The sequence below is a fragment of the Salmo salar genome, chromosome 22 (genome assembly GCF_965601325.2).
Source record: "Salmo salar chromosome 22, fSalSal1, whole genome shotgun sequence".
NCBI classification, from domain to species: domain Eukaryota; kingdom Metazoa; phylum Chordata; class Actinopteri; order Salmoniformes; family Salmonidae; genus Salmo; species Salmo salar.
In genome coordinates this window covers 60446350-60590528 of record NC_138312.1, presented here as the reverse complement: position 1 = coordinate 60590528, position 144179 = coordinate 60446350, and the positions used below count along the sequence as shown (strand labels likewise).

The 144179-nt window shown below is 42.5% G+C and overlaps 1 protein-coding gene across 1 annotated transcript; it reads right to left on the bottom strand.

The window, feature by feature from the left end:
• Window positions 1–31823: 31823 nt before the first annotated feature.
• Window positions 31824–128097, bottom strand: slc6a1b (solute carrier family 6 member 1b). The gene is made up of 15 exons (XM_014168363.3): window positions 127917–128097; window positions 67086–67492; window positions 66621–66752; window positions 66255–66355; window positions 65815–65924; window positions 65489–65621; window positions 59491–59625; window positions 57977–58080; window positions 57215–57339; window positions 48655–48767; window positions 47468–47599; window positions 42084–42186; window positions 41658–41758; window positions 39053–39220; window positions 31824–34540 (listed from the first exon to the last, which is right to left on the bottom strand). Exons 2-15 carry the CDS (start codon window positions 67309–67311, stop codon window positions 34418–34420), a joined length of 1806 nt encoding a protein of 601 aa, XP_014023838.1. The 5' UTR covers window positions 67312–67492; window positions 127917–128097; the 3' UTR covers window positions 31824–34417.
• Window positions 128098–144179: the final 16082 nt, after the last annotated feature.

The window sequence follows — 144179 nt, the reverse complement described above, 5'->3', positions numbered from 1 at the left end:
CTTCTAGCCTTTATCGCTCATCTATCTCTACTCCATCTCTCCTCTATCTCTTCTATTTCTCTCCTCTAGCATCTATCACTCTTCTATCTCTCCTCTAGACTCTATCTCTCTTCTATCTCTCCTCTAGCATCTTCTAGAACCATTAGACTACTGTTCTGGTCCTCTCTTCTATAACAGACTACTGTTCTGGTCCTCTCTTCTATAACCATCAGACTACTGTTCTGGTCCTCTCTTCTATAACATTAGACTACTGTTCTGGTCCTCTCTTCTATAACAGACTGCTGTTCTGGTCCTCTCTTCTATAACAGACTACTGTTCTGGTCCTCTCTTCTATAACCATCAGACTACTGTTCTGGTCCTCTCTTCTATAACATTAGACTACTGTTCTGGTCCTCTCTTCTATAACATTAGACTACTGTTCTGGTCCTCTCTTCTATAACAGACTACTGTTCTGGTCCTCTCTTCTATACCATTAGACTACTGTTCTGGTCCTCTCTTCTATAACAGACTACTGTTCTGGTCCTCTCTTCTATAACAGACTACTGTTCTGGTCCTCTCTTCTATAACAGACTACTGTTCTGGTCCTCTCTTCTATAACAGACTACTGTTCTGGTCCTCTCTTCTATAACAGACTACTGTTCTGGTCCTCTCTTCTATAACAGACTACTGCTCTGGTCCTCTCTTCTATAACATTAGACTACTGTTCTGGTCCTCTCTTCTATACCAGACTACTGTTCTGGTCCTCTCTTCTATAACAGACTACTGTTCTGGTCCTCTCTTCTATAACATTAGACTACTGTTCTGGTCCTCTCTTCTATAACATTAGACTACTGTTCTGGTCCTCTCTTCTATAACATTAGACTACTGTTCTGGTCCTCTCTTCTATAACAGACTACTGTTCTGGTCCTCTCTTCTATAACAGACTACTGTTCTGGTCCTCTCTTCTATAACAGACTACTGTTCTGGTCCTCTCTTCTATAACATTAGACTACTGTTCTGGTCCTCTCTTCTATAACATCAGACTACTGTTCTGTTCCTCTCTTCTATAACAGACTACTGTTCTGGTCCTCTCTTCTATAACAGACTACTGTTCTGGTCCTCTCTTCTATAACAGACTACTGTTCTGTTCCTCTCTTCTATACCATTAGACTACTGTTCTCCGGTCTCTATATTTTCAACTTTCCATTTCACAGCTTTTCTCTTATTGAATTAAACTCCGATTTAAACTCCGATTTCCAGCTACTCAGAGGGGTGCTCAGGTGCCTGACTACTGGTGTGTGTGTGTGTGTGTGTGTGTGTGTGTGTGTGTGTGTGTGTGTGTGTGTGTGTGTGTGTGTGTGTGTGTGTGTGTGTGTGTGTGTGTGTGTGCGTGCGTGCGTGCGTGCGTGCGTGCGTGCGTGCGTGCGTGCGTGCGTGCGTGGGTGCGTGTGTGTGTGTGTCTTCGCCCATTCGCCATACCCGTTCACAATTCCTTAGCAGCTGTGATTCTATTTGATGGTGTAGTCTCCAGACATCCTGGCGACCTGGACAAACATTGAATACCACCTTTCATCTGGTGTAACTTCCCTGGATGTGAAGGGCTGTGCTGCCATAATCATCTGTCCCTCCCCTGTAGTCTCTCCATCACTCTCCATCTCTCCCCCATCTCTCCCCCGGGTCTCCCCCACCTCTCCCCTGTCTCTCTCCCTCTCTCCCCGTCTCTCCCCTGTCCCTCCCCTGTAGTCTCTCCATCTCTCCCATCTCTCCCCTGTCTCTCTCTCCATCTCTCCCCTGTCTCTCTCTCCATCTCTCCCCTCTCCCTCCCCTGTAGTCTCTCCATCTCTCCCGTCTCTCCCCTGTCTCTGCCCCATCTCTCCATCTCTGCCCCATCTCTGCCCCATCTCTCCCCCATCTCGCCCCTGTCTCTGCCCCATCTCTCCCCCATCTCGCCTCCATCTCTCCCCTGTCTCTGCCCCATCTCTCCCCCATCTCGCCCCTGTCTCTGCCCCATCTCTCCCCCATCTCGCCTCCATCTCTCCCCCATCTCTGCCCCATCTCTCCCCCATCTCGCCCCTGTCTCTGCCCCATCTCTCCCCCATCTCTCCCCTGTCTCTGCCCCATCTCTGCCCCATCTCTCCCCCGTCTCTCCCCCGTCTCTCCCCTGTCTCTTCCTCCCAAAAGCATATGGCGATTGCGTGGAGGCTGTTATGCGCTCGTGGAGTTAGGCCCTGAAGCTTAGGCTGATAGCCTAAAGTAATGACAGAAAAACCTAAATGTAGCCTATAGATATGAATTGCACAAGAATGATAGATTTATGGATTTTTGAAGGTATTGTTTTCTATTTTCTCCACCCTGTCTGGTAGTGGCTGGATGATGGCTGTCAGCTCTATCTGGTTGTGGCTGGATAATGGGTGGCTGTCAGACTGGTCATTAAAATAAATTGCAGGGCTTCTGTGGGGCTGGGGATAAGACAAGGGAGACAGGGGAAAGAGGGAGAGAGATATGGGAGAGATGGGGAGAGATGAGAGACAGGGGAGAGACGGGGGAGAGATGGGGGAGAGATGGGAAGAGAAGAGACGGGGTAGAGACGGTGAGAGATGGGGAGAGAGATGGGGAGAGACGGGAGAGAGGGAGAGAGATGGGGAGAGACAGGGGAGAGACAGGGGAGAGATGGGGGAGAGATGGGAAGAGATGAGACGGGGTAGAGACGGTGAGAGATGGGGAGAGAGATGGGGAGAGACGGGAGAGAGGGAGAGAGATGGGGAGAGACAGGGGAGAGACGGGGGAGAGACAGGGGAGAGAGGGAGAGAGATGGGGAGAGACAGGGGAGAGAGATGGGGAGAGACAGGGGAGAGACGGGGGAGAGACAGGGGGGTAATGGGAGAGAGATGAGGGAGAGAGAGGGGAGAGAGGGGAGAGAGATGGGGAGAGACAGGGGAGAGAGGGAGAGAGATGGGGAGAGACAGGGGAGAGACGGGGGAGAGACAGGGGGGTAATGGGGGAGAGATGAGGGAGAGAGAGGGGAGAGAGGGGAGAGAGATGGGGAGAGACAGGGGAGAGAGGGAGAGAGATGGGGAGAGACAGGGGAGAGACGGGGGAGAGACAGAGGGGAGAGACGGGAGAGAGATGGGGGAGACGGGGAGAGATGAGACGAGGTAGAGACGGTGAGAGACGGGGAGAGAGGGAGAGAGACAGGGGAGAGACGGGAGAGACGGGGGAGAGACGGGGGAGAGACGGGGGAGGGTGATGGCCTTCTGACAGCTCATGGCAGCACAGCCCTGGTTACACCAGATACAAGGTGATATTCAATGTTTGTCCAGGTCGCCAGGATGACTACAATATCGGCCACACGGTGAGATCTGTCACCATCAAGTAGAATCGTAGCTAATAAGGAGTTGTGGATGGCGAATGGGCGAAGGCAGGCACACAGACACACAGACACACAGACACACACACACACACACACACACACACACACACACACACACACACACACACACACACACACACACACACACACACACACACACACACCAGTAGTCTGGCACCTGAGCACCCCTTTGAGAAGCTGGAAATGGCCCCTTCACATCTAATATCCTGTCCTTACTGTGACACGAAGAGGAGGCATTTATTTCCTTGTTATGTTAACATTCAGTGGAAGTGACATGTTTCAATATGTGCAGTTATATGAAGATATGACAGGGACTTTAAAGAGGCAATCTGTCGTTGAAACAACAACGAGGCGATCTGTTTCGTTCAGAATTTTGCTTGATGGAGAAATATATACTATATTTTTTTTTTAAAAGACAAACTTATAGGCAGAGCTATGATGACTGACTATCCCATTATATCAAATGTATCTTTTTAAGCATATTTTGAGGCTATACGGTGTTTGTTTATGTTTACAACGTTTACAAACATTGGAGTAAAACAAGCGTATATTTGGGGTTCTGATTGGGTACGACGGTTAAACTACAGCTCATGACCCATTTATAAGTTATATTCTTTAAGAATCTGTGTATATATATATATCATTCATTTTTATAAGTCCAAAAACAAAGTAACAACTGCTGATGAGCCTTTTGTATTAAAATGTATGGCTGTAGCCTGGGCTTCACCCTTTAACCACAACAAGCCCTGCGAACCCTGGTGAATCACAGCCACGTCACATTGCACTACGCTCTGATGGCAGCGGTGTGATGCGGTACGACTCGTCTGCCAGGTGAACAATACTTACACACACACACACACACACACACACACACACACACTGTGTAAATGTGTACGAATCTCCTCTGCTCTCCTCTCCTCTGCTCTGCTCTGCTCTGCTCTCCTCTCCTCTCCTCTGCTCTCCTCTCCTCTGTCCTCCTCTCCTCTCCTCTCCTCTCCTCTCCTCTCCTCTCCTCTCCTCTCCTCTCCTCTCCTCTCCTCTGCTCTGCTATCCTCTGCTCTGCTCTCCTCTCCTCTCCTCTCCTCTCCTCTCCTCTGCTCTCCTCTGCTCTCCTCTCCTCTGTTCTCCTCTCCTCTGTCCTCCTCTCCTCTCCTCTGCTCTCCTCTGCTCTGCTATCCTCTGCTCTGCTCTCCTCTGCTCTGCTATCCTCTGCTCTGCTCTCCTCTCCTCTGCTCTCCTCTGCTCTGCTCTCCTCTCCTCTCCTCTCCTCTCCTCTCCTCTCCTCTCCTCTCCTCTCCTCTCCTCTCCTCTCCTCTCCTCTCCTCTCCTCTCCTCTCCTCTCCTCTCCTCTCCTCTCCTCTGCTCTGCTCTGCTCTCCTCTCCTCTCCTCTGCTCTCCTCTGCTCTGCTATCCTCTGCTCTGCTCTCCTCTCCTCTCCTCTCCTCTCCTCTCCTCTCCTCTCCTCTCCTCTCCTCTCCTCTCCTCTCCTCTGCTCTCCTCTGCTCTGCTATCCTCTGCTCTGCTCTCCTCTCCTCTCCTCTCCTCTCCTCTCCTCTGCTCTCCTCTCCTCTCCTCTCCTCTCCTCTCCTCTCCTCTCCTCTCCTCTCCTCTCCTCTCCTCTCCTCTCCTCTCCTCTCCTCTCCTCTGTTCTCCTCTGTTCTCCTCTCCTCTCCTCTGTTCTCCTCTCCTCTGTTCTCCTCTCCTCTCCTCTCCTCTCCTCTCCTCTCCTCTCCTCTCCTCTCCTCTCCTCTCCTCTCCTCTCCTCTCCTCTCCCATTGTGTTGCATGTTGAATCCCAGTGAAACGTAGCCTGCAGACCGTAGCCTTTTGTTCTTAACTGACTTGCCTAGTGCTGTATATAGATTTTTCTACTGTATTATTGACTGTATGTTTGTTTTACTCCATGTGTAACTCTGTGTTGTTGTTTGTGTCGAACTGCTTTGCTTTATCTTGGCCAGGTCGCAGTTGCAAATGAGAACTTGTTCTCAACTAGCCTACCTGGTTAAATAAAGGTAAAATAAATAAAAAATGTTAAAAAAAAAAGTTAAAGGTTCAATAAAAATCATTAAATCAGTGAAATGTAGCTTCCGCATAACTTGCTGGGTTTTTTTGTACGGCACTTTGTGACATTTGCTGATGTGAAAAAGGGGCTTTATAAATACATTTGATTTGATATGATTTAGCCTGCAGGAAGTTATCAGTGAAACGTAGCCTGCAGGAAGTTATCAGTGAAACGTAGCCTGCAGGAAGTTATCAGTGAAACGTAGCCTGCAGACCACTTCCCTTTGGTCAAATGCCTCGTCGTTTAATATGAGTTATATTGAGCTGTAGTAGATTACATTGCAAGGCAAGTGGCCTAAAGATTGACTAGCACAGTATGGAATACAACCAGTGGTGTAAAGTACTTAAGTAAAAATACTTTAAAGTACTACTTAAAGCGACCCGACCAAATTCACATAAAAAATGTGAGTTATAGATCTGTCATTCTCATTGAAAGCAAGTCTAGGAAGAGGCAGATCTGTTCTATGTGTGCTATTTCTATGCTCCCCATTCTGAAGTTTCATTTTTGCATCTCTTACTTTCTGGTTTTGTACACCAACTTCAGACAGCTGAAAATACTATATTTTTGGTTATGGACAATATGTTTCACAGTGGTTTAGATGGTACACTGATTCTCTACACAATGACTGCTTGTTTTGTCAAATACGGTAATGTCAGGTGCGTCGTAAAAAGTGGACCAAGGCGCAGCGGGTATCGGGCTCATCATCTTCTTTTATTTTAATAAACACTTAACAAAAATAACAAACAACAACGAAAAACAGTCCTGTAAGGCTACACAGCTATACATGGAACAACTACCCACAAAAACACTGACAAAAACCCCCTACTTAAATATGGCCTCCAATTAGACGCAATGAAGAACAGCTGCTTCCATTTGAAGGCCAAACAAAACCTGAACATAGAAATAGACTAAATAGACATTCAAACATAGAAATAGACAACATAGAACATTACCATAAAACCCAAGACACATAAATCAAACACACCCCTGCCACGTCCTGACCATACTATAATAACAAAATGATCACTTACTGGTCAGGACGTGACAGGTAAACTGAAATTAGGCAAAGTATTAGAATTATAGCAACCAGGAAATCGTGTGTATGTGTACTTTATATTTTTGACAACTTTTATTTTTACTTCACTACATTCCTGAATAAAATAATGTACATTTTCCCTGACATCCAAAAGTACTAGTTACATTTTGAATGCTTAGCAGGACAGGAAAATGGTCCAATTCACACACTTCTCAAGAGAACATCTCTGGTCATCCCTACTGCCTCTGATCTGGAGGACTAACTAAACAGAGAACATCCCTGGTCATCCCTACTGCCTCTGATCTGGTGGACTCACTAAACAGAGAACGTCCCTGGTCATCCCGTGCTGCCTCTGATCTGGAGGACTCACTAAACAGAGAACATCCCTGGTCATCCCTACTGCCTCTGATCTGGTGGACTCACTAAACAGAGAACATCCCTGGTCATCCCGTGCTGCCTCTGATCTGGAGGACTCACTAAACAGAGAACATCCCTGGTCATCCCTACTGCCTCTGATCTGGTGGACTCACTAAACAGAGAACATCCCTGGTCGTCCCTACTGCCTCTGATCTGGAGGACTCACTAAACAGAGAACATCCCTGGTCATCCATACTGCCTCTGATCTGGAGGACTCACTAAACAGAGAACATCCCTGGTCGTCTCTACTGCCTCTGATCTGGAGGACTCACTAAACAGAGAACATCCCTGGTCATCCCTACTGCCTCTGATCTGGAGGACTCACTAAACAGAGAACATCCCTGGTCATCCCTACTGCCTCTGATCTGGAGGACTCACTAAACAGAGAACATCCCTGGTCATCCCTACTGCCTCTGATCTGGAGGACTCACTAAACAGAGAACATCCCTGGTCATCCCTACTGCCTCTGATCTGGAGGACTCACTAAACAGAGAACATCCCTGGTCATCCCGTGCTGCCTCTGATCTGGTGGACTCACTAAACAGAGAACATCCCTGGTCGTCCCTACTGCCTCTGATCTGGAGGACTCACTAAAAAGAGAACATCCCTGGTCATCCCGTGCTGCCTCTGATCTGGTGGACTCACTAAACATACATGCTTAGTTTGTAAATGATGTCTGAATATTGGAGTGTGCCCCTGGCTATCCGTAAATACAAAAAAAACAAGAAAATTGTGCCGCCTGGTTTGCTTAATATAAGGAATATAAAATTATTTCAATTTGTACTTTTGCTTTTGATACTAAAGTAAATATTAGCAATTACATTTCATTTTACTCAAGTAGTATTTTACTGGGTGACTTTCACTTTTACTTGAGTCATTTTCTATTAAGGTATCTTTACTTTTACTCAAGTATGAAAACTGGGTACTTTTTGCACCACTGGATACAACCAGAAAGCCATACCTCATCAGTCCCCTTGTCATGCATTGTTCTAGCATTGTTCATTGTTCTAGCTTGTTAACCAGTGAGCCCAGGCATAGGAGGATCCTGGTAGGTTTGGTGCCGCTAAAGGCTCCAATCTTACATAGACAACCCATGTTCAAACCCGGGCCGTCAAACTGGCTACCCCATCTCTGATAATCGTTTTGAAGCGGAGAGAGGAAAGGCATCAAAGCCCATTAAACCCAACCCAATGGCAGGCAGGATTCTGCTGTTCAAACCACAGTCGTTCACACTGCATACAGTGGTAGATAGCTACCCAGCAACAAAACAGATCTGGGACCAGGCTAATCTTGGCTCTCTCTGCTAATCATTTTTGAAAGGAGGAGAAGAGGGAGATGTGTGACCAGGGAAGCCATGCAGGCAGGATCCTAGTAGGTTTGGTGCGGCCAGCCAAAGGCTCCCTATTGTCTCTGCCATGGGAGAAACCTGTCTGATCCAACTGGATGTCACGGTGTTTTAGCTGGCTGCCTGGCTGATCCGCCTGCCTGACACAGAGAGATGCCTTGTCTTCATTCATCAAAGGGAAAGAGTTCCCAGAGAAAACCAAACCTATGGTTCAAGGCCATAACCAACCACACAATAGAAGCGTTTCCTCTTTTTAATTTTTTTTTGAGTCTACTTCATTCTGTATTAATTCCTTCCTTGATGTATGAATTGCAATGCTAATACTCTAACATCTGTATAAAAAAATAATATTAAAAAATGTGTGCATTTTCCCACAAGAAATGTTTTCATCAAATTGATTAAAAAAAATCTGTGTGATGAAATTCCAATTTACCGAATAAAAAAAAAAATACAAGTCAAATGGGTTTCCCATCGAATTTTCAACTCTACTGATGGTTTTGTCACAAAAACTGGGAAACGTGCCCCCTCTGGTCTTGGCACGCTCTAGCCAACTGTCACGTCCTGACCAGAAAAGGGGTAATTTTGTTATTGTAGTTGGTCAGGACGTGGCAGGGGTGTGTTTGTTCTGTGTGTTTCGGGGGTTTGTGGGTAATGTTCCATGTATAGCTGTGTAGCCTTACAGGACTGTTTTTCATCGTTGTTTTTGTATAAGTGTTTTGTTTTGGTTTCCTTCTATTAAAAGAAGATGAGTATTCATATACCCGCTGCATTTTGGTCCACTTTCTACGACGCACCTGACAGAACTACCCACCAAACGAGGACCAAGCAGCGGAGAAAGGAGCAGCAAAGGAGCTATAGGGAGTCATGGACCTGGGAGGAGATACTAGCTGGAGAAGGACCATGGAGGAAGGCTGGAGAGGACCGGCAGTGTTATGTGGGAACACGGCTGGCAAGGAAGCCCGAGAGGCAGCCCCCCCAAAAAATGTTGGAGGGGGCACACGGGTAGTATGGCTAAGTCAGGTCGTAGACCTGAGCCAACTCCCTGTGCTTATTACAGGGAGCGATGGATCAAGAAAGCACCGAGCTATGCGGAAATGCGCACTATATTGCCCAGAAGCATTCAAAGGCCAGTGCAATTGGTTAAAGCTCCTCAGTATGGCCAGGCTATGTTGAGCACTCAGCCAGGAAGAGTTGTGCAGGCCGTATGCTCCAGACCTCCAGTGCATCTCCAGGGCCCAGTTTACCCTGTTCCTGCTCCTCGCACTAGCCCTGAGGTGCGTGTTACTAGGCAGGCGCCTCCAAAGCCAGCCCCACGCACCAGGCCTCCAGTGCGTCAGCCCAGTCCGGTACGTCCTGTTCCTGCTCCTCGCACTAGCCCTGAGGTGCGTGTCACCAGTCTGGCGCCTTCAAAGCCAGCACCACGCACCAGGCCTTTAGTGCGCCTGCCCAGCGACGCGACGCGCCTCAGCCCGAGGTCTCCAGCGACGCGCCTCAGCCCGAGGTCTCCAGCGACGCGCCTCAGCCCGAGGTCTCCAGCGACGCGCCTCAGCCCGAGGTCTCCAGCGACGCGCCTCAGCCCGAGGTCTCCAGCGACGCGCCTTAGCCCTGAGCCTTCAGCGGGGGTGGACAGGTTAGGTTGGGGACTAGGGCCAGAACCAGAGCCACCTCCGTAGGGGGGAGTATTGGGGAAGGGGGGTGTTTGCACAGGATCCGTCGGTGACGGAGGCCACCCTCCCTTCCCTCCCTGTAGTTTTGGGTTTTTGTTGTGGGGTTTTGTTTGTGTCTTATGGTTAAGGTGCATTCGGTGTCTGCACCTTTGGGGGGGGGGTACTGTCACGTCCTGACCAGAAAAGGGGTAATTTTGTTATTGTAGTTGGTCAGGACGTGGCAGGGGTGTGTTTGTTCTGTGTGTTTCGGGGGTTTTTGGGTAATGTTCCATGTATAGCTGTGTAGCCTTACAGGACTGTTTTTCATCGTTGTTTTTGTATAAGTGTTTTGTTTTGGTTTCCTTCTGTTAAAAGAAGATTAGTATTCATATACCCGCTGCATTTTGGTCCACTTTCTACGACGCACCTGACACCAACGTGTCGTATTATTGTTATTTGTCAAACAGCAGTCGAGCATCTATCATCAAGTCACCAGAATAAGACCCTCGATATTTATTGGAAAAGGAGCATCAAGCTCATCACCTTGCACTTTCACCACCCTGTGAAGTTCATCAGAACTTATTTCATCTGTAGCCTAATAAACTGCTTGCTTTCCTGAGGAGTCGTAGTGGGAGGACCACACAACATGCCATCTCATGACTTCAAGTTTACTTTGAACCAGTGGAGGCTCTTCATCGGAGGAAGGGGAGGATCATCCTCCTCAGTGAATTTCAAGAAGTTATCCCTTTTAGATAAAACTATAGTAAATATATCCACATGTCACAAAATAATTTATTAAAACACACTGTTTTGCAATGGTCTACAGTAGCCTCAACAGCACTCTGTAGGGTAGCACCATGGTGTAGCCGGAGGACAGCTAGCTTCCATCCTCCTCTGGGACTTCAATACAGAACCTAAGAGGCTCATGGTTCACACCCCCTTTACATAGACTTACACATTAATTATGACAACTTCCGGAGGACATCCTCCAACCTCGCAGAGCTTTTGTAGGATGTTCTGACATGTTGTCCACCCAATCAAAAAATAATAATAATTGTAGAGAGAGAGAGAGAGAGAGAGAGAGAGAGAGAGAGAGAGAGAGAGAGAGAGAGAGAGAGAGAGAGAGAGAGAGAGAGAGAGAGAGAGTTAAAACTAGCAAATGCAGCCAACTAGTTTAGCCTACTCAAACACTCGGCTCATTATTCATTTATTGCCAATGGGGCCCGCTAAACTGCTTTCTGACTGTTCACCGTACTTCATGATTGTAGCGGGTTTACTAATGCGTTAGTTCTAGTAGCTATATTGACTAGCTATGGCGTTAGCTAATATGGTGACAACAAGTGAAGGGAAAAGGTAAGAGGAGGAGAACGCGTAGATAGTTGCGAGAAGGAATTATGTATACAACGAGCAAAGAGATCATACCGTTTTCAGTGGTGTAAAATACTTTCAAGTACAACTTAAGTAGTTTTTTTTTGTATCTGTACTTTACTTTACTATTTGAGAAGATGAGAAGAAGGCACCGGAGGGGATGACTGCCGTTTTATGGGCTCTCAAACCAACAGCTAGTTATTTCACGTTGTTTGTAACTTCTTTTGTACATAATGTTGCTGATACCGTCTCTTATGACCGAAAAGAGCTTCTGGACATCAGAACAGCGATTACTCACCTCAAACTAGATAAAGAATTTTTCTTTAATGAGTCGGATGAGAGAGATTTATTCCAGATACACGACAAGGCCCTCATCCCCGTCATTTGCAGGAGGAAGAGACAGAGATATCGCGGAAGGAGATCGGGGTGCCTGGTAAGGAGCCGGCAATGAGTGGCTAATCTGCCTTTGCCATCGGTACTATTGGCCAACGTACAATAGCTGGATAATAAAGTGGACAAACTACAAGCAAATATATCCTACCAACAGGGCATTAAAAAACTGTAATATCTTATATTTCACAGAGATGTGGCTGAACGACAACATGAATAACATACAGCTGGCGGGTTGTACACAGTACCGGCAGGATAGAACAGCAGCCTCTGGTAAGATAAGTCGTGGCTGTAGTCGTGGCTGACAAGTCGTGGTCTATGTATATTTGAAAACAACAGCTGGTGCACGATATCTAAGGAAGTCTTGAGGTTTTGCTCGCCTGAGGTAGAGTATCTCATGATAAGCTGTAGATGCTATATACCAAGAGAGGTTTCATCTATATTAGTGCTGGCACTAAGACCGCACTCAATGAGCTGTATACAACCATAAGCAAACAGGAAACCGCTCATCCAGAGGCTGCGCTCCTAGTGGCCGGGGACTTTAATGCAGGGAAACTTAAATCTGTTTTACCTAATTTCTACCAGCATGTTAAATGTGCAACCAGAAGGAAAAAATCTCTAGATCACCTGTACTCCACACACAGAGCTCTCCCTTGCCCTCCATTTGGTAAATACAACCACAACTCTATCCTCCTGATTTCTGCTTACAAGCAAAAGCAAGAAGCATCAGTTACTCAGTCAATAAAAACGTGGTCAGAAGAAGCAGATGCTAAACTACAGGACTGTTTTGTAGTTTAGTTTAGTTTTTGCACAGACTGGAAAAAGTTCTGTGATTCTTCCGGTGGCACTGGCTTTATCAATAAGGTCATCGATGACGTCGTCCCCAAAGTGCCTGTACGTACATACCCCAACCAGAAGCTATGGATTACAGGAAACATTCGGACTGGGCGAAAGGGTAGAGCTGCCGCTTTCAAGGAGCAGGACTCTAATCCGGAAGCTTATAAGATATCCCGCTATGCTCTCCGACGAACCATCAAACAGGCAAAGCGGCAATACAGGACTAAGATTGACGCTCGTCGGATGTGGCAGGGCTTGCAAACTATTACATACTACAAATCGAAGCACAGCCACGAGCTGCCCAGTGACACGAGCCCACCAGTCGAGCTAAATTACTTCTATGCTCTCTTTGAGGCAAATAACACTGAAACATGCATGAGAGCATCAGCTGTTCCTGGACGACTGTGTGATCACGCTCTCCGTAGCCGATGTGGGTAAGACCTTAAAACAGGTCAACATTCACAAGACGGATTACCAGGACGTGTACTCCCAGCATGTGCTGACAAACTAGCAGATGTCTTCACTGACATTTTCAACCTCTCCCTGTCTGAGTCTGTAATACCAACATGTTTCAAGCAGACCACCATAGTCCCTGTACCCAAGAACACCAAGTTAACCTGCCTAAATGCCTACTGACCCGTAGCACTCTGTAGCCAAGAAGTGCTTTGGAAGGCTAGTCATGAATCACATCAACACCATTATCCCAGAACCCTCAGGGGTGCGTGCTGTCCCCACCTGTACTCTCTGTTCACTCATGACTGCACGGCCAGGCACGTCCCAAAAACCATCATTAAGTTTGCCGATGACACAATAATGGTATGCCTGATCACCGACCAAGACGAGACAGCTTATAGAGAGGAGGTCAGAGACCTGGCCGTGTGGTGCCAGGACAACAACATCTCCCACAATGTGATCAAGACAAAGGAGATGATTGTAGACTACAGGAAAAGGAGAGCACGTCCCCATTAACATCGACGGGGCTGTAGTGGAGCAGGTTGAGAGCATCAAGTTCCTTGGTGTCCACATCCACATTTGTAAGTCGCTCTGGATAAGAGCATCTGCTAAATGACGTAAATGTAAATGTAAATGTAAACTAACATGGTCCAAGCACACCAAGACAGTCGTGAAGAGGGCACGCCAAAGCCTATTCCCCCTCAGGAGACTGAAAAGATTTGGCATGGGTCCTCAGATCCTCAAAAGGTTCTACAGTTGCACCATTGAGAGCATCCTGACTGGTTGCATCACTGCCTGGTATGGCAACTGCTCAGCCTCCGACTGCAAGGAACTACAGAGGGTAGTGCATACGGCCCAGTACATCACTGGGGACAAGCTTCCTTCCATCCAGGACCTCTATACCAGGTGGTGTCAGAGGAAGGCCCAAAAGATGGTCAAAGACTCCAGCCACCCTAGTCATAGACTGTTCTCTCTGCTACTGCACAGCAAGCGGTACCGCGGCACCAAGTCTAGGTCCAAGAGGCTTCTAAACAGATTCTACCCCCAAGCCATAAGACTCCTGAACAGCTAATCAAATGGCTACCCAGACTATTTGCGTTGCCCCCCCCCCCCCAAGCTGCTGCTACACTCTGTTTATTTTCTATGCATAGTCACTTTAATAACTCTACCTACATGTACAGTCGTGGCCAAAAGTTTTGAGAATGACACAAATATAAATTTTCACAAAGTCTGCTGCCTCAGTTTATGAAGAGTGATCAGATGAATTGCAATTAATTGCAAAGTCCCTCTTTGCCATGCAAATGAACTGAATCCCCCCCAAAAAATATTTCCACTGCATTTCAGCCCTGCCACAAAAGGACCAGCTGACATCATGTCAGTGATTCTCTCGTTAACACAGGTGTGAGTGTTGATGAGGACAAGGCTGGAGATCACTCTGTCATGCTGATTGAGTTCAAATAACAGACTGGAAGCTTTAAAAGGAGGGTGGTGCTTGGAATTATTGTTCTTCCTCTGTCAACCATTGTTCCCTGCAAAGAAACACGTGCCATTATCATTGCTTTGCACAAAAAGGGCTTCACAGTCAAGGATATTGCTGCCAGTAAGATTGCACCTAAATCAACCATTTATCGGATCATCAAGAATTTCAAGGAGAGCGGTTCAATTGTTGTGAAGAAGGCTTCAGGGCACCCAAGAAAGTCCAGCAAGTGCCAGGACCGTCTCCTAAAGTTGATTCAGCTGCGGGATCGGGGCACCACCAGTACAAAGCTTGCTCAGGAATGGCAGCAGGCAGGTGTGAGTGCATCTGCATGCACAGTGAGGCAAAGACTTTTGAAGGATGGCCTGGTGTTATGTAGGGCAGCAAAGAAGCCACTTCTCTCCAGGAAAAACATCAGGGACAGACTGATATTCCGCAAAAGGTACATGGATTGGACTGCTGAGGACTGGGGTAAAGTCATTTTCTCTGATGAATCCCCTTTCCGATTGTTTGGGGCATCCATAAAAAAGCTTGTCCGGAGAAGACAAGGTGAGCGCTACCATCAGTCCTGTGTCATGCCAACAGTAAAGCATCCCGAGGTCCTAGAGGCTTCTAAACAGATTCTAGAACACTCCTGAACATCTAAACATCTGAACTCTAAAATGTTCATGTGTGGGGTTGCTTCTCAGCCAAGGGAGAGGGCTCACTCACAATTTTGCCTAAGAACACAGCAATGAATAAAGAATGGTACCAACACATCCTCCAAGATAAAACTTCTCCCAACCATCCAGGAACAGTTTGGTGATGAACAATGCCTTTTCCAGCATGATGGAGCACCTTGCCATAAGGCAAAAAATTATAACTAAGTGGCTCGGGGAACAAAACATCGATATTTTGGGTCCATGGCCAGGAAACTCCCCAGACTTAATCCCATTGAGAACTTGTGGTCAATCCTCAAGAGGCGGGTAGACAAACAAAAACCCACAAATTCTGACAAACTCCAAACATTTATTATGCAAGAATGGGCTGCCATCAGTCAGGATGTGGCCCAGAAGTTAATTGACAGCATGCCAGGGCGGATTGCAGAGGTCTTGAAAAAGAAGGGTCAACACTGCAAATATTGACTCCTTGCATCAACTTCATGTAATTGTCAATAAAAGCATTTGAACTTATGAAATGCTTGTAATTATACTTCAGTATTCCATAGTAACATCTGACAAAAATATCTAGACACTGAAGCGGCAAACTTTGTGGAAATTAATATTTGTGTCACTCAAAACATTTGGCCACGATTGTACATATTACCTCAATTACCTCGACTAACCGGTGCCCCCGCACATTGACTCTGTACTGGTACCCCCTGTATATAGAATTGAAGTCGGAAGTTTACATACACCTAAGCCAAATACATTTAAACTCAGTTTTTCACAATTCCTGACATTTAATCCAAGTAAAAATTCCCCCCGTCGTAGGTCAGTTAGGATCACCACTTTATTTTAAGAATGTGAAATGTCAGAATAATAGTAGAAAGAATGATTTATATCAGCTTTAATTTCTTCGTTTACATACACTCAATTAGTATTTGGTAGCATTGCCTTTAAATTGTTGAACTTGGGTCAAACGTTTCGGGTAGCCTTCCACAAGCTTCCCACAATAAGTTGGTTGAATTTTGTCCCATTCCTCCTGACAGAGCTGGTGTAACTGAATCAGGTTTGTAGGCCTCCTTGCTCGCACACGCTTTTTTCAGTTCTGCCCACAAATGTTCTATAGGATTGAGGTCAGGGCTTTGTGGTGGCCACTCCAATACCTTGATTTTGTTGCCCTTAAGCCATAACTTTGGAAGTATGCTTGGGGTCATTTCTCTTTTGGAAGACCAATTTGTGACCAAGCTTTAACTTCCAGACTGATGTCTTGAGATGTTGCTTCAATATATCCACATACTTTTCCTACCTCATGATGCCATCTATTTTGTGAAGTGCACCAGTCCCTTCTGCAGCAAAGCACCCCCACAACATGATGCTGCCACCCCGATGCTTCACGGTTGGGATGGTGTTCTTCGGCTTGCAAGCGTCCCCCTTTTTCCTCCAAACATGACGATGGTTATTATGACCAAACAGTTCTATTTTTGTTTCATCACACCAGAGGACATTTTTCCAAAAAGTACGATCTTTGTCCCCATGTGCAGTTGCAAACTGTAGTCTGTCTTTTTTATGGCGGTTTTGGAGCAGTGGCTTCTTCCTTGCTGAGTGGCCTTTCAGGTTATGTCGATATAAGACTCATTTTACTGTGGATATAGATACTTTTGTACCTGTTTCCTCCAGCGTCTTCACAAGGTCCTTTGCTGCTGTTCTGGGATTGATTTGCACTTTTCGCACCAAAGTACGTTCATCTCTAGGAGACAGAACGCGTCTCCTTCCTGAGCGGTTTGACGGCTGCGTGGTCCCATGGTGTTTATACTTGCATACTATTGTTTGTTCAGATGAACGAGGTACCTTCAGGCATTTGGAAATTGCTCCCAGGGATGAACCAGACTTGTGGAGGTCTGCAATTTTCTTCTGAGGTCTTGGCTGATTTCTTTTGATTTTCCCATGATGTCAAGCAAAGAGGCACTGAGTTTGAAGGTAGGCCTTGAAATACATCTACAGGTACACCTCCAATTGACTCAAATGATGTCAATTAGCCTATCAGAAGCTTCTAAAGCCATAACATCATTTCCTGAAATTTCCAAGCTGTTTAAAGGCACAGTCAACTTAGTGTATGTAAACTTCTGACCCACTGGAATTGTGATACAGTGAATTATAAGTGAAATAATCTGTCTGTAAACAATTGTTGGAAAAATGACTTGTGTCATGCACAAAGTAGATGTCCTAACCGACTTGCCAAAACTATAGTTTGTTAACAAGACATTTTTGGAGTGGTTGAAAAACGAGTTTTAATGATTCCAACCTAAGTATATGTAAACTTCCGACTTCAACAGTGGACTCACTATTGTTATTTTACTGCTGCTTTTTCTTCTTCTTACAACTTACAACTGCATTGTTGGTTTTAAGGGCTTGTAGATCTTGAGGTAGTCACCTCATACAACTACTTGGGAGTATGGCTAGACGGTACACTGTCCTTCTCTCAGCACATATCAAAGCTGCAGGCTAAAGTTAAATCTAGACTTGGTTTCCTCTATTGTAATCGCTCCTCTTTCACCCCAGCTGCCAAACTAACCCTGATTCAGATGACCATCCTACCCATGCTAGATTACGGAGACGTAATTTATAGATCGGCAGGGAAGGGTGCTCTCGAGCAGCTAGATGTTCTTTACCTTTCGGCCATCAGATTTTCCACCAATGCTCCTTATAGGACACATCACTGAACTCTATACTCTTCTGTAAACTGGTCATCTCTGTATACCCATCGCAAGACCTACTGTTTGATGCTTATTTATAAAACCCTCTTAGGGCTCACTCCCTCCTGTCTGAGATATCTATTGCAGCCCTCATCCTACACATAGAAAACCCGTTCTGCCAGTCACATTCTGTTAAAGGTCCCTAAAGCACACACATCCCTGGGTCACTCCTCTTTTCAGTTTGCTACAGTTAGCGAATGGAACGAGCTGCAACAAACACTCAAATTGGATAGTTTTATCTCAATCCCTTCATTCAAAGACACAATCATGGACACTCTTACTGACAGTTGTGGCTGCTTTGTGTGATGTATTGTTGTCGCTTCCTTCTTGCCCTTTGTGCTGTTGTCTGTGCCCAATAATGTTACCATGTTGTGTTGCTACCATGTTGTGTTGTCATATGTTGCTGCCTTGCTATGTTGTTGTCTTATGTCTCTCTTCATGTAGTGTTGTCTCTCTTGTTGTGATGTGTGTTTTGTCCTATATTTATATTTATATATTATATTTATTTAAAAATGTTTAATCTCAGCCCCCGTCCCCGCAGGAGACCTTTTGCCTTTTGTTGTTATTGTAAATACGATTTTTTAACTGACTTACCTAGTTAAATAAAGAACATTTCACTGTAAGGTGAAACACCTGTTGTATTTGGCACATGTTGTAACGGTTGTTGTCGGATTTAGACAAAAATGCAGCGGGGAAATGTGCACTCATCTTCTTTATTATAAACAAACACAACACTATACACAGCATAATCTCCCACAAAGTACTCAACAAACACATACCTATATATAGGACTCTCAATCAGAGGCAACTAGAAAACACATGCCTCCAATTGAGAGTCCAACCCCAATTAACAAAACATAGAAATACAAAAGACTAGACAGAACATAGAAATACACTAACACAGAACAGTGCCCAAAAACCCCCGGAATACATACATCAAATACCCTACTAAACAAACCACCACCCCGAACCACATAAAACAAATACCCTCTGCCACGTCCTGACCAAACTACAATAACAAATAATCCCTATTACTGGTCAGGACGTGACACATGTGACAAATAAAATTTGATTTGATATTTATATTTTTAACTTTAACTTTTACTTTACTACATTCCTAAAGAAAATAATGTAATTTTTTCCCTGACACCCAAAAGTATTTGTTACATTTGAATGCTTAGCAGGACTTGACAATGGTCCAATTCACACACTTATCAAGAGAACATCCCTGGTCATCCCTACTGCCTCTGATCTGGCTGACTCATTTAACACAGATGCTTCATTTGTAAATTATGTGTGTGCTATCCGTAAATAAATAAAAAACATGAAAATGGTGCCATCTGGTTTTCTTAATATAAGGAATTACAAATTATTTATAATTGTACTATTACTTTTGATACTTACGTATATTTGAGCAATTACATGTAATTTTACTCAAATAGTGACTTAACAGATGGGTTGTGTGTGAATATAGCACTGTGCCATGCCAAGGGATGGTCTGCGTGGAAGATGTTCCCATTTTTTATAATAGTCAGCAAAAAGTGTCTCTTGATTTTCCATAAAGGGGCTTCATTTTGTGCTCTTTTTACACAGTACCCTGTGTACTCTTTACATACACAGGGTACTGTATTTTAATTACCTCTGAACATCGGGAGGCAGCATCTCTCCTGCCATTGTTGGGCTAAAGGGCTTTGACACCTCTCACTTGACACATCAGTCCTAATTGAAGTTGATTCAAGCTTGCTTAATTTAGCATTCAGTCCTTATAAAGTAATGTCATGTATTTTTTTTCTTGGCTTTGGAAATAAAATATAGCTTCAGACTAAACATTACTCACTCAGTTCCAGGTTGGTGTTTTCAGGTTCCTGTTGTTTTCCAGAGCATTTTCTGTATAGCTTTGGAATAAAAATCTTTCGTAGTTGTAAGCCTTCCAGGTTATTCCGTAATTCCCTCCAAAATCAGGTTTTAGGTTTTGAGTTTTGTTTTGGAGGGAAGGTTATGTTGTAGAGGGTAGCATCCTGCATATGCTCCTGACAAAATATCCAAGTTTATCTAACTCTATCTTTTTTAAGAACATGCTGAAAATGAAGGAGCTCATCTGCTCATTACCTCACCTCTCTCTCTCTCTCTCTCTTCTCTGTCTATCCACAGTTTTATGATTTTACAACAGGTCATAAATACCTGGTAGAAACTGCCATGCAGTATTGAGAGAGTCTAAGAGAACAAAGACTTATTTTGTTCAAAACTCCTAATCCCCAACATGGGAGAACTAAACAATATTTCTACTTTTGAGAATGTGGAAATGGTCCGTGGACACTTAAGGGACAGTTATGACGAGTGTGTTTTCATTTGGTGATCTCATGAAGGACAGGGAACACACATAACTGTATGACTTAAAGTGTACATTTTCCAGCTGTCAAGTTTACATGTAAGTATTGTGAAAAGTATATGATTAAATATAAAACTATTTGTGAAAAGATGTAATGTGATTATTAACCTTCTAAATGAGAGTATGGGTTTTCATATAAAGATTAACCAGTCAGTGGCCACGCCCACGTGAGCATAGACATTACGTTGGCGTCATGGAACCACCCTTTTCTACTCCAGCATATAAAACCCACTCCTACGGTAAGCCAGACGTCTCGAATGGTTAAGAAGTCAGATAATGCCGGGACAGAGTTCCCACATTGGAATGGCAACAATTCTATAGGCCATCAGAGACCATACAGCTGTAGTTTGGCTACATGGCTGGAAATGGTTAAACTCTGAGACTATCGATCACTACAGAATAAGAGCAAATCTTAGATGTATAATTACTAGTCTGCAGCTAGAAATTAAGTAAGTCTAGAACAAGAATACCGACAACCGCCGAAGCATCTATTCTATGAGGATGTATCTGAATGGTACTCTGAGGTATCCATTCTAACCACCTACAACCACAAAAGACATTGTGACTTCTGGGAAAGAGACTGATGATGATCGAGTGTTTTCAACGGGGAGGCAACAACGACATCCAGGCGTAAGTATGTACATTGCAATTTCTTTCAGAATGAGCGGCCGTTCATTTGCAAAGGATTAGCATTTCAATGAATATAATTATAGACTGTGTCTAGTGAGCCCATTTTGTCTTTCCCGCTCTTTCTCACTCCCCACCCCTTTCCTTTGTCTTCCAAACAGTCATATTAGCTTAGCCTACTAGTGTCACGTGTGCTCCCTCTCAGGCCTCTAGGTCACCAGGCTGCTCGTTAGGGCGCACACCTGTCACCAGCATTACACGCATAATGATACTCACCTGGACTCCATCACCTCCTTGATTACCTGCCCTTTATATGTCACTCCCTTTGGTTTTATCCCCAGTCGTCATTGTTGCCGTTTCATGTCGGTGCACTGTTCGTGTTTTCTTGTTTTGTTCATTTATTCATTAACCTGTTGGGGATAGGGGGCAGTATTTACACAGCCGGATAAAAAATGTACCCGATTTAATCTGGTTACTACTCCTGCCCAGTAACTAGAATATGCATATAATTATTGGCTTTGGATAGAAAACACCCTAAAGTTTCTAAAACTGTTTGAATGGTGTCTGTGAGTATAACAGAACTCATATGGCAGGCCAAAACCTGAGAAGATTCCATGCAGGAAGTGGCCTGTCTGACAAATTGTGTTTCATCTTGGCTCTTTTTATTGAAGACTGAGGATCTTTGCAATAACGTGACACTTCCTACGGCTCCCATAGGCTCTCAGAGCCCGGGAATAAAGCTGAACGATATCGAGGCAGGCTCTGGCAGAAACACATTATCGCTTTTGGCAAGTGGCCGATTCAGAGTACTATGGGCTTAGGCGCGTGCCTGAGTCGACCGAATGCTTTATTTTCTTTCGTCTGTTTACCTAAACGCAGATTCCCGGTCGGAATATTATCGCTTTTTTATGAGAAAAATTGCATAAAAATTGATTTTAAACAGCGGTTGACATGCTTCGAAGTACGGTAATGGAATATTTAGATTTTTTTTGTCACGAATTGCGCCATGCTCGTCACCCTTATTTACCCTTTCGGATAGTGTCTTGAACGCACGAACAAAACGCCGCTGTTTGGATATAACTATGGATTATTTTGAACCAAACCAACATTTGTTATTGAAGTAGAAGTCCTGGGAGTGCATTCTGACGAAGACAGCAAAGGTAATAACATTTTTCTTATAGTAAATCTGACTTTGATGAGTGCTAAACTTGCTGGGTGTCTAAATAGCTAGCCCTGTGATGCCGGGCTATCTACTGAGAATATTGCAAAATGTGCTTTCACCGAAAAGCTATTTTAAAATCGGACATATCGAGTGCATAGAGGAGTTCTGTATCTATAATTCTTAAAATAATTGTTATGCTTTTTGTGAACGTTTATCGTGAGTAATTTAGTAAATTCACCGGCAGTGTTCGGTGGGAATGCTAGTCACATGCTAGTCACATGCTAATGTAAAAAGCTGGTTTTTGATATAAATATGAACTTGATTGAACAAAACATGCATGTATTGTATAACATAATGTCCTAGGTGTGTCATCTGATGAAGATCATCAAAGGTTAGTGCTACATTTAGCTGTGGTTTGGGTTTATGTGACATTATATGCTAGCTTGAAAAATGGGTGTCTGATTATTTCTGGCTGGGTACTCTGCTGACATAATCTATTGTTTTGCTTTCGTTGTAAAGCCTTTTTGAAATCGGACAGTGTGGTTAGATTAACGAGAGTCTTATCTTTAAAATGGTGTAAAATAGTCATATGTTGGAAAAATTGAAGTTTTTGCATTTTTGAGGAATTTGAATAACGCGCCACGGGATTACACTGGCTGTTGAGTAGGTGGGACGCAAGCGTCCCACCTAGCCCATAGAGCTTAAATGTATTCACTCACTGAACTTGCTTCCCGACTCTCAGCGAACATCGTTACAGAATGACGACTCAACAAAGCATCAGGGAGTGGTTTTTGTTGTTGTTATTTTTGCGTTGGAGGTGATGTCGGGTCCGGGTGTTGGAGCCGGAGCTACCTGGGAGGCCTCAGCCGGTTTGTAGGCTCCCATGCCTCAGCCGGTTTGTAGGCTCCCATGCCTCAGCCGGTTTGTAGGCTCCCATGCCTCAGCCGGTTTGTAGGCTCCCATGCCTCAGCCGGTTTGTAGGCTCCCATGCCTCAGCCGGTTTGTAGGCTACCATGCCTCAGCGGGTTCGATAGGCTCCCATGCCTCAGCGGGTTCGATAGAGCTGCCTAAGCTGGGTGAACAAGTTCCTGTGCCTCAACCGAGGCACCTGGGGAGGTCTCAGCCAGCTCATCAGGCTCTCACTCCTTAGGATTGTGCGTCCTGCGGCTGGAGCCGAACGCTCTGAGGAGGGGGTACTGTCACATATGCTCTCTCTCCGGTGCTCTAGGTCGTCATGCTCCCGCGCCTCAGCCGGATCGACAGGTTCACACGCCTTAGCAGAGGTGACCGGTCCTGATCCCCGGGATCGTCATCTTGGTCGGCGTCATGCGGCTGGAGCAGGCGCATCAGGGAGAGGTTACTGTCACATACATGTCGGTGCGCTGTTTGTGTTTCTAGTTTTGTTCATTTATTTAATAAATGTGTTCACTCCCTGATCTTGCTTCCTGACTCTCAGCGTAAATCGTTACAGCTAGGGACTTTTCTGTCATTGTTAGTAACCAATATCTACTGTTTGTTTGATGTATTTCTGTGATTATTTAGTTAGTAAATAAATAGTTAAGCCAATCTGTATATTGCTGATTCATTATGGAAACTAGGGTTCGCGCAGATAACCAAGAATTTTACGACGTTTGGAATGAGACTAATGAGGTAACAATTAATAATTCATTAATTGAAGACTAATTGATCAGATATTAAAATATCTGAGAAGTTATATTCGGAAAATTATAACTTTAATCTCAACGTTTTCCGTGGGGCCCTGACTTCTTAGTTAATTAATGTTTACATGATTAGCTTAATCGCATAATAATTAAAACTAGAGAACTAATTTGATATAAATAAGTCTTCAAATGTAATGATAGTCCACGACACGACATTACTTTATCATTGACCTCAACCCAGAGTCTCTCAGAGTGTTCACAGTCAGTCCACTGACACCCCTATCAGACCACAGCAAAATCACAGTCTACTTGAACAGAGCAATAGTCAATCATGAGCCATCAAAGCCAAAGGAACTAAGTAATATTAAGAAATGCTATAGATGGAAGGAATGTAGTGTGGAAACCAACCAAAAAACTATTAGGCAACAACAAATTCAATCCCTTTTAGACAACTTCCTGGACAAAACGTTCCGCTGTAATAGTGAAGGTGTAAACTTGGTAGTAGAACATCTAAACAGTATATTTGACCTCTAAACTTCCCTATCAAATCTAAAAATGTCAAACAGAAAACCCTAGAAAATGAACAACAATGACAAATGGTTTGACGAAAGGATACAAAAACCTAAGAAAGAAATGTCACTTTTGTTAATTATCTATTTCACTTGCTTTGTAAACATATGTTTCCCATACCAATAAAGCCCGTTAAATTGAATTGAGAGAAAGAGAGAGAGAAAGAGAGAGAGAGAGAGAGAGAGAGAGAGAAAGAGAAAGAGAGAGAGAAAGAGAGTGTGTGTGTGTCACAACGTCCACAGAAGGTGGCGCCTCTCCCCGGTCGGGTGGTGCTCTGCGGTCGTCGTCGCCGGCCTACTAGCTGCCACCAATCCATGTTTCGGTGTCTTTTGGTTATGTCTGTTTTAGTCTGCACCTGTTCCTTGTTAGTCATTAGTGGGGGGTATATAGTTTGTCCGTTTCGTTTGGGATTCGTGTGGGATTGTTGCTTGTCATGTTTTATGTGGTGGGCAGGATTTTTTCATGTATTGTGTTACGCCTTGTATCTTGTTAGGTATTAGGGTTGCCGGGCTGCGCCCCGTCAGTTTGGATTTTGGAGCTGTCCTCCTGTCTATCTTGACTGTGCACCCTGCCTTGTTGCGGAATATTTCTCTGTGGATTATTAAACGTCTGTTCAACAGACCTCAGTCTCCTGCGCCTGACTTTACCCCTTTCCTGCTATCTTGGATAACGTGACAGAGTGTGTGTGTGTGTGTGTGTGTGTGTGTGTGTGTGTGTGTGTGTGTGTGTGTGTGTGTGTGTGTGTGTGTGTGTGTGTGAGAGAAAGAGAGAGAGAGAGAGAGAACGAGAGAGTGTGTGTGTGTGTGTGTGTGTGTGTGTGTGTGTGTGTGTGTGTGTGTGTGTGTGTGTGTGTGTGTGTGTGTGTGTGTGTGTGTGAGAGAAAGAGAGAGAGAGAGAACGAGAGAGTGTGTGTGAGAGAGAGAGACACATTAACAAATTGGAAAGAATTTACACAACAACAAAAAACAGAGCAAACTAGAATGCTATTTGGCCCTAAACAGAGAGTACACAGCGGCAGAATACCTGACAACTGTGACTGAGCCAAAATTAAGGAAAACGTTGACTATGTAAAGACTCATTGAGCATAGCCTTGCTATTGAGAAAGGCCGCCGTAGGCAGACTGCCCACAAAATGTGCACACTGCCCACAAAATGAGGTGGAAACTGAGCTGCACTTCCTAACCTCCTGCCAAATGTATAATCATATTAGCATCTCCTTCCAGACTCACAATAAGCATCTCCAATCCAAAATTAAATCTAGAATTGGCTCTCTATTTCGCAACAAAGCCTCCTCCACTCATGCTGCCAAACATACCCTCGTAAAACTGACTATCTTACCAATCCTTGACTTCGGCGATGTCATTTACAAAATAGCCTCCAACGCTCAGCAAACTGGATGTAGTCTATCACAGTGCCATCCGTTTTGTCACCAAAGCCCCATACACTACCCACCACTGCGACCTGTATGCTCTCGTTGGCTGGCCCTCACTACATATTCGTCGCCAAACCCACTGGCTCCAGGTCATCTATAAGTCTTTGCTAGGTAAAGCCCCGCCTTATCTCAGCTCACTGGTCACCATAGCAACACCCACCCGTAGCACGCGCTCCAGTAGGTATATTTCACTGGTCATCCCCAAAGCCAACACTTCCTTTGGCCGCCTTTCCTTCCAGTTCTCTGCTGCCAATGACTGGAACGAATTGCAAAAATCTCTGAAGCTGGAGTCTTATATCTCCCTCTCTAACTTTAAGCATCAGCTGTCAGAGCAGCTCACCGATCACTGTACCTGTACACAGCCAATCTGTAAATAGCCCATCCAACTACCTCATCCCCATATTGTTATTTATCCTCTTGCTCTTTTGCACCCCAGTATCTCTACTTCCACATCATCATCTGCACATCCATCACTCCAGTGTTAATGCAAAATTGTAACTATTTTGCCTCTATGGCTTATATGCTGTTGTCGCACTGCTGTGCTTTATCTTGGCCAGGTCGCAATTGTAAATGAGAACTTGTTCTCAACTGGCCTACCTGGTTAAATAAAGGTGAAATAAATACATAAATAAAAAATTTGAGACACATATTTCCCTCAGATTACACAGACCTACAAAGAATTCGAAAACAAACCCAATAAACTCCCATATCTACTGGGTGAAATACCACAGTGTGTCATCACAGCAATAAAATTTGTGACCTGTTGCCACAAGAAAAGGTCAACCAGTGAAGAACAAACACTATGTAAATACAACCCATATTGATGTTTATTTATCTTTCCTTTTGTAACTATTTGCACATAATATGACATTTGAAATGTCTTAATTTTTTGGGAACTTTTCTGAGTGTCTTGTTTATTGTTAATTTTTTATCATTTTTTTCACTTTTGTTTATTATCTACTTCACTTGTTTTGGCTGTGTTTCCTATGCCAATTACGCCCTTACATTGAAATTGAATTGAATTGAATTGAATTGAGAGAGAGAGAGAGAGAGAGACCTTATAGCTATACAAAGTAAAGGTCAATAGGAGATGACTAGATTCGTTTTCCTAGGGCGGGTGGTTAGCCACTCATTCACTGTTAGGCTATTAGATTAGGATTATTATAATAGATTATATATAGATTATTAGTGGACACAGTAATATTCCAGGGGACAGATAATGGTAAGTATGTAGTATAGGTATAGGTAGGTTGGTTGGTAGTAGTTAGGTAGGTACTGTAGGTAAGTAGAGGAGTCTGCATTTAACCAGAGAGGAAGAGGAGAAGCGAGATGGTTTACTCCGCCCAAAATATGTCCACAAAATAAAACCACGACGCAAGGAATTTTTGTATGGAGGTCTATAAGAGAGTGCTGAATTTGGTCAAGAAAAATGTATTGCTAATTTGCTACGTGTGTCACGCCCTGGCCATAGAGAGGATTTATTCTCTATTTTGGTTAGGCCAGGGTGTGACTAGGGTGGGCATTCTATGTTCCTTTTTCTATGTTTTGGTATTTCTTTGTTTTGGCCGGCTATGGTTCTCAATCAGGGACAGCTGTCTATCGTTGTCTCTGATTGGGAACCATACTTAGGTAGCCTTTTCTCACAGGGTTTTTGTGGGTAGTTAATTTCTGTTTAGTGTTTGCTCCTTACGGAACTGTTTCAGTATTCTCTTTGTTATTTTTGTTTTAGTGTTCAGTTATTAAAATAATCATGAGCACTTACCACGCTGCGTTTTGGTCCGATGATTCATCTTCTTCAGACGACGAAGACTGTTACAACGTGTGGCTCATTTGATCTAATAGAAGTGTTTTATAATGGGCTAGGAGGCCTGGCCATGGCCGTCCCTGTTCTCTACCAGCTTATTTGATCTAATAGAAGTGTTTTATAATGGGCTAGGAGGCCTGGCCATGGCCGTCCCTGTTCTCTACCAGCTTATTTGATCTAATAGAAGTGTTTTATAATGGGCTAGGAGGCCTGGCCATGGCCATCCCTGTTCTCTACCAGCTCATGGACCTCTGGGTATTTCAGCAATTTAAGAAAAATAAATACTTCCTTATATTGTTGTTCATACGCATATCTGCCCTCTCATTGACTAGAATGGTCCCACCTGATCTTGCCTTCTTCCGCCTGCCTTCCATCTGTTAGGACATGTATTTTCATTGTTAGAGCGGTCACTCAAATATCTTGTCAATATCATTTTTTTGCTTTAACCCATTATCTTTAAATGTATTTATTTAACCAGGCAAGTCAGTTAAGAACATATTCTTATTTACAAAGACAGCTGTAGTAGGGTATGTGGGGTAATGTCTATATAATGTGTGGTCGTGTCCGTTCAAATAAATCCATTTGTTTTCTTTCAAACTAAAAATCGAATTCATGTTAAATCAGAAAGATTAATGTTCATCGTATTAGATGTACTGTACAAATGTATTTACAGTCTAAAAAGCCTCTCATGCACATCTAAAAAGAGATCAGGCCATATTCTGTGAGTTATATGGTCTCGGAGAGGAGAGGAGTGGGGAGGGGAGAGGAGAGGAGAAGAGAGGAGTGGAGAGGAGAGATAAGAGATGTGTTGACTGTGTTAGACTGTGTTGGGCTATGTTGGACTGTGTTGGACTGTGTTAGTCTACTAGCATGTCATCCAGTGTTATTGTTATGCAGAGGAGAGCAGAGAGAGACAGAGTGCTGTTCCAGGCAGCCAGGGCCGAGAGGAGAGCAGAACAGAGAGAGAGCAGGGAAACAGATTTAGCTAGCCCCCTTTAGTCTGGAGCAGACTACCTCCGCTAGACTGAATCTGTCACTGTCACTACGCTGATGAATCCTAAGAGTCTCTCTCTCTCTCTCTCTCTCTCTCTCTTTCTCTCTCTCTTTCTCTCTCTCTCTCTCTCTCTCTGCCTGCGTCATCCACCGCCACTGCTTTGCATGTCTTGGACCCCCTAATCAGAGACTAATTTCAATGCAATCTCTTTCCCTGCACATCACAGGGAATTTACAGACTGCTAATCCGTTAAAAAGTGCTGTGAAGTAATTGGCATTTGAGATTTGTGCGTTCTAGTGACTGATAGTCATGCAATACCCGAAAACAAGATTTCCCTCTGTAACGTGAAAGTTTCCGTGCACCAGATTATATTTTGGTGACATTTTATTCTCTCCAGATGTTTTATGAATAATTTGAACAAATTGTCGTCTGTTGGATATTGATAACACAGTATACAGAACCACAGAGTAAGGAAATCCAATCCAATACGAGGACACAGAGGCCATACTGGCAAGAGACTTCCACCCGAAGGCTGTGAATCACTGATTCATTCTACATTATAGTAACTAAGCCATGGCCACAGAGTTCATATGTGTATTTATGAATGTTTAACCACTTACACTACCGGTCAAAGGTTTTCGAACACCTACTCATTCAAGGTTTTTTTTTTTTTTATATTTCTTCCCAAACCAAATGGGATGGTGTATCGCAGCAGAATACTGTGCTAGCCATGCTGGTTAAGTGTACCTTGAATTCTAAATAAATCACAGACAGTGTCACGAGCAAAGCACCTCCGCACCATAACACTTCCTCCTCCATGCTTCACGGTGGGAAATACACGTGCGGAGATCATCCGTTCACCTCCTCTACGTCTCGCAAAGACACGGTGGTTGGAACCAAAAATCGCCAATTTGGACTCCAGACCAAAGACCATCGGTCTAATGTCCATTGCTCATGTTTCTTGGCTCAAGCAAGTCTCTTCTTCTTATTGGTGTCCTTTAGTAGTGGTTTCTTCGCAGCAATTTGACCATGAAGGCCTGATTCACACAGTCTCCTCTGAACATTGATGTGTCTGTTACTTGAACTTTGTGAAGCATTTATTTGTGAGGCTGGTAACTCTAATTAACCTATCCTCTGCAGCAGAAGTAACTCTGGATCTTCCTTTCCTGTGGCGGTCCTCATGAGAGCCAGTTTCATCATAGCACACGATGGTTTTTTCGACTGAAGTTGATGAAACTATCAAAGTTCTTGAAATGTTCCATATTGACTGACCTTCATGTCTTAAAGCAATGATGGACTGTTGTTTCTCTTTGCTTATTTGAGCTGTTCTTGACATAATATGGACTTGGTCTTTTACCAAATAGGGCTATCTTCTGTATACCACCCCTACCTTGTCACAACACAACTGATTGGCTCAAACGCATTAAGAAGGAAAGAAATTCCACAAATTAACTTTTAAGAAGGCACACCTGTTAATTGAAATGCATTCCAGGTGAAGCTGGTTGAGAGAATGCCAAGAGTGTGCAAAGTGGTCATCAAGGCAAAGGGAGACTACTTAGAAGAATCTCAAAAATAAAATATATTCTGATTTGTTCAGCACTTTTTTGGTTACTACATGATTCCATATGTGTTATTTCAAAGTTTTGATGTCATCACTATTATTATACTATTATTATGCATTCAGTTGTACAACTGACTAGGCATACCCCTTTCCCTGACCTGTTACAGTACATAATCTACATCCTGTGCTAACCTGTTACAGTACATCCTGTGCTAACCTGTTACAGTACATCCTGTGCTAACCTGTTACAGTACATAATCTACATCCTGCGCTAACCTGTTACAGTACATCCTGTGCTAACCTGTTACAGTACATCCTGTGCTAACCTGTTACAGTACATCCTGTGCTAACCTGTTACAGTACATCCTGTGCTAACCTGTTACAGTACATACAAAAATGGTGTTGCCTTTAACCATTAGCTTTGCTTATAACTTTTTTATTGAGGAAATGTGTAGTTGCTACAATTGTGACACGTGGTTGTCTCACCTAGCTATCTGGAGATGAATGTACTGACTATGACTGGTCCACCTAGCTATCTGGAGATGAATGTACTGACTGGTCCACCTAGCTATCTGTAGATGAATGTACTGACTATGACTGGTCCACCTAGCTATCTGGAGATGAATGTACTGACTATGACTGGTCCACCTAGCTATCTGGAGACGAATGTACTGACTATGACTGGTCCACCTAGCTATCTGAAGATGAATGTACTGACTATGACTGGTCCACCTAGCTATCTGGAGATGAATGTACTGACTATGACTGGTCCACCTAGCTATCTGGAGATGAATGTACTGACTATGACTGGTCCACCTAGCTATCTGGAGATGAATGTACTGACTATGACTGGTCCACCTAGCTATCTGGAGATGAATGTACTGACTATAACTGGTCCACCTAGCTATCTGGAGATGAATGTACTGACTATGACTGGTCCACCTAGCTGTCTGAAGATGAATGTACTGACTGTAAGTCGCTCTGGATATGCTAAATGCTAAATGACTAAAATGTAATGTTCTCAGGGAAACAATTGGAGAAAAGGCTTGTAAGGGAACAATGTAAAAACCTAGCATCTTAAAATGTCTAAATAAATTGTCCCCGTCCTCCCACCCAATTCCAGCCCTGGCTATGGTGCATTTGGATGGATGTTCTTTATTATTAATAATGAATTCATATCTTGTTATTAAGTCAAGGTTGCTCAAGTCTTGTAAGATCATTCAATAATAAGCAGGAGCTGTTTCAATGGTAATTTTGGACTATTAAGAAATTAGACGTGAAAGCAAGTCTACAAAAGTCGTGCCCTTGCTAAATTTAGTGCTCACTCAAAATGATTTAATGTTTACAAAAAAAATATTTCATTATTCAACGGATAGGTAATACGATGAGATTAACAATATATAAATCATATTCATTTATAATGTGTATTAAAAAGTCAGTATTCCATTCTTCACATCGTAGAAGAATCCCATTGTTCAGGCATTGTGATGAAACTAAAATCTGTCATTTAAAATACAAATGACGTGTTCCCAATAGGTGCACATTGTCTAATGGATCTCATTTTACAGTACACTGTGCTTTTAAGGTGAGCGATGCAGTTATTCTGTCAAGCGTTTACTATACTGTCCTCCGGTCTCAGTGTCATGCCATAAGCCCTTTACTGATTTATAAAATACTGTATCTACTTACTTTCTGTAAATCTATATCTAATAACATATTAAATCTGATTTAAATAAATTTGTTTGAAATATAAATATATATATATATATTTATATAAAAATATAAATATTTCCCCATAAAGAAAGTATACATGATAAAAAGCACACGTTATAATCTATAGTTCTTTATTTACTTCTGCAGATAACATATATGGCAATCATGCTTTTTCATATAACACCATCTAACGACATGTATTATATATTGTACATAGAATATTTTACATTAGGCCCATGAAACTGTTAGAAATATACAAAACAAGATTCTTTGACTAGACAGTGTATCTATTATTTTTTTTACATTTCAGAAAGATATATATAATATAAGATATAAGATATGTGCTTTAGTTTCTGAGATAATCCTTAATCCTATTATTGCAGAAAACAGCAAATAATATCCGATTTTTTTTCAACATTTAGACAAAAAAACCTCATATGGACATTCACAGTTACATGTATAACACAGTAGAGTTTTACAACATCATTTAAGACAGAAAACTGCAGTATAGTAACTTTATACAAAATTAATGGGAACCTTATTCATTGCACATTTTAGTTGTATAATCTTTGCGGAGACTAAAATGACTCATTTAAACCAGATCCTTGTCATTTGTAGCTGCCAAGGAAACAAACTAGTTTTATCCTTATAGAAATACAACTTTGATCATTTGTGGAATTACTATATAAATCGGTCTATATATGTATATGAATATATATATAGTACAGTCAAAAGTTTGGACACACCTACTCATTTCAGTTTTTTTTTCTTTATTTATACTATTTTCTACATTGTAGAATAATAGTGAAGACATCAAAACTATGAAATAACACATATGGAATCATGTAGTAACCAAAAAAGTGTTAAAGAAATATATAAGTAGTCACCCTTTTGCCTTGGTATTCTCTCAACCAGTTTCCCACATATGCTGAGCATTTGTTGGCTTCTTTTCCTTCACTCTGCGGTCCAACTCCTCCCAAATCATCTCAATTTGGTTACTACATGATTCCATATGTGTTACTTCATAGTTTTGATGTCTTCACTATTATTATACAAAGTAGAAAATAGTAAAAATAAAGAAAAACCTTTGAATGAGTAGGTGTGTCTAAAGTTTTGATTGGTACTGTATATATTTATTTATTGAAAAACAACTTGATAATTAATGTTTCCTTTTCAACAAGAAAAAAAAAAGGAAAAAAAAGTATAATTTCAGTAGTAATATTGGCCTATGGTTTCAGACCAGGTTAGATTGTGGTCCATTTAGGTTATGGTCCATCTATAACGCTTCTCTCTCAGAACCTGACATTGGAAACCTGCACAGTCAGACTAGGACTAGAATGATTGACTAACAACTGACGACTGGCTATCATCTCAGTAGTTTCGTCAGATAATTTGGTCACTTTTCACAACTGTTCCTGAGGTCTGGACTAATGTGGCAAACAAGTTTGACATTAAACAGTATCTCTGTGTTGTTAGAAGGAATTGACATGCAGTCACTGCTCAAATGCTGCTTCTGTGATAATAATGATTATAGTAACTGTGTTATCTGACGGGATGGGAAGGATATGTCTCTTGTCAATAGGTTGATAATCTTGTTGTTGTTGTTGTTTATTAACATGCGTATGATTTTGGTCCATCTCACTCTTACATAGAACACATCCTACAAATGATTCTTTAAAAAAAAAAGTTATTGTTCTTTAGAAAACAAAGATACAATTGTAACAGTCTCTGGTATGTAATGTTAATCTGCATTTTGTAATAGTCATACCGAATGGGATGATTTGAGATCCACACTGGCCTTTGTGCTTTTCAAAGGTTGTTCCGGAAAATAAGTAAGGGGTAAAATAGGGGTAAAAATGGCAGGGTCTTGGAAAGGAGTGGTAATATTATATACATAGAAATGGAGATTTGGCCTTTCAGTTTGCACTTTCCCATAATGGTCATTGCTTATAATTGGTCAATATTCAATTCCACTATGCATCTTTCGTTTTGCATTTATTTGACTACTTACTGTAACACATTCCATTCCTTTTTTCTGTATTTCTTTTAAATACAAACATATGAATTATAATCTATATATAACCTTTTTACAATAATTGTATTTTTAATAGATTAATTAAGTAAATATCTTAAATTAGCAAGGTAGTGTTGAATCATATTGGGCCTCCAAATTTAAATTATAATTCAAATTACAGTAATTTTCTAGGTAATAATTTCAGAAAGACTAAAATGTTTTGCATATGAAATAGAACCGTTGACAATAACCTAATGCGTGTCCTGTAACATAGCCTTCCTTCATTCTGATCTGGCTAGTTAATCTACTTTAACTTTCTTCTTTCTGTTTCACTTTTTTTTTTACAAACCAACAAAAATAAAATAAAATAAAAAAAATTAAAAGAAAACAAAATTGTAATCAGGTTGGTCACATGTTTCCCCTGGAGGTAGGTGATTAGATATCAGACATCAAAGTCATTTTTTTTGCATCTCAAATAGAACACTTTTCCCTATGTAGTGCACTACTTTTGACCAGGGCCCATATGGAATAGTACCTATATGAAACACTACCCATATTGGTCCTGGTCAAAAGTAGTGCACTACATAGGGAATTGTGTGCCATTTGAGACGAATCCCTTGGTTGCGTTTCACCTTGATTACGTTGTTTTCTGCAGAGAGTTTGCCTCGAGGCGTGGGTTTAGATGTAACAAGGTTTAGATGTAAGCCTCTTCGGTGGCTGGGGCCAGGTTCTCTGCTTCTGCTGCAGTCTGCTCAGGACCGTTCTCCTGGCGTTCTCCTTTCACCATCATCGGGGGCTGGATCATTATCCGCAGACGCTGCAATGTGCAAGAGAACGATACATTCAAAATACGCCCGCTGTGCTGACATCTTTAGGCTTTCACATTGTAGGCAGTAAGTTACAACGTTACCGTGTCATCTGCAGACGCTAAAAAAACCCCAGATATGTTTAAAAAAATATTCAGTATTCAGCTTGATGACATCTGTATCCCTTTCCTGCAGTCAAATTATCTAGTGGCCTCATGGGTGGAATGTTACTAATATTTTTCATAATTTAATAAGGAATAAACATTATTTTAAAAAAGACGCAAAACTTCCGGTGTTTCTATGTAAAACAGTTTTGTTAAATTTCAGTCTTCTGTGACGTATATAAAGTGTAATATTGGGATGCAAACTCAAAAATTGAATACATTTCAACTCTATATCTGACATAGTACAAGTATTTTTATTTTTTTTAGGCACATAAACCATGTTTAGATTTGTTTAAGACTACCCAGAAACACTCTGTGTGACCCTGATTTAGCCCACTGCAGTAAATTAAGCTTTCACATTCCCGCCATCAAATATCTTGCTATTATGCTCTACATTGTATCATGCACTAGATAGCTAGTTGTCTCAGTATCTGCGAGAACCAACTTCCATCTGTTGCTTGGAACATACTAATCAAGGAACTGATTGCTACAATTTAGGCAATCAAGACTCAACTGACTGACACAAAGGGGCTGACAGCTGCTCATCTCGTTGCAAGTGATGACTGCAGCGTCTCCATCCTTGACAACAACCGAACCAACAATCAGCCTTTCACTGCAAGCTGCAGCTGAACAGCGATCACGTGACTGACCGGCCTCATATCTCCTCTCTATGACCTTTTTCAACTGAACATCTATGTCTATGTCTGTCTATGTCTCTGTTTATGTCTATGTCTATGTCTCCATGTCTATGTCTGTCCATGTCTGTCTATGTCTCTGTTTATGTCTATTTCTCTCTGTTTATGTCTATTTCTCTATGTCTATTTCTCTGTCTATTTCCCTATTTCTCCCTGTCTATTTCCCTTTCCCTATTTCCCTGAAATATGTCGATTTCTATGTCAATGTCTATTCCTATTTCTATAGCTATGTCTATTTCTATGGCTATTTCTATGTCTATTTCTCTATGTCTATTTCTCTATGTCTATTTCTATGTCTGTTTCTGTCTATTTCTATGTCTGTTTCTATGTCTTTTTCTCTATGTCTATTTCTATATATACTTATATGTCTATTTCTGTCTATTTCTATGTCAATGTCTATTTCTATGTCTATTTCTGTCTATTTCTATGTCTATTTCTGTCTATTTCTATGTCAATGTCTATTTCGATGTCAATATCTATGTCTAATTCTGTCTATATCTACAGTGCATTCGGAAAGTATTCAGACCCCTTGACTTTTTCCACATTTTATAATGTTTCAGCCTTATTCTAAATGGATTAAATCATATTTTCCCCCATCTGCACACTATACCTCATAATGACAAAGTGAAAACAGGTTTTTAGACATTTTTGTAAATGTATTAAAAATAAAAAACAGAAAGACCGTATTTACATAAGTATTCAGACCCTTTACTATGAGACTTGAAATTGAGCTCAGGTACATCCTGTTTCCACTGATCATCCTTGAGATGTTTCTACAACTTGATTGGAGTCCACCTGTGGTAAATTCAATTGATTGGACAGGATATGGAAAGGCCCACACCTGCCTATATAAGGTCCCACAGTTGTCAGTGCGTGTCAGATCAAAAACCAAGCCATAAGGTCGACGGAATTGTCCGTGACGCTCACCATCAAACCTGACAGAGCTTGAGAGGATCTGCAGAGAAGAATGGGAGAAACTCCCCCAAATCAGGTGTGCAAAGCCTGTAGCATCATACCCAAGAAGACTCATGGCTGTAATCGCAGCCAAAGGTGCTTCAACAAATTACTGAGTAGAAGGTCTGATTACTTATGTAAATGTGATATTTCAAAAAAAAAAAAAAATGCATGTTTAATACATAATAAACATTTTCAAAAACCTGTTTTTGCAATGTCATTATGGGGTATCTTTGGCAAGACCTGAGAACGTCTGTCTAGCAATGATCAACAACCAAGAATTTTGAAAAGAATAATGGGCAAATGTTGTACAATCTAGGTGTGGAAAGCTCTTTGACTTACCGAGAAAGACTCACATCGGTAATCTCTGTCAAAGGTGCTTCTTTAAATGATTGACTCAGGGGTGTGAATACTTTTGTAAATTAGATATTTCTGTATTTAATTTTCAATAAATGTGCTAACATTTCTAAACATGTTTTCCATTTGTCATTGTGGGGTATTGTGGGTAGATGGGTGTCACGTCCTGACCATAGTAAGCTGTTATTTTCTATGGTAGAGTAGGTCAGGGCGTGACAGGGGGGTTTTCTAGTTTAGTTTTTCTATGTTGTTATGTTCTAGTTTTGTATTTCTATGTTGGGTTGTTCTAGTATTGTATTTCTATGTTGGCTGTGTTTGGGATGATCTCCAATTAGAGGCAGCTGGTCATCGTTGTCTCTAATTGGAGGTCATATTTAAGTTGGGGTTTGTCCCACCTGGGTTTGGGTGGAGATTATCTTTGAGTCAGTATATGTTTCACCTCCGCGTCACGTTTTTTTTTTTTTTTTCATTCAGTTTATTTATGTATTGCATAGTTTCACAGTGTAAATAAAATGTGGAATGACACACACGCTGCACTTTGGTCCGCTTCTCCTTTCGACAACCGTGACAGATGGGTGATGGAAAAAAATAAGATATTTAATACATTTTGAATTCAAGCTGTAACACAACAAAATGTGGAATAAGTCAAGGGGTATGAATACTTTCTGAATGCATTGTATATGTCTGTCCAAGTCTAATGTCATGGTCAAGACATAACGCTCAAGCCATAATGGGCAACATTTGCTGTCCTCAAACTTTGCTTTTACTATGTCTGTGAGAAGGCGACGATTATTTATGCAGATTAGATAAAAACAGTAATCGCCAGCAGCAATATTCCAAACTTGTTTTGGATTAAGTGCCTTCCCATCTACTTAAAATACTACAAAATCCTACAGCTTGGGAAGCAAGCCCCCAAACTGTGCTGCAGGCCATTGGTCCTTCGAGCCGGATCTCTTTCTGAGACACATGATATGGTTATTTTGGGAAGCTTTTCGGATTTGTGTGGGCTGTGCTGTTTTGTGGACACAAAATAGCCATCCCGTGACTCTGAATATACTCTGAATATGAGCTCTTGTAACGCCAGGATAGTGGGTTCGATTCCCGGGATCACACATACGAAATACAAAAAAATGTATGCATGACAAAGTAGCTTTGGATAAAAGTGTCTCCTTTTTAAAATCTTACCTAATGACATAACTAACAGTTACATCACTTCCTGTTAAAGCTACTGGCTTTGAGTAAAGCCAGAGTTTCTATGTATGTGGATGACTCAACACTATACACGTCAGCTACTACAGAGACTGAAATGACTGCAATACTTAACAAAGAGGTGCAGTTAGTTTCAGAATGGTTGGCAAGAAATACATTTGTTCTAAATATTTCTAAAACTAAAAGCATTGAATTTGGGACTATTCATTCACTAAACCCTAAACCTCAACTAAATCTTGTAATGATTAATGTGGAAATTGAGCAAACTGAGGTGACTAAACTGCTTGGAGTAACCCTGGATTGTAAACTGTCATGGTTGAAACATATTGATGCAGTAGTAGCTAAGAACAGACTATGGGAGGCGCACAGTAATACATAGAGCCATAACTCCATCAAGTAACTCATGCAAGCAGTACAATCGGATTTATAAAAAAAAAACAGATAAAAATACACCTTATGGAACAGCGGGGACTGTGAAGAAACACAAACACAGGCAAAGACACATGCACTCTACACACACGCCAACGTGGATTTTGTATTGTAGATCTGTGGTAGTAGAGCAATGGCCTGAGCTGCTGCCTTGGCAGAAACTAATGGGGTTCCATAATAAACTCCAGGAAGAGTAGCTGCTGCCTTGGCAGGAACTAATGGGGTTCCATAATAAACCCCAGGAAGAGTAGCTGCTGCCTTGGCAGGAACTAATGGGGTTCCATAATAAACCCCAGGAAGAGTAGCTGCTGCCTTGGCAGGAACTAATGCGGAGCCATAATAAACCCCAGGAAGAGTTGCTGCTGCCTTGGCAGGAACTAATGGGGATCCATAATAAACTCCAGGAAGAGTAGCTGCTGCCTTGGCAGGAACTAATGGGGATCCATAATAAACCCCAGGAAGAGTAGCTGCTGCCTTGGCAGAAACTAATGGGGTTCCATAATAAACTCCAGGAAGAGTAGCTGCTGCCTTGGCAGGAACTAATGGGGAGCCATAATAAACCCCAGGAAGAGTAGCTGCTGCCTTGGCAGGAACTAATGGGGATCCATAATAAACTCCAGGAAGAGTAGCTGCTGCCTTGGCAGGAACTAATGGGGATCCATAATAAACCCCAGGAAGAGTAGCTGCTGAGGAAGAAAGAAGAAGATGTCCATACCTCTTTGTAATCCCCCTTGAGGTTGAGGAACATATAGATCATGTATCCAGGTATCAGGAGCATGGAGGACAACGCCATGCACCAGCCCACTCCCTGGCCCCAGGCGGGGAACACATAGTTGTTCATGGTGAGAGGAACCATCTGGACAGCACTGAACAGGAACACTCCCTGGAAGAGAAGACAAAAGAACAACCTGGTCACAAAACAATGGAAGCCTTAGTGCTTTATTGTTTTTTGTCCTCTATATTGTTTATGTATGTAATGCTGTATCCTCATACTTTTAATTATCTGCTAAATTCAAATCAATCAATCGACCTGGTTACATCCCAGAAACAACACCACCAAAATCGAGCTGTTATTTTCTATACGTCGGCAGGACAGAATGGCAGCGTCGTGTAAACTCAAGTGGGGTGGTGTGTGTGTCTCTCTGTTAACAACAGCTGGTGTACAATCTCTAATATTAAGGAAGTCTTGAAGTTCTCCTCGCCTGAGAATACCTCACACATAAGCTGTAGACCATACTATTTATGAAAAAGATAAAATATCTATAATATTCATAGCTGTCTATTTACCACCACAAACCGATGATGTCACTAAGACCGCACTCAACGAGCTGTATTTGGGCCATAAGCAAACAGGAAAATACTCATCGAGAGGCGGAGCTCCTAGTTGACCGTGATTTTAACGCAGGAAAACTGAAATCCGTTTTAGCTCATTTCTACCAGGATGTCACCTGTGCAACTAGAGGCGAACAAAAAACTCTAGATCCCCTTTACTCCCCACACAGAGACGTTTACAAAGCTCTCCCTCCATTTTGGCAAATCGAACTATATCCTCCACGCACAGTACAGAAGTGTTCAGACGAAGCGGATGCTAGGCTATAGGACTGTTTCACTAACACAGACTGGAATGTGTTCCTGGATTTATCTGATAACATTGACGAGTTTTACCACATCAGTCACATGATTCATTAATAGGTGCATCGAAGACGTCATCCCCATATAGGTACATTTCCCAACCAGAAGCCATGGATTACAGGCAACATCCGCACTGAGCTAAAGGGTAGTGCTTCCTCTTTCAAGGAGTGGGACACTAATCCGGACGCTTATAAGAAGTCCTGCTACACCCTCCGAGGAACCATCAAACAGGAAAAGCTTCAATAAAGGACTAAGATCGAATCCTACTACACCAGCTCTGATGTTCGTCGGATGTGGCAGGGCTTTCAAACTATCACAGATTACAAAGGGAAACTCAGCCTCAAGTTGCGCCGTGACATGAGCCTACCAGACGAGCTAAATGCCTTGTATCTTCGCTTTGAGGCAAGCAACACAGAACCATGCATGAGAGCATCAGCTGTTCTGGACGACTGTGAGATGATGCTCTCCATAGCCAGTTTTAACATTCACAAGACCGCAGAGCCAGACTGGTTACCAGCACGCATACTCAGAGCATGCGCTGACCAACTGGCAAGTGTCTTCACTGACATTTAAACCTCTCCCTGACCCAGTCTGTAAGACCTATATGTTTCAAGCAGACTACAATAGTCCCCGTTCCCAAGAACGCTAAGGTAACCTGTCTAAATTACTATCACCCCGTAGCACTCGCATCAGTAGCCATGAAGTGCTTTGAAAGGCTGGTCATGTCTCACATCAACACCATCCTCCCGGAGACCCTAGACTGACTCCAATTTGCATACCGCCCCAACAGATCCACAGATGACTCAATCTCTATTGCACTCCACACTGCCCTTTCACACCTGGACAAAAGGAACACCTATGTGAGAATGCTATTCATTGACTACAGCTCAGCGTTCCAACACCATAGTGCTAACAAAGCCCATCACTAAGCTAAGGACCCTGGGACTGAACACCTCCCTCTGCAACTGGATCCTGGACTTCCTGACGGGCTGCCCCCAGGTGCTGATTGATTTGTAGTGCTATGCTTTGAGAGGGTAGACAGAAGAAAGACAGAGATAGGGGAGGAGATATAGAGAGAAGGAGAGAGTGGGGAGGAAGATAGAGAAGAAGATAGAGAAGGGGGAGGAAGGGAGAGAGGAAGATAGAGAAGGGGAGGAAGGGGGAGAGAAGGGGAGAGGGGGAGGAAAGGAGAGAGAAGGAGAGAGAGGGAGAGAGAGAAAGAAGGAGAAAGAGGGGGGAAGAGAGAGAGAAGGAGAGAGGGGGGAGGAAGAGAGAGGAGAGAGGGGGAGGAAAAGAGAGAGAAGGAGAGAGAGGGGGAGGAAGGGAGAGAGAATGAGAGAGGGGGTGAGAAGGAGAGAGAGGGGGGGAGAAAGAGAGAGAAGGAGAGAGGGGGGAGGAAGGGAGAGAGACGGAGAGAGGGGGGGAAGAGAGAGAAGGAGAGAGAGGGGGGAGAAAGAGAGAAAGAAGGAGAGAGAGGGGGGAGGAAGAGAGAGAGAATGAGAGAGAGGGAGAGGAAGGGAGAGAGAATGAGAGAGGGGGGAGAAAGAGAGAGAGGGAGAGAGAGGGGGGAGGAAGAGAGAGAAGGAGAGAGAGGGGGAGGAAGGGTGAGAGAAGGAGAGAGGGGGGAGAAAGAGAGGAAGAGAGAGAGGGGGGAGGAAGGGAGAGAGGAAGAGAGAGAGAGTACTTACAGCCACAATAAGAGGAGTAAACACGACCCAACAGAGCTTCCACCACAGGCAGGGCTTGTGGCCAATCATCTCCTCAATGTTGGCAAGGAACTTATCGGCACCTGCAACATATAAGACATTATAGGTCAAAGGTCCTATGATGGAAGACAAGAAGCTGCACTCACTGGAAGCAGTCTTTAGATATGGAATTTGGTAGCAGTATCAGAAGCCCAGCACCCAAACCTTTTACCCAAAGTCTATTACATTGAGCAGACCCCAATACTTATACACACAGAATATTGAGTTGCGCTGGACAATTCTTTATGTATCCTTTACACATCAGTCTGTAGACATTGTCATCAGTGTCAGGTTAGTGAAGTCACCGTAGCTTTAACAGGAAGTGATGCAACTGACTCGCACAAACAGGAAGCGATGTCACTGACTTACCGTAGAACCAGGATATGGAGACGCACTCGAAGAAGACCAGGAAGAGCAGGCACATTCCGCTGGCCGAATAGTAGTCAAACAGCTTGAACACATATAGCCCACCCTATTGGAAGAGACAGGAGAGGAGAGGAGAGGAGAGGAGAGGAGAGGAGAGGAGAGGAGAGGAGAGGAGAGGAGAGGAGAGGAGAGGAGAGGAGAGGAGAGGAGAGGAGAGGAGAGGAGAGGAGGAGGGAGAGGAGAGGAGAGGAGAGGAGAGGAGAGGAGAGGAGAGGAGAGGGGAGGAGAGGAGAGGAGTGTTAGAGACTCAATAATTTGTTTCCTCATTTATATACAACCCTTAGTTTTCATCATTTGGGCGTACATAGAGCGGTGGCATAGAACTGGTGGCACAGAACTGGTGGTGGCATAGAACTGGTGGCATAGAACTGGTGGTGGCATAGAACTGGTGGTGGCATTTAACTGGTGGTGGCATAGAACTGGTGGTGGCATGGAACTGGTGGCATTTAACTGGTGGTGGCATAGAACTGGTGGTGGCATAGAACTGGTGGCATAGAACTGGTGGTGGCATAGAACTGGTGGTGGCATAGAACTGGTGGTGGCATGGAACTGGTGGCATTTAACTGGTGGTGGCATAGAACTGGTGGTGGCATAGAACTGGTGGCATAGAACTGGTGGTGGCATAGAACTGGTGGTGGCATAGAACTGGTGGTGGCATAGAACTGGTGGTGGCATAGAACTGGTGGTGGCATAGAACTGGTGGTGGCATTTAACTGGTGGTGGCATAGAACTGGTGGTGGCATAGAACTGGTGGTGGCATAGAACTGGTGGTGGCATAGAACTGGTGGTGGCATTTAACTGGTGGTGGCATAGAACTGGTGGTGGCATAGAACTGGTGGTGGCATAGAACTGGTGGTGGCATTGAACTGGTGGTGGCATGGAACTGGTGGCATAGAACTGGTGGTGGCATAGAACTGGTGGTGGCATTTAACTGGTGGTGGCATAGAACTGGTGGTGGCATAGAACTGGTGGTGGCATAGAACTGGTGGTGGCATGGAACTGGTGGTGGCATGGAACTGGTGGTGGCATAGAACTGGTGGTGGCATGGAACTGGTGGCATAGAACTGGTGGCATTTAACTGGTGGTGGCATAGAACTGGTGGCATAGAACTGGTGGTGGCATAGAACTGGTGGTGGCATGGAACTGGCGGCATAGAACTGGTGGCATTTAACTGGTGGTGGCATAGAACTGGTGGCATAGAACTGGTGGTGGCATGGAACTGGTGGTGGCATTTAACTGGTGGTGGCATAGAACTGGTGGTGGCATAGAACTGGTGGTGGCATAGAACTGGTGGTGGCATTTAACTGGTGGTGGCATAGAACTGGTGGCATAGAACTGGTGGTGGCATGGAACTGGTGGTGGCATAGAACTGGTGGCATAGAACTGGTGGTGGCATGGAACTGGTGGTGGCATAGAACTGGTGGTGGCATTTAACTGGTGGTGGCATGGAACTGGTGGCATAGAACTGGTGGCATTTAACTGGTGGTGGCATAGAACTGGTGGCATAGAACTGGTGGTGGCATAGAACTGGTGGTGGCATGGAACTGGTGGCATAGAACTGGTGGCATTTAACTGGTGGTGGCATAGAACTGGTGGCATAGAACTGGTGGTGGCATAGAACTGGTGGTGGCATAGAACTGGTGGCATAGAACTGGTGGTGGCATAGAACTGGTGGCATAGAACTGGTGGTGGCATAGAACTGGTGGTGGCATAGAACTGGTGGTGGCATAGAACTGGTGGCATAGAACTGGTGGTGGCATAGAACTGGTGGCATAGAACTGGTGGTGGCATAGAACTGGTGGTGGCATAGAACTGGTGGTGGCATAGAACTGGTGGTGGCATAGAACTGGTGGTGGCATGGAACTGGTGGCATAGAACTGGTGGTGGCATAGAACTGGTGGTGGCATAGAACTGGTGGTGGCATTTAACTGGTGGTGGCATAGAACTGGTGGCATAGAACTGGTGGTGGCATAGAACTGGTGGTGGCATAGAACTGGTGGTGGCATTTAACTGGTGGTGGCATAGAACTGGTGGTGGCATAGAACTGGTGGTGGCATAGAACTGGTGGTGGCATAGAACTGGTGGCGTAGAACTGGTGGCATAGAACTGGTGGTGGCATAGAACTGGTGGTGGCATGGAACTGGTGGTGGCATTTAACTGGTGGTGGCATAGAACTGGTGGTGGCATGGAACTGGTGGTGGCATTTAACTGGTGGTGGCATAGAACTGGTGGCATAGAACTGGTGGTGGCATAGAACTGGTGGTGGCATAGAACTGGTGGTGGCATTTAACTGGTGGTGGCATTGAACTGGTGGAGGCATAGAACTGGTGGCATTGAACTGGTGGTGGCATGGAACTGGTGGCATTGAACTGGTGGTGGCATAGAACTGGTGGTGGCATTTAACTGGTGGTGGCATGGAAATGGTGGAGGCATAGAACTGGTGGCATTGAACTGGTGGTGGCATAGAACTGGTGGTGGCATTTAACTGGTGGTGGCATAGAACTGGTGGTGGCATAGAACTGGTGGTGGCATAGAACTATTGGTGGCATAGAACTGGTGGCATTGAACTGGTGGCATTGAACTGGTGGTGGCATAGAACTGGTGGCATAGAACTGGTGGCATAGAACTGGTGGTGGCATATAGCTGGTGGCATAGAACTGGTGGCATTGAACTGGTGGTGGCATAGAACTGGTGGTGGCATAGAACTGGTGGCATTGAACTGGTGGCATTGAACTGGTGGTGGCATAGAACTGGTGGCATAGAACTGGTGGCATAGAACTGGTGGTGGCATATAGCTGGTGGCATAGAACTGGTGGCATTGAACTGGTGGCATTGAACTGGTGGTGGCATATTGCTGATGGCAAAGAACTGGTGGAGGCATAGAACTGATGGCATAGAACTGGTCATAAGCACAACACCGAAGGATGGGAAGTTCAGGGCTCTGGAGACCAGCTCTAGGTCAGGGTGGACGGTGTTGGGACCCGCTGCACCAGACTGGTACTGCAGAGCTGAACAACTCATTATGCCTATTGTTTCAATCCATGAAGAATGTAGATATGAATCTCCAGTGACAGACGATGATAATGCTGTGAATAGCGGTGCAGTGGGTAGGGTAGTGTTCCATACAAGCAGGGTTACTAGAGGGGGTACTTGGGAGCGTTCAGTGATCGTGTCAGTGGCCACGGTACATCAGTGAGTAGACGACGGTTTAAGAGGACAGTTATGGACCTTAAGAGTTTGGGATGTGGAGCTTGAGAAGACATCATCGTTTCCCTTGCTTGATCCTGTGAAAGAGCCCAGGGGGGAGGGAAGGAGGAGCTCGTGGAACGAGTTAGAATGAAGAAGTGGTAGCCTGATCAGATACAAGATCAGCTACAAGAACAGTTACAGGAAGAACTTGTAAAGTAATATTATAGTACTGATTGAAAATGAACATGGATTTAATGATTATATATTAATTATGTTATGCTGACCCGTCATAAAGGCTACGCAGAAAATATAGACTACCCAGAAAATATAGACTACCCAGAAAATAAAGACTACCCAGAAAATATAGACTACCCAGAAAATATAGACTACGCAGAAAATATAGACTACCCAGAAAATCTCTCCACTGGCTTCCAGTTGAAGCTCGCATCCGCTACAAGACCATGGTGATTGCCTACGGAGCTGTGAAGGGAACGGCACCTCCATACCTTCAGGCTCTGATCAGGCCCTACACCCAAACAAGGGCACTGCGTTCATCCACCACTGGCCTGCTGGCCCCCCTACCTCTGAGGAAGCACAGTTCCCGCTCAGCCCAGTCAAAACTGTTCGCTGCTCTGGCACCCCAATGGTGGAACAAGCTCCCTCACGACGCCAGGACAGCGGAGTCAATCACCACCTTCCGGAGACACCTGAAACCCCACCTCTTTAAGGAATACCTAGGATAGGATAAAGTAATCCTTCTAACCCCCCCCCCCCCCCCCCCTTAAAAGATTTAGATGCACTATTGTAAAGTGGTTGTTCCACTGGATATCATAAGGTGAATGCACCATTTTGTAAGTCGCTCTGGATAAGAGCGTCTGCTAAATGACTTAAATGTAATGTAATGTAAAATATAGACTACCCAGAAAATATAGACTACCCAGAAAATAAAGACTACCCAGAAAATATAGACTACCCAGAAAATATAGACTACCCAGAAAATAAAGACTACCCAGAAAATAAACCAAATTCCAAATGTTCCTTATTTTAAATAATTGAAGAGAATTGGGATTGAAATGGCAGTGTATTTCCTGAATTGGGATTGAAATGGCAGTGTATTTCCTGAATTGGGATTGAAATGGCAGTGTATTTCCTGAATTGGGATTGAAATGGCAGTGTATTTCCTGAATTGGGATTGAAATGGCAGTGTATTTCCTGAATTGACTGGAACTGAGATGGAATTGAGCCCTGCCCTGCTAGTGATAACAGATCGATAGACGTATTAGTATAAAGAAGATAAAGTATAAGTACAACTGTCTAACTGATAGATAAAGTACATCTATCTAACTGACAGTTTAAAAAGACAGATAAAGTATGAGTACATCTATCTAACTGACAGATTATCTGTCTGTTTATCTGTCAGTTAAATGTACTTATACTTTATCTGTCTGTTAGATAGATGTACTTATACTTTATCTGTCAGTTAGATAGATGTACTTATACTTTATCTATCTGTTTAAGTATCAGTGCATCTATCTAACTGACAAATAAAGTATAAGTACATCTATCTAACTGACAGATAAAGTATAAGTACATCTATCTAACTGACAGATAAAGTATAAGTACATCTATCTAACTGACAGATAAAGTATAAGTACATCTATCTAACTGACAGATAAACAGACAGATAAAGTTAACTACACCTCCATTACATCACAATACAAGTCACCATGAAAGAGCAGTTCCCCCCCCTAAACAATACAGCATGAAGACTAATCTCAGCTGGCATTATCTGGCATGGGACATTTAGAGTGACGTCATTTTCTGGTTGAAATTGAGTTTTCTGGCTGAAGCAATGTCGAGATTACAACCAGATAAAGACGTCTTTTCATGACGACATCAAGGCGTCTGAGAAAGACAGCTTTGGTTGTTATCTGGTTGAAGCCTGACGTCTTTTCAACCAGTATTGCCCACTGAGAGGGTGTCAGTGAGACCCAGTGGTGTCAGACCATGTTCTCTATTGTAATGTAGTGTTGTTTTGTATATCATCCTGCCTATGCCTATGCGTGTGTGTGTGTGTGTGTGTGTGTGTGTGTGTGTGTGTGTGTGTGCGTGCGTGCGTGTGTGTGTGTGCACTGTACCTGTGTGATGTTGGACAGGCCGATGATATAAGAGACCAGGCAGACGGCAGCGATGAAGAGTTCTCTTCTTCCTCTCAGAGCCCTGGGGAACTCATCCACCAGCGCAGTAATGAAGCCCTCCACCGTGCAGAACTACACAGAAGATAACAAATTAGATAACCCAGCAAACCGGGAACATTCCAAGAACATTAGCTAAGATTCCCATTACGTTTTAGTTATGGTTTCATCTAACATTAAGATGGGTAACATCCCAAAACCATTCAAAGAACTTTTTCGATAACAATCTGAATCTGAAATAGATTTTTGTCCGATTTTTCTTTTGTAATTAAATATCATTAGAATGTTCTCCTAACATTTACTAAAACCGTTGTGCACAACATCTGTAACAACCACCACAGAACATTCCACAAACGTTCTCATTAGGTTTCCAGGTAATGTAATAAAACAAACAGACAAAATGTGTTCTGGGAACGTTCTTTCAACATCAGGTGAATGTTTTATACAAACATGGTATAATCATTACCACAACCGAAACCGTTTTTGTGATATGAGACCATTTGACGCAACGTAACAAAATGTTGCGGGAACTTTCACAGAAACAACTTTGGTTTGCTGGGAATACTATACCTCCACAGTACACTACTATACAACACATTATATAATACTATACCTCCACAGTACACTACTATACAACAAACACTATATTAGATGGATAATACTACTGCATATCCATGGTCCAACACAACACAACAACACAGCAACACAACACAGGACAACACAGGAAAACAACACAACACAGGACAACACAACAACACAACACAGGACAACACAGGACAACACAACAACGTAACACAGGACAACAACACAACACAGGACAACACAACAACACAACGCAGGACAACACAACAACACAACAAAGGACAACACAACAACAACACAGGACAACACAACAACACAGGACAACACAACAACACAACACAGGACAACACAACAACACAACAACACAACAACACAGGACAACACAACAACACAACAACACAACACAGGACAACACAACAACACAACAACACAGGACAACACAACAACACAGGACAACACAACAACACAACAACACAACACAGGACAACACAACAACACAACAACACAACACAACAAACACAAAGTCCAAATGGCTGTTGTTCCCTCACCTGACTGTCGATTCCCAGCATCAGCAGCATGGAGAAGAAGAGGATCGCCCAGAGAGGAGAGATAGGCAGCTGGGTTACTGCTTCGGGGTAGGCCAAGAACGCCAAGCCAGGACCTGCAACACAACACAGACAGGCAGTTAGAGACAGGATTATGTCTCCCGGTCCTGTTAAAATACACATACAGGATCGTGATTTAAAACTTATTTGATGGCCCATAGGTATAGGCAATGTATTTATTTATATAGCATATGCTGAGTTTACACAGGCAGCACAATTTTGATATATTTTGTTGTTGTCACTAATTGATCTTTTGACCAATCAGATCAGTTCTTTGGCCAATAATTTGGCAAAAGATCAGAATTGGGCTGCCTGTGTAAACGCAGCCATACTAAATCACAGGTAAACCTATATGGAAGCACACTGTATCTGGTTCCATAGGTATGGTGGAGAGGATATCCTACCGTCCCTCTATGATTTTTCTCATATTTTTTGCTCAGTAGGCTAATGCTGGACATTATATATTATATATTTATATATTTAGTTTAATATTGGTTCAGTAGGCTAATGCTGGACATTATATATTTAGTTTAATATTAGTTCAGTAGGCTAATGCTGGACATTATATATTATATATTTATATATTTAGTTTAATATTATTTCAGTAGGCTAATGCTGGACATTATATATTTAGTTTAATATTAGTTCAGTAGGCTAATGCTGGACATTATATATTATATATTTATATATTTAGTTTAATATTAGTTCAGTAGGCTAATGCTGGACATTATATATTTCGTTTAATATTAGTTCAGTAGGCTAATGCTGGGCATTATATATTATATATTTATATATTTAGTTTAATATTAGTTCAGTAGGCTAATGCTGGGCATTATATATTATATATTTATATATTTAGTTTAATATTAGTTCAGTAGGCTAATGCTGGATATTATATATTTAGTTTAATATTAGTTCAGTAGGCTGGTTATTATATATATTATATATTTATATATTTTGTTTAATATTAGTTCAGTAGGCTAATGCTGGACATTATATATTTAGTTTAATATTAGTTCAGTAGGCTAATGCTGGACATTATATATTATATATTTATATATTTAGTTTAATATTAGTTCAGTAGGCTAATGCTGGACATTATATATTATATATTTATATATTTAGTTTAATATTAGTTCAGTAGGCTAATGCTGGACATTATATATTATATATTTAGTTTAATATTAGTTCAGTAGGCTAATGCTGGACATTATATATTTAGTTTAATATTAGTTCAGTAGGCTAATGCTGGACATTATATATTATATATTTATTTATTTAGTTTAATATTAGTTCAGTAGGCTAATGCTGGACATTATATATTTAGTTTAATATTAGTTCAGTAGGCTAATGCTGGGCATTATATATTATATATTTATATATTTAGTTTAATATTAGTTCAGTAGGCTAATGCTGGACATTATATATTTAGTTTAATATTAGTTCAGTAGGCTAATGCTGGACATTATATATTATATATTTAGTTTAATATTAGTTTAGTAGGCTGTTATTATATATATTATATATTATATATTTATATATTTTGTTTTATAATAGTTCAGTAGGCTGGTTATTATATATATTATATATTTAGTTTAATATTAGCTCAGTAGGCTAATGCTGGGCATTATATATTATATATTTAGTTTAATATTAGTTCAGTAGGCTGGTTATTATATATATTATATATTTATATATTTTGTTTTATATTAGTTCAGTAGGCTGGTTATTATATATATTATATATTATATATTTATATATTTAGTTTAATATTAGCTCAGTAGGCTAATGCTGGGCATTATATATTATATATTTAGTTTAATATTAGTTCAGTAGGCTGGTTATTATATATATTATATATTTATATATTTAGTTTAATATTAGTTCAGTAGGCTGGTTATTATATATATTATATATTTATATATTTTGTTTTATATTAGTTCAGTAGGCTGGTTATTATATATATTATATATTATATATTTATATATTTAGTTTAATATTAGCTCAGTAGGCTAATGCTGGGCATTATATATTATATATTTAGTTTAATATTAGTTCAGTAGGCTGGTTATTATATATATTATATATTTATATATTTAGTTTAATATTAGTTCAGTAGGCTGGTTATTATATATATTATATATTTATATATTTAGTTTAATATTAGCTCAGTAGGCTAATGCTGGACATTATATATTATATATTTAGATATTTCGTTTTATATTAGCTCAGTAGGCTAATGCTGGTTATTATATATTATATATGATATATTTTGTTTTATATTAGCTCAGTAGGCTAATGCTGGTTATTATATATTATATATGATATATTTTGTTTTATATTAGCTCAGTAGGCTAATGCTGGTTATTATATATTATATATTTATATATTTTGTTTTATATTAGCTCAGTAGGCTAATGCTGGTTATTATATATTATATATTTATATATTTTGTTTTATATTAGCTCAGTAGGCTAATGCTGGTTATTATATATTATATATTTTGTTTTATATTAGCTCAGTAGGCTAATGCTGGTTATTATATATTATATATTTTGTTTTATATTAGCTCAGTAGGCTAATGCTGGTTATTATATATAATATATTTATATATTTTGTTTTATATTAGCTCAGTAGGCTAATGCTGGTTATTATATATTATATATTTATATATTTTGTTTTATATTAGCTCAGTAGGCTAATGCTGGTTATTATATATTATATATTTATATATTTTGTTTTATATTAACTCAGTAGGCTAATGCTGGTTATTATATATTATATATTTATATATTTTGTTTTATATTAGCTCAGTAGGCTAATGCTGGTTATTATATATTATATATTTATATATTTTGTTTTATATTAGCTCAGTAGGCTAATGCTGGTTATTATATATTATATATTTATATATTTTGTTTTATATTAGCTCAGTAGGCTAATGCTGGTTATTATATATTATATATTTATATATTTTGTTTTATATTAGCTCAGTAGGCTAATGCTGGTTATTATATATTATATATTTATATATTTTGTTTTATATTAGCTCAGTAGGCTAATGCTGGTTATTATATATTATATATTTATATATTTTGTTTTATATTAGCTCAGTAGGCTAATGCTGGTTATTATATATTATATATGATATATTTTGTTTTATATTAGCTCAGTAGGCTAATGCTGGTTATTATATATTATATATTTATATATTTTGTTTTATATTAGCTCAGTAGGCTAATGCTGGTTATTATATATTATATATTTATATATTTTGTTTTATATTAGCTCAGTAGGCTAATGCTGGATATTATATATTATATATTTATATATTTTGTTTTATATTAGCTCAGTAGGCTAATGCTGGTTATTATATATTATATATTTATATATTTTGTTTTATATTAGCTCAGTAGGCTAATGCTGGATATTATATATTATATATTTATATATTTTGTTTTATATTAGCTCAGTAGGCTAATGCTGGATATTATATATTATATATTTATATATTTTGTTTTATATTAGCTCAGTAGGCTAATGCTGGTTATTATATATTATATATTTATATATTTTGTTTTATATTAGCTCAGTAGGCTAATGCTGGATATTATATATTATATATTTATATATTTTGTTTTATATTAGCTCAGTAGGCTAATGCTGGTTATTATATATTATATATTTATATATTTTGTTTTATATTAGCTCAGTAGGCTAATGCTGGTTATTATATATTATATATTTATATATTTTGTTTTATATTAGCTCAGTAGGCTAATGCTGGTTATTATATATTAGATATTTATATATTTTGTTTTATATTAGCTCAGTAGGCTAATGCTGGTTATTATATATTATATATTTATATATTTTGTTTTATATTAGCTCAGTAGGCTAATGCTGGTTATTATATATTATATATTTATATATTTTGTTTTATATTAGCTCAGTAGGCTAATGCTGGTTATTATATATTATATATGATATATTTTGTTTTATATTAGCTCAGTAGGCTAATGCTGGTTATTATATATTATATATTTATATATTTTGTTTTATATTAGCTCAGTAGGCTAATGCTGGTTATTATATATTATATATTTATATATTTTGTTTTATATTAGCTCAGTAGGCTAATGCTGGTTATTATATATTATATATTTATATATTTTGTTTTATATTAGCTCAGTAGGCTAATGCTGGTTATTATATATTATATATGATATATTTTGTTTTATATTAGCTCAGTAGGCTAATGCTGGTTATTATATATTATATATTTATATATTTTGTTTTATATTAGCTCAGTAGGCTAATGCTGGTTATTATATATTATATATGATATATTTTGTTTTATATTAGCTCAGTAGGCTAATGCTGGTTATTATATATTATATATTTATATATTTTGTTTTATATTAGCTCGGTAGGCTAATGCTGGTTATTATATATTATATATTTATATATTTTGTTTTATATTAGCTCAGTAGGCTAATGCTGGTTATTATATATTAGATATTTATATATTTTGTTTTATATTAGCTCAGTAGGCTAATGCTGGTTATTATATATTATATATTTATATATTTTGTTTTATATTAGCTCAGTAGGCTAATGCTGGTTATTATATATTATATATTTATATATTTTTTTTTATATTAGCTCAGTAGGCTAATGCTGGTTATTATATATTATATATTTATATATTTTGTTTTATATTAGCTCAGTAGGCTAATGCTGGTTATTATATATTATATATGATATATTTTGTTTTATATTAGCTCAGTAGGCTAATGCTGGTTATTATATATTATATATTTATATATTTTGTTTTATATTAGCTCAGTAGGCTAATGCTGGTTATTATATATTATATATGATATATTTTGTTTTATATTAGCTCAGTAGGCTAATGCTGGTTATTATATATTATATATTTATATATTTTGTTTTATATTAGCTCAGTAGGCTAATGCTGGTTATTATATATTATATATGATATATTTTGTTTTATATTAGCTCAGTAGGCTAATGCTGGTTATTATATATTATATATTTATATATTTTGTTTTATATTAGCTCAGTAGGCTAATGCTGGTTATTATATATTATATATGATATATTTAGTTTTATATTAGCTCAGTAGGCTAATGCTGGACATACACTACACCACTTCTAAAATCTGAACAACTTGGAGTTGCTCACATTTCCCGATTAACAAATCTTTACCTCCGTCCGCCCTCAACCACAGGAAGTGGGTGCTCACATTACACACTGATTCCCTAGTCGATCCTGCCCATGCCGACATGCAGACAGCTGTTGCTGTACGTGCTAAGTGTTCACATTATTGTGTGCAGAAACATCCCAAAAAAAGAGACAGAGGTGCAGAATGGATGGGCAGATGTGACCAATATGGAGTTTATATTCTATGTAAGTAATCGGACGTTATACAAAACGTTTAATATTTTTAAAAGGCTGCTGGGACGTTGTCTCCACAGCTCCACCAGTCAGTCTTCCATTACCTCGGTCCACACGGTGCGTGTTGGGTCGTCACTAGTTACCACAGCCATTAAATCATAAACATGGCTAAACCCTGCCTCTTTCTAAAATATATCTTCTTATTAAAGTCTGATTTTAAACCTAACCCTAACCAACCCCCTAGAGTCGATGTCCAAAGCCCGTCTGACGTCGGTACAGCCGTTCTTCCAACTTCTGTCTGTAGCATCTGAACAGGTTGGGCTACAGACTAATATGGAAAGGTGAGACTCCCGCTGGGGCTCCCACTGAAAGCTGAGACTTTCCTCTGTAGAAAGGTGAGACTCCCAGGAACATGTCTAAGATGCCCACAAGCTTCACAAGACTAGTCTGAAGGAAGCCAGGTACCAGTTTAAAAAATGAATGGAAGTATATATGGAGATAGTTAAGTGCCTAAAATAAGGGGTTAAAAAAATTATATATATAATGATAATAAATATGTATATACAGTGAGGGATAAAAAGTATTTGATCCCCTGCTGATTTTGTACGTTTGTCCATTGTCAAAGAAATGATCAGTCTATCATTTTAATGGTAGGTTTATTTGAACAGTGAGAGACAGAATAACAACAAAAATATCCAGAAAAACACATGTCAAAAATGTTATAAATGGATTTGCATTTTAGTGAGAGAAATAAGTATTTGACCCCTCTGCAAAACATGACTTAGTACTTGGTGGAAAAACCCTTGTTGGCAATCACAGAGGTCAGACGTTTCTTGTAGTTGGCCACCAGGTTTGCACACATCTCAGGAGGGATTTTGTCCCACTCCTCTTTGCAGATCTTCTCCAAGTCATTAAGGTTTCCAGGCTGACGTTTGGCAACTCGAACCTTCAGCTCCCTCCATAGATTTTCTATGGGATTAAGGTCTGGAGATTGGCTAGGCCACTCCAGGACTTTAATGTGCTTCTTCTTGAGCCACTCCTTTGTTACCTAGGCCATGTGTTTTGGGTCATTGTCATGCTGGAATACCCATCCACGACCCATTTTCAATGCCCTGACATCTTGTCCCTGACATCCTTGGAGAGCTCTTTGGTCTTGGCCATGGTGGAGAGTTTGGAATCTGATTGATTGATTGCTTCTGTGGACAGGTGTCTTTTATACAGGTAACAAACTGAGATTAGGAGCACTCCCTTTAAGAGTGTGCTCCTAATCTCAGCTCGTTACCTGTATAAAAGACACCTGGGAGCCAGAAATCTTTCTGATTGAGAGGGGGTCAAATACTTATTTCCCTCATTAAAATGCGAATCAATTTATAACATTTTTGACATGCGTTTTTCTGGATTTTTGTTGTTGTTATTCTGTCTCTCACTGTTCAAATAAACATACCATTAAAATTATAGACTGATCATTTCTTTGTCAGTGGGCAAACGTACAAAATCAGCAGGGTATCAAATACTTTTTCCCTCACTGTATATACAGTATGTACAGTACCAGTCAAAAGTTTGGACACACCTACTCATTCAAGGGTTTTTCTTTATTTTGACTATTTTCTACATTGTAGAATAATAGTGAATACATCAAAACTATGAAATAACACATACGGAATCATGTAGTAACTAAAAAAGTGTTAAACAAATCAAAATATATTTTATATTTGAGATTCTTATAAGTAGCCACCCTTTGGCTTGATGACAGCTTTGCACACTCTTGGCATTCTCTCAACCAGCTTCATGAGGTAGTCACCTGGAATGCATTTAAATTAACTGGTGTACCTTGTTAAAAGTTCATTAGAGTTAACTTCACCTCAGATTGCAGCACAAATAAATGCTTCACAGAGTTGAAGTAACAGACACACCTCAACATCAACTGTTCAGAGGAGACTGCGTGAATCAGGCCTTCATGGCCTAATTGTTGTAAAGAAACCACTACTAAAGGACACCAATAAGAAGAAGATACTTGCTTGGGCCAAGAAACACGAGAAATGGACATTACACAGGTGGAAATCTATCCTTTGGTCTAATGAGTCCAAATTTGAGATTTTTGGTTCCAACCGCCGTGTCTTTGTGAGACGCAGAGTAGGTGAACAGATGATCTCCTCATGTGTGGTTCCCACCGTGAAGCATGGAGGAGGTGGTGTGATGGTGCTTTGCTGGTGACACTGTTGCTGATTTATTTAGAATTCAAGGCACACTTAACCAGCGTGGCTACCACAGCGATACTCCATCCCATCTGGTTTGCGCTTAGTGGGACTATAATTTATTTTTCAATAGGACAATGACCCAAAACACACCTCCAGGCTGTATAAAGGCTATTTGATCGAGGAGGGTGATGGAGTACTGCATCAGATGACCTGGCCTACACAATCACTCAACCCAGTTGAAATGGACCACAGATTGAAGGAAAAGCAGCCAACAAGTGCTCAGCATATGTGGGAACTCCTTCAAGACTATTGGAAAAGCATTCCTCATGAAGCTGGTTGAGAGAATGCCAAGAGTGTGCAAAGCTGTAATCAAGGCAAACGGTGGCTACTTTGAAGAATCTAAAATAGATTTTGATTTGTTTAACACTTTTTCTGGTTACTACATGATTCCATATGTGTTATTTCATAGTTTTGATGTCTTCACTATTATTCTACAATGTAGAAAATAGTACAAAAATAAACTTTTGACTGGTGCTGTAGTTCCTGATCTGTGTCATATCTCTCAGAACAAATTTCCTTTAGATATGTTTTAGGACTATCTGTTTATCCATGTAGTGAATCTGTTATTCACTGCGTTTCTATTGGCTATTAGCAGTAAGGCCAAATTCAATGTTTCATAAAAAAAAATATATATATATACATTTTGATCCTTGGTATGACCATCTTAAAAAAAAAAAAAAAAAGTTAATCAATTTTCACCTTAGTCATGAAAATTAGTCTGGGATGGCAAAAAATGTGGCGAATTCATGGCGAAATCGTGTACGCACGGCATCAATGCTGTATTGTTCCATTCAGATCTATATCAATAGTGAAATGGTAATTACCTGAGGCTGCTACTTCTATTATAGGCCTCTTAGTCACGTTGGCCATGAAGCCCACAATGGAGAAGATTACTAAGCCAGCGAACATGCTGGTGAACGAGTTGATGCAGCACACAATGACAGAATCTCTGCAGGGAGATGGAGAGAAAGACAAAAAAAAAGCATGGGTTTGGAATGGCTGTTGTCACACTGATATGGAAGCCTTATCAAACCACAGCACATTTGTTTTGGGAGGGAGGGAGGGAGGGAGGGAGGGAGGGAGGGAGGGAGGGAGGGAGGGAGGGAGGGAGGGAGGGAGGGAGGGAGGGAGGGAGGGAGGGAGGGAGGGAGGGAGGGAGGAAGGGAGGGAGGGAGGGAGGGAGGGTTTTGCATTCTATAGCCGAGCCTTACTGCAATGTCAATGGATTGGCCCATTCATTTTTGAGATGGGGTATTTGTAACGTTCATTGCCAGGATATAAAATGGAGAGAGACAGAGATGAAGTGGCAGCTGACAGATGTGTTTCTCTCTCTCTCTCTCTCTCTCTCTCTCTCTCTCTCTCTCTCTCTCTCTCTCTCTCTCTCTCTCTCTCTCTCTCTCTCTCTCTCTCTCTCTCTCTCTCTCTCTCTCTCTCTCTCTCTCTCTCCTCTCTCTCTCTCACACACACACACACACACACACACACACAGCAGAATCCATTGACATAGGTCCACACATCATTGGCCGAGGCAGAATATAAGCCGCAGTAAAGAGCTGGATTGAGTGGTATTGAAGATATAAACCTACCTGTAAACATTATTATTGAATGGGTTGTAGCTTCCCAGAGCAATCAGTGATCCCAGCCCCAGCCCATAGGAGAAGAAGATCTGAGTGGCAGCATCCAACCACACCTTACAAGAACAGAGAGACGGAGAGACAGAGTCAAAACACACTGCAAGTCAAAATGCACTGCAAGTCAAAACACACTGCAAGTCAAAACACACTGCAAGTCAAAACACACTGCTATTCAAAACGCACTGCAAGTCAAAATGCACTGCAAGTCAAAACACACTGCAAGTCAAAACACACAGCAAGTCAAAACACACTGTTATTCAAAACACACTGCAAGTCAGAACAAACTGCAACTCACAGCATCACACGCAGCAATCAGCATCCCCCTCTGTATCTGCTCACTGGTAAAGGCTAGCTACCTCTGTATCTGTTCACTGATAAAGGCTAGCTACCTCTGTATCTGTTCACTGATAAAGGCTAGCTACCTCTGTATCTGTTCACTGATAAAGGCTAGCTACCTCTGTATCACCTCTGTATCTGTTCACTGATAAAGGCTAGCTACCTCTGATTCTGATAAAGGCTAGCTACCTCTGTATCTGTTCACTGATAAAGGCTAGCTACCTCTGCATCTGTTCACTGATAAAGGCTAGCTACCTCTGCATCTGTTCACTGATAAAGGCTAGCTACCTCTGTATCTGTTCACTGATAAAGGCTAGCTACCTCTGCATCTGTTCACTGATAAAGGCTAGCTACCTCTGCATCTGTTCACTGATAAAGGCTAGCTACCTCTGTATCTGTTCACTGATAAAGGCTAGCTACCTCTGTATCTGTTCACTGATAAAGGCTAGCAACCTCTGTATCTGTTCACTGATAAAGGCTAGCTACCTCTGTATCTGTTCACTGATAAAGGCTAGCTACCTCTGTATCTGTTGACTGATAAAGGCTAGCTACCTCTGAAACTGTTCACTGATAAAGGCTAGCTACCTCTGAAACTGTTCACTGATAAAGGCTAGCTACCTCTGATTCTGATAAAGGCTAGCTACCTCTGTATCTGTTCACTGATAAAGGCTAGCTACCTCTGTATCTGTTCACTGATAAAGGCTAGCTACCTCTGATTCTGATAAAGGCTAGCTACCTCTGCATCTGTTCACTGATAAAGGCTAGCTACCTCTGAAACTGTTCACTGATAAAGGCTAGCTACCTCTGATTCTGATAAAGGCTAGCTACCTCTGTATCTGTTCACTGGTAAAGGCTAGCTACCTCTGCATCTGTTCACTGATAAAGGCTAGCTACCTCTGATTCTGATAAAGGCTAGCTACCTCTGATTCTGATAAAGGCTAGCTACCTCTGCATCTGTTCACTGATAAAGGCTAGCTACCTCTGTATCTGTTCACTGGTAAAGGCTAGCTACCTCTGCATCTGTTCACTGATAAAGGCTAGCTACCTCTGATTCTGATAAAGGCTAGCTACCTCTGATTCTGATCAAGGCTAGCTACCTCTGTATCTGTTCACTGGTAAAGGCTAGCTACCTCTGATTCCTTGAGCTTTTCAAAGTTGGGCGTGATATAGAAGAGGATTCCATCGATGGCTCCGGGGAGAGTGATTCCGCGGCAGAAGAGGATGAAGAGCATGAAGTAGGGGTACGTCGCTGAGAAGTACACCACCTGAAACAGGGAGGGAGGGAGACTCTTGTTAGAATATAAAACAATGGAATTATGCAAACACTGACTTCAAGGGTGACTGCACTTCCTGTTGTGGCCTAGTTTTGAAGATTGCTCATTAATTTATTGCAGTGGGTTTTTTTCAGGGTGACACAGTGTTTCTGGGTAGTCTTAAACAAATCTACTTGGAAACAAAAGTATACACCTCACACACACACGGTTATGGGCTTAACAATAAGAAGACACCTGTACCAAGTCAGTTATGAACAAATTCTTATTTTCAATGACGGCCTAGGAACAGTGGCGGGGGCAGAACGACAGATTTTTACCATGTCAGCTCAGGGATTTGATCTTGCAACTTTTCAGTTACTAGTCCAACACTCTAACCACTAGGCTACCTGCCACCACTACACTCTAACCACTAGGCTACCTGCCTCCCCCCTCTAACCACTAGGCTACCTGCCGCCACTACACTCTAACCACTAGTCTACCTGCCGCCTCTACACTCTAACAACTAGGCTACCTGCCACCACTACACTCTAACCACTAGGCTACCTGCCCCCCCCCCCCTACACTCTAACCACTAGGCTACCTGCCGCCACTACACTCTAACCACTAGTCTACCTGCCGCCTCTACACTCTAACCACTAGGCTACCTGCCTCCCCCCTCTAACCACTAGGCTACCTGCCGCCTCTACACTCTAACCACTAGTCTACCTGCCACCACTACACTCTAACCACTAGGTTACCTGCCCCCCCTACACTCTAACCACTAGGCTACCTGCCGCCTCTACACTCTAACCACTAGGCTAACTGCCCCCCCTACACTCTAACCACTAGGGTACCTGCCGCCACTACACTCTAACCACTAGGCTACCTGCCGCCACTACACTCTAACCACTAGGCTACCTGCCGCCACTACACTCTAACCACTAGTCTACCTGCCGCCTCTACACTCTAACCACTAGGCTACTTGCCGCCACCACACTCTAACCACTAGGCTACCTGCCACCACTACACTCTAACCACTAGGCTACCTGCCCCCCCCCCCCCTACACTCTAACCACTAGGCTACCTGCCGCCTCTACACTCTAACCACTAGGCTACCTGCCCCCCCTACACTCTAACCACTAGGGTACCTGCCGCCACTACACTCTAACCACTAGGCTACCTGCCGCCACTACACTCTAACCACTAGGCTACCTGCCGCCACTACACTCTAACCACTAGTCTACCTGCCGCCTCTACACTCTAACCACTAGGCTACCTGCCGCCACCACACTCTAACCACTAGGCTACCTGCCACCACTACACTCTAACCACTAGGCTACCTGCCCCCCCCCCCCCCCCCCCCACACTCTAACCACTAGGCTACCTGCCGCCACTACACTCTAACCACTAGTCTACCTGCCGCCTCTACACTCTAACCACTAGGCTACCTGCCGCCACCACACTCTAACCACTAGGCTACCTGCCACCACTACACTCTAACCACTAGGCTACCTGCCCCCCCCCCCCCCCCCCACACTCTAACCACTAGGCTACCTGCCGCCACTACACTCTAACCACTAGTCTACCTGCCGCCTCTACACTCTAACCACTAGGCTACCTGCCCCCCCCCCCCCCCCCCCCACACTCTAACCACTAGTCTACCTGCCACCACTACACTCTAACCACTAGGGTACCTGCCGCCACTACACTCTAACCACTAGGCTACCTGCCGCCACTACACCCTAACCACTAGGCTACCTGCCGCCACTACACTCTAACCACTCGTCTACCTGCCGCCTCTACACTCTAACCACTAGGCTACCTGCCGCCACCACACTCTAACCACTAGGCTACCTGCCCCCCCCCCCCCTACACTCTAACCACTAGGCTACCTGCCGCCACTACACTCTAACCACTCGTCTACCTGCCGCCTCTACACTCTAACCACTAGGCTACCTGCCGCCTCTACACTCTAACCACTAGGCTACCTGCCGCCACCACACTCTAACCACTAGGCTACCTGCCCCCCCCCCCCCCTACACTCTAACCACTAGGCTACCTGCCCCCCCTACACTCTAACCACTAGGCTACCTGCCCCCCTACACTCTAACCACTAGGCTACCTGCCGCCACTACACTCTAACCACTAGGCTACCTGCCTCCCCCCCTACACTCTAACCACTAGTCTACCTGCCCCCCCCCCCCCTACACTCTAACCACTAGGCTACCTGCCCCCCCTACACTCTAACCACTAGTCTACCTGCCCCCCCCCCCCCCCACACTCTAACCACTAGGCTACCTGCCCCCCCCCCTACACTCTAACCACTAGGCTACCTGCCCCCCCTACACTCTAACCACTAGGCTACCTGCCCCCCCTACACTCTAACCACTAGGCTACCTGCCCCCCCCTACACTCTAACCACTAGTCTACCTGCCCCCCCTACACTCTAACCACTAGTCTACCTGCCCCCCCTACACTCTAACCACTAGGCTACCTGCCCCCCCCCCCCCCACCCCACACTCTAACCACTAGGCTACCTGCCCCCCTACACTCTAACCACTAGGCTACCTGCCCCCCCCCCCTACACTCTAACCACTAGGCTACCTGCCCCCCCCCCCCCCCCCTACACTCTAACCACTAGGCTACCTGCCGCCACTACACTCTAACCACTAGGCTACCTGCCGCCACTACACTCTAACCACTAGGCTACCTGCCGCCAACCACGTCAGATATAGAGTTAAAATGTATTTAATTTTGAGTTTGAATCACAATATTACACTTTATATACCTCACAGAAGACTGAAATATAACAAAACCGTTTGACATAGAAACACCAGATTTTCAAAGAATTTTTTTTTTTACTTAAAAAAAAAATTAAAAAAATGAAATTATGAAAAATATGAATAACATTCTACCCATGAGGGCGATTTGGTCATTTATCTGCAGGCTACAGAAAGGCCATGACTGAAGCCAAATGAGAGTTTGGTTTTCGTGGGGGTGTATTAAGTTCTCATATCGTACCCTGGTGGTTACTGTTGTTTGTCCTTCCTGATTCAACGTAGCAACAACATAACCACTTCCTCAAAATAGTCACTTCTTTAAAATAGTCAGTAGCTAGCAGGCACAATTAAGCAACCAGGCCACAATCAACTTATTAAGTCACTGGCGAGTGGTGACCCTGTGTACTTTGGTGCCATTTTATTTTTACAACTTTATCACTATCTATTTACCAGAGTGTCAGTCTGTCTGGTAGTGTTTCAGAGGGAATCATATTACATAACAAGTTGCAGTTGGGATACAAGTGAGCTCTGATCGTCTCGATTCTAATTTAGCCCAGAAAAGTAGCAGACATTGAGTGACAGACACAATCAAACACATCAGCAAGTGACCACTCCATATAAAGGGTTATGGGTTATTTCAACATAGCATTGGTGACGTGTTGTCTTATGTAAAAGTCTGAAGCGCTGAGGTACTGGGCAAGTCTATGTCACTGTCTGGATGTTCTGGCCGTTATGATTTAATAGAGTACAGCTGGCTGAGTAGAGGGTAACCAGCACAGCCGGCTGAGTAGAGGGTAACCAGCACAGCTGGCTGAGTAGAGGGTAACCAGCACAACTGGCTGAGTAGAGGGTAACCAGCACAGCTGGCTGAGTAGAGGGTAACCAGCACAGCCGGCTGAGTAGAGGGTAACCAGCACAACTGGCTGAGTAGAGGGTAACCAGTACAGCTGGCTGAGTAGAGGGTAACCAGCACAGCCGGCTGAGTAGAGGGTAACCAGCACAGCTGGCTGAGTAGAGGGTAACCAGCACAACTGGCTGAGTAGAGGGTAACCAGCACAGCCGGCTGAGTAGAGGGTAACCAGCACAACTGGCTGAGTAGAGGGTAACCAGCACAACTGGCTGAGTAGAGGGTAACCAGTACAGCTGGCTGAGTAGAGGGTAACCAGCACAGCCGGCTGAGTAGAGGGTAACCAGTACAGCTGGCTGAGTAGAGGGTAACCAGCACAGCCGGCTGAGTAGAGGGTAACCAGCACAGCTGGCTGAGTAGAGGGTAACCAGCACAACTGGCTGAGTAGAGGGTAACCAGCACAGCTGGCTGAGTAGAGGGCAACCAGCACAACTGGCTGAGTAGAGGGTAACCAGCACAGCTGGCTGAGTAGAGGGTAACCAGCACAACTGGCTGAGTAGAGGGTAACCAGCACAGCTGGCTGAGTAGAGGGCAACCAGCACAACTGGCTGAGTAGAGGGTAACCAGCACAGCTGGCTGAGTAGAGGGTAACCAGCACAACTGGCTGAGTAGAGGGTAACCAGCACAGCTGGCTGAGTAGAGGGTAACCAGCACAGCTGGCTGAGTAGAGGGTAACCAGTACAGCTGGCTGAGTAGAGGGCAACCAGCACAGCTGGCTGAGTAGAGGGTAACCAGTACAGCTGGCTGAGTAGAGGGTAACCAGCACAGCTGGCTGAGTAGAGGGTAACCAGCACAACTGGCTGAGTAGAGGGTAACCAGTACAGCTGGCTGAGTAGAGGGTAACCAGCACAGCTGGCTGAGTAGAGGGTAACCAGCACAACTGGCTGAGTAGAGGGTAACCAGTACAACTGGCTGAGTAGAGGGCAACCAGCACAGCTGGCTGAGTAGAGGGTAACCAGTACAGCTGGCTGAGTAGAGGGTAACCAGCACAACTGGCTGAGTAGAGGGTAACCAGCACAACTGGCTGAGTAGAGGGTAACCAGCACAGCTGGCTGAGTAGAGGGTAACCAGCACAACTGGCTGAGTAGAGGGCAACCAGCACAGCTGGCTGAGTAGAGGGTAACCAGCACAGCTGGCTGAGTAGAGGGTAACCAGCACAACTGGCTGAGTAGAGGGTAACCAGCACAACTGGCTGAGTAGAGGGTAACCAGCACAACTGGCTGAGTAGAGGGTAACCAGCACAGCTGGCTGAGTAGAGGGTAACCAGCACAACTGGCTGAGTAGAGGGCAACCAGCACAGCTGGCTGAGTAGAGGGTAACCAGCACAGCTGGCTGAGTAGAGGGTAACCAGCACAGCTGGCTGAGTAGAGGGTAACCAGCACAGCTGGCTGAGTAGAGGGTAACCAGCACAGCTGGCTGAGTAGAGGGTAACCAGCACAGCTGGCTGAGTAGAGGGTAACCAGCACAACTGGCTGAGTAGAGGGCAACCAGCACAGCTGGCTGAGTAGAGGGTAACCAGCACAGCTGGCTGAGTAGAGGGCAACCAGCACAACTGGCTGAGTAGAGGGTAACCAGCACAACTGGCTGAGTAGAGGGTAACCAGCACAGATGGCTGAGTAGAGGGTAACCAGTACAGCTGGCTGAGTAGAGGGTAACCAGCACAACTGGCTGAGTAGAGGGTAACCAGCACAGCTGGCTGAGTAGAGGGTAACCAGCACAACTGGCTGAGTAGAGGGTAACCAGCACAGCTGGCTGAGTAGAGGGTAACCAGCACAGCTGCTTCTCTCATGTCAGTGGACACTGGGCAAGTGGCATGATCCTACTCCATATCCAACCCTCTAGATAATCGTGACGAACTCACTTACAAAACTCGGTTTTGTGGACGATACTGGACTTTATGACCAAAATTATCCTATTTACACTTTGAAGTCAATTTTGACACTAATATGAATGTTTCTGAGTCATAACGATGCCACATATAAGCTGTTTAAAACAAGAACAAGTTGGTTCTAAGGGGCAGTTACCCTTTAAACAGATGTATTTAATGACTTAACACTCATTATTAGATACAGGGCCCAGGGCCTCACACATCAACTGTCGGTTTTTTCTTCAGTCAAAGGTTTCTCTATGGAGTTTGAATCTTCCGGGGGGGGGGCATGCTGGATTACCCCCCAGGGGGGGCAGTTACCTTCCCAGTCCAAGCGACACCTTTCCAGATACAGAAATAGACGAGGACCCAGGCGATGGCCAGCGTGATGGCCAGAGGCGCTCTGATCTCCCCAGGCTTCTCCAGGCCATCTGTTAACTGGTGCATGTTACGTCTATAGGACAACACAATCAATCAACCAACCTACCAGTCAATGAAATGTATTTACAAATCCTCTTTTCAACCCCATCACTTACTTATTTATTATTTACAACAAATTTGCAGATTGAAAGGTCAAGTTTTTAGTAACACTGCATGGTCAAAAAACAACAAAATAACATGTAAATAAAAAAAATACTTGTTCTTACTCCCAGAATTCCTGAACAGCGCTGGTGAGGTTGGCAGCGTTCAGGATGCTGTAGTTGGTGTAACACCGCTCTGTGTTCCAAGAATTTCCACATGATTGCCATGGTAGCTCCTGCAATAACAAAGGCAAGGTTTTTTTTTTCTCTCTCTCTCTCTCTCGCTCGCTCTCTCTCTCTCTCTCTCTCATTTTTGTAAATGTTGCCAAACGCTTTCAAATGTCATGCACCTCATTTGTTGAAGGGGTAATAACGGCCAAATTCGATATCTTGGAATTAACTACGCATACAATAAACAGTTTATCTTTATCATCAAACTGCCCCGACATTTGCAATCTCATGCCACTTAAAGATATTCATTTGGGAAATGTGTTTTCTTTCTTTTTTTAAACATTCAATGAATTCATTCATCTTTTTTTTTTTTTTTACCTGACTATCATACTCACGGTAGTAAAGGAGGACCACAAATAGTATATGGCCCAGGCAATGATGACAATGTAATAAATATTTAGCCAGAAAGAAAGGACTGCAGCGGCCAGACCAACACCTAGAAAAGGGACATTAGGAATGAGGTATTTATATACTGTGATTTAATACAAAATGAAATAATTTGAGAAAAATATAGATATAATAGCATTAGTTAAATATAAAAGTTTGATCTGTTCAAACGATCGGGGACAGGAGACATGCACAGAAATACACATTGTTCTGGCGTTTATGGTCAACCAGCAAGAAGATTATTTGAGGACAGCTATTTGTCTTATATAAGGTGATGTATTTCCGCTTAACCTAAACACGGGGTTTTGATTTACCTTTAAACATTGGAGCCAGTTTCCACACTCCAAGCCCTCCAATCGATGTGTACTGACCGAGGGACGTTTCGAGCAGAAACAGGGGCATACCAGCAAATATGAGCGTCAAAAAGTAGGGAATCAAGAAGGCCCCTGAATGGAAGGTGAAAGGGAAGTAAACAAAAAATATAATCGTGAATAAAAGTGAACCATTGCCTTGATATACCATTAACATTTCAAATCATTGAACGAGATACAGTGATAAACCCACTATTTTGTTTAACACTACAGCGACTCAAATGAATGATCTCGTAGCGTTGCCTATAAATGTGCGCGTAATTACGCACAATCTGGAGAGAAAAGGAGCTCTTGTGCCATTGAGATTATTTAAGTGTTGCGCCCCAGAACAAATTTGCCAACTGAAAGGTCAAATTTAGCCTCCTTTTGTTTTTGAAAAACACGGAAAAGTTCCGACATTTTGATTACCTCCTCCGTTCTTCCCACATAGATAAGGGAATCTCCAGACATTTCCGAGTCCAATTGCGTAACCGACGCAAGACAGGAGAAAGTCAAATTTTCCAGTCCAGTTCTCTCTTTCGGGAAGTTCCTTTTTCTGGACTTTGACGACCAAAGTTTTGGGTTTGTCGTTAGGCTCGGCATTCACCTCCGTTAGAACGTGTCCATCAGAGCCTTTAGTACCATTCGTCGCCATGTCTCTGTCTCTCTGTTTAGATTTTGATTTCTTGACGGGGCTGGAAGGCGGACTGAAGATTTTAACCCCACCGGTCCACGTAGACAGCAGCTTCGCGGTTCGTTACCCAGCCAAGGGACGGTTAGATGGGCAAGAAATCAGGAGAAGAGGCGGGAACACCGAGCCAGTTGGGAAACCGCACCTGGAAGAAAAAAAGCGCAAGAGAGTAATGTTACCAAATAGGTAATTAAAATAATGATTGGACCCTAAATGTTTACTAAATATTGATTTATCATGGGGAAGAACCAAATTGATGCATCAATAGCGCTGAAAATGAGCCGTTTTGAAGAGTTTTCAGTGAGTCGCATTGTTGGCACTGGGGACAAGACATTTTACATTTTACATTTTAGTCATTTAGCAGACGCTCTTATCCAGAGCGACTTACAGTATTGAATGCATACATTTCATACATTTTTTTTTTTTTTTTTTCTGTGCTGGCCCCCCGTGGGAATCGAACCCACAACCCTGGCGTTGCAAACACCATGCTCTACCAACTGAGCCACAGGGATGTTTTATGGCAACGGACCTTTGATGTTTCTTTTTTATTTAATTTAACCAGGCAAGTCAGTTAAGAACAAATTCTTATTTACATTGACAGCCTACCCAGGACGACGCTAGGGCCAATTGTGCGCTGCCCTATGGGACTCCCAATCACGGCCAGATGTGATACAGCCTGGATTCGAACCACTGAGATGCAGTGCCTTAGACCGCTGAGCCACTCGGGAGCCCAAGTGGTGATTTACAGCGTTGTTACTCTAAAAGTCGTCGCACATTAAGCAGGTCCTTCTACACCGTCCAATTAATCAGCATTTGGAGGGTTAATTGCTGTGCAACGCAACCATTAATTTAAAAAAAAAAAGGGAAATGGCATTCATTAACACGCTACGGCTTATGCACACAAATAAATATAGATTATAAATAAAAACGAGGATAAATGGGAAGTTTGAATATTACCACATTATTACAAATTAGTGTTAATTATTCAATCAATTAATGAATCAATCAAAATGTATTGTATAAAACCATTTTTTACATCACGGAAACCCAGCCTAAAACCACAATGAGCAAGCAATGCAGAAGCGGAAGCATATTCAACGTTAAATATATAGGCCTATTTGTTCTTTAATTATTCATAATGCACGTCATAAGACAGTCATTTGGTTGATAGAAACACATACATTGGGCTTGGCAACGTCATGCTTTTGGTATTTTTCTGCATTTATTTTTTTAGAAAAGTACCGTGCCTCTATTGCTGTAGTAAAAAAGGGGGGGGGGGGGGTAATCTCTCGTTTTTCCCCTCAGCTATTTGATATTTATGAGATGAGACGGCATGGAGAAAGAGAAGTCAAACAAAAGGACCCTGTAAGCGCCAAGCTTTAGGCATCATCTCTCTCTCTTACGTTTCATTTGCTGATGACATACCATGAATTATGGAACTTCAAAAACGAGTCAAGTGTAGAATGATGTGCAGCCTTTTGGGGCTAAGCGAGATTTGGTTGGGGGTTGGGGGGGCTGGGCTATGGAAGGAAATGTTTTAGTTATAAAGTTCCTGCAACTCTACACATTTTGTGATGGGGTGTAGATAATTTGTTGCAGTTTTAAACCTAATTTCCTGCAATTCTACACATTTTGTGATGACTTATGCCACTGTTAATGATATCTGAGTGAGAATGACTAACAAAATAAATGGAGGCCCCCTGGAGATCAGGGCCCTCCTGACCATTCGGGATTTAGCCACGTTTAGATAGCTGGCTAATCTAAAAATGTGTTAGCCGACATGGCTACTTGAGTGACTGTCAGCAGGCAGTTGGTTTATTCAACAAAAGCGATGTTGCAACAACAACAAAAATTGCGAGATGTGTAATGAAAACGGCAGAGATGGGAGACATTTTCTAAAGGGTGACAAAAAAAATGTATCCTTTCAACAGGGGTTGATTTTTTATTTTGTCTGCCTTTCTTTATTGTGACAAATTATGATTGAAACAGTTAAAAAAATATGTACATATTATGATTCCTGAAGAATTTTTCAACTATAAAAAAAAATCACATTTGTTTGCAGAACAAGAAGAGCAAGAAGAATGCCTGAATTGCTTCTCCTTGCTTTTCTGGTTAGCTGGCAAGTTTCACCATCCAATTTATTTCAGATGTACAACAGCGCAAATGTCACCTATGGCGATACGTCGGCACATGAGAATTATTAGAATATGGCAAATATTAGTCAATTATTGTATTCTATACGAGCTGGCTTTTGTAGGCTACCTGAGACATGAAACAAATAGCTGGGAGAGGATGCAGCCAATCACCTCTTTATTAATGCACAATTTGCCTAAATGGAAACAATTACAAACCACTTCCTTTTTATCCGACATTGTAGGTTTTTGGTGGAAAAAGTTTTCATTTAAATGTATGACGTCATTACGTCCAGCCATTTTAATCGACACAAGATAGTTCAATGGGAAACGTACCGTAGCAGATCAATTTTCTATGCAAACTTTCTAAATGTCGGCAACAAATCAGTGGACAAGTTAATGGTAAAATGGGTACTGATTGACATAACAAGATAAAACCTGCTGAACAACCAAATGTAGAAAATACCCCCCGTGTATTATACTATTCTTACTCTCATTAGTACGTTTCTGGGGAAGGATTGGGGGGTCGGGGCCCCCCTAGTGGCCGGGGACCTTAAGCAACCGCTTATGTCGCTTATGCCTGGAACCTGCCCTGATGAAATGATTCATCACTGTTTTTCTATTGTTTTGGTAAAATATCACAGTTGCGATGTATCCAATCGAATAGACTATGACTAGGCTACTCCGTGTGTAAGATCTGAAATCCCGTTGTCTTCCTACCGAGACGCAACTCCGTATCCCCAAACGGGTCCACACGGTTTTGTTCAATGTTCTGATCATTACGCTGAAGTTTTCCCACACTGTTAAAAGTAAAATCAGTACTTACAATCAAACTGCTATGCCAGACAGAATTTTGGGCGATGGTATAGTATCCGTACGTTCATCTAAAAGTTGTGTTGTTACAGATTCTCCCGGAGCAGACAGAAGAAAAGATTTTCCATTTTAAGATAAGAGAAGCAAAACCAAACTAAGATCCGGAGGGGAAAGGTGAGTGGTGCTGTCCGTTCGCTCGATGGTGCTGAAGGAGAGAGCCGAGCAGAGCAGAGCAGAGCAGGGAAACAACGCAGCGAAAAGGGACGCAGCTTCTTCACCTCGATGCACCGTCTAACTTTGGCCAGGGATGTTCCACGGAGCACAAATCCCCGCTCTCATCTACATAGCGTCAATGTCATGTGAAAGTCGACCCTCCCCGTGTCCAACATTTCCACCACTGAGATCGCTGCGGTTTTGAGGCAGGGGCATCCTCTTGTCTCACGGTTTTATATGCTTAGTGCTTTTCATCAACTTGAGGGGGGGGGGGGTTCTACACGAATTGATTGTGCCACTCACACAGAGACACAGTTTGATACGTAATATGATTTAACCTCCAACATTTTGTTAGCTATGCGTGACTGTTGAAATATCTGAAAATTGTCACATCCTTGATTCACTAGCAACAAATGCTTTTTTTTCTTCTTCTATTAATCCACTTAATTTGAAACGTGATTGGAACATGTTTTTCACACTCAGTATTGGTTTTCTGGTATTAAAATGAATGCTTCCTTTGTAAACCGATGGCGATGGGGACTGAGGTTTAGGACTACCCATAGTGGACTTACCATGCCCTATTACAACCAAATGGTTCTATCAATATTCATATTCTCCTTTTTAGCTCTTCACCCCCTCCCCCCACGTCCACCCCGCCTCCCCCTTCCACCCCACCTCCCTCCTTTACCCCTGCCTCCCCCCTTCGACCCAGCCTCCCTCCTTTGGCCCCGCCTCCCCCCTTCGACCCCACCTCCCCCCTTTGACCCAGCCTCCCCCCTTTGACCCAGCCTCCCCCCTTTGAGCCTGGCTCCCCCCTTTACCCCCACCTCCCCCCTTCGACCCCACCTCTCCCCTTTACCCCCACCTCCCCCCTTTGACCCAGCCTCCCTCCTTTGGCCCCGGCTCCCCCCTTCGACCCCACCTCTCCCCTTTACCCCCACCTCCCCCGTTTGACCCCGGCTCCCTCCTTTGACCCCACCTCTCCCCTTTACCCCCACCTCCCCCCTTTACCCCCACCTCCCCCCTTTACCCCCACCTCCCCCGTTTGACCCCACCTCTCCCCTTTACCCCCACCTCCCCCCTTCGACCCCACCTCTCCCCTTTACCCCCACCTCCCCCCTTCGACCCCACCTCTCCCCTTTACCCCCACCTCCCCCGTTTGACCCCACCTCTCCCCTTTACCCCCACCTCCCCCCTTCGACCCCACCTCCCCCGTTTGACCCCGACTCCCTCCTTTGACCCCGGCTCTTTCCAAACAGTTAGAGAAACTGGCCAATCAAACAACAGCCCAGAGTGAGCATGTTATAGTAGAAACCGTAAAGACATTTAACTTGAGGGAAACCAACCATTCCAGAGAGTAGTGGTTCCAGTAAAATACTGCCAATCAGGCTGTGGTTGCTGGCGAACTGCAGTAATACGAGCCAGTCAATAAAGAGTGTGTGGGTGGGAGAAACGTTTAGCTCGCTGTCTCCTGAAATATAACAGCAATTAAATTCAGTCTTTAACCCCTTTAACCCGCCACCCCCACCCCGAAAGTTGAAATAAATGAATAGCGTCTCACGGGAGATTGGGCCTGAGTGAGTTTGAATCATGGAAAAGTGCAAGCGAGTGAAAAGGGAGCTAAAACACAGCGTGTTCTTACTCTTACTCAGAGTGATGCCTGGGCGTTTTCTTCACTTCTCTGCTGTCCATTCTTCAAAGCATGAAAACCACGCAGAACAAAAAAGGGCGAATAAGGGCATTCCGTTTGCTCTTCCACCAAAATCACCATTGTGCCAACGATATTTATTATGTCCCGCTCATAGTCACCAATGCATTTCTGTTTGTTTGTGAGGCCTTATTCTACCATTTACCGTTTCGTTCTGTTATTACCAAACCTTATCTTCAAAGCACAGATAGAAGAAAACCTCTGTGGATAGACACATAATAACATTGTCATGATAATGACATAACATGTTATAACCTACCAGCACAGCTCCTGCAGGCTCGGCAAAGCTGTTTGTGTACCAGGTCCTCTGGTTCTCGGATAGGGTCTAGGTCGGAGATAATACTGTAAGTAACTGTTTGTGTACCAGGTCCTCTGGTTCTCGGATAGGGTCTAGGTCGGAGATAATACTGTAAGTAACTGTTTGTGTACCAGGTCCTCTGGTTCTCAGATAGGGTCTAGGTCGGAGATAATACTGTAAGTAACTGTTTGTGTACCAGGTCCTCTGGTTCTCAGATAGGGTCTAGGTCGGAGATAATACTGTAAGTAACTGTTTGTGTACCAGGTCCTCTGGTTCTCAGATAGGGTCTAGGTCGGAGATAATACTGTAAGTAACTGTTTGTGTACCAGGTCCTCTGGTTCTCAGATAGGGTCTAGGTCGGAGATAATACTGTAAGTAACTGTTTGTGTACCAGGTCCTCTGGTTCTCGGATAGGGTCTAAGTCGGAGATAATACTGTCGGTAGCTGTGGGCTCTGATCTGCTGCACTCTGATGGCATGTAGGCCTAGGTCCGTATCCCAAATTGCACCCTATTCCATACGGAGCACACTACTTTTGACCAGAGGCCTATTATGGGGAATAAGGTGCCTCTTGGGACATATCCGAGGGCTGAAACGGCAGCAGATGGGAAGCCAATGAGGGGTGAGCTAACCTACTAATGATACAAAAATTAAATGTAGCATTTCTAAAGCCCATCTGGTTGTTTCTGCAGAGCAGAGAGATACCACCGCAGCCACACGCCGGCTCACCGCAGCCACACGCCGGCCCACCCGCAGCCACACGCCGGCCCACCCGCAGCCACACGCCGGCCCACCGCAGCCACACGCCGGCCCACCGCAGCCAGCCAGAGCTCTGTCCCAAAGGGCACCCTATTCCCTAGATAGTGCACTACTTTAGACCAGGGCCCTATTCCCTATATAGTGCACTACTTTAGACCAGGGCCCTATTCCCTATATAGTGCACTACTTTAGACCAGGGCCCTATTCCCTATATAGTGCACTACTTTAGACCAGAGCCCTATTCCCTATGTAGTGCACTACTTTAGACCAGGGCCCTATTCCCTATATAGTGCACTACTTTAGACCAGGGCCCTATTCCCTATATAGTGCACTACTTTAGACCAGGGCCCTATTCCCTATATAGTGCACTACTTTAGACCAGGGCCCTATTCCCTATATAGTGCACTACTTTATACTGTAGGTGTCCTATGTAGGGTTCCATTTGGGACAACAGTTAGGCACTCATGTGTTTGGAAAACGTTGGTGGTAGTACACCTGATATCCATTTAATTGCAGAAGGTATAATAAATATATACTAAAGATAATTTCATCTCTCTGAGGTCTTCTTGGTATTTGTCTTTTAAACATAATTTGTGTGTAACGATCCCACCAATGATGTTGTCTTTGCATCTGCATGCGAAATGGCGGGGAGAATTTACTCTCTCTCACCTTTCAATGGCTTAAATATGTTCTACTCTGCAAGGCACATTTTGTATTTTTGTTAAATATATTTTTTATTTAACACGGCAAGTCAGTTAAGAACAAATTCTTATTTACAATGACGGCCTAAAAAGAAGGAAAAAGTCCTCCTGCGGGGACGGGGGCTGGGATTAAAAATAAAAAAAATATTCTATCTAAATATAGGACAAAACACACATCACAACAAGAGAGACAACACAACACTACATAAAGAGAGACCTAAAGACAACAACATAGCAAGGCAGCAAGACATGACAACACAACATGACAACAACATGGTATCAACACAAAACATGGTACAAGCATTATTGGGCACAGACAACAGCACAAAGGGCAAGAATGTAGAGACAACAATACATCACGCAAAGCAGCCACAACTGTCAGTAAGAGTGTCCATGATTGAGTCTTTGAATGTAGAGATTGAGATAAAACTGTCCAATTTGAGTGTTTGTTGCAGCTTGTTCCAGTCGCTAGCTGCAGCAAACTGAAGAGACGAGCGACCCAGGGATGTGTGTGCTTTGGGGACTTTTAACAGAATGTGACTGGCAGAACGGGTGTTGTATGTGGAGGTTGAGGGCTGCAGTAGATATCTCAGATAGGGGGGAGCGAGGCCTAAGAGGGTTTTATAAATATGCATCAACCAGTGGGTCTTGCGACAGGTATACAGAGATGACCAGTTTACAGAAGAGTATAGTGTAGTGATGTATCCTATAAGGAGCATTGGTGGCAAATCTGATGGCCGAATGGTAAAGAACATCTAGCCGCTCGAGAGCACCCTTCCCTGCCGATCTATAAATTACGTCTCCGTAATCTAGCATGGGTAGGATGGTCATCTGAATCAGGGTTAGTTTGGCAGCTGGGGTGAAAGAGGAGCGATTACAATAGAGGAAACCAAGTCTAAATTTAACTTCAGCCTGCAGCTTTGATATGTACTGAGAGAAGGACAGTGTACCATCTAGCCATACTCCCAAGTACTTGTATGAGGTGACCACCTCAAGCTCTAAACCCTCAGAGGTAGTAATCACACCAGTGGGGAGAGGGGCATTCTTCTTACCAAACCACATGACCTTTGTTTCGGAGGTGTTCAGAACAAGGTTAAGGGCAGAGAAAGCTTGTTGGACACTAAGAAAGCTTTGTTGTAGAGCGTTTAACACAAAATCTAAGCCTAGCAACCTCAATAAGGTTCTATAATAATATGTTGGACCGTCAGTAAATTATGTAGTGATTGGCCGTTAATTAAGGCATATTTTTAAGTTTAGGAATTAATTCCCGAGATTGTGGGTAATTTCAGGCATTAGGGTTAACCCTCTTGGCGTTCCCCTAGGATAGGGGGCGCTAAAGCGATTTTTGAAAAAAATTCGTGCCCATTTTAAACGGCCTCCTACTCAAACTCAGAAGCTAGGATATGCATATAATTAATACTTGTGGATAGAAAACACCCTAAAGTTTCTAAAACTGTTTGAATGGTGTCTGTGAGTATAACAGAACTCATATGGCAGTCAAAACCCCGAGACAGATCGAAACAGGAAGTGGAATTCTGAATTGCGAACTCAACTTCATCACGTTGCCTATTAATCACACCGTGAGCTATGGTTCATTGAGCACTTCCTATTGCTTCCACTAGATGTCCCCAGTCTTCACAAATTGGTTTGAGCCTTCTACTGTTAAAATTGAATGAATGAGACGCTGTGGAACGTGGTCACACGGAGAGGGCCATCACCATTATGACGCCGGCGCCCCTGGTTACCCTCCCCTTTCGAAACGTTTTGAAACACAATGCAATCGTCCCCCTCGAATCTTATTGGCTCTCTTGTTGAAAAACGCCCTGAAGATTTATGTTATACAACGTTTGACATGTTTGAACGAACCTAAATGGGAAAAAAATGCATTTTATCGAAATGGCTGGCCCGTGGCCGACGGTAGTTTTGGAGCAGCCTTCAGACGCGCTAACAAGAACAAGCTCTTGGAACATAAAGGAGTATTTTTTTCGAACGAAAATACATTTGTTGTGGACCTGGGATTCCTGGAAGTGCTTTCTGATGAAGACAACCAAAGGTAAGGGATTATTGACAATAGTATACAAGACTAGATGTGATATGCGATTGTTCCAAGATGGCGCTGACCTGTATTGCTAGCCTATTTTTCAGAGTATCGCATCCCCTTTCATCACAAAGTATGATTACCCAGTAAAGTTAATTTTAAATCTGGCATTACAGGTGCTTTCAAGAGATATTCATCTATAAATCTTAGAATGACAATATTACATTTTAAAAATGTTTTCGAATAGTAATTTAGTAAATTGTAGCTCTGTTTCATCGGATGCATTTGAGGGAAAATAGTTAGTCAACGTTACGCACCGATGTAAAATGCTGTTTTTATATATAAATATGAACTTTATCGAACAAAATAATGCATGTATTGTGTAACATGATGTCCTAGGTGTGTCATCTGATGAAGATTGTCAAAGGTTAGTGCTGCATTTAGCTGTTTTTTGGTTATTTGTGATGCATGTGGTTGGTCGGAAAATGGCTATGTGGCTACTTTTACGATATACTCCTCTAACATAATCTAATGTTTTGTTTTTGCTGTAAAGCCTTTTTGAAATCGGACAACGTGGTTCGATTCAGGAGAGGTGTATCTATAAAACGATATAATTAGATTTTTTTGTTCTTTTTTGTTTGAATTATTAAATTTTGTTATGCTAATGGAGATATGATTTTTCGCTGGATGTCCGTCCCGCATACGGGACAGAGGCCGCACAGGGGTTAAGGCATATATTTATTCTGAGTGGTTAAGGTTTGGGATAGGGTAAACAAAGAGAAATCGTGTACCTAGCACTGGGAGTGAATTTGCGATCCTCGTAGTTTAATTAAGGCCATCCTCGACCCCTTCATGAGCCTACTAGATGGTATTAATCTCTTGCGTTGCCCCCTAGTGGACGGTGGGAAATTGCCATGCATATAAAAATGACACCCCATGTCATAATTTCAACATTTCAAATATGACGAAAATACTCCGTAATCCACCAGAGTTGACCTGTAAAATATCGACACGTACTCTAGATTAGATATGGAAAAGTAATTCTGTTCAGAAGGAGGACCTATGAGCTAGCCGCACTTAGACGGAGAGAAGTTTGGGACAAGTATCCTGATTTGCCCCTTTGCTTCTCCATACCGATATTTACTCTGTGACTGTCTAGATGCGTACACATTTGACCAAAGTATCGTGTCATTCATTGCTCAAGGCATGAGACATGACGAGAGAGCACTGACAGGACATAAACAGGCTATGAGTAAGATCAGGCTAAGTATGAATCCCAAACGTCACCCTATTCCCTATATAGCGCACTACTTAGCACCCTATTCCCTATATAGCGCACTAGGGCCCTTGTCAAAAGTAGTGCACTATGTAGGGAATAGGGTGCCGTTTGGGATACACCCCAGGTCTCAAGAAGTAGAGAAGAGAGGGGGGGGGGGGGGGGGAAAAAACACAGTGTTCTCATTAGTTCACTGCAGTAGACCATGGCTAAAGCAAAGGGTTAGTCCTTCATTTCAGTCATTTTCTACCATCATTACATTTCCCTGAGATGTCTATGGCACGCCACATACCTCTCTGTGTCTCCATCTTGCTCTTAAAAGAGAAAATAACCAAAACTCATTATTCATTGTATTCCCAAATTAAATACGTTTTTGTTTTTTTTTACATTTATTCCATGTTTCACTTTATTCTCATTCGAATAAAGTGTATTTTCCTCTTCAATAATCCCATTGGTTCAGGTTAGGATGAAACGCTGTGGGAGAACCTGGAGATACAACCCCAACCTTCACCCTTCCATCCCCCCAGCTAGTCTTCCTCCCAACACCATCCAGCCATTCTCCATTCTTCCTCCCTGGCCAGGGGGAAATGGGTGTCACAAACAGTTATGCGTGACACTGGCAGCCAGCCAGACACAGCCAAAAGCAGAGAATGCAGTAAATGTTCATTGGTAAAGCAGTCAGAGCAAAGCAGGGAGAGAGAGAGAGAGAGAGACACTACTCTATGCTGTGAGTGGATGGGTGTTCATTGGTAAGTTGGTCAGGTAGGCAGCAGGCAGCAGGCTCTTCCAGAAGAGGCTCAGTACCTCAGTCTCCTGTTTCTCTCTCTGAATGGACGAGAGACAGACCAGCGTGTCCGTTGCCTGGCGACTAGCTAAAGTAATCCGGGCCACTTGTATAGAGAGGGGGAACACAGGCAAAACACACAGGCAAAACACACAGGCAAAACACACAGGCAAAACAAACAGGCAAAACACTCCGAAAACACACAGGGGAACACACAGGCAAAACACACAGGCAAAACAAACAGGCAAAACACTCCGAAAACACACAGGGAAAACGCACAGGGAAAACACACAGGGAAACACAGAGGTGCCTCTACTCACAGCACAACCCACAAAGGTATTCTATCGGAGAATACGGATATGTTCCCCAGCAAGAAAACCAAAACGTTGTTGCTCAAATAGAAGGGGGGGGGGGACTAACAGTCACTGACAACAAACAAAATTAAATCAGGTGGGGTTTTAGGAGGGGTTCTGAAAGACACTAATGGGGGTGTCCACTGAAAGTTGACTAGTAACAACAACTGGGACCTAAGAGACTCCCATCATGAGACCCACTGAGAGGCAAACAAAAGAGAAACCCACACCAAACTTAGACAGGAAGCAAACCAAACTTAGACAGGAAGCAAACCAAAAAATGGAGCAAAATGAAAACAGGGAAGATCAGATAAAGGAATGTTTGTCTACAAATGAAAATAGGGAGAGACAACTAAAAGAGAGAACTCTCCACATCTCGTTAGTCAGTAACACATACTGACTAATGAGGTGACCAACCAGCACAGGAGTAACACATACTGACTAACGAGGTGACCAACCAGCACAGGAGTAACACATACTGACTAACGAGGTGACCAACCAGCACAGGAGTAACACATACTGACTAACGAGGTGACCAACCAGCACAGGAGTAACACATACCGACTAACGAGGTGACCAACCAGCACAGGAGTAACACATACTGACTAACGAGGTGACTAGCGAGGTGACCAACCAGCACAGGAGTAACACATACTGACTAACGAGGTGATCAACCAGCACAGGAGTAACACATACTGACTAACGAGGTGACCAACCAGCACAGGAGTAACACATACTGACTAACGAGGTGACCAACCAGCACAGGAGTAACACATACTGACTAACGAGGTGACCAACCAGCACAGGAGTAACATATACTGACTAACGAGGTGACCAACCAGCACAGGAGTAACACATACTGAATAACGAGGTGACCAACCAGCACAGGAGTAACACATACTGACTAACGAGGTGACCAACCAGCACAGGAGTAACACATACTGACTAACGAGGTGACCAACCAGCACAGGAGTAACACATACTGACTAACGAGGTGACCAACCAGCACAGGAGTAACACATACTGACTAACGAGGTGACCAACCAGCACAGGAGTAACACATACTGACTAACGAGGTGACTAACGAGGTGACCAACCAGCACAGGAGTAACACATACTGACTAACGAGGTGACCAACCAGCACAGGAGTAACACATACTGACTAACGAGGTGACTAACCAGCACAGGAGTAACACATACTGAATAACGAGGTGACCAACCAGCACAGGAGTAACACATACCAACTAACGAGGTGACCAACCAGCACAGGAGTAACACATACTGACTAACGAGGTGACCAACCAGCACAGGAGTAACACATACTGACTAACGAGGTGACCAACCAGCACAGGAGTAACACATACTGACTAACGAGGTGACCAACCAGCACAGGAGTAACACATACTGACTAACGAGGTGACCAACCAGCACAGGAGTAACACATACTGACTAACGAGGTGACCAACCAGCACAGGAGTAACACATACTGACTAACGAGGTGACCAACCAGCACAGGAGTAACACATACTGAATAACGAGGTGACTAACGAGGTGACCAACCAGCACAGGATTAACACATACTGACTAACGAGGTGACCAACCAGCACAGGAGTAACACATACTGACTAACAAGGTGACTAACCAGCACAGGAGTAACACATACTGACTAACGAGGTGACTAACGAGGTGACCAACCAGCACAGGAGTAACACATACTGACTAACGAGGTGACTAATGAGGTGACCAACCAGCACAGGAGTAACACATACTGACTAACGAGGTGACCAACCAGCACAGGAGTAACACATACTGACTAACGAGGTGACTAACGAGGTGACCAACCAGCACAGGAGTAACACATTCTGACTAACGAGGTGACTAACGAGGTGACCAACCAGCACAGGAGTAACACATACTGACTAACGAGGTGACCAACCAGCACAGGAGTAACACATACTGACTAACGAGGGGACTAACGAGGTGACCAACCAGCACAGGAGAAACACATACTGACTAACGAGGTGACCAACCAGCACAGGAGTAACACATACTGACTAACGAGGTGACCAACCAGCACAGGAGTAACACATACTGAATAACGAGGTGACTAACGAGGTGACCAACCAGCACAGGAGTAACACATACCGACTAACGAGGTGACTAACGAGGTGACCAACCAGCACAGGAGTAACACATACTGACTAACGAGGTGACCAACCAGCACAGGAATAACACATACTGACTAACGAGGTGACCAACCAGCACAGGAGTAACACATACTGACTAACGAGGTGACCAACCAGCACAGAGGTAACACATACTGACTAACGAGGTGACCAACCAGCACAGGAGTAACACATACAGACTGTGTTGGTCTGTCTAGCTGTGGTAGGACTGTGTTGGTCTCTCTCTGTCTAGCTGTGGTAGGACTGTGTTGGTCTGTCTCTGTCTAGCTGTGGTAGGACTGTGTTGGTCTGTCTCTGTCTAGCTGTGGTAGGACTGTGTTGGTCTGTCTCTGTCTAGCTGTGGTAGGGCTGTGTTGGTCTGTCTAGCTGTGGTAGGGCTGTGTTGGTCTGTCTAGCTGTGGTAGGGCTGTGTTGGTCTGTCTCTGTCTAGCTGTGGTAGGACTGTGTTGGTCTGTCTCTGTCTAGCTGTGGTAGGACTGTGTTGGTCTGTCTCTGTCTAGCTGTGGTAGGGCTGTGTTGGTCTGTCTAGCTGTGGTAGGGCTGTGTTGGTCTGTCTAGCTGTGGTAGGACTGTGTTGGTCTGTCTCTGTCTAGCTGTGGTAGGACTGTGTTGGTCTGTCTCTGTCTAGCTGTGGTAGGGCTGTGTTGGTCTGTCTAGCTGTGGTAGGGCTGTGTTGGTCTGTCTCTGTCTAGCTGTGGTAGGGCTGTGTTGGTCTGTCTAGCTGTGGTAGGGCTGTGTTGGTCTGTCTAGCTGTGGTAGGACTGTGTTGGTCTCTCTCTGTCTAGCTGTGGTAGGACTGTGTTGGTCTGTCTCTGTCTAGCTGTGGTAGGGCTGTGTTGGTCTGTCTAGCTGTGGTAGGGCTGTGTTGGTCTGTCTAGCTGTGGTAGGACTGTGTTGGTCTCTCTCTGTCTAGCTGTGGTAGGGCTGTGTTGGTCTGTCTAGCTGTGGTAGGGCTGTGTTGGTCTGTCTAGCTGTGGTAGGACTGTGTTGGTCTGTCTCTGTCTAGCTGTGGTAGGACTGTGTTGGTCTGTCTCTGTCTAGCTGTGGTAGGGCTGTGTTGGTCTGTCTAGCTGTGGTAGGGCTGTGTTGGTCTGTCTCTGTCTAGCTGTGGTAGGGCTGTGTTGGTCTGTCTAGCTGTGGTAGGGCTGTGTTGGTCTGTCTAGCTGTGGTAGGACTGTGTTGGTCTCTCTCTGTCTAGCTGTGGTAGGACTGTGTTGGTCTGTCTCTGTCTAGCTGTGGTAGGGCTGTGTTGGTCTGTCTAGCTGTGGTAGGGCTGTGTTGGTCTGTCTAGCTGTGGTAGGGCTGTGTTGGTCTGTCTAGCTGTGGTAGGACTGTGTTGGTCTCTCTCTGTCTAGCTGTGGTAGGGCTGTGTTGGTCTGTCTAGCTGTGGTAGGGCTGTGTTGGTCTGTCTAGCTGTGGTAGGACTGTGTTGGTCTGTCTCTGTCTAGCTGTGGTAGGACTGTGTTGGTCTGTCTCTGTCTAGCTGTGGTAGGGCTGTGTTGGTCTGTCTAGCTGTGGTAGGGCTGTGTTGGTCTGTCTCTGTCTAGCTGTGGTAGGGCTGTGTTGGTCTGTCTAGCTGTGGTAGGGCTGTGTTGGTCTGTCTAGCTGTGGTAGGACTGTGTTGGTCTCTCTCTGTCTAGCTGTGGTAGGACTGTGTTGGTCTGTCTCTGTCTAGCTGTGGTAGGGCTGTGTTGGTCTGTCTAGCTGTGGTAGGGCTGTGTTGGTCTGTCTAGCTGTGGTAGGGCTGTGTTGGTCTGTCTAGCTGTGGTAGGACTGTGTTGGTCTCTCTCTGTCTAGCTGTGGTAGGGCTGTGTTGGTCTGTCTAGCTGTGGTAGGGCTGTGTTGATCTCTCTCTCTGTCTAGATGTGGTAGGATGTGTTGGTCTTCGTCTGGGCCAGGCAGCACCTGCAGCGCCTGGTTCCCCCACCAGTCAGAATAATGAAGGCTGTCAGACAGTCCAGCAGTCAGGCCTAATATTCACCGCTAATAGCTTTCTACCCTCATCCACCCTCAGCCTGCCCTCAGCCTCCACCTAGCCTCCCCTCAGCCTCCCCTCAGCTTCCCCCAGCCTCCCTAACACTCTGTCTCATTTCAGCCTCCCCCCAGCCTCCCCCAGCCTCCCTAACAGCCTCATTTCAGTCTATTTTCAGCCTCACCCCAGCCTCCCCCTGCCTCCCCCAGCCTCCCTAACACTCTCAGCCTCATTTCAACCTCATTTCAGCCTCCCCTCAGCCTCATTTCAGCATCCCCCCAGCCTCCCCCAGCCTCCCTATCACTCTGTCTCCTCTCAGCCTCCTCTCAGCCTCCTCTCAGCCTCCTCTCAGCCTCCTCCCAGCCACCCGTCAGCCTCCCTCAGCCTCCCTCAGGCTCCCTCATTCTCCCTCAGCCTCCCTCCGCCACCCTGAGTAGAAAAAGCATCAACAAATTGCTGTATTGTAGTGGTATTATTTGCAGATGTGTTGCTAGGCAACAGCAAGGTAGGTATGTAGGCAGGTTGGCCATGTGACTCCCCTTTCTGTCATTCCAACTACAGATGCCTTAAACTCTCTAAATCAGGATGGCTCGAGGCCAGAATATGCAAACTTGTAGTGTATTCAAGGTTTAAAAAGGCTTTTTAAAGTTTGTAATTTCCACTTTTAAATTCCAGACTTGATTTGCCCTGAACGAATGTATCATCCCCTAAAAAAAAAATTCTCCATTAATTACAATCGATTACAATAGTTCACATTTCCAGTTTCTGCAGGATTATTTCCGTGCTGTGATAAATCGGGTCAAATTAAGATACGGCATCTGTATACAGTCTCTCTTTGTACTCTGCTGACTATAGTCTAAGTATACACGTCCCAGCTGTAATAGGCTTCGTTATATGGCGGCGGTTGATGTGGTCTCTGCTGGCTCTATCGTTGCAGGTTCATTAACTTTAATGGAATCTCCGTGAAGGACTCAGATTACGGGCTGCGGGCTAATGTGGATTCAGTTAAATACTTATTTGAAACACTGTAGCTCTTTTCCTGTAGTCAATTACCAAAAGCTCCATCTTTGGCCTCACGGGTGGAATATTATTAATATTTTTCATAATTAATCAAGATTACATTTTTTTTTTAAAAACACTGACAAATCTAGTGTTTCTATGTCAAACGGTTTTATTATATTCCAGTCTTCTGTGAGGTATATAAAGTGTAATATTGTGACGCGAACTCAATATGTAATACATTTGAACTATATCTGATATAGTACAGTCACATTCTTCTTCGTCAGACGATAAGGAAAAATCATTGTCGGACCAAAACGCAGCGGGATCATGTGTACTCATCTTCTTTATTTAGGAAAAGAAGGGAAACCAAAATAAACACGTACACAAAATGCAATGCCGCATACCAGGCTGGTAAGGCAACTAAGCTATACCTAGCACAATCTCCCACAAACTCCAAACACAAACACATACCTAATTATAGGACTCTCAATCAGAGGCAACTAGAAAACATCTGCCTCCAATTGAGAGTCCAACACCCAATACCTAAACATAGAAATACAAAAGACTAGACAGAACATAGAAATACAAAAACATAGAACATAACCCAAAACCCGGAAATAATAAATCAAACACCCTACTAAACAAACCACCACCCCGAACCACATAAAACAAATACCCCCTGCCACGTCCTGACCAAACTACAATAACAAATAACCCCTATACTGGTCAGAAAGTCACAACAGGTGTCTTCTTCTTCTTTAAGCCCATAACAATGTGTGTGAGGTGTAAACTTTTTGTTTCCAAGTAGATTTGTTTAAGACTACCCAGAAACACTCTGTGTAACCCTGATTTAACCCACTGCAGTAAAAAGTTCAAATGCTTTGTATTGTTGTTACAGAATGTATTTATCAAAACAATTCATTAATTTATCGGATGAATGTATGGAGATTGGTCTTTATTGAAGTTCTAGGTATTCATTATATAATATTATAGCTACTCTTAGATACATATTGACTGTCTGTGTATCCATCATCATCATCATTTGTTATTGAATGTTTTTTTTTTATTGATCAAATCTGACAGATTTTGGTCCCCAATTCTCTTGTTAAAGAAGTGCTGTAAAATAAAAAATAAACAATGATTCACACACTATCTACCTCTTGACAGCAAACTGTACTGTCACTGAGTGTAACTGACATTCTCTCTCTGAATAAAAACAACAGCTTTCCCAAAAGTGACAGGGTTAGGGAAAGGCTGTCTATACAGACCGGAGAGAGGTGGCTCAGAAGGTCAGGGTACGGTCAGGTTAACACATCGTTCTCTCTCTCTCTGTCTCTCTCTGTCTCTCTCTCTCTCTCTCTGTCTCTCTCTGTCTCTCTCTCTGTCTGTCTCTCTCTCTCTGTCTCTCTCTCTCTCTCTCTCTGTCTGTCTGTCTGTCTGTCTGTCTGTCTGTCTGTCTGTCTGTCTGTCTGTCTGTCTGTCTGTCTGTCTGTCTGTCTGTCTGTCTGTCTGTCTGTCTGTCTGTCTGTCTGTCTGTCTGTCTGTCTGTCTGTCTGTCTGTCTGTCTGTCTCTCTGTCTCTCTCTCGGTCCTCTCTCTCTGTCTCTCTCTCTGTCTCTCTCTCTGTCTCTCTGATCGCTCCAGACAAGGGATGTGTCCTAAATGGCACTCTGTTCCCTTGTTAGTGCACTACGATTAACCAGGGCTCATAGGGCTTTATTCAAAAGCAGTGCACTATATAGGGAATAGGGTGCTATCTGGGACATTGCGTCGATAAAACCTCACCTTTAATCTCCTCCACGGGTACATCAGTCTCCAGTCTCCTGCTCTATTTCAGATCAAAGGTTATATAGTGTTCAGCCCTGTGTTCAGCCCTTAAAATGATCTGGTTATGTGGCATCGATCTTTAAAAAAAAATAATTGCCAGGTATATTGACTAAGAACACGTTCTCATTTACAGCAACCACCTGGAGAATAGTTACAGGGGAGAGGAGGGTGGATGAATGAGCCAATTGGAAGCTGGGGGATGAATGAGCCAATTGGAAGCTGGGGGATGAATGAGCCAATTGGAAGCTGGGGGAAGAATGAGCCAATTGGAAGCTGGGGGATGATTAGGTGGCCATGATGGTATGAGGGCCGGATTAGGAATGTAGAAAAGGGTACCGGGGTTAACACCCTCTACTTTTACGATGGGATCTTTAGTGACCTCAGGGCAGTATCCCCTCAATCACTGACCTGAAATTGTATTTTAAGACCAGAGGAAAGAGGGCCTCCTACTGGCCCTCCAACACCACTTCCAGCAGCATCTGGTCTCCCGTCGAGGGAGGGAGGGAGGGAGTTATAACTCCCCCAGGGAGATAAAGTTGAAAACTTTTGAATACCTAGAGACCAACAAAAAAAATGAAATGATTGAGTGTGTGTGTGTGTGTGTGTGTGTGTGTGTGTGTGTGTGTGTGTGTGTGTGTGTGTGTGTGTGTGTGTGTGTGTGTGTGTGTGAATGAATGGATGTGTCTGGATATGTTTGTGTGTGTGTGATCAAGCTGTGGTGTGTGTGTGGATGTGTGTGTGTGTGTGTGAGAGTGTGTGTGAATGAATGGATGTGTCTGGATATGTTTGTGTGTGTGTGTGTGTGTGTGTGTATATATATGTGTGTGTGTGTGTGTGTGTGTGTGTGTGTGTGTGTGTGTGTGTGTGTGTGTGTGTGTGTGTGTGTGTGTGTGTGTCTTCACCAGCGTGTGTAAGACAACTGCACGTGTCTGCAAAGTCCTCCTGACATTTCCCTCCACTTATCCCCTATTCACCCTCTCCGTCACCATGGTAACGGCCTGGATGGGGTTCTGAAGTGGCTGATTGGTACGAATCCTCCCGCTAGTGTTCCGTTCCTAACGGTCTAACGTCATTAACGACGTGTTATCACCGACACATAACTGAAATATAAATTATATTTGATTTTATACAGTAATGATTGCACACACACACACACACACACACACACACACACACACACACACACACACACACACACACACACACACACACACACACACACACACACACACACACACACACACACACACACACACACACACACACACACACAAATAAAACAGAGTGACAATTATCAATGTGAAAAACCTTTTTACATTGGGTTTAATGTGCTATGTTGAACATTGTTGAAGCTTTCTGCCCTCACTCAGAGCTGTAGTACTGACACGGTCTTGGACAGTAAATGCTATGGTTGTTATGAAAAAAAATCTGTATATACTTTGCTTTGCTCTGGACAGAAAGAGAGAGAGAGAGAGAGAAAGAGAGAGAGACAGCAGTACTTCCAGACCTGGGCCTGGCAGAAAACCCCAAAAAGACTAAAATAATGATTTTCCAGAGAAGATCCAGATCTCAGAGAATTAGACCAAAGTTCTCAATTGGTACAACATATATAGAGTACTGTACACACTACAACTACTTAGGATTAAAATAAACTCAACTGGACACCTTAATGAGGCAGTGAATGAACTGAGAGAGAAAGCACGCAGGGCATTCTACGCCATTAAAAAACAAATTGAAATACCTATTAAAATTTGACTAAAACTAATTGAATGTGTCATTGAACCAATTGCACTTTATGGCAGCAAGGTGTGGGGTCCACTTGCAAAACAAGATTTCATCAAATGGGACAAACACCCCATTGAAACCCTGCATGCAGAGGTCTGTAAGATTATCCTACATGTCCAGAGGAAAACTACAAACAATGCATTCTACGCCGTTAAAAAACAAATTGAAATAAATTTGGCTAAAATGAATTGAATATTGCACTTTATGGCACCGAGGTGTGGGGTCCACTTGCAAAACAAGATTTCACCACATGGGACAAACACCCCACTGAAATCCTGCATGCAGAGTTCTGTAAGATTCTCCTACATGTCCAAAACTACAAACAATGGATGCAGGGCAGAATTAGGACAATATCCACTAATAATAAAAACTCAAAAAGAGCAATTCAGTATTGGAAACATCTAAAATACAGTGACACCCTCTCATATCATTACCAAGCCCTGCAATGCCAAGAGCTGAGCAAAGAAAAGAGTCCCCTCATCCAGCTGGTCCTGGGGCTGAGTTCACAAACCTGTTCTACTAACACACTGAAGCCTCAGGACCCTCATCCAGCTGGTCCTGGGGCTGAGTTCACAAACCTGTTCTACTAACACACTGAAGCCTCAGGACCAGAACATCCAATCAATCAGAATAAACCAAATTACAACACAGTCAAGACAAAACTACATTGCTTATTAGGAAACACAAGCACAAGCAAAATGCAGTGCTATCTGGCCCTAAATGGACAGTACACTGTGGTTAACCATTTGACCATGGTTACTGATCAAAACCTTAGAAAAACCTTGACATAGTACAGGCTCAGTGAGCACAGCCTTGCCATTGAGAAGGGTAGACACAGGAAAACCTGGCTCCCTGTAGAGGAAAGGCTGTGTAACCACTGCACAACAGCAGAACCTGAGACGGAGCTGCATTTCCTGACAAAATGTAAAAAATATAAAACAATTAGAGAGTGTCATTTCCCCAAATATGAAACCCTTATTCAAGGTTTCAAAGACCTCTCTGATGAGGATAGGCTACCCGTCCTGTTGGGGGAGGATGCAGAGAGCTGTGGGTTGGCAGCGCACTACATTGCTGCCTGCCATAAGATGAGGGACAGTTTCTGACAGACCAATCAACCTGCACATGTCCTCTACTGTATGCTTATTGTTATTGTTCAATGTATGGTTATTTTAACCCTTGGTTATTGTTGTTACTGTTGTCCCGTTGACAATTTTGATTCTCATTTTTATATATTATTATATTGTAAATATCCAAAATAAGCTTTGGCAATATGTACATTGTTACGTCATGCCAATAAAGCGAATTGAATTGAACTGAATTGAGAGATAGAGGACAGAGAGAGAGGATTGAGAGAGAGAGAGAGAGAGAAAATGAGAGAGAGGACAGAGACAGAGGATTGAGAGGAAGAAAATGAGAGAAAGAGGATTGAGAGAGAGCGAGAGAGAGAGAGAGAGAGAGAGAGAGAGAGAGAGAGAAAGAGAGAGAGAGAGAGATGGAGCAAATGAGAGACAGATAGAGGACAGAGAAAGAGGAAGAGGAAAGAGAGAAAGAGAGAGAGAAACCCACAGAAAAACTGTACCTTGAATCAAGCAAAAACATACTACATGTACACAGATATTCCACCATCCAGGGCAGAACTTCAAATAAAATAACATCTAAATAAAATCTCATTTTATTTGTCACATGCGCCGAATACAACAGGTGTACAACTTACAAGGAAATGCTTACTTACAAGCCCTTAACCAATGCAAATAGTCCGGGTAGTAATTTGATTAGCTGTTCAGGAGTCTTATGGCTTGGAGGTAGAAGCTGTTTAGACTTTTCGACCTAGACTTGGCACTCCGGTACCGCTTGCCGTGCAGTAGCAGAGAGAACAGTCTATGACTAGGGTGGCTGGAGTCTTTGGCAATTTTTAGGGCCTTCCTCTGACACCACCTGGTTTGAGGTCCTGGATGGCAGGAAGCTTGGCCCCGGTGATGTACTGGGCCGTTCGCGCTACCCTCTGTAGTGCCTTATGGTCAGAGGCCGAGCAGCTGCCATACCAGGTGATGATGCAGCTAGAATGCTCTTGATGGTGCAGCTATAGAAGTTTTTGAGGATCTGAGGACCCATGCCAAATCTTTTCAGTCTCTTTAGGGGGAATAGGTGTTGTCGTGCCCTCTTCACGACTGTCTTGGTGTGTTTGGACCATGATGTACAACTTACAAGGAAATATCCATCCTGCCCTGCCTTTCTAAAATCTTCGAAAGCCAAGTTAATAAACAGATCACCGACCATTTCGAATCCCATTGTACCTTCTCCACTATCCAATCTGGTTTCCCGAGCTGGTCATGGGTGTATCTCAACCACGCTCAAGGTTCTAAACGATATTATAACCGCCATCGATAAAAGACAGTAATGTGCAGCCGTCTTCATCGACCTGGCCAAGGCTTTCGACTCTGTCAATCACTACATTCTTATCGGCAGACTCAATAGCCTTGGCGTCTCAAATGACTGCCTCGCCTGGTTCACCAACTACTTCTCAGAAAGACTTCAGTGTGTCAAATCGGAGGGCCTGTTGTCCGGACCTCTGGCAGTCTCTATGGGGGTGCCAAAGGTTTCAATTCTCGGGCCGACTCTCTTCTCTGTGTATATCAATGATGTCGCTCTTGCTTCTAGTGAGTCTCTGATCCACCTCTACGCAGACGACACCATTCTGTATACTTCTGGCCCTTCTTTGGACACTGTGTTAACAAATCTCCAGACGAGCTTCAACACCATACAACTCTCCTTCCGTGGACTCCAACTGCTTTTAAATGCTAGTAAAACGAAATGCGTGCTCTTCAACCGATCGCTGCCTGCACCTGCCCTCCCACCTAGCATCACTACTCTGGACGGTTCTGACTTAGAATATGTGGACAACTACAAATACCTAGGTGTCTGGTTAGACTGTAAACTAGCCCCCAATACTCAGCAACCTGGATGTAGTCTATCACAGTGCCATCCGTTTTATCACCAAAGCCCCATATACTACGCACCACTGCAACCTGTATGCTCTTGTTGTCTGGCCCTCACTACATATCCGTCGCCAAACTCACTGGCTACCCAAGTCTTTTCCTAAGTCTTTGCTAGGTAAAGCCCCGCCTTATCTCAGCTCACTGGTCACCATAGCAACACTCACCTGTAGTACGCGCTCCAGCAGGTATATTGATTGCACTGGTCATCTCCAAAGCCAGCACTTCCTTTGGCCGCCTGTCCTTCCAGTTCTCCACTGCCAATGACTGGAACGAATTGCAAAAATCTCTGAAGCTGGAGTCTTATATCTCCCTCTCTAACTTTAAGCATCAGCTGTCAGAGCAGCTTACCGATCACTGTACCTGTACACAGCCAATCTGTAAATAACCCACCCAACTACCTCATCCCCATATTATTACTTACCCTCTTGCTCTTTTGCACCCCAGTATCTCCACTTGCACATCATCATCTGCACATCTATCACTCCAGTATTAATGCAAAAATTGCAATTATTTTTGCATCTAGGGCCTATTTATTGCCTTACCTCCCTACTCTTCCACATTTGCACACACTGAATATAGATTTTTCTATTTTTCTTTTCTATTGTGTTATTGACTGTACATTTGTTTATTTATAACTCTGTGTTGTTGTTTTTGTCACACTGCTTTGCTTTATCTTGGCCAGGTTGCAGTTGTAAATGAGAACTTGTTCTCAACTGGACTACCTGGTTAAACAAAGGTGAAATAAAACATTAAAAAAATTAAATAATAGACTGAACATAACAGCTGAAACAAAGTAGTACCTAGCCAGTAGTTCTTAGGCAGGACTGAAATCTGGAGGACAAGTACACTAAGCCTATGTGGGTTGTTCAGACTGCCAGATATCAACACCACCAACGTGCATCTGTATCCCAGGCTGACTAGGCGTGACATGAGGTGCAAAAGCCTGCTCCATGTAACGGTCTAATGAACAGCCCACTTCCTGAATCAGCACCTCCTCTCTGGACTCCGCCCGGCAACAACATTTAAAGTCAATATCAAAGGTGCTCATTCTACAGACTCCAAAGATTCCACAGACAATAATTGTCACTGTTTTTTATTTCACACACACACACACACACAGACACACACACACACACACACACACACACACACACACACACACACACACACACACACACACACACACACACACACACACACACACACACACACCACACACACACACAGGATTCTAATAATTCACCACTTCTCCCGTAGTTAATTGCAGTTTGTCAGTGTTAGGCTCTGAAGGGCCTCTGCTCTCAGCTGCGTCGCCAGGGACAATTGTAGTCGTCAGGGTGGCAATCTATCGTCTGTAAGACAGGGAGACAAGCGGAAGAGAAAAGCAGTGTGTGTGTGTGTGTGTGTGTGTGTGTGTGTGTGTGTGTGTGTGTGTGTGTGTGTGTGTGTGTGTGTGTGTGTGTGTGTGTGTGTGTGTGTGTGTGTGTGTGTGGTGTGTGTGTGTGAGAGAAGAAGATGGAAAACAGCTAACTCTAATTAGCCTGTTAAAGTCTGTTAAACCGAGAGGAATGCAATCATCACCATCCATCACCTGTCTGTCACAACAACCAGTCCACACTGAACAGAACCGAGCTGACTGGACCAGTCCACACTGAACAGAACCGAGCTGACTGGACCAGTCCACACTGAACAGAACCGAGCTGACTGGACCAGTCCACACTGAAGAGAACCTAGCTGACTGGACCAGTCCACACTGAACAGAACCTAGCTGACTGGACCAGTCCACACTGATCAAAACCTAGCGCATTGCTGACTGGAGAAGAGAATAGAGAGTGTGGTAGATAGTTTTCGTTGCTTTCCACCTGGCTACCCCTACCCCGGTCAACAGCCCTACACCCCCCACAGCAACTTGTCCAAGCCTCCTCCATTTCTCCTTCACCCAAATCCAGATTTCTGATGTTCTGAAAGAGATGCAAAATCTGGACCCCTACAAATCAGCTGGGCTAGACAATCTGGACCATCTCTTTCTAAAATTATCTGCCAAAATTGTTGCAACCCGTATTACCAGTCTGTTCAACCTCTCTTTTGTATCGTCCGAGATCCCTAAAGATTGGAAAGCTGGGTCATCCCCCTCTTCAAAGGGGGAGACACTTTAGACCCAAACTGCTACAGACCTATATCCATCCTACCCGGCCTTTCTAAGCTTTTCGAAAGCCAAGTCAACAGACAGATTACCAACCATTTCGAATCCCACCGTACCTTCTCCGCTATGCAATCTGGTTTCAGAGCTGGTCATGGGTGCATCTCAGCCACGCTCAAGGTCCGATAAGAGACAATACTGTGCTGCCGTATTCATCGACCTGGCTGAGCCAAGGCTTTCGACTCTGTCAATCACCACATTCTTATCGGTAGACTCAATAGCCTTGGCATCTCAAATGACTGCCTCGCCTGGTTCACCAACTACTTCTCTGATACAGTTCAGTGTGTCAAATTGGAGGGCCTGTTGTCCGGACCTCTGGCAGTCTCTATGGGGGTGCCACAGGGTTCAATTCTCGGGCCGACTCTCTTCTCTGCATACATCAATGATGTCGCTCTTGCTGCTGGTGATTCTCTGATCCACCTCTACGTAGACGACACCATTCTGTATACTTCTGGCCCTTCTTCGGACACTGTGTTAACAATCCTCCAGACGAGCTTCAATGCCATACAACTCTCCTTCCGTGGCCTCCAACTGTTCCTAAATGCAAACAAAACTAAGTGCATGCTCTTCAACCGATCGCTGCCCTTCAAACCTCATTGTAATCTGGCAGAGGGATTCTATTATATTGTAACCCTAAACAACATTACCATAAACCTCATTGTAATCCGGCAGAGTGATTTAATTTGAAACTTTTCTTGAACAATGTGCCTTAAATAGAGATTATAATTTAACAAGAGTTTAGTAAATTGAGCAATGCTTAAATAGTTTATTCTTTATAATGGAAACTGTTAAAGAACATTTTCAAATTAAATAATGCTGTCAGATTACAATAAGATTCATTGTAAATTTTGCATTTAAGACATTGCTTTTTACCCCATGAAAATGTTTCCCTAACACCATCCCAATCTGGGCTGGGAGAGGGACCTCAATTATAGCAAATGATCATAAACCAATGATAACACAGGCTCCTTTAACAAGAGAAAGACATGCGGTGAGGTGTAACAGTGGTTGTTCATTTTAAGAGGTAATACGGTCTGCATGTTAAAACACATTATTGATTTGGTCAGGCATGTAAATGCTTCTGGAAATACGTGGCTGTCTACTTGGGGTGACATTTAGGTGATTCTTAGCCTTCTTTGCTTACTGTACTACCACATATCTAGATTTCCTCCTGCTGGAGGGCCAGTAAGAAGCATTCTTTCCCAAGATCCCAATGCCCCAGGGCAGTGATTGGGGACATTGCCCTGTGTAGGGTACCATCCTTCGGATAGGATGTTAAACAGGTTTCCTGACTCTCTGTGTTTCACTAAAGATCCCATGGCGCTTATTGTAAGAGTAAGGGGTGTTAACCCCGGTGTCATGGCTAAATTCCCAACCTGGCCCTCATTCCATCATGGCCACCTAATTATCCCCATCATTCCTAATTGAAAAATATAATTTCTCACCTCTCCACCTGATAGCTGATGTGTGGGGAGTGTTCTGACACAAAAATACAAGTCCATTAAATGATGAATGATTATTTTACCAGTAAGCATATTGTTTCATGACTCTTCTCAAGTAACACCCCCCCCCCCCCCCCCCCCCCGGATCGGCTAAGTACCCTCAGGGGTTCTAATACCCCCGGCTGAGATCCCCTGGTGTGGGTGATTGACGTGCTTCAGGAGGTGTTTGTTCCACCACATCATTGAGTGATTGTAAAGGTGTTAACACAACGCGTTACAAATGAACGTTTGGGACAAACAAGATCCTCTGTCATCATCGTGTTCATGGATGGGTATTGTCAATGAAAGCTGATGGTGTCCCAGGTGAAGAACAGACTGTGTTTGGTTAATGATATCAGAGAGGTAGTTGGATGGTGTAAAATGTTTTTTTTTCGAAAGCAGATCTGAGATTAGCCAGATTTTTATTTTATCTTATTAATCTGTCAGAACACTTTCATGTAGAGACCGGAGACATATATCATACACACTGGATGAATCGTACGATACGGTTTCGAAACGCAAGAGATAGAACCGTGATAACATGTAATTGGCATGACACTTAGAAGTTCTTTTGAACATTTAGCTACGTTCACACCCCTGTTTTATTTTTTTTTTTGGGGGGGGGGGGAGTAAAATGTAAACATATAACATATTATTTATTTTTTTATTAATAAAGGATCTTTTTTTTTTACAGTTAGTAAAAAAGTTAATCTTGTCCAACAGCCGACTCTATCTGTCAAACCATGGTAGCAATTGAGCCTGGGGGGGGCCGAGATTTTTAATTTTTTTTTAAAGGAATTTTAGAAACGTCTACATGACTCAAAGGCAAAGTTAAACTAATGTTTTTCTCTGTGATTCATCTGGTTGTGGAATAGTGTTTCATTATCTGATAGTGATCGCTGCTGATTGGATATCGGCATATTTAAAAAAAAAATTTACGTCATTAAATATCGACTCCATCTTTCTCCTGAAAGGGCAGAATGGTATATCTTCAATTATAAAAGGTGGAATTTAAATGACATAACATTACGCGTAGCACCGTAGCCATTTTGTGCCAATATGTTTCAAATTCAAGGCATATTATTAGCTAAGGTTAAAGTCAAACTATATACTCTATACTCAAGTGTCATCCCAAACCCCATCCATGTGTGAGCAGAGTGAATGTGAGGATTTTCAGGTTTCTACTATGTATACCGTTGATCCAGCACATCGCCTATCCATATTTTTGTAGTACTGTAGCTACAGTTAAAGTCAAATACCTGTACAAATATTTGAAGTTTCATCCCAAAGCTAGTTCATGTCAAATGAGAGGGATTATGTGCTCCATATGTTTAATTGATTCAGCACATATTTAATCCTGGGACAGAGAGGTCTTTATTATTCTGACATCCTGAGACATCCAGACCCAGACCCTGATGGACCACTCTCCACTCTGACACTCTGAGACATCCAGACCCAGACCCTGATGGACCACTCTCCACTCTGACATCCTGAGACATCCAGACCAGACCCTGATGGACCACTCTCCACTCTGACACTCTGAGACATCCAGACCCAGACCCTGATGGATCACTCTCCACTCTGACACTCTGAGACATCCAGACCAGACCCTGATGGATCACTCTCCACTCTGACACTCTGAGACATCCAGACCCAGACCCTGATGGATCACTCTCCACTCTGACACTCTGAGACATCCAGACCAGACCCTGATGGACCACTCTCCACTCTGACACTCTGAGACATCCAGACCCAGACCCTGATGGACCACTCTCCACTCTGACACTCTGAGACATCCAGACCCAGACCCTGATGGACCACTCTCCACTCTGACACTCTGAGACATCCAGACCAGACCCTGAAGGACCACTCTCCACTCTGACATATCGAACATGTCATAAAGACCTCTCTCTGGGCTTAACAAAGTACACTCTGGGGCGGGAGAGAGGGAGGGAAGAAGAGGGAGGGAGGGGCCTATCTGAGGGAAGGGAGAGGTCTTTTAAGGATGGGGGTGATATCTAAGCCTAAGGGACAGATAGGGTCAGCCCCAGTCACGACTCTGTACACACATTTATTACAAACAGGCTCTCTGTGGTTATATAAACACACACATACATGTAAACATGCCATAGTCTATACATGAACTGTTCCTAATGTAAACATCAAATCAAAATCACATTTTATTAGTCACATGCTCCAAATACAACAGGTATTATGAGCCCCTAACCAACAATGCAGTTTTAAAAAAGACAGATAAGAAATAAAAGTAACAAGTAATTAAAGAGCAGCAGTAAAATAACAATAGTGAGACTATATGTACATGTAGGTAGAGTTATTAAACCTGTTAGGGACAGACGTTCTGCTAGCGGAACGCCTCACCAATATCCAATGGTAGAGCGTGGCGTGAAATACAAAAACCTTAAAAATGCTATAACTTCAATTTCTCAAACATATGACTATTTTACACCATTTGAAAGATAAGACTCTCGTTAATCCAACCACATTGTCCGATTTCAAAAAGGCTTTACAGCGAAAGCAAAACATTAGATTATGTCAGGAGAGTACCCAGCCAAAAATAATCACACAGCCATTTTCAAAGCAAGAATATATGTTACAAAAACCCAAACCGCAGCTAAATGCAGCACTAACATTTGATGATCTTCATCAGATGACACTCCTAGGACATTATGTTATACAATACATGCATGTTTTGTTCAATCAAGTTCATATTTATATAAAAAAACAGCTTTTTACATTAGCATGTGATGTTCAGAACTAGCATTCCCACCCAAAACTTCCGGTGAATATACCAAATTACTCATCATAAACGTTGACAAAATACATAACAATTATTTTAAGAATTATAGATATAGAACTCCTTTATGCAATCGCTATGTCAGATTTTAAAATAGCTTTTCTGCGAAAGCACATTTTGCAATATTCTGAGTACATAGCTCAGCCATCACAGGCTAGCTATTCAGACACCCGCCAACTTCGGGGCTCACTAAACTCAGAATTACTATTAGAAAAATTGTATTACCTTTGCTGTTCTTCGTCAGAATGCACTCCCAGGACTTCTATTTCAACAACAAATGTTGTTTTGGTTCCAAATAATCCATAGTTATATCCAAATACCTCCGTTTTGTTCGTGCGTTCAGGTCACTATCCAAAGGGTAACGCGTGAGCACATTTCGTGACAAAAAAAATCAAAATCTTCCATTACCGTACTTAGAAGCATGTCAAACGCTGTTTAAAATCAATTTTTATGCTATTTTTCTCGTGAAATAACGATAATATTCCAACCGGACAATGTTGTATTCATTCAAAGAGGAAAAGAAAAAATGTCGAGGTCTCGTGAACACGCACCTCCAGTCTCTCTGTCACCAGGCAGTCCACTGACAAACTGTGCTGCTGTTATCTGCCCAGAGACAGGAGACGCGTCAATCCGGTTTCTGAAGGCTTTAGAGAGCCAATGGAAGCCTTAGAAAGTGTCACGTAACAGCTCAGATACTGTAATTTCGATAGAGATGCAACAGAAGGACTACAAATTGTCAGACAGGCCACTTCCTGCTTGTAATCTTCTCTGTTATACTCTGTTATACTCACAGACACCATTCAAACAGTTTTAGAAACTTTAGAGTGTTCTCTATCCAAATCTACTAATTATATGCATATTCTAGTTTCTGGGCAAGAGTAGTAACCAGATTAAATCGGGTATGTTTTTTTTTTATCCGGCCGTGAAAATACTGCCCCCCTATCCACAACAGGTTTTAAAGTGACTATGCATAGATGATAACAAGAGAGTAGCAGCGGTGTAAAAAGGGGGAGGGGGGGGCAATGCAAGTAGTCTGGGTAGCCATTTCATTAGATGTTCAGGAGTCTTATGGCTTGGAGGTAGAAGCTGTTTAGAAGCCTCTTTGACCTAGACTTGGCGCTCATGAACCGATTGCCGTGTGGTAGCAGAGAGAACAGTCTATGACTAGGGTGGCTGGAGTCTTTGACAATTTGTAGGGCCTTCCTCTGACTCTGCCTGGTATAGAGGTCCTGGATGGCAGGAAGCTTGGCCCAAGTGATGTACTGGGCCGTTCGCACTACCCTCTGTAGTGCCTTGCGGTCGGAGGCTGAGCAGTTGCCATACCAGGAACTGATGCAACCAGTCAGGATGCTCTCGATGGTGCAGCTGTTGAACCTTTTGAGGATCTGAGGACACATGCCAAGTCTTTTCAGTCTCCTGAGGGGGAATAGGTTTTGTCGAGCCCTCTTCACGGCTGTCTTGGTGTGCTTGGACAATGTTTGTTTGTTGATGATGGGGACACCAAGGAACTTCAAGCTCTCAACCTGCTCCACTGCAGCCACGTCAATGAGAATGGGAGCATGCTAAGTCCTCTTTTTCCTGTAGTCCACAATCATCTCCTTTGTTTTGATCATGTTGAGGGAGATGTTGTTGTCCTGGCACCACACGCCAGGTCTTTGAACTCCTCTCTATAGGCTGTCTCGTCATTGTAGGTGATCAGGCCTACCGCTGTTGTGTCATCAGCAAACTTAATGATGGTGTTGGAGTTGTGCCTGGCCATGCAGTCATGAGTGAACAAGGAGTACAGGAGAGGACTGAGCACGCACCCCTGAGGGGCCCCTGTGTTGAGGATCAGTGTGGCGGATGTGTTGTTACCTACCCTTTCCACCTGGGGGCGGCCCATCAGGAAGTCCAGGATCCAGTTGCAGAGGGAGGTGTTTAGTCCCAGGATCCTTAGCATATTGATGAGATTTGAGGGGACTATGGTGTTGAACGCTGAGCTGTAGTCAATGAACAGCATTCTCACATAGGTGTTCCTTTTGTCCAGGTGGGAAAGGGCAGTGTGGAGTGCAATAGAGATTGCATCATTTGTGGATCTGTTGGGGCGGTATGCAAATTGAAGTGGGTCTAGGGTTTCTGGGATAATGATGTTGATGTGAGCCATGATCAGCCTTTCAAAGCACTTCATGGCTGCAGACGTGAGTGCTACGGGTCGGTAGTCATTTAGGCAGTTACCTTGGTGATCTTGGGCACAGGCACTATTGTGGTCTGCTTAAAACCTGTTGGTATTACAGACTCGGACAGGGAGAGGTTGAAAATGTCAGTGAAGACACTTGCCCATTGGTCAGCGCATGCTCGCAGTACACGTCCTGGTAATCCGTCTGGACCTGGAGTCTTGTGAATGTTGACCTGTTTAAAGGTCTTACATCGGCTGCGGAGAGCATGATCACACAGTCTTCCAGAACAGCTGGTGCTCTCATGTTTCAGTGTTTTTTGCCTCGAAGAGAGCACAGAAGTAGTTTATCTCATCTGGTAGGCTTGTGTTACTGGGCAGCTTGCGGCTATGCTTCCCTTTGTACTCTGTAATGGTTTGCAAGCCCTGCCACATTCGACGAGCATCAAAGCCGGTGTAGTATGATTCGACCTTAGTCCTGTATTGATGCTTTGCCTGTTTGATGGCTCGTTGGAGGGCATAGTGGGATTTCTTATAAGCTTCCGGGTTAGAGTCCCGCTCCTTGAAAGCAGAAGCTCTAGCCTTTAGCTCAGTGCGGATGTTGCCTGTAATCCATGGCTTCTGGTTGGGGTATGTACGTATGGTCACTGTGTGTACAACGTCATCGATGCACTTATTGATGAAGCCAATGTGTCGTTGTTCAGCCACGTCTCCGTGAAGCTTAACCTCTCTAGGGTAGGGGGCAGTATTTTCACATCCGGATAAAAACGTACCCGATTTAATCTGGTTATTACTACTGCCCAGAAACTAGAATATGCATATAATTGTTTGATTTGGATAGAAAACACCCTAAAGTTTCTAAAACTGTTTGAATGGTGTCTGTGAGTATAACAGAACTCATATGGCAGGCAAAAACCTGAGAAGATTCTGTACAGGAAGTGCCCTCTCTGACCATTTCTTGGCCTTCTACACTTTCTTTATAGAAAACAGATGATCTCTGCTGTAACGTGACACTTTGTAAGGCTCCCATAGGCTCTCAGAAGGCGCCAGAACGTTGAATGATGACTCTGCTGTCCCAGGCTGAAAAACAGTAGCGCATTTGGTAAGTGGTCGATCTGAGAACAATGAGACGGGGGCGCACGTGCACGAGACGACTCCGTTTTCAACTTTGAGTCTTTGAACGAAAACAGGGTTTCCTGGTCAGAATATTATCGCTATTTTACGAGAAAAATCGCATAAAAATTGATTTTAAACAGCTTTTGACATGCTTCGAAGTACGGTAATGGAATATTTAGAAATGTTTTGTCACGATACGCGTCCGCGCGTCACCGTTCGGATAGTGTCTTGAACGCAAGAACAAAACAGAGGATATTTGAACATAACTATGGATTATTTTGAACCAAAACAACATTTGTGGATGAAGTAGAAGTCCTGGGAGTGCATTCTGACGAAGAACAGCAAAGGTAATCCAATTTTTCTTATAGTAAATCTGAGTTTGCTGAGTGCCAAACTTGGTGGGTGTCAAAATAGCTAGCCCTTTATGGCGAGCTATCTACTCAGAATATTGCAAAATGTGCTTTTGCCGAAAAGCTATTTTAAAATCGGACACCACGATTGCATAAAGGAGTTCTGTATCTATAATTCTTAAAATAATTGTTATGTTTTTTGTGAACGTTTATCCTGAGTAATTTAGTAAATTCACCGGAAGTGTTCGGTGGGAATGCTAGTTCTGAACGTCACATGCTAATGTAAAAAGCTGTTTTTTGTTATAAATATGAACTTGATTGAACAAAACATGCATGTATTGTATAACATAATGTCCTAGGAGTGTCATCTGATGAAGATCATCAAAGGTTAGTGCTGCATTTAGCTGTGGTTTTGGTTTTTGTGACATTATATGCTAGCTTGAAAAATGGGTGTCTGATTATTTCTGGCTGGGTACTCTGCTGACATAATCTAATGTTTTGCTTTCGTTGTAAAGCCTTTTTGAAATCGGACAGTGTGGTTAGATTAACCTCTATGGGCCAGCAGCCAGTGGAATCCCACGACTCAACAGCCAGTGGAATCCCATGGCGCGATATTCAAATACCTTAGAAATGCTATTACTTCAATTTCTCAAACATATTACTATTTTACACCATTTTAAAGACAAGACTCTCGTTAATCTAACCACACTGTCCGATTTCAAAATTATATGCATATTCTAGTTACTGGGCAGGAGTAGTAACCAGATTAAATCGGGTACGTTTTTTATCCGGCCGTGCAAATACTGCCCCCTATCCCCAACAGGTTAACGAGAGTCTTGTCTTTAAAATGGTGTAAAATAGTCATATGTTTGAGAAATTGAAGTAATAGCATTTCTAAGGTATTTGAATATCGCGCCACTCGATTCCACTGGCTGTTGAGTAGGTGGGATGATTTCGTCCCACATACCCTAGAGAGGATAAGATATTACAGTTTTGAATGTCCCGTTGGTAGTTTAATCTTCTGCATAAGTCATTGATTTTATTCTCCAAAGATTGCACGTTTACTAGCGGAATGGAAGGAAGTGGTTGTTTATTCAATCGCCTACGAATTGTTTCTCCGCCTCCTCTTCACGCAAATCACGGGAATCTGGGCCTGTTCCCGAGAAAGCAGTATATCGTTCACGTTGGGCTCGTCAGACTCGTTAAAGGAAAAAAAGGATTCTGCTAGTCCGTGGTGAGAAATCGCAGTCCTGATGTCCAGAAGTTATTTTCGGTCATAAGAGATGGTAGCGGCAACATTATTTACAAAGTAAGTAAAAAAATAAGTTACAAACAATGCAAATAAACGAACAAAAACACAATCGGTTGGGGAGAGGTAGAACGTCAGCCTTCTTCGGCGCCATTTTTCGTTAAACATGCCATAGACATGCCATGCCATTAAACATACATTAACCACTCCTAATGTAAATACTGACAGCATTCCATGGACTATACCTACTCTGTATATGAAATCCTGAAGCTTTTAGAAGAACCGCCCCTGATTATTTGATGCAGAGAAAATAGCACAAAGATTGTACCCGTGAAGTGTCATCTCACATGAGCCATCATATCTATAAAGGGATCTTTTTCAGGCTGATCACACTGCAGGCTGATCACACTGCAGGCTGATCACACTGCAGGCTGATCACACTGCAGGCTGATCACACTGCAGGCTGATCACACTGCAGGCGATGGTTGACGCAAAGCAAGGTATTTGTTCTGTGGTTGGTGCTTCAAAATAGGCATTGATTATTAAGAGCAGATCTGACGTCTGGCTGATTGGCGTTGCGCTCCCAGGTTCCCTGGCCGTCTGCCTGAAATACAACGTGTCATTGACAAGACAAGACAAGACAAGACAAAAGAGCTATCTGGTTGTCCTGTTCTGTAGTGGACCCCGTCAGATCTAGGTTCAAATACTATTTGAAATAGCAATGCCTCATGCCCCACCAACTTGAGGATCTCTTTTTCAGCCATCTATGTCCTGTGTATGAGGGGTACAAAATCCACTTGTCACTTCAATCTCGCTGGATTGATTGCTTTCATTTTAGTCTTTCATACACTCGTTTTTCCAACTAACCTTATGACAGCGGAAATATTTAGAATGACCTGTCAAACACCCCGGTAATGGGCTCTATGGGATATATTGTCTTTCCGTTGCATCTATAAGAATGCTAAAGCTTCGTCTGGGATTTAACGTTAACGCTCATTATATGTGGGAACCCCTTCAAGACTGTTGGAAAAGCATTCCAGGTGAATCTGGTTGAGAGAATGCCAAGAGTGTGCAAAGCTGTCATCAAGGCAAAGGGTGGCTACTTTGAAGAATCTAGAGAGAGAGCGAGAGAGAGAGAGACCACACAGGCCATACTGTTTCTAACTGCCTAAATCTCCCCCATAGAAACAACAGTGACAGCACCATCAACAAAAACAGAAGGGATCTGTTGCAGCTCTGTAGAACCCTGGGTCTGTACTTTGTCAACTTCAGGTCCTAAAATTTGAAAAAGCATGCGGACCTGATGGCATCCTAAATGAGGTGCTCAAACTCAGTAGTGCAAAATTTCAATTGGCTATATTAAAACTGTTTAATTTGATCCTGAGTGTAGGTTATTTCCCTGACATCTGGAATCAAGGACTCATAACCCCAATCTTTAAGAAGGGAGAAAAATGTGACCCTAACAATTACAGAGGCATTTGCGTGAACAGTAACCTGGGGAAGGTTTTCTGTAGTATTATAAATGTAAGAGTTCTAAACTTCCTTAATATGCACAATGTCTTGAGTAAAAGCCAAATTGGCTTTATACCAAAACATCGAACAACTGATCATATTTACACCCTACACACCCTGATAGATAAACATGTCCACCAAAATAATTCCAAAATGTACGCTTGCTTTATCGACTTCCAAAAAGCATTTGATTCTATTTGGCATACAGGACTGTTCTACAAAGTTATTGAAAGTGGTGTAGGGGGTAAAACATATGACATAATTAAATCAATGTATACTGGCAATACGTGCAGCATAAGAATTGGCAAGAAAAGAACAGAATTCTTTAACCAGGGGCGGGGCCTTCGCCAGGGTTGCAATCTGAGCCCTGCACTCTTCAATATTTATATCAACGAATTGGCCACTATTCTAGAAAAATCCTCAGCCCCTGGTGTTAGTCTCCACAATTCAGAGGTTAAATGCCTACTCTTCGCAGATGCCTGCTGTCATCCACAGCACATGGCCTACAGCAGAGCCTGGACCTGCTAGAGCAGTACTGCCAGACCTGGGCCCTTGCAGTAAACCCCAAAAGACTAAAATAATGATTTTTCAGAGAAGATCCAGATCTAAGAGAATTAGACCAAAGTTCTCAATTGGTACAAAATATATAGAGTACTGCACACACTACAACTACTTAGGATTAAAAATAAGCTCAACTGGACACCTTAATGAGGCAGTGAATGAACTGAGAGAGAAAGCACGCCTGGCATTAAAAAACGAATTCAAATTGAAATACCTATTAAAATTTGGCTAAAACTAATTGAATGTGTCATTGAACCAATTGCACTTCGTGGCAGCAAGGTGTGGGGTCCACTTGCAAAACAAGATTTCACCACATGGGACAAACACCCCACTGAAATCCTGCATGCAGAGTTCTGTAAGATTCTCCTACATGTCCAAAACTACAAACAATGCATGCAGGGCAGAATTAGGCCAATATCCACTAATAATAAAAACTCAAAAAAGAGCAATTCAGTTTTGGAAACATCTAAAATACAGTGACCGCCTGTCATATCATTACCAAGCCCTGCAATGCCAAGAGCTGAGCAAAGAAAAGAGTCCCCTCATCCAGCTGGTCCTGGGGCTGAGTTCACAAACCTGTTCTACTAACACACTGAAGCCTCAGGACCAGAACATCCAATCAATCAGAATAAACCAAATTACAACAGAGTCAAAACAAAACTACATTGCTTATTGGGAAACACAAGCACAAGCAAAATGCAGTGCTATCTGGTCCTAAATCGACAGTACACCGTGGTTAACCATTTGACCATGGTTACTGATCAAAACCTTAGAAAAACCTTGACATAGTACAGGCTCAGTGAGCACAGCCTTGCCATTGAGAAGGGTAGACACAGGAAAATCTGGCTCCCTGTAGAGGAAAGGCTGTGCAACCACTGCACCACAGCCGATCCTGAGACAAAGCTGCATTTCCTGACAAAATGTCAAAAATATAAAACAATTACAGAGTGTCATTTCCCCAAATTTGAAACCCTTATTCAAGGTTTCAAAGACCTCTCTGATGAGGATAGGCTACCCGTCCTGTTGGGGGAGGACGCAGAGAGCTGTGGGTTGGCAGCGCACTACATTGCTGCCTGCCATAAGTTGAGGGACAGTGTCTGACAGACCAATCAACCTGCACATGTCCTCTACTGTATGCTTATTGTTATTGTTCAATGTATGGTTATTTTGACCCTTGATTATTGTTGTTACTGTTGTCCCGTTGACAATTTTGATTCTTATTATTTTCATATTGTAAATATCCAAAGTAAGCTTTGGCAATATGTACATTGTTACGTCATGCCAATAAAGCAAATTGAATTGAATTGAAAGAGAGAGAGAGAGAGAGAGAGAGAGAGAGAGAGACATGTACTAACACAAAAGAAACATGACACAGTATGTAAATCATAACACAATACTGCAGGAAATTAAGAAATTGATTAAATGCTGGAAGTGAATGCTGGAATTAAACAATTAACTACGCAAATGAGAAAAAGCTGTGTGCATTAAGGAAATAGAGGCCTGGCTCAAATAGAAGCCTGTCTGTAATAAGCGCCTGTTTTGTTCAGTGATTTAAGCAAATCAACGCCCGGGCTATTAAGTGGTATAGTGTACATAGTATATCTATATGTTAATATACTGTATACATTAAGGATCAATGAATGTTGTTTGACCAGTGTTGATGACAGATGATAGCAGAGAGGTTGTTTGACCAGTGATGATGACAGAGGTTGTTTGACCAGTGATGATGACAGAGGTTGTTTGACCAGTGATGATGACAGAGGTTGTTTGACCAGTGATGATGACAGAGGTTGTTTGACCAGTGATGATGACAGAGGTTGTTTGACCAGAAATGATGACAGCGGTTGTTTGACCAGTGATGATGACAGAGGCTGTTTGACCAGTGATGATGACGGAGGCTGTTTGACCAGTGTTGATGACAGAAGATGACAGAGGTTGTTAGCTTGGTACTGTAGTACATACAATCCTCTAAAGTAAATTTAGCTGTCAGCAAAACATTTCATCAAATTACCATCTTCATTTTCCAACCACCCCCAGTTAGTTAGTAATAGCAGACATTTTGCTTCTTCTCCGCTGTAGTTATGAGGCTGATGATTGATAGTGATGATTAGACTGCATTCCAAATGGCACCCAATTCCTTGTATAGTGCACTATGGGCCCTGGTCAATTTTGGTGCTATTTGGGACACAACCCTAGTCCTTGCTTCATTTACTGGCCCAGTGTTCTGCATGATGATCCGGGATCTGTTCTGTTCAGATCTGTTTTAATAATGTACTGCTAATTAGCATGTACTACTGACACAGTTTTACTTCCTCCCTTGCACCTTCCCCTCCCTCCCTCCCTCCCCTCCCTCTCTCCTCCTCTCCCTCTCTCCACCTCTCCCTCTCTCCATCCCTCTCTCCTCCTCTCCCTCTCCCTCTCTCCACCTCTCCCTCTCTCCATCCCTCCCTCCCCTCCCTCTCTCCTCCTCTCCCTCTCTCCACCTCTCCCTCCTCCTCCTCTCCCTCCTCCTCTCCCTCTCTCCACCTCTCCCTCTCTCCTCCTCTCCCTCTCTCCACCTCTCCCTCCTCCTCTCCCTCTCTCCACCTCTCCCTCCTCCTCTCCCTCTCTCCACCTCTCCCTCTCTCCACCTCTCCCTCTCTCCACCTCTCCCTCTCTCCACCTCTCCTTCCTTCCTTCCTTCCTTCCTTCCTTCCTTCCTTCCTTCCTTCCTTCCTTCCTTCCTTCCTTCCTTCCTTCCTTCCCTCCCTCCTAAACTCTGTGGTCCATTAAGTGGAGTGTGTCACGAGTAGAAGGCTCAATAGATGCCCAGTGAGATGTGTCCGCCTGAATGGAGCGTGGTGCCATGTCTACACTGGACAGAGGAGAGGAGGGGAGGGAGGGATGGTGGACAGAGGGAGATGATGAGAAGAGAGGAGAGGGGAGGGGAGGGGAGAGACGAGACAAGACGAGAGGTGAGGTTAAGGAGACGAGGGGAGTGGAGGGGAGAGGAGAGGGGAGGGGGAGGAGTGAGGGAGAGAGGGTGGGGGGAAAGGAGGAGGAGGCAGTGCTGCTGGCTTAGCCATTGCATGTCTACATCAGTGAAGGTTACTGTTACCAGTTGTGACAATCTCTGCCTGACAGGCTTGTGCTTTACTCACCAAGGGAGAAAAAATAACCTTCATGTTAACATGATTTCATCTGCTGAATCTTTAGGTAAGATGGAACCATGTCACCATTCGGAAAGGAACCATGTTCCCATTCAGAAAGGAACCATGTCACCATTTGGAAAGGAACCATGTTCCCATTCGGAAAGGAACCATGTTCCCATTCAGAAAGGAACCATGTTCCCATTCGGAAAGGAACCATGTTCCCATTCGGAAAGGAACCATGTGCTCATTCGGAAAGGAACCATGTTCCCATTCGGAAAAGGGAAAAGGTAGCAAAAGGACAAGGAACACAAGAATTCACAACCATTTTTCAGAGATATTCATAGTGGCCATCAAATGTTCTATACATCTACATTAAATAAACGTTTAAAAAAAAAAAAGATGATAACCAACTCTAGTTCTTTCTGGTTATTGGTCTTTTCTACTGTATTTAGCGATGAATGATCAATGACATATGATCAATCAGTAGCTACACTATGGTGATCAATTCCAATATACTTCCCAGGTTGATTGGAGATGTGAGTAATGGGAGAGCAATTACTCAATACTAATTTCTGATAGAAATAAACTGTATACATGTCATAGATAAAATATAGAAATATACTGTATTTATGTCATAGAGAAAATATAGAAATATACTGTATATGTCATAGAGCATTTATAGAAATACACTGTATATATGTCATAGATAAAATATAGAAATATACTGTATATATGTCATAGAAAAAATATAGAAATATACTGTATATATGTCATAGTTAAATATAGAAATATACTGTATATATGTCATAGTTAAATATAGAAATATACTGTATATATGTCATAGAAAAAATATAGAAATATACTGTATATATGTCATAGTTAAATATAGAAATATACTGTATATATGTCATAGATAAAATATGGAAATATACTGTATATATGTCAAAGATAAAATATAGAAATATACTGTATATGTCAAAGATAAAATATAGAAATATACTGTATACATGTCATAGAGAAAATATAGAAATACACTGTATATATGTCATAGATAAATATAGAAATATACTGTATCTATGTCATAGATAAAATATAGAAATATACTGTATATGTCATAGAGAAAATAAAGAAATATACTATATATATGTCATAGATAAAATATTGAAATATACTGTATATGTCATAGACAAAATAGATGAAGTCGTTATCCAGCCCGTCATATCCCAGTAAATGGACTTTACCTTCATCATGTAATTATCAACAAATCAAAGTCTTAACATGTTATAAAATGTATAGCGGTTTTAACCAATCAGCATTCAGGATTCGACCCACCCGTTGTATAAATAACGTATAGCCGACAAAGTAGTAGAATCTTTATATGTGACTGAATGAGCGAAATACTACAGTATAGTTACACATACAGGCAACACCTACACTTTAACTCAGCAGACTGATACGGTCTAGAGTTTCGCCCGCGGCGATGATTTTACACCCGATCATAACAGTATCCTATAACAGCAGGGTTGAACAATTCTGGCGTATTTCCCCAAATTCCCAGAACACCTTGTTGTAGGATTTCCTGCTCATTCCTTTCTGATTTTGGGAATCTTCCAAACGGGATTTATGGAAAACGAGGACTTTTGGGAAAGTTACTGGAATTTTGCAACCTATAAGAGCAACATATATTAACCTCTTCAAATCAACGTTTATTGGTCGCGTAAGTGCTGTTATTGTGAAGTGGAAACGTCCAGGAGCAACAACGGCTCAGCTGCGAAGTGGTAGGCCACACAAGCTCACAGAACGGGACCGCAGAGTACTGAAGCGTGTAGAGCGTAAAAATCGTCTGTCCTCTGCTGCAACACTCACTACAGAGTTCCAAAGGGTCTCTGGAAGCAACGTCAGCACCAGAACTGTTAGTCGGCAGCTTCATGAAATGGGTTTCCATGGCTGAGCAGCTGCACACAAGCATAAGATCACCGTGCGCAATGCCAAACGTCGGCTGGAGTGGTGTTTTTACACTGCTGCTACTCGCTGTTTATTATCTATGCACAGTCACTTTACAAATTACCTCGACTAACCTTTACCCCGTCACATTGACTCGGTACTGGTACCCCCTGTATATAGCCTCGTTATTGTCATTTTCTTGTGTTACGTTTATTTTTTATATATAAATGTTGTTTTTTTCCCAGGATAGTCTACTCAGTAATACTTGCCACTGTTTTCCAGGGAGTCTTGGGTTCCATAGAACCAGTAAAACACACAGATGGCTTCCCTGTTACACATCCTCCCATCCTCCTAAAGAAAAATATGCTTTTAGCAACCAGTTTCTACTCTTCCTCCATCACTGCTTTGAAGCTAATAAACCTCTTACCACCATGACCAACTGTAGTTTCTTAAGTTGTGTCTCAAATGGCACCCTAATCCCTATGGGCCCCGGGTTAACAATAGGGCGCATTATAGGGAATAGGGTGCTATACTAACATTTGGGACTCAGCCTCGATAGAAGACATTCGTTTACCCTTTTCCTCCCGGTTGTCACTGGTCTTGAATCGGATCCGACAGCACTATTCAAAACCCTGATGAAGGAGCTTTGCTGTTCAAACATGGGTTGTTATTAAAATGTATTGAAGTAGACTGATAGAGTGGTCTCTTTCTCTCTTTGAAATCACTGTGAACATTACGAGATGACATTAGACTGGGATGTTTCTGGGCATCAGTCATTAAGACTGTGTGCGTGTGCGTGTGCGTGCACGGTAATGTTCTACCTGCCAGTAGTGTGAATAGAGGGGATATGATAATGTTCTTCCTGCCAGTAGTGTGAATAGAGGGGATATGGTAATGCCAGTAGTGTGAATAGAGGGGATATGGTAATGCCAGTAGTGTGAATAGAGGGGATATGGTAATGCCAGTAGTGTGAATAGAGGGGATATGGTAATGCCAGTAGTGTGAATAGAGGGGATATGGTAATGTTCTTCCTGCCAGTAGTGTGAATAGAGGGGATATGGTAATTTTCTTCCTGCCAGTAGTGTGAATAGAGGGGATATGGTAATGCCAGTAGTGTGAATAGAGGGGATATGGTAATGCCAGTAGTGTGAATAGAGGGGATATGGTAATGCCAGTAGTGTGAATAGAGGGGATATGGTAATGCCAGTAGCAGTGAATAGAGGGGATATGGTAATGCCAGTAGTGTGAATAGAGGGGATATGGTAATGCCAGTAGTGTGAATAGAGGGGATATGGTAATGCCAGTAGTGTGAATAGAGGGGATATGGTAATGCCAGTAGTGTGAATAGAGGGGATATGGTAATGCCAGTAGTGTGAATAGAGGGGATATGGTAATGCCAGTAGTGTGAATAGAGGGGATATGGTAATGCCAGTAGTGTGAATAGAGGGGATATGGTAATGCCAGTAGTGTGAATAGAGGGGATATTGTGATGCTAATTTGGTAATTTGTTTCTTCACTGGGATCATGGGTGGTAGTTTCACGCCTCCCATAGCTGAGTTAAGAGGTAGTAATGCTGAGTTAAGAGGTAGTAATGCTGAGTTAAGAGGTAGTAATGGTGAGTTAAGAGGTAGTAATGCTGAGTTAAGAGGTAGTAATGCTGAGTTAAGAGGTAGTAGAGCTGAGTTAAGAGGTAGTAATGCTGAGTTAAGAGGTAGTAATGCTGAGTTAAGAGGTAGTAATGCTGAGTTAAGAGGTAGTAATGCTGAGTTAAGAGGTAGTAATGCTGAGTTAAGAGGTAGTAATGCTGAGTTAAGAGGTAGTAATGCTGAGTTAAGAGGTAGTAATGCTGAGTTAAGAGGTAGTAATGCTGAGTTAAGAGGTAGTAATGCTGAGTTAAGAGGTAGTAATGCTGAGTTAAGAGGTAGTAATGCTGAGTTAAGAGGTAGTAAGCTGAGTTAAGAGGTAGTAATGCTGAGTTAAGAGGTAGTAATGCTGAGTTAAGAGGTAGTAATGCTGAGTTAAGAGGTAGTAATGCTGAGTTAAGAGGTAGTAATGCTGAGTTAAGAGGTAGTAATGCTGATGTAGACCAGTTGGTCTTGTAACCAGACCATGAGCTGAATGCTGTGAAAATAGACATGATTGGCTGGAGGGATTTCTGGGTGTTTGCGACGTTGAACAGCATGTCAGCATGTCAGCATGTCATTGCTTGTTCAGTTTGTTGGATTTTGATATGTGAGGAAGCCACATTTTGATGTATGCTTTGTGCCAGTGATCAAGAGGGAGAGCAAATAGCATAGGGGAGGCGGGACAACCTTGTTTACGTGACTTCTGAATTGGAATATCAGCCATGTAACACAATTGAACAGAAATGACACTCTGATCCACTTGTTGAGAGAGAGAGAGAGAGAGAGAGAGAGAGAGAGAGAGAGAGAGAGAGAGAGAGAGAGAGAGATAGGGCGGGGTGTGAGACAAGGGTGCAGCTTGTCTCAAGTCCAAGCCTGTTCAACAGCTACATCAATGAACAAGCAGCGCTGTTTGAACGATCTGCAGCCCCTGGACTCACAGTCAAAGATGAGGTCAGATTCCTGCTCTACCCAGATGACCTTGTCCTGCTTTCACCAACACAGCAAGGTCTACAGGATGCAAAAGCAAAATTGTCGCAAGGGAACTTTTATTTATATATTTTATTTCACCTTTATTTAACCCGGGTAGCAAAGATTATAGCAAACACCACTGAATTGGTGCTCGCTAGCTTTGCAAATTCAGCTATTGTTAGAAGCCAGCCAATATGAAACAAACGATTAAAATTACAAAAGGTTGCAGCATATGTTGTGTAAATGGTGAACTCATACAGCTGTCAACTCTTGTCACTGCAATCCGTTTCACATTTGCTAGCTACCTTTTAGATCGAAGCCCATATAGAATGATAGAAGATAAGATGATAGAAGCCCATCTCCTACTGTAAATAACCTACATACTGTGTGTGTGTAGCCAACCAGGTAGAAAAATGGCAGAAAAATGGCAGAAAAAAGACGGACATCAGAGTATTTTTCAGTACACCAAAACGCAAAGTAAGAACCCTAGTAGCCTAATATCTCAAAGACTAGTTGATAAAATGTTCATAAGAAAGAAATGAAATTCTAATGGAAATGTTTCACAATGATGTCATTAGTCAGAGCAGGCAACAGATGGCACACAGACAGCAGAGTTGGGGACAGATATGCAGGGACAGACTGGCAGAGACGGAGTCTCAGGTAAGTTTGTTGAGTCTTTGTTTGGCAACATTATGAAAGGTTCTCGATTTTTTTTACTTGTAAAATAGGAACATAATTGGAAAATGCCATGGATACCCCCACTCTCAAATTAAACTGGTGACTGAACTAAGATTTGTTAAAGGCAATGGTATTGCTGTTGTGATTAGTTGTGTAGTTTTAGGTACCGGTAGTTAGGAGTACGGCAAACACCTTATTTCTTTGGTTCCTCAATATACATTTACCATATTAAACGTAGGCTATGTGTTACAGCACTACTTTTGGTGTCCCCCTCAGGAATTGCTCTTGAGAAAATGTAATGTAATTGTCCCCTCCAAAGTTGATATCAGATTTTCGCCCCTGCCAACACAGCAAGGTCTACAGGAACAACTTAACATTCTTTGGGAATACAAACATCAACTGGGCATTCAACAGTAACTTTCAGAAAACCAAAGTCATGATTTTCCAGAAAAAAGGCATTTTACTCCACAAAAAGAACATTCTCAAAATAAATATTCCAAATCTGGTGCAAAATATTCAATAATTTTACCAATTGTACTATATGGAAGCGAGGTTTAGGGTCCAACCTATAATTATGATTATAACCAGAAATTCTGGAAAAATCTACATACATAATTCAGCAGAATTATCCAAAATATTCCAACGAAAGCACATAATAATGCATGCAAAGCGGAACTCGGCAGATTCCCTTTAATTGTAAACACAGTTTGAAATTAAGCGCCCAAAACATCCTTACAATTCTAAGCACTGGAAACCCAAGAGCTAAACCCTGAAAAGAGTGGCCCCTATGTCAGCTGTTAAAAACAATAAAACAATACTATTATCCAAACACACAGGGAAATCAATCAGGTTGTTATAGAAATGAATACCTCCTATTTGACAAAATGGGAAAATTAACCAAAAACACAGAATAAACTAAATTGCTATTTGGCCTATTTCCGCCATACTGGCAGAATATCTCTTTTCTGTTAGAGATAGAAAACAGAGACAGATCCTGTACAAATACAGGCTCAGTGACCACCAATTGGCCATAGAAAAAGGGAGACACAAAAAAGACATGGCAACGCAAAGAGTAGTGTCAATGGTCACTGCACGTCAGGGGAGGTAGAGACAGAGCTGCACTGTCTCGTCAACCGTGAGAAATACTCCCAGATAAGATCATATTTCTCAAGACAATTTCTCAATCAATTCCCAACTTCTGTCCATTTACTTATGACATACATTTGGGAATTATTCTGGGTGAGGGAGAAACCGCAAATATTACAGCCAGACTGTGGAGACTGTGGTTGAATACGAGCCTGCAGGGTAAAAATAGGCACTTTTATTGACAAGTTGATTTAAGGTGTACTGTCCCTGTAAAAATAAAAAATCATCTCAAACTCAAGCTCAGACATGTAGATGATTGCCACAGCCCGAGGGACATTCCAGACCCCAAAAAATCCCTCTACTATTTCCATTGTATATAACTGGCAGTAATACACAGTGGAAGCATCATCATGTTGTTGTATATAACTGACAGTAATACACAGTGGAACCATCATCATGTTGTATATAACTGACAGTAATACAAAGTGGAACCATCATCATGTTGTATATAACTGACAGTAATACACAGTGGAACCATCATCATGTTGTTGTATATAACTGACAGTAATACACAGTGGAAGCATCATCATGTTGTTGTATATAACTGACAGTAATACACAGTGGAACCATCATCATGTTGTATATAACTGACAGTAATACACAGTGGAACCATCATCATGTTGTATATAACTGACAGTAATACACAGTGGAACCATCATCATGTTGTTGTATATAACTGACAGTAATACACAGTGGAACCATCATCATGTTGTTGTATATAACTGACAGTAATACACAGTGGAACCATCATCATGTTGTTGTATTTAACTGACAGTAATACACAGTGGAACCATCATCATGTTGTTGTATATAACTGACAGTAATACACAGTGGAACCATCATCATGTTGTTGTATATAACTGACAGTAATACACAGTGGAACCATCATCATGTTGTTGTATATAACTGACAGTAATACACAGTGGAACCATCATCATGTTGTTGTATATAACTGACAGTAATACACAGTGGAACCATCATCATGTTGTTGTATATAACTGACAGTAATACACAGTGGAACCATCATCATGTTGTTGTATATAACTGACAGTAATACACAGTGGAACCATCATCATGTTGTTGTATATAACTGACAGTAATACACAGTGGAACCATCATCATGTTGTTGTATATAACTGACAGTAATACACAGCGGAACCATCATCATGTTGTTGTATATAACTGACAGTAATACACAGTGGAACCATCATCATGTTGTTGTATATAACTGACAGTAATACACAGTGGAACCATCATCATGTTGTTGTATATAACTGACAGTAATACACAGTGGAACCATCATCATGTTGTTGTATATAACTGACAGTAATACACAGTGGAACCATCATCATGTTGTTGTATATAACTGACAGTAATACACAGTGGAACCATCATCATGTTGTTGTATATAACTGACAGTAATACACAGTGGAACCATCATCATGTTGTTGTATATAACTGACAGTAATACACAGTGGAACCATCATCATGTTGTTGTATATAACTGACAGTAATACACAGTGGAACCATCATCATGTTGTTGTATATAACTGACAGTAATACACAGTGGAACCATCATCATGTTGTTGTATATAACTGACAGTAATACACAGTGGAACCATCATCATGTTGTATATAACTGACAGTAATACACAGTGGAACCATCATCATGTTGTTGTATATAACTGACAGTAATACACAGTGGAACCATCATCATGTTGTATATAACTGACAGTAATACACAGTGGAACCATCATCATGTTGTTGTATATAACTGACAGTAATACACAGTGGAACCATCATCATGTTGTTGTATATAACTGACAGTAATACACAGTGGAACCATCATCATGTTGTTGTATATAACTGACAGTAATACACAGTGGAACCATCATCATGTTGTTGTATATAACTGACAGTAATACACAGTGGAACCATCATCATGTTGTTGTATATAACTGACAGTAATACACAGTGGAACCATCATCATGTTGTTGTATATAACTGACAGTAATACACAGTGGAACCATCCTGAATAGAGGGGATATGGTAATGCCAGTAGTGTGAATAGAGGGGATATGGTAATGCCAGTAGTGTGAATAGAGGGGATATGGTAATGCCAGTAGTGTGAATAGAGGGGATATGGTAATGCCAGTAGTGTGAATAGAGGGGATATGATAATGCCAGTAGTGTGAATAGAGGGGATATGGTAATGCCAGTAGTGTGAATAGAGGGGATATGGTGATGCCAGTAGTGTGAATAGAGGGGATATGGTAATGCCAGTAGTGTGAATAGAGGGGATATGGTAATGCCAGTAGTGTGAATAGAGGGGATATGGTGATGCCAGTAGTGTGAATAGAGGGGATATGGTAATGCCAGTAGTGTGAATAGAGGGGATATGGTAATGCCAGTAGTGTGAATAGAGGGGATATGGTAATGCCAGTAGTGTGAATAGAGGGGATATGGTAATGCCAGTAGTGTGAATAGAGGGGAATATGGTAATGCCAGTAGCGTGAATAGAGGGGATATGGTAATGCCAGTAGTGTGAATAGAGGGGATATGGTAATGCCAGTAGTGTGAATAGAGGGGATATGGTAATGCCAGTAGTGTGAATAGAGGGGATATGGGGATGCCAGTAGTGTGAATAGAGGGGATATGGTAATGCCAGTAGCGTGAATAGAGGGGATATGGTAATGCCAGTAGTGTGAATAGAGGGGATATGGTGATGCCAGTAGTGTGAATAGAGGGGATATGGTAATGCCAGTAGTGTGAATAGAGGGGATATGGTAATGCCAGTAGTGTGAATAGAGGGGATATGGTAATGCCAGTAGTGTGAATAGAGGGGATATGGTAATGCCAGTAGCGTGAATAGAGGGGATATGGTAATGCCAGTAGTGTGAATAGAGGGGATATGGTAATGCCAGTAGCGTGAATAGAGGGGATATGGTAATGCCAGTAGTGTGAATAGAGGGGATATGGTAATGCCAGTAGTGTGAATAGAGGGGATATGGTAATGCCAGTAGTGTGAATAGAGGGGATATGGTAATGCCAGTAGTGTGAATAGAGGGGATATGGTAATGCCAGTAGTGTGAATAGAGGGGATATGGTAATGCCAGTAGTGTGAATAGAGGGGATATGGTAATGCCAGTAGTGTGAATAGAGGGGATATGGTAATGCCAGTAGTGTGAATAGAGGGGATATGGTAATGCCAGTAGCGTGAATAGAGGGGATATGGTAATGCCAGTAGTGTGAATAGAGGGGATATGGTAATGCCAGTAGCGTGAATAGAGGGGATATGGTAATGCCAGTAGTGTGAATAGAGGGGATATGGTAATGCCAGTAGTGTGAATAGAGGGGATATGGTAATGCCAGTAGTGTGAATAGAGGGGATATGGTAATGCCAGTAGTGTGAATAGAGGGGATATGGTAATGCCAGTAGTGTGAATAGAGGGGATATGGTAATGCCAGTAGTGTGAATAGAGGGGATATGGTAATGCCAGTAGTGTGAATAGAGGGGATATGGTAATGCCAGTAGTGTGAATAGAGGGGATATGGTAATGCTAGTAGCGTGAATAGAGGGGATATGGTAATGCCAGTAGTGTGAATAGAGGGGATATGGTAATGCCAGTAGTGTGAATAGAGGGGATATGGTAATGCCAGTAGTGTGAATAGAGGGGATATGGTAATGCCAGTAGTGTGAATAGAGGGGATATGGTAATGCCAGTAGTGTGAATAGAGGGGATATGGTAATGCCAGTAGTGTGAATAGAGGGGATATGGTAATGCCAGTAGTGTGAATAGAGGGGATATGGTAATGCCAGTAGTGTGAATAGAGGGGATATGGTAATGCCAGTAGTGTGAATAGAGGGGATATGGTAATGCCAGTAGTGTGAATAGAGGGGATATGGTAATGCCAGTAGTGTGAATAGAGGGGATATGGTAATGCCAGTAGTGTGAATAGAGGGGATATGGTAATGCCAGTAGTGTGAATAGAGGGGATATGGTAATGCCAGTAGTGTGAATAGAGGGGATATGGTAATGCCAGTAGTGTGAATAGAGGGGATATGGTAATGCCAGTAGCGTGAATAGAGGGGATATGGTAATGCCAGTAGTGTGAATAGAGGGGATATGGTAATGCCAGTAGTGTGAATAGAGGGGATATGGTAATGCCAGTAGTGTGAATAGAGGGGATATGGTAATGCTAGTAGTGTGAATAGAGGGGATATTGTGATGCTAATTTGGTAATTTGTTTCTTCACTGGGATCATGGGTGGTAGTTTCACGCCTCCCATAGCTGAGTTAAGAGGTAGTAATGCTGAGTTAAGAGGTAGTAATGCTGAGTTAAGAGGTAGTAATGCTGAGTTAAGAGGTAGTAGAGCTGAGTTAAGAGGTAGTAATGCTGAGTTAAGAGGTAGTAATGCTGAGTTAAGAGGTAGTAGAGCTGAGTTAAGAGGTAGTAATGCTGAGTTAAGAGGTAGTAATGCTGAGTTAAGAGGTAGTAATGCTGAGTTAAGAGGTAGTAATGCTGAGTTAAGAGGTAGTAATGCTGAGTTAAGAGGTAGTAATGCTGAGTTAAGAGGTAGTAATGCTGAGTTAAGAGGTAGTAATGCTGAGTTAAGAGGTAGTAATGCTGAGTTAAGAGGTAGTAATGCTGAGTTAAGAGGTAGTAATGCTGAGTTAAGAGGTAGTAGAGCTGAGTTAAGAGGTAGTAATGCTGAGTTAAGAGGTAGTAATGCTGAGTTAAGAGGTAGTAATGCTGAGTTAAGAGGTAGTAATGCTGAGTTAAGAGGTAGTAATGCTGAGTTAAGAGGTAGTAATGCTGAGTTAAGAGGTAGTAATGCTGAGTTAAGAGGTAGTAGATGCTGAGTTAAGAGGTAGTAATGCTGAGTTAAGAGGTAGTAATGCTGAGTTAAGAGGTAGTAATGCTGAGTTAAGAGGTAGTAATGCTGAGTTAAGAGGTAGTAATGCTGAGTTAAGAGGTAGTAATGCTGAGTTAAGAGGTAGTAATGCTGATGTAGACCAGTTGGTCTTGTAACCAGACCATGAGCTGAATGCTGTGAAAATAGACATGATTGGCTGGAGGGATTTCTGGGTGTTTGCGACGTTGAACAGCATGTCAGCATGTCAGCATGTCATTGCTTGTTCAGTTTGTTGGATTTTGATATGTGAGGAAGCCACATTTTGATGTATGCTTTGTGCCAGTGATCAAGAGGGAGAGAAAATAGCATAGGGGAGGCGGGACAACCTTGTTTACGTGACTTCTGAATTGGAATATCAGCCATGTAACACAATTGAACAGAAATGACACTCTGATCCACTTGTTGAGAGAGAGAGAGAGAGAGAGAGAGAGAGAGAGAGAGAGGAGAGAGAGAGAGAGAGAGAGAGAGAGAGAGAGAGATAGGGCGGGGTGTGAGACAAGAGTGCAGCTTGTCTCAAGTCCAAGCCTGTTCAACAGCTACATCAATGAACAAGCAGCGCTGTTTGAACAATCTGCAGCCCCTGGACTCACAGTCAAAGATGAGGTCAGATTCCTGCTCTACCCAGATGACCTTGTCCTGCTTTCACCAACACAGCAAGGTCTACAGGAACAACTTAACATTCTTTGGGAATACAAACATCAACTGGGCATTCAACAGTAACTTTCAGAAAACCAAAGTCATGATTTTCCTGAAAAAATGCATTTTACTTCACAAAAAGAACATTCTCAAAATAAATATTCCAAATCTGGTGCAAAATATTCAATAATTTTACCAATTGTACTATATGGAAGCGAGGTTTAGGGTCCAACCTATAATTATGATTATAACCAGAAATTCTAGAAAAATCTACATACATAATTCAGCAGAATTATCCAAAATATCCCAACGAAAGCACATAATAATGCATGGAGAGCGGAACTCGGAAGATTCCCTTTAATTGTAAACACAGTTTGAAATTAAGCCACCAAAACATCCTTACAATTCTAAGCACTGGAAACCCAAGAGCTAAACCCTGAAAAGAGTGGCCCCTATGTCAGCTGTTAAAAACAATAAAACAATACTATTATCCAAACACACAGGGAAATCAATCAGGTTGTTATAGAAATGAATACCTCCTATTTGACAAAATGGGAAAATTAACCAAAAACACAGAATAAACTAAATTGCTATTTGGCCTATTTCCGCCATACTGGCAGAATATCTCTGTTCTGTTAGAGATAGAAAACAGAGACAGATCCTGTACAAATACAGGCTCAGTGACCACCAATTGGCCATAGAAAAAGGGAGACACAAAAAAGACATGGCAACGCAAAGAGTAGTGTCAATGGTCACTGCACGTCAGGGGAGGTAGACACCGAGCTGCACTGTCTCGTCAACCGTGAGAAATACTCCCAGATAAGATCATATTTCTCAAGACAATTTCTCAATCAATTCCCAACTTCTGTCCATTTACTTATGAAATACATTTGGGAATTATTCTGGGTGAGGGAGAAACCGCAAATATTACAGCCAGACTGTGGAGACTGTGGTTGAATACGAGCCTGCAGGGTAAAAATAGGCACTTTTATTGACAAGTTGATTTAAGGTGTACTGTCCCTGTAAAAATAAAAAATCATCTCAAACTCAAGCTCAGACATGTAGATGATTGCCACAGCCCGAGGGACATTCCAGACCCCAAAAAATCCCTCTACTATTTCCATTGTATATAACTGGCAGTAATACACAGTGGAAGCATCATCATGTTGTTGTATATAACTGACAGTAATACACAGTGGAACCATCATCATGTTGTTGTATATAACTGACAGTAATACACAGTGGAACCATCATCATGTTGTTGTATATAACTGGCAGTAATACACAGTGGAACCATCATCATGTTGTTGTATATAACTGACAGTAATACACAGTGGAACCATCATCATGTTGTTGTATATAACTGACAGTAATACACAGTGGAACCATCATCATGTTGTTGTATATAACTGACAGTAATACACAGTGGAACCATCATCATGTTGTTGTATATAACTGGCAGTAATACACAGTGGAACCATCATCATGTTGTTGTATATAACTGACAGTAATACACAGTGGAACCATCATCATGTTGTTGTATATAACTGACAGTAATACACAGTGGAACCATCATCATGTTGTTGTATATAACTGACAGTAATACACAGTGGAACCATCATCATGTTGTTGTATATAACTGGCAGTAATACACAGTGGAACCATCATCATGTTGTATATAACTGACAGTAATGCACAGTGGAACCATCATCATGTTGTTGTATATAACTGACAGTAATACACAGTGGAACCATCATCATGTTGTTGTATATAACTGACAGTAATACACAGTGGAACCATCATCATGTTGTTGTATATAACTGACAGTAATACACAGTGGAACCATCATCATGTTGTTGTATATAACTGACAGTAATACACAGTGGAACCATCATCATGTTGTTGTATATAACTGACAGTAATACACAGTGGAACCATCATCATGTTGTTGTATATAACTGACAGTAATACACAGTGGAACCATCATCATGTTGTATATAACTGACAGTAATACACAGTGGAACCATCATCATGTTGTTGTATATAACTGACAGTAATACACAGTGGAACCATCATCATGTTGTTGTATATAACTGACAGTAATACACAGTGGAACCATCATCATGTTGTTGTATATAACTGACAGTAATACACAGTGGAACCATCATCATGTTGTTGTATATAACTGACAGTAATACACAGTGGAACCATCATCATGTTGTATATAACTGACAGTAATACACAGTGGAACCATCATCATGTTGTTGTATATAACTGACAGTAATACACAGTGGAACCATCATCATGTTGTTGTATATAACTGACAGTAATGCACAGTGGAACCATCATGTTGTATATAACTGACAGTAATACACAGTGGAACAATCCTGAATAGAGGGGATATGGTAATGCCAGTAGTGTGAATAGAGGGGATATGGTAATGCCAGTAGTGTGAATAGAGGGGATATGGTAATGCCAGTAGTGTGAATAGAGGGGATATGGTAATGCCAGTAGTGTGAATAGAGGGGATATGGTAATGCCAGTAGTGTGAATAGAGGGGATATGGTAATGCCAGTAGTGTGAATAGAGGGGATATGGTAATGCCAGTAGTGTGAATAGAGGGGATATGGTAATACCAATAGTGTGAATAGAGGGGATATGGTAATGCCAGTAGTGTGAATAGAGGGGATATGGTAATGCCAGTAGTGTGAATAGAGGGGATATGGTAATGCCAGTAGTGTGAATAGAGGGGATATGGTAATGCCAGTAGTGTGAATAGAGGGGATATGGTAATGCTAGTAGCGTGAATAGAGGGGATATGGTAATGCCAGTAGTGTGAATAGAGGGGATATGGTAATGCCAGTAGTGTGAATAGAGGGGATATGGTAATGCCAGTAGTGTGAATAGAGGGGATATGGTAATGCCAGTAGTGTGAATAGAGGGGATATGGTAATGCCAGTAGCGTGAATAGAGGGGATATGGTAATGCCAGTAGTGTGAATAGAGGGGATATGGTAATGCCAGTAGTGTGAATAGAGGGGATATGGTAATGCCAGTAGTGTGAATAGAGGGGATATGGTAATGCCAGTAGTGTGAATAGAGGGGATATGGTAATGCCAGTAGTGTGAATAGAGGGGATATGGTAATGCCAGTAGTGTGAATAGAGGGGATATGGTAATGCCAGTAGTGTGAATAGAGGGGATATGGTAATGCTAGTAGCGTGAATAGAGGGGATATGGTAATGCCAGTAGTGTGAATAGAGGGGATATGGTAATGCCAGTTGTGTGAATAGAGGGGATATGGTAATGCCAGTAGTGTGAATAGAGGGGATATGGTAATGCCAGTAGTGTGAATAGAGGGGATATGGTAATGCTAGTAGTGTGAATAGAGGGGATATGGTAATGCCAGTAGCGTGAATAGAGGGGATATGGTAATGCCAGTGGTGTGAATAGAGGGGATATTGTGATGCTAATTTGGTAATTTGTTTCTTCACTGGGATCATGGGTGGTAGTTTCACGCCTCCCATAGCTGAGTTAAGAGGTAGTAATGCTGAGTTAACTGGTAGTAATGCTGAGTTAAGAGGTAGTAATGCTGAGTTAAGAGGTAGTAATGCTGAGTTAAGAGGTAGTAATGCTGAGTTAAGAGGTAGTAATGCTGAGTTAAGAGGTAGTAATGCTGAGTTAAGAGGTAGTAATGCTGAGTTAAGAGGTAGTAATCTGAGTTAAGAGGTAGTAATGCTGAGTTAAGAGGTAGTAATGCTGAGTTAAGAGGTAGTAATGCTGAGTTAAGAGGTAGTAATGCTGGTGTAGACCAGTTGGTCTTGTAACCAGACCATGAGCTGAATGCTGTGAAAATAGACATGATTGGCTGGAGGGATTTCTGGGTGTTTGCGACGTTGAACAGCATGTCATCATGTCAGCATGTCATTGCTTGTTCAGTTTGTTGGATTTTGATATGTGAGGAAGCCACATTTTGACGTATGCTTTGTGCCAGTGATCAAGAGGGAGAGAAAATAGCATAGGGGAGGCGGGACAACCTTGTTTACGTGACTTCTGAATTGGAATATCAGCGATGTAACACAATTGAACAGGAATGACACTCTGATCCACTTGTTGAGAGAGAGAGAGAGAGAGGAGAGAGAGAGAGAGAGAGAGAGAGAGAGAGCGAGAGAGAGAGATAGGGCGGGGTGTGAGACAAGGGTGCAGCTTGTCTCAAGTCCAAGCCTGTTCAACAGCTACATCAATGAACAAGCAGCGCTGTTTGAACGATCTGCAGCCCCTGGACTCACAGTCAAAGATGAGGTCAGATTCCTGCTCTACCCAGATGACCTTGTCCTGCTTTCACCAACACAGCAAGGTCTACAGGAACAACTTAACATTCTTTGGGAATACAAACATCAACTGGGCATTCAACAGTAACTTTCAGAAAACCAAAGTCATGATTTTCCTGAAAAAATGCATTTTACTTCACAAAAAGAACATTCTCAAAATAAATATTCCAAATCTGGTGCAAAATATTCAATAATTTTACCAATTGTACTATATGGAAGCGAGGTTTAGGGTCCAACCTATAATTATGATTATAAACAGAAATTCTAGAAAAATCTACATACATAATTCAGCAGAATTATCCAAAATATCCCAACGAAAGCACATAATAATGCATGGAGAGCGGAACTCGGAAGATTCCCTTTAATTGTAAACACAGTTTGAAATTAAGCCACCAAAACATCCTTACAATTCTAAGCACTGGATACCCAAGAGCTAAACCCTGAAAAGAGTGGCCCCTATGTCAGCTGTTAAAAACAATAAAACAATACTATTATCCAAACACACAGGGAAATCAATCAGGTTGTTATAGAAATGAATACCTCCTATTTGACAAAATGGGAAAATTAACCAAAAACACAGAATAAACTAAATTGCTATTTGGCCTATTTCTGCCATACTGGCAGAATATCTCTGTTCTGTTAGAGATAGAAAACAGAGACAGATCCTGTACAAATACAGGCTCAGTGACCACCAATTGGCCATAGAAAAAGGGAGACACAAAAAAGACATGGCAACGCAAAGAGTAGTGTCAATGGTCACTGCACGTCAGGGGAGGTAGACACCGAGCAGCACTGCCTCGTCAACCGTGAGAAATACTCCCAGATAAGATCATATTTCTCAAGACAATTTCTCAATCAATTCCCAACTTCTGTCCATTTACTTATGAAATACATTTGGGAATTATTCTGGGTGAGGGAGAAACCGCAAATATTACAGCCAGACTGTGGAGACTGTGGTTGAAAACGAGCCTGCAGGGTAAAACAGGCACTTTTATTGACAAGTTGATTTAAGGTGTACTGTCCCTGTAAAAATAAAAAATCATCTCAAACTCAAGCTCAGACATGTAGATGATTGCCACAGCCCGAGGGACATTCCAGACCCCAAAAAAGCCCTCTACTATTTCCATTGTATATAACTGGCAGTAATACACAGTGGAACCATCATCATGTTGTTGTATATAACTGACAGTAATACACAGTGGAACCATCATTCTGTTGTATATAACTGACAGTAATACACAGTGGAACCACCATCATCATGTTGTTGTATATAACTGACAGTAATACACAGTGGAACCATCATCATGTTGTTGTATATAACTGACAGTAATACACAGTGGAACCACCATCCTGTTGTTGTATATAACTGACAGTAATACACAGTGGAACCATCATCTTGGTGTTGTATATAACTGACACTAATACACAGTGGAACCATCATCATGTTGTTGTATATAACTGACAGTAATACACAGTGGAACCATCATCATGTTGTATATAACTGACAGTAATACACAGTGGAACCACCATCCTGTTGTTGTATATAACTGACAGTAATACACAGTGGAACCATCATTCTGTTGTATATAACTGACAGTAATACACAGTGGAACCACCATCATGTTGTATATAACTGACAGTAATACACAGTGGAACCATCATGATGTTGTTGTATATAACTGACAGTAATACACAGTGGAACCATCATCATGTTGTTGTATATAACTGACAGTAATACACAGTGGAACCATCATCATGTTGTTGTATATAACTGACAGTAATGCACAGTGGAACCATCATCATGTTGTATATAACTGGCAGTAATACACAGTGGAATCATCATCATGTTGTATATAACTGACAGTAATACACAGTGGAACCACCATCCTGTTGTTGTATATAACTGACAGTAATACACAGTGGAACCATCATCATGTTGTATTTAACTGACAGTAATACACAGTGGAACCATCATCATGTTGTTGTATATAACTGACAGTAATACACAGTGGAACCATCATCATGTTGTTGTATATAACTGACAGTAATACACAGTGGAACCATCATCATGTTGTATATAACTGACAGTAATACACAGTGGAACCATCATCATGTTGTATATAACTGACAGTAATACACAGTGGAACCATCATCATGTTGTTGTATATAACTGACAGTAATACACAGTGGAACCATCATCATGTTGTATATAACTGACAGTAATGCACAGTGGAACCATCATCATGTTGTTGTATATAACTGACAGTAATACACAGTGGAACCATCATCTTGGTGTTGTATATAACTGACAGTAATACACAGTGGAACCATCATCATGTTGTATATAACTGACAGTAATACACAGTGGAACCATCATCATGTTGTTGTATATAACTGACAGTAATACACAGTGGAACCATCATCATGTTGTATATAACTGACAGTAATGCACAGTGGAACCATCATCATGTTGTTGTATATAACTGACAGTAATACACAGTGGAACCATCATCATGTTGTTGTATATAACTGACAGTAATACACAGTGGAACCATCATCATGTTGTATATAACTGACAGTAATACACAGTGGAACCATCATCATGTTGTTGTATTTAACTGACAGTAATACACAGTGGAACCACCATCATGTTGTTGTATATAACTGACAGTAATACACAGTGGAACCATCATCATGTTGTTGTATATAACTGACAGTAATACACAGTGGAACCATCATCATGTTGTTGTATTTAACTGACAGTAATACACAGTGGAACCATCATCATTGTTTCCTTAAATGTATTGACTGAAGGTTCCACAATACAGCAGCAGTGGTGTTGTACCTGTATTCATGATTCCATTTATTATTATTACTACTGAAATGAACTGGATTTCATTATCCTCATTGTTTTGTACTGTATTATCTGAAATGCTGTTCTACTACACTGCTTTGTCAGTATCTACTAATGAATCTGAATAAGAATTATTTGAGAGAGTAGAGAGAGACAGGGCCGTGGGGTGAGACAGGGATGCAGCTTAAGCCCCACCGTCTTCAACATATATATCAATGAATTGGCGAGGGCGCTAGAACAGTCTGCAGCACCCGGACTCACCCTACTAGAATCTGAAGTCAAATGTCTACTGTTTGCTGATTATCTGGTGCTTCTGTCCCCAACCAAGGAGGTCCTACAGTATCACCTAGATCTTCTGCACAGATTCTGTCAGACCTGGACCCTGACAGTAAATCTGATTAAGACCAAAATAATGGTGTTCCAAAAAAGGTCCAGTCGCCAGGACCACAAATACAAATTCCATCTAGACACCGTTGCCCTAGAGCACACAAAAAAACTATACATACCTCGGCCTAAACATCAGCGCCACAGGTAACTTCCACAAAGCTGTGAACGATCTGAGAGACAAGGCAAGAAGGGCCTTCTATGCCATCAAAAGGAACATCAAATGCAACATACCAATTAGGATCTGGATAAAAATACTTGAATCAGTTATTGACCCATTGCCCTTTATGGTTGTGAGGTCTGGGGTCCGCTCACCAACCAAGAATTCACAAAATGAGACAAACACCAAATTGAGACTCTGCATGCAGAATTCTGCAAAAAAATATCCTCAGTGTACAACATAAAACACCAAATAATGCATGCAGAGCAGAATTAGGCCGATACCCGCTAATTATCAAAATCCAGAAAAGAGCCGTTAAATTCTACAACCACCTAAAAGGAAGCGATTCCCAAACCTTCCACAACAAAGCCATCACGTACAAAGAGATTAACCTGGAGAAGAGTCCCCTAAGCAAGCTGGTCCTGGGGCTCTGTTCACAAACACAATCACACCCCACAGAGCACTAGGACAGCAACACAATTAGACCAAACCAAATCATGAGAAAACAAAAAGATAATTACTTGACACATTGGAAAGAATTAACAAAAAAACAGAGCAAACCAGAATGCTATTTTGCCCTAAACAGAGAGTACACAGTAGCAGAATACCTGACCACTGTGACTGACCCAAGCTTAAGGAAAGCTTTGACTATGTACAGACTCGGTGAGCATAGCCTTGCTATTGAGAAAGGCCGCAGAAGGCAGACTTGGCTCTCAAGAGAAGACAGGCTATGTGCACACTGCCCACAACATGAGGTGGAAACTGAGCTGCACTTCCTAACCTCCTGCCAAATGTATGACCATATTAGAGACACATATTTCCCTGAGATTAAACAGATACACAAAGAATTTGAAAACAAACCCGATTTTGATAAACTCCCATATCTACAGGGTGAAATACCACAGTGTTTCACTACAGCAGCAAGATTTGTGACCTGTTGCCACAAGAGAAGAGCAACCAGTGAAGAACAAACACCATTGTAAATACAACCCATATTTATGCTAATTTGTTTTCCCTTTTGTACTTTAACTATTTGTACATCGTTACAACACTGAATATAAATATAATATGACATTTGTAATGTCTTTATTCTTTTGGAACTTCTGTGAGTGTAATGTTTACTGTTCATTTTTATTGTTTATTTCACTTTTGTATATTATCTACCTCACTTGCTTTGGCAATGTTAACATATGTTTCCCATGCCAAGAATTGAATTGAATTGAATTCAGAGATAGAGAGAGAGAGAGAAAGAGAGAGATACAGAGAGAGTGAGTAAGAAAGACAGATAAAGATATATATATATATATATATATATATATATATATATAGAGAGAGAGAGAGAGAGAGAGAGAGAGAGAGAGAGAGAGAGAGAGACAGAGAGACAGAGAGAGAGGGAAAGAAAGAAAGAAAGATAAAGATATATATATATATAGAGAGAGAGAGAGAGAGAGAGAGAGACAGAGTGAGAGGGAAAGAAAGAAAGAGAGATAGAGAGAGGAAGAGAGAGAGAGGGCCTTACCAGGTGTAGTGTTCGGGTAAGAGTCAGATCGTCAGTTCTGTTGCCACCATTTAAAAGTCCAACTGTCAGTGTCTCATCTTCTCTCTTCTGTTCCATCTCTGTCTTTTCCTTTCCTCTGTCTCCTTCTCTCTCTCTTCCCGTCCACTCGTTCTTCCAGTCCATCCAGTTTCCTCCTGTCTTCCTTGACAGGATCGCAGAGCGGCACTTAACTCAGCTGGGTTTGGGGTTGGGTAGCACCAACACACACCCCAACCAACACACACACACACACCCCAACACACACACACACACACACACACACACACACACACACACACACACACACACACACACACACACACACACACACACACACACACACACCCCCCAACCAACACACACACACACACCCCAACCAACACACACACACACACCCCAACCAACACACACACACACACACCCCAACACACACACACACACACACACACACACACACACACACACACACACACACACACACACAAACACACACACACACACACACACACACACACACACACACACACACACACACACACACACACACACACACACACCCCAACCAACACACACACACACCCCCCAACCAACACACACACACACCCCCCAACCAACACACACACACACACACACACACACACACACACACACACACACACACACACACACACACACACACACACAAACACACACACACACACACACACACACACACACACACACACACACACACACACACACACACACACACACACACACACACACACACACACACCCCAACCAACACACACACACACCCCCCAACCAACACACACACACACCCCCCAACCATCACACACACACACACACACACCCCAACACACACACACACAAACACACACACACACACACACACACACACACACACACACACACAAACAAACACACACACACACACAAACACACACACACACACACACACACACACACACACACACACACACACACACACACACACACACACACACACACACACACACACACACACACACCCCAACCAACACACACACCCCAACCAACACACACACCAGCGAACGAGTCAGAGTTTCTGTTATCTTTCAATGTTTTGGGATTCTGAATCTTTCTACCTCTTGTTTCCTCTCCTCTATCAGACTCACTAAGAGAGAGGGAACAAACAAGGTCTCAGAAAGAAGGAGAGAGTAGAGAGGGAACGGACAAGGTGCGGGCGGGTGGGCGGGAGAGAGGAGAGAGAGACAGAGGAGGGGGAGGTTAGAGAGAGAGGAGGGGGAGGTTAGAGAGAGAGGAGGGTGAGGATAGAGGTAATTAGTCAGTCTGTACCTGACTCTTACTGACACAAGCCCTGAATTCCACAGAACACAGGAGGAGAGGAACGAGGGGAGGAGGAAGGAGAGAAACAAGGAGAGGAACGAGGGGAGAAACGAGGGGAGGAACGAGGGGAGAAAAAAGGGGAGGAACGAGGGAAGAAACAAGGGGAGGAACAAGGGGAGGAAAAAAGGGGAGGAAAAAGGGGAGGAACGAGGGGAGGAACGAGGGGAGGAACGAGGGGAGGAATGAGGGGAGAAACGAGGGGGGAGGAATGAGGGGAGGAACGAGGGGGGGGAACGAGGGGAGGAACGAGGGGAGGAACGAGGGGAGGAAAAAGGGGAGAAACGAGGGGAGGAAAAAGGGGAGAAACAAGGGGAGGAACGAGGGGATGAACGAGGGGAGAAACGAGGGGAGGAACGAGGGGAGGAACGAGGGGAGAAACGAGGGGAGAAACGAGGGGAGAAACGAGGGGAAGAACGCGGGGAGGAACGAGGGGAGGAACGAGGGGAGGAACGAGGGGAGGAACGAGGGGAGAAACGAGGGGAAGAACGAGGGGAGGAACGAGGGGAGGAACGAGGGGAGAAAATAAAGACAATCACCCAGTCCTGGACTGGACACACAGCCAGAGAAACACAGCCCTGGACTGGACACACAGCCAGAGAAACACTGCCCTGGACTGGACACACAGCCAGAGAAACACAGTCCTGGACTGGACACACAGCCAGAGAAACACAGTCCTGGACTGGACACACAGCCAGAGAAACACAGCCTGGACTGGACACACAGCAGAGAAACACAGTCCTGGACTGGACACACAGCCAGAGAAACACAGTCCTGGACTGGACACACAGCCAGAGAAACACAGTCCTGGACTGGACACACAGCCAGAGAAACACAGTCCTGGACTGGACACACAGCCAGAGAAACACAGCCCTGGACTGGACACACAGCCAGAGAAACACAGTACTGGACTGGACACACAGCCAGAGAAACACAGCCCTGGACTGGACACACAGCCAGAGAAACACAGCCCTGGACTGGACACACAGCCAGAGAAACACAGCCCTGGACTGGACACACAGCCAGAGAAACACAGTCCTGGACTGGACACAGAGCCAGAGAAACACAGCCCTGGACTAGACACACAGCCAGAGAAACACAGCCCTGGACTGGACACACAGCCAGAGAAACACAGTCCTGGACTGGACACACAGCCAGAGAAACCTGAAGGATTAAGTGAGATTAAACAGCTCCTCCAATACATCTGCACTAAACACACACGGATGCATGTGCACACACACACACACGCACACGCACACACACACACACACACACACACACACACACACACACACACACACACACACACACACACACACACACACACACACACACACACACACACACACACACACACATTGTACTATAATTTACTTGTTCAATGAATAGGAATATTTATATATATATAACAGAAAGAATGTTAGCTGTTATCCTGTTTATCTCTTAACAACTCATTAGTTAGTAGTTACTGTATTTCTGACTGCTATTCTTTCTTTCTGCAACATGAAATCACTGTCAGTTAGCATGTGGAACATTCAGGGCCTAAACTCAACCTTTGGACTTAAGAGTTTGGCTACATTGTGTCTGGAGCAGGATACTTGTTATTTGGCCATTGGCTAAGTTGTACTGCAAGGACTTCTGATTGGTCAACCCCAGGCTAGGGTGGGGGGTTATAAATGGCATCCTATTCCTTTTTTCTGTGGAGAAAAGCTGAGGACAGGGGAGACTGAACATCTCCCTCGCAGCATAACATCTATGATTTGTCCTTCTCAAATAACCTTTTTTTTTCCTCTCCCTGATTTGCTTTGGAGTTTGTGTTATTGAATAATAACAGACTGAAGAGTTTAGCACTGGAGTTAAAAAAAAAAATCTTCAAGATGTTGACGTCATCATTCTACAGGAGACACTCACTGTCCCACAGACTACAGAGAGGATATTGTGCCATCACAGAAACACAGCTGTCAATAGAGGAAGAGACTCTGGAGGACTGATAATTTGGTACAAATCCGAACTACAAAATCTAATTGATCCCCTCAAAATTGGTAATTATCACATTTGGTTAAAACTGAAAAAATAACTTATACTGACAGAAAAATATGTGTTCCTCTGCGCATTATATATCCCCCTCAGAATCCCCATATTACTCAGAGGAGATCTTCCCCACCCTTGAGGAAGAGACGTGCCATTTCCAGGCCCAGGGAAATGTGCTCATCTGTGGGGACACAAATGCGCACACAGGAACACTACCTGATCTAACGAGCACACGAGGGGACAGCTTTATTACAGGCCATACTGTTTCTAGCTGTCTTAATCTCCCCCATAGAAACAACAGTGACAGCACCGTCAACAAAAACGGAAGGGATCTGTTGCAGCTCTGTAGAAGCCTGGGTCTGTACTTTGTCAATGGTAGGTTACGGGGGGACTCTTTGGGGAGATTCACCTACTGCTCACCTCTTGGCCACAGCACAGTAGACTATATGATTACAGACATTGACCCTTTCTCTCTCAGCTCATTCACCGTCAAGCCACTAACACCTCTGTCTGATCACAGCCAAATTACGTTGTTCCTCAAAAGAACAGACATGGAAACAACCACACATTCACAGCCCAGTAAGCTGTACAACATCAGAAATTCATACAGATGGGCCCAAAACAGCACAGAAGAATACCAGAAAGCAACCTGGAACCAAAATATCCAAACACTCTTAGATAACTTTCTGGATACCACATTTACTCATAGTAAAGAAGGCATCAATCGAGCAGTAAAAAACATCAGCTATATATTCAGGCAAACGGCAAAAGAAGTACAATTGAAATTGATTAAAAAAAAAATTTAAAACACCACAGATGACAAATGGTTTGATGCAGATTGTACAATTATAAGGAAAATACTTAGAACACTATCCAACCAAAAGCACAGAGACCTAAATAATGGTGAATTAGGCCTTCATTACTGTATGTCACGTCCTGACCAGTGAAAAAGATCATTTGCCATAGTAGTATGGTCAGGGCGTGGCAGGGGGGGTTTGTTTTGTATGTATTTTGGGTTTTCTGTTTCTATGTGGGTTTGTTCTAGTTATCTATTTCTATGTCTTGGTTTTCATGTTAGGCCGGGTATGGTTTCCAATCAGAGGCAGGTGTCTTTCGTTGTCTCTGATTGGAAGCCATACTTAGGCAGCCTGTTTTTCCTTTGGGGTTGTGGGTAGTTGTTTTCCATTTAGTCTAAGTGTACCTGACGGGACTGTGTTGGTCATTTTGTTATTTTGCCAAGTGTCATCATTAAAGTATTGAAAATAAGCACTATCCACGCTGCATCTTGGACTCCATTTCACAACACTGTGAGACTTTAAAACTCTATAAACGTACACTCAGAACCAAAAGAAAGTACAACAGCAAGCAGCGGACACTAATTGAGGAGTCCATAAACACAAACAACTTTGCAAAATTGGAAAAAACTACAAAAATTGAAACAAGAGAAATTAGCGATACAAAATGGTGACATATGAACAACTCATTTTAAAACACTCTACAACACTGTTCAAATTGACACAAATGCAGAACAACGCCAAATTCATGAGAAGTTAAATGGATTAGAAATAGCTATAAAGGTGTCACGTCCTGACCAGTATAAGGGTTAATTGTTATGGTAGTTTGGTCAGGACGTGGCAGAGGGTATTTGTTTTATGTGGTTCGGGGTGGTGTTTTTGCAGAAGGGCGTTTGATTTATTATTTCCGGGTTTTGGTTTATGTTCTATGTTTATGTATTTCTATGTTTAGTCTAGTGAGTGTATTTCTATGTTAGGTTAATGGGGGTTTGGGACTCTCAATTGGAGGCAGGTGCTTCCTCGTTGCCTCTGATTGAGAGTCCTATATATGGGTAATTGTTTGGTGTAGGTTTTGTGGGAGATTGTTTCTTGTCTAGCGTGTGTGAGCGTGAGAAGACTGTTGAGCGTGAGAAGACTGTTGAGCGTGAGAAGACTGTTGAGCGTGAGAAGACTGTTGAGCGTGAGAAGACTGTTGAGCGTGAGAAGACTGTTGAGCGTGAGAAGACTGTTGATCGTGAGTTCGTTTTGTTATTTTGGTGTTCATTTGGAGTTTAATAAAAGTTCAAGATGAGCAACCTGCTGCATTTTGGTCCTCCTTTCCCAACGACAACCGTGACAAAAGGACAATCAAATACCATTGGACTCCCCAATCACTGACCACGAGCTCTATAAGAAACTTCAGACCCTCAAATTTAAAAATGCATGTGAACCTTATGGCATCCTAAATGAGATGCTCAAACTCACTAGCGCAGAAGTTCAATTGGCTATATTAAAACTGTTTAATTTGATCCTGAGTGTAGGTTATTTCCCTGACATCTGGAATCAAGGACTCATAACCCCAATCTTTAAGAATGGAGACAAATTTGACCCTAACAATTACAGAGGCATTTTTGTGAACAGTAACCTGGGGAAGACTTTCTGTAGTATTATAAATGTAAGAGTTCTAAACTTCCTTAATAAGCACAATGTCTTGAGTAAAAGCCAAATTGGATTTATACTTAAACATTACACGACCGATCATATTTACACCCTATACACCCTGATAGATAAACATGTCCACCAAAATAATACCAAAATGTACGCTTGCTTTATCGACTTCCAAAAAGCATTTGATTCTATTTGGCATACAGGTCTGTTCTACAAAGTTATTGAAAGTGGTGTAGGGGGTAAAATATATTACATAATTGAATCAATGTATACTGGCAATACGTGCAGCATAAGAATTGACAAGAAAATAACAGAATTCTTTAACCAGAGGCGGGGCCTTCGCCAGGGTTGCAATCTTAGCCCTGCACTCTTCATTATTTATATCAACGAATTGGCCACTATTCTAGAAAAATCCTCAGCCCCTGGTGTTAGTCTCCACAGTTCAGAGGTTAAATGCCTACTCTTCGCAAATGACCTATGCCTGCTGTCATCCACAGCACATGGCCTACTGTCACGTCCTGACCATGGTAAGCTGTTATTTTGTATGGTAGAGTAGGTCAGGGCGTGACAGGGGGGTTTATTCTATGTGTTCTATTTCTATGTTGTTAGGTTCTAGTTTTTGTATTTCTATGTTGGTTTGTTTGGGATGATCTCCAATTAGAGGCAGCTGGTCCTCGTTGTCTCTAATTGGAGATCATACTTAAGTAGGGGTTTTTCTACCTGGGTTTTGATTAATTTTGAGTAGTGTGTTTCACCTCTGCGTCACGGTTTGTTGTTTTGTTTATTCAGTTTATGTATCGCATAGTTTCACAGAGTAAATAAAATGTGGAACGACACACACGCTGCACTTTGGTCCGCTTCTCCTTATGACAACCGCGACACCTACAGCAGAGCCTGGACCTGCTAGAGCAGTACTGCCAGACCTGGGCCCTTGTAGTAAACCCCCAAAAAAACTCAAATAATGATTTTCCAGAGAAGATCCAGATCTCAGAGAATTAGACCAAAGTTCTCAATTGGTACAACATATGTAGAGTACTGCACACACTACAATTACTTAGGATTAAAATAAGCTCAACTGGACACCTTAATGAGGCAGTGAATAAACTGAGAGAGAAAGCACGCAGGGCATTCTAAGCCATTAAAAAACAAATTGAAATACCTATTAAAATTTGACTAAAACTAATTGAATGTGTCATTGAACCAATTGCACTTTATGGCAACAAGGTGTGGGGTCCACTTGCAAAACAAGATTTCATCAAATGGGACAAACACCCCATTGAAACCCTGCATGCAGAGGTCTGTAAGATTATCCTACATGTCCAGAGGAAAACTACAAACAATGCATGTAGGGCAGAATTAGGCCAATATCCACTAATAATAAAAACTCAAAAAATAGCAATTCAGTTTTGGAAACATCTAAAATACAGTGACACCCTCTCATATCATTACCAAGCCCTGCAATGCCAAGAGCTGAGCAAAGAAAAGAGTCTCCTCATCCAGCTGGTCCTGGGGCTGAGTTCACAAACCTGTTCTACTAACACACTGAAGCCTCAGGACCAGAACATCCAATCAATCAGAATAAACCAAATTACAACACAGTCAAGACAAAACTACATTGCTTATTAGGAAACACAAGCACAAGCAAAATGCAGTGCTATCTGGCCCTAAATCGACAGTACACTGTGGTTAACCATTTGACCATGGTTACGGATCAAAACCTTGACATAGTACAGGCTCAGTGAGCACAGCCTTGCTATTGAGAAGGGTAGACACAGGAAAACCTGGCTCCCTGTAGAGGAAAGGCTGTGTAACCACTGCACCACAGCAGAACCTGAGACGGAGCTGCATTTCCTGACAAAATGTCAAAAATATAAAACAATTAGAGAGTGTCATTTCCCCAAATATGAAACCCTTAATCAAGGTTTCAAAGACCTCTCTGATGAGGACAGGCTACCCGTCCTGTTGGGGGAGGACGCAGAGAGCTGTGGGTTGGCAGCGCACTACATTGCTGCCTGCCATAAGATGAGGGACAGTTTCTGACAGACCAATCAACCTGCACATGTCCTCTACTGTATGCTTATTGTTATTGTTCAATGTATGGTTATTTTGACCCTTGGTTATTGTTGTTACTGTTGTGCCGTTGACAATTTTGATTCTTATTATTTTCATATTGTAAATATCCAAAGTAAGCTTTGACAATATGCACATTGTTACGTCAAGCCAATAAAGCAAATTGAATTGAGAGAGAGAGAGAGAGAGAGAGAGAGAAAGAGAGAAAGAGAAAGAGAGAGAGAGAGAGAGAGAGAGAGAGAGAGAGAGAGAGAGATGAGAGAGAGAGAGAGGGGGGACGGGGGGTGGGGGGGACAGAAAGCGAGAGAGCGAGATTGAGAGAGAGAGAGAGACTGGGGCTCTATTCACAGACACAAACAGACCCCACAGAGCCCCAGGACAGCAACACAATTAGTCCCAATCAAATCATGAGAAAACAAAAATATAATTACTTGACACATTGGAAAAAACAAAAAAACAGAGCAAACTAGAATACTATTTGTCCCTAAACAGAGAGTACACAGTGGCTGGGTGGAGTAGCAGTGTGTAATCACAGCAACAATATGTGTGACCTGTTGCCACAAGAAAAGGTCAACCAGGGAAGAACAAACACCATTGTAAATACAACCCATATTTATGTTAATTTATTTTCTATTTGCACATCATAACAACATTGTATATATGCATATTACATTTGTTATGTCTTTATTATTTTGGAACTTCTGTGAGTGTAATGTTTACTGTTCATTTTTATTGTTTATTTCACTTTTGTATATTATCTACTTCACTTCCTTTGGCAATGTTAACATATGTTTCCCATGATAATAAAGGCCCTTGAATTGAATTGAGAGAGAGAGAGAGAGAGACAGAGAGAGAGAGAGAGAGAGAGAGAGGCAGGCAGGCAGACAAATAGACAGAGAGACAGAAAGAGAGACAGAGAGACAGAGAGACAGAGAGACAGAGAGAGAGAGAGAAAGAGAGCAAGAGAGCAAGAGAGAAAGAGAGAAAGAGAGAGAGAGAAAGAGAGAGAGAGAGAAAGAGAGAGAGAGAGAAAGAGACAGACCGGCAGATAGACAGAGAGAAATGGAGAGAAAAAAAAGACAAAGGCCTAAGTGAAAACATGTTTTTGGAAACTTTTGCAAATTTATTGAAAATGAAATACAGAATAGCTAATTTACATAAGTATTCACACCCTTGGGTCAATACTTTGTAGAACCACCTTTGGCAGCGATTACAGTTTTGAGTATTTGTGGCTCAGTCGCTAAAGATTTTATTTTGATTTAAATCAAAACTGTAACTCAGCCACTCAGGAATATTCCCTTTCTAGGTAAGCAACTCCAGGGTGGATTTGGTGTTGTGTTTTTTTGGTTATTGTCCTGCTGAAAGATACATTCATCTCCCAGTGTTTGGTGAATATTAAAGTCACCAAAAATTTGAATATTATCTGCTATGACTACAAGGTCCAATAGGAATTCAGGGAACTCAGTGAGGAACGCTGTATATGGCCCAGGAGGCCTGTAAAAACAGTAGCTATATAAAAAGTGTTTGAGTAGGCTGCATAGATTACATGACTAGAAGCTCAAAAGACGAAAACGTTTTTTTGGAAATTGAAATTTGCTATCGTAAATGTTGGCAACACCTCCGCCTTTGCCGGATGCACGGGGGGTATGGTCACTAGTGTAACCAGGGGGTGAGGCCTCATTTAACACAGTAAATTCATCAGGCTTAAGCCATGTTTCAGTCAGGCCAATCCCATCAAGATTATTATCAGTGATTAGTTCATTGACTATAACTGCCTTGGAAGTGAGAGATATAACATTAAGTTGCCCTATTTTGAGATGCGAGGTATCACAATCTCTTTCAATAATGGCAGGAATGGAGGAGGTCTTTATTCTAGTGAGATTGCTAAGGCGAACAACCGCCATGTTTAGTTTAGCCCAACCTAGATCGAGACCTTATGAAGCCTTCATAAGATGCACTTCAAATAAACACTTTATATCCTCCTGAAACATAGGTTTAGATACATGTTCTACAGACCCACATGAGTTTTATCCAAATACGCCGGGGGAATACGATGGAAGCTGTGGGCTGGCTTAGAGCACTAAACTCTCCACATCAGCATACTACTTAAGGTATAGGGCATACTATAGCACACTGGCTACCTCCCAAATGGCACCCTATTCCCTATATGGTGCACTACTTATGATCAGGGCCCATAGTGTACTATATAGGGAATAGGGCGCCATTTGGGAAGCACACAGTGGGTTACAGTATGCCCTATATACTATAAGTAGTATGCTAATGTGAATGGTTTAGGATTTAGGGAGAGAGAGACCGTGTGCTCATTATGTATCTAGGTTACATAAGGTGGTGTGAGGGAGGTACTTCGGTTAGCTAGCTAGCTACTCCACTTCTACTGAGAGACCAGCTAGCACATGGATAATACACACTAGAAAGTTACCCTGTTCCCTGTATAGTTCACTACTTTTGACCAGTGACCAAAGGGCTCTAAAGGGAACAGGGCGCCGTTTGGGACGCAGACACATTATATATAGTAGATACAGTAGATACAGAATAAGAGACATTATATTAGTAGATACAGAATAAGAGACATTATATTAGTAGATACAGAATAATAGACATTATATTAGTAGATCCAGAATAATAGACATTATATTAGTAGATACAGAATAAGAGACATTATATTAGTAGATACAGAATAATAGACATTATATTAGTAGATCCAGAATAATAGACATTATATTAGTAGATACAGAATAAGAGACATTATATTAGTAGATACAGAATAATAGACATTATATTAGTAGATACAGAATAATAGACATTATATTAGTAGATACAGAATAATAGACATTATATTAGTAGATACAGAATAAGAGACATTATATAGTAGATACAGTAGATACAGTAGATACAGAATAAGAGACATTATATTAGTAGATACAGAATAATAGACATTATATAGTAGATACAGTAGATACAGAATAAGAGACATTATATTAGTAGATACAGAATAAGAGACATTATATAGTAGATACAGAATAAGAGACATTATACAGTAGATACAGTAGATACAGAATAAGAGACATTATATTAGTAGATACAGAATAAGAGACATTATATAGTAGATACAGAATAAGAGACATTATATAGTAGATACAGAATAAGAGACATTATATAGTAGATACAGTAGATACAGTAGATACAGAATAAGAGACATTATATAGTAGATACAGAATAAGAGACATTATATTAGTAGATACAGAATAAGAGACATTATATAGTAGATACAGTAGATACAGTAGATACAGAATAAGAGACATTATATTAGTAGATACAGTATAGTAGGTACAGAAGAGACATTGTGCTCTATATTGCTATACATTGTCAGTAGGTTCAGTACATTGCAGTAGTAGGAAGGTATGATATAAGTAGCTATGTGCAGTACTTTGTGTAAGTGCTCTTCATTTTAGTACATGTATAATCGGTGCTGTAAAGAAGAAACACTCCTTCAACCATGAAGTTACTGTACATACGGTAGCCTGCATGAGTCACTCATTTGGCAGACCAAACATTAAGCTTAACAAGGACAGCATTGGTAGTCTTGCTGTCGGTCTGATTCTGCTCTCTTGACAACTCCTTATGGAATTGTCATGAACAATATGCTTGGCTTGACAATGACAATGGAGTTGCACAGAGCAGAAACAGGTCTAGGTCAGGCTACACCAATGGAGTTGGACAGAGCAGAAACAGGTCTAGGTCAGGCTACACCAATGGAGTTGGACAGAGCAGAAACAGGTCTAGACCAGGCTACAGCAATGGAGTTGGACAGAGCAGAAACAGGTCTAGGTCAGGCTACACCAATGGAGTTGGACAGAGCAGAAACAGGTCTAGGCCAGGCTACACCAATGGAGTTGAACAGAGCAGAAACAGGTCTAGGTCAGGCTACACCAATGGAGTTGGACAGAGCAGAAACAGGTCTAGGCCAGGCTACACCAATGGAGTTGGACAGAGCAGAAACAGGTCTAGGTCAGGCTACACCAATGGAGTTGGACAGAGCAGAAACAGGTCTAGGCCAGGCTACACCAATGGAGTTGGACAGAGCAGAAACAGGTCTAGGCCAGGCTACACCAATGGAGTTGGACAGAGCAGAAACAGAACCGTCTGGGGAAAGTGTTCCACATGGAACCCAATAGGTTTCTACCTGGAACCAAAAAGGGTTATTCAAAGGCTTCTCTTATGTGGACAGCCGAAGAACCCTTTCATTTTCTAAATAGAACCTTGTTTTCTAAGAGTGTGCAAGTAATGGACTTGTCCTCTATAAAGAGCCTAAAGGTGATAAGTAGCAATCACATCACATCACAGTCTATAAAGTCTAGAGCCCCTCCAGGACAAAATCTCCATGAAATTAATCTAATTTCACATGTGAGCTGAAGTGTTTGTGTGTGTGTGTGTGTGTGTGTGTGTGTGTGTGTGTGTGTGTGTGTGTGTGTGTGTGTGTGTGTGTGTGTGTGTGTGTGTGTGTGTGTGTGTGTGTGTGTGTGTGTGTGTGTGTGCGTGGGGGGCTGAAGGAGTAAAATCATTACCTTGATAATATACAGCCGATAATTCCTCTCTCTATACCAGTGATACTCATTTCGCAGCCCGGGAGCCCTTAATATGCGGCTTGAAGTGATTTTCCCATTTTCCAATTCATAATACATAACAATGATACAATTTCAATTCAATGTGTTTATTAATTAATGCAGGCCTAAATAATCACTTCATTGAATATATCGATTGTTCCCTGGATGGCAGATAGATGGCAGTACAGTGCAGCTGTTGAACAGCAAGAACGAAGTAAAACGTTTTTTCGAAATAGAACGCAGCTGCTCAGCTACAGTTTGCTACTAGCTAATTTTGCAGTCTGGTCGACGTGGATCAATTTATTGTAAAAAAAAGAAAAAGAAATGTAACTCTATTGACAAAGAACATTTTAACCAGGTAGGCTAGTCATTTACAACTGCGACCTGGCCAAGACAGAGCAAAGCAGTGCGACACAAACAACACAGAGTTACACATTGGATAAACAAACATACAGTCAATAACACAATAGGAAAGTCCTATATACAGTGTGTGCAAATGTAGTAAGATTAGGGAGGTAAGACAATAAATAGGCCATAGTGGAGAAATAATTACAATTTAGCAATTAAACACTAGAGTGATAGATGTGCAGAAGATAAATGTGCAAGTAGAGATACTGGGGTGCAAAGGAGCAAAAAAATAAATAACAATATGGGGATTAGGTAGTTGGATGGGCTATTTACAGATGGGCTGTGTACAGGTGCAATGATCAGTAACTGCTCTGACAGCTGATGCTTACAGAGATATAAGACTCCAGCTTCAGTGATTTTTGCAATTCGTTCCAGTCATTGGCAGCAGAGAACTGGAAGGAAAGGTGCTGCTACGGTGACCAGTGAGCTAAGATAAGGCGGGGCTTTACCTAGCAAAGACTTATAGATAACCTGGAGTCAGTGGGTTTGGCGACGAATATGAAGTGACGGCCAGCCAACGAGAGCATACAGGTCGCAGTGGTTGGTAGTATATGGGGCTTTGGTGACAAAACGGATGGCACTGTGAAAGACTACATCCAATTTGCTGAGTAGCATTGGAGGCTATTTTGTAAATGACATTGCCGAAGTCAAGGATCGGTAGGATAGTCAGTTTTACGAGGGTATGTTTGGCAGCATGAGCGAAGGATGCTTTGTTGCGAATTAGGAAGTGAATTGTATATTTAAATTTGGATTGTAGATGCTTAATGTGAGTCTGGAAGGAGAGTTTACAGTCTAACCAGACACCTAGGTGTTTGTAGTTGTCCACATATTCTAAGTCAGAACCGTCCAGAGTAGTGATGCTGGATGGGCGGGCAGGTGCGGGCAGCGATCGGTTGAAGAGCATGCATTTAGTTTTGCTTGCATTTAAGAGCAGTTGGAGGCCACAGAAGGAGAGTTATATGGCATTGAAGTTCGTCACTACCAGCCCCGTCGATGAGAATGGGGTCATGCTCGGTCCTCTTTTTCCTGTAGTCCACAGTCATCTCCTTTCTCTTAATTGTCGGTGATCAGGCCTATCACTGTTGTGTCATCGGCAAACTTAATAATGGTGTTGGAGTCATGCCTGGCCGTGCGGTCATGAGTGAAGAGGGAGTACAGGAGGGGACTGAGCACACACCCCTGAGGGGCCCCTGTGTTGAGGAGCAGCATGGCGGATGTGTTGTTACCTACCCTTACCACCTGGGGGCGGCCCGTCAGGAAGTCCAAGATCCAGTTGCAGGTGTTTAGTCCCAGGGACCTTAGCATATTGATGAGCTTTGAGGGCACTATGGTGTTGAATGCTGAGCTGTAGTCAATGAACAGCATTCTCACATAGGTGTTCCTTTTGTCCAGGTGGGAAAGGGCAGTATGGAGTGCAATAGAGATTGCATCATCTGTGGATCTGTTAGGGCAGTATGCAAATTGGAGTGGGTCTAGGGTTTCTGGTATAATAGTGTTAATGTGAGCCATGACCAGCCCTTCAAAGCACTTCATGGCTGCAGACGTGAGTGGTAGTCATTTAGGCAGGTTACCTTAGTGTTCTTGGGCACAGGGACTATGGTGGTCTGCTTAAAACATGTTGGTATTACAGACTCGGACAGGGAGAGGTTGAAAATGTCAGTGAAGACACTTGCCATTTGGTCCGCGCATTCTCGCAGTGCACGTCCTGGTAATCTGTCTGGCCCTGCGGCCTTCTGAATACTTACTCACATTACTCACATCGGCTGTGGAGAGCGTGATCTTACAGTTTTCACGGAACAGCTGGTGCTCTCATGCATGTTTCAGTGTTATTTGCCTCGAAGTGAGCATAGAAGTAGTTTAGCTCGTCTGGTAGGCTTTGTCACTGGGCAGCTCTCGGCTGTGCTTCCCTTTGTAGACTGTAATGGTTTGCAAGCCCTGCCACATTGGGTGAGCATCAGAGCCGGTGTAGTACGATTTGATCTTAGTCCTGTATTGATGCTTTGCCTGTTTGATGGTTCATCGGAGGGCATAGTGGGATTTCTTATAAGCTTCTGGGTTAGAGTCCCGCTCCTTGAAAGCTGCAGCTCTAGCCTTTAGCCAATGACTGATGTGGTGTACTCCTCAATGCCATCGGAGGAATCTCGGGAACATGTTCCAGTCTGTACTAGAAAAACAATCCCGTAGCTTAGCATCTGCCTCATCTGACCACTTTTTTATTGATCAAGTCACTGGTGCTTCCTGGTTTAATTTTGTTTGTAAGCAGGAATCAGGAGGATAGAATTATGGTCAGATTTGCCAGATGGAGGGCAAAGGAGAGCTTTGTATGCGTCTCTGTGTGTGGAGTAAAGGTGGTCCAGAGTTTTTTTCCCTCTGGTTGCACATTTAACATGCTGATATAAATTTGGTAAAATGGATTTAAGTTTCCCTGCATTAAAGTCCCCGGCTACTAGGAGCGACGCCTCTGGGTGAGCGTTTTCCTGTTTGTTTATGGCGGAATACAGCTCATTGAGTGCGGTCTTAGTGCCAGCCTCAGTCTTTGGTGGTATATAGACAGTTATGAAAAATACAGATGAAAACTCTCTAGGTAGATAGTGTGGTCTACAGCTTATCATGAGATACTCTACCTCCGGCGAGCAAAACCTAGCGACTTCCTTAGATATCGTGCATCAGCTGTTATTTACAAAAATAAATAATCCGCCGCCCCTTGTTTTACCAGACACCGCTGTTCTCTCCTGCCGATACAGCATATAACCAGCCAGCTGTATGTTGATAATGTCGTCGTTTAGCCACGACTCCGTGAAGCATAAGATTTTACAGTTTTGAATGTCCCGTTAGTAATTTAATCTTCAGCGTAGGTCATCTATTTTATTTTCCAAAGATTGCACGTTTGCTAGCAGAATGGAAGGAAGTGGAGGTTTATTCGATCACCTACGAATTCTCAGAGGCAGCCCCGCCCTCTGGCCCCTTTTCTCCGCCTCCTCTTCACGCAAATCACGGGGATCTGGGCCTGTTCCCGGGGAAGCAGTCGGACTCGTTAAAGGAAAAAAAAGGATTCTGCCAGTCCGTGCTGAGTAATCGGAGTTCTGATGCCCAGAAGTTATTTTTGCTCATAAGAGAGGGTAGCAGCAACATTATGTATGAAATAAGTTTAAAAAAAATACGTTACAAACAACGCAAAGAAACGAACAAAAAAACACAATTGGTTAGGAATACGTTGTTCTCCGGCACCATCTTAAGTAATCAGTGTGTACGTACAATTTATTCATAATGTTGGAAACTAAATA

Bases quoted from the DNA above. Each gene is read 5' to 3' on its own strand.
- slc6a1b (XM_014168363.3), bottom strand. From the start codon at position 67,311: ATGGCGACGAATGGTACTAAAGGCTCTGATGGACACGTTCTAACGGAG. The intron at 66,356-66,620 runs GTAAATCAAAAC...TCCCTTTTCTAG, and splicing joins ACTGGCTCCAATGTTTAAAG to GTGTTGGTCTGGCCGCTGCA. The intron at 47,600-48,654 runs GTGAGGGAACAA...TCTTCTGTGTAG, and splicing joins TGCTGGGAATCGACAGTCAG to TTCTGCACGGTGGAGGGCTT.